This window comes from Cavia porcellus, unplaced genomic scaffold, assembly GCF_034190915.1.
Source record: "Cavia porcellus strain 051 isolate PalLab524CR breed Dunkin Hartley unplaced genomic scaffold, mCavPor4.1 scaffold_5, whole genome shotgun sequence".
Taxonomy (NCBI): domain Eukaryota; kingdom Metazoa; phylum Chordata; class Mammalia; order Rodentia; family Caviidae; genus Cavia; species Cavia porcellus.
In genome coordinates, this window is record NW_026947488.1 from 47,375,271 (window position 1) to 47,519,449 (window position 144,179).

Here is a 144,179-nt window from a genome sequence, read left to right on the forward strand (position 1 = left end):
AAAAAGTGGTATTTTTATACAGTGGAGTACTACACAGCTATTAAGGATAAGCGTAGGGCTTTTAGAGGTAAATGGATGCAACTTGAGACCATACTCACATGTGAACTCAATCAGACTCATGTGTGTATACCAGTATACACAAATACCCTAGTATAAAAACTGGAAGCGTAACTAAGATCCAAAATGTACAAGAGCTATTGTGAAAGGGGAAGAAACTACTCAAAAGGAAAGAACAACTGAGACAGGTGAAAGGAGAAAAGATAGAAGGGGAAATAGATGTATATATGATAATACATATGTATTATGTATATACATATATATGTAGTATGCATATATGATAATTATACTAATCTCTATTCATTGAAAAGAATGGTTTGTGCTTTGTTTGGTCAATTTTTCATGCCTTTATCCTGTAATCTGAGTAACTATGTTGAAGATAAATACGCAGTATACTAACCACTGTTAATCTTTTGATTTTGTTTTGACATTCTGTATCATTAAGAGAAAGATGTGTGCTGGTACTGTTAAGACAACTGTAAGATGTCCTGTGCTCTGGGTGAATGATTCAGGGATGATAATGCACAATGTATGTATTATTGTTGCCCCTGATTGACATGTTTTGAAATTTTGTTTTGGTTTTTTCCCCCAAAATAAAATAGATTTTATAAAAAAGAATTTATGTATTTACGTACCATTTTTATTCATTTTTCTTTTTAACAAAACATTGCAATTCTTTACATTTAATTATAATTGGGCATGATTTCACACTTATCAGCCACATTTAAGTCTGTCTGCCTTCTGACTATCAGGACAGTCCCCAGCTTATGATAACTCACAATTTTAAAACTTCATGATGTAAAGCAGTGATATAGATTCATATAAGCAGAACTTCAAAATTTGAATTTCTATCTTTTCCTAGGCCGGCAATGGACCAAACTGTCTGAAATGTGGGTAGCAGTGGGGTGCCACAGCCCAGCCCGCCATGTATCCCTATGGGTCACAGGCACTGCCCTGCAGCGCACTGTGCTTCTGAGCTGCGGTGCCAGACAGCGTGAGTGTGATACTTACATTCTGGACTTAGGATATCTTCGATTACAATGGGTTTATCAGCCCGGGAGCCCACCAGAAACTGGGAAGCATCTGTATGGGGTTTTCCCAACCAGCTGTTCATGGCCTTTGCCAATCTTTCTCTTTGGTTATTTTCCTAATGATTTGTATGAATTCTGTTTATTGAAGAAGGAGTCTCTGTCATATGCGCTCTAAGCATTTATCCTAATTTTGACCTTGTTATGAACACAAATACATAAAATATATTTTGACTACAGAAGTCTTTTTTTTTTTTTTTTGTCTTTTTCCTTTTTATCGGTACCAGGGATCGAACTCACGACTGCCTGCTTGCAAGGCAGGCACTTATGCCTCTGAGCTAAACCTCCAGCCCTGACTGCAGAAGTCTTATGTTTAAGGTTGTCAATTTCATCAAATTTTCAGTTTTTTAACTATTCTTAGATTTTCCTTATTCCAAGATTGATTGAAATTGATCAACCTGACTCACATATGTGTATATAAATCATATATATATATATATATATATATATATATATATACACACATATTTATCATGTTTTAGCGTTGTGGCTTTATGATTTTAACTTTGAAAGTTTTAATCTATCTAGAACTCACTTTGATACAAGACATGAGATGGAGAACCCAGCCTGCTTACTCTCCCTCTCCGGAACTAGGCGCCAGACACACTAAGATCATTTGCGAACAACCCTCCCTCTTCATTAGGATTTGAAGAGCTGCTTTCATCATCACAGTGCCCAGTTCCCATCTGCACTGCCATGCATCCGTTATACCCTCTTTTCCTTTGATGTGTTTATTGGTCTATTTCTGTTTCTATCATCACAGAGTTAAGGTATTTTCATATTTGATAGGATTAGTCTTCTCTTTCGTTTTCTGGCTAATTATACATGTCTTGCTTTTTAAAACAATCTGCATTGTGACTACAGGACAAGGAGAGGTAAAGATAGATACCAGTTAGTCTCAGGGATTTGACAAGAGTATGCATACACAAAGCTGAACAGATCAGCAATTAAACTTTGTCCGTGTAGCACCTAACATGACCGTGGGCTCCTAGCAACTGGAGAAACACTGGCCAGACTGCCACTACCACTTAGCTGGGGCCACGGCAGCTGGCTGGTTGTCCCTGTCACTCTGGTAAAAACCTAGTTGTATGCACGAGGTGTATGAAATTATATGCTATATGCACTATTGTGCATAATTATACTCCAATAGAATGTTTTAAAATCTTTAAAATTCCTGCAAGTCTTGCTATATTGTTTTGTGCCAATTGCAGATAATAAGATGTGTTCTGTGCCCTTGAACAGGTCAGAGAAAGAGGCAGAGTTGGGGGGCCTTGGAAAACACCTGCTTAGCAGGAGCAGCCCCCCTCCCCCCACTGCCAGGTCTGACTCCCAGCGCACTGATCACCCAGCAATGCGCTGATGAAATGGATGGCACTGCTCTAACGTAATGCACAGGTACTGGTTCTGTTTAGAGTTCTGGTGCTTCTGCAAACAGATCTGTCTTCACCAAGGCCCCCATGGGTCTGAAAAGGAGCACGATGAGATCACAGGCCAGGCACAGTGTCCACGGGATGAAAAGATGTCAGCACAGTCTTCGTAGGGCCGAATTAGACAATAATGCCAAAGGCCAGGGCCCCTGGAGCCTTATCTTTTAGTCTTTATTAAAGGTCTCCAGAGATCAGTGGAAAATGTTACCCTCACCTCGTGGAGATCAAATTAAGGAGTGTGGCTGCAGAGAATCAAATATCTTGTACCGGGCTGTCACAAACACTTACTCAGACTCGAAGAACACACTCCACACCCTGCCACCCTGAGGCGATTCTGGCTTTTAGGCTTTTTGCTTCTCAGTTTTCAGTCTTCCTTTTCTTGAATACCCTGAGCACTCGTGTTAATGAAGGGCATGTTTTCTGATATGAAAATCTCCCTGTGAAGCAGATGCTGCTGCTCTCCAACATGGACAACCAAATGGTTATGTTTTACTCTCTAAAAATAAATTTCTAGCTGGGCATGGTGGCGCATACCTGTAGTCCCAGACCTCGGGATCCCAGGATTTGGGAGGCTGAGGCAGGCGGTTCGTTGTGAGTTCAAGAGCAGCCTGGGCTACAAAGTGAGTTCAACCCAGCATCGCTGAATTTTAACCATAAGTCTTAGGGTTACTCTGGGCCCAATGATAGGAGGCAAGCAATTGCTTGTCAGAGAACCAGGACTCTTGCTTCTTCAGGGCCCCTTGAAGGCCTCTTCATCTCCAATTCCCTGCCCACAGGCCTCCTTCCACTTCTGTCTCTGCCCTTCAGCTGGAAGGGCAGTTTCTCTGACCCCATGTCCCAGGGCACATGCTTTGCATATACAAGGTCCTGGGTTCAAACCCTGGTACCACCACCCCTCAAAACAAAGTTGCTGTGAAACTCAAATATGTAAGTGCAAATTATGGCCCCCGTGTCAGTTAAACTTCACCTCCAGCTTCTCAAAATCTAATTACAATGTTGCTGCTCCAAATGGCTTCTGATGAAATTCTATCAAGAGTCTCAGACCAGGGTTCAAGACATGACTGTGGGGCAAGCCCCTGCTGGTGCCAACCTGCAGGCCACTCAGAGCACATGCCTGGTGGGCAGCACAGGGGCTACACGCCTGTTCTGGGCACAGGTCTGCTCTGGAGCTCAAGGTGCAGGGCAACGATGGGGCAGGGTTGAGGGCTCCCTGCTGAGAAAATGAGGGGTGCAGACAGCAGGCAGGCAGAAGACAAAGTGACAAAAGAAGGCAGGACCCGGCTGGGCAAAAGTCATTGACCTGGAGGTCATCACTGTGCCCACACCTGGCCAAGCGGGTGGCACACACTTCTTCCCCTCACCTTTCACACTACCATCTGACGGTGATGAAGAAACCTTTGTGTTTTTAACCTGTGAATTTTAGCTGTCTGACGTTCCAAATATTCCTCCCACACTCAGTTAAGATTATGAAACGAGGAATGTGGCTTTGGAGAGGGAAAAGGGTATGATTAAGGAGTAAGGTACTTTTTGGGTCCGTATTTAAATCTTTATATTACTTTAGCACGTATGTTCTTAATCACATGATCTCTATTGTACAGCTTGGTATAACTGTTATCCATGATTCAGTAAAGAGCCTTGTATCATTCACAGACCTCACTTCGCTGAATCCTGTTTCCTTGTGTTATGTTCTCCAGGGTAAGCTCTGAGTCCAGGGTTGAGACAGGAGAGGTTTATTGAGGAGAGGTTCCCACCAGCAAGGTAGGGGCAGAGGAGGTGAGGAAGGCCTGGAGCCCAGCAAGGGTGTAATGTCCTGGAAATTCCCATGCCAGCCGAGAGGGGGCCGGGAGGCAGGGTGGCCCCAGAGCTCTCCACATGGGTTAAGTGGCTCGGGGTCAGGTGTAAGGTGCCAATCTTTCACTGCAGAACACTTAGCTGGTGCTGGGCCACAGGGCTAGCAGCAACCTCAGGGGGCCACCAAGAGCACTGGCTGCAGTGTCTCACCTCCAGGACTGCCTGTGTCTGCCCCCAGCCCCAGTTAGGGGTCTTTCATCAGGTTCTGCTGCAAGAGGAAACGGACGATATCTGTTGAAAGTCCTGGGGTCTGCTTTTCGTCATCCAGAGATGCGCTTCCTTCGTGCAGTGGGTAGAAATGGGAGTCTCTGCAATGCCTCTGCAAGACTGAGCAACCATCACGGCTGAAGATGACCCGGGCCATCTGGAAGCTGCGCAGGGCGTACTTCCGGCTCCCCTGGCCTCTTAGTTCAGTGATTTTCTCAGACAGGCACTGGCGGACAGATGCTGAGAGCGGGTCCTCAGAGACCGGCTGGGGACGGCCAAACGCTTCATAGAATCTGTCCAGGGATTCTCGAAGTCCACTGTCCTCTTCCTTGGTCTTCAACTGGCCTTTGGCAGAAGGGTCAAGCCAGAGGTCCTCACAGGTCCAGGAGTCTTTCTGATCAGTATTCAGGCTGCTGCTGTCTGTAAGACAAAACCAACATTCTAGTTCTCAAACACACAATCAAAAACACCACAAAGCAGGCCAAACACAGGTGATGCCTCTTTTCAGCTTGGCACAAGGAACTCCCAGGGAGCAGGCAACAGCAGAGACAGCTGACTTCAGAAGCACATTCCTGGCAAATGCAAGGTCCTCAGTTCAATTCCCAGTATTAAAAAAAAATCAGCTGACTTCAGAAGCTGTTCCCCTCCTGTGATTATGCCCTCATTTGCTCCCAGTGAGAATGTGTCACTCCCGTGCACTGGGCATTGTTAATCCAAGGTCTCCATATGGAAATTCAGAGTGGCGGCACACTTGGATGGGAAAAGTCTTATTTTATTTTCACTAGCCTCTAATCTGAAATTAAGCACTTCCTTCTATGATGGATGTAGACAACAAACCACAGCTATAGCAGCAACCCTAGTAACTTAACAGTTACTAGGACACAACAGCAAGAGATCACAGCCGCAAACTATCTCCCCACAAAATCCATGTGTTGAAGGCTTAACTCTTCATGTGACTGCATTTGTAAAGGGTTTTTAGGAGGTAAAGTTAAATGGGGTAGCAAGGGTGGAGCTCTAATCCAGCAGGATTGGTAACCTTGTCAGGAGAGGAAGAGGAAGAGATGAGAGGACGAGAACGTGAACACGAATCTTCTCTCCCTCCATGTGCAAGCGTCAAGGAAAAGCCGCACAGCCACATAGCGCAAAGACAGCTGTCTGCACCTCACCAGGAGCCAGGCGGCCCCTGACCCTGTGCTACCAGCCTCCAGTACTGCTGCCGAAGCCACCGGGGTACGGGCCTGAGCAGACTAAGATGTACGACTCTGAAATCATCACAGACATCATGCTAGATGTTATGCACGCATTAATGAAAAAACATACTCATTATAATATACACTTGTTTTAAAACTTTTCAATAACTATTTTCAGTATTTTTTCTTGGTAATCCTAAACATGGTCTTTTATTTTATCCATTTAAAAATACCATTTTAGCTGGGTGTTGTGGTGCATGCCTGTAATCCCAGTCCTTGGGAGGCTGAGGCAGGAGACTTTCAGTGAGTTCGAGGTCAGCCTGGACTGCACAATGAGTTCAAGGTCAGCCTGAACTACATAGTGAGACCCTGTCTCCAAAATCAAATCAACCATCCAACCAACATACAAACACGTACATTATTTTTAGGAAGATCACTTGAAAAGAAGTTCATCTGATTAAACAGTTCTAAAGATTTACACAGTTACCTCCTTTTTGGAATCCTTACAACAATCTTATAGACTGTTCATATCTAAATTAAAATACTGTTTTTGTGTTTATTGAAGAGAGAGTAAAAGATAAACTATAAGTGACTTAACAAAAGCCAAATCCTAAGCCGGTCGTGGTGGCTCACACCTGTAATCCCAGCACTTGGGAGGCTGAGGTGGGAGGATCTTTGTGAGTTTGAGACCAGCCTGGGCTACAAAGTGAGCTCAAGGCCAGCCTGAACTGCACAGAGACCCCGTCTCAAAAAAGACAAAAAAAAAAAAAAAAAAGCAGAAAAAAGCCAAATCCTAACCTCTGACTTACTTCTCTGTGTTTCTCTGGCCACTGTTATTCTAAACACAGTGATCTCTTAGGTCTTTTGAAACACACGACTTTCCTTTTATCAGTGTATTCATGCGAAGATTTTGTAAAAAAATAAAATTAGAATTATTTAACCTTTATAGTTCCTCAAACAGGAATTCTACCAGTTTTATTACAATGTTATACTTTGTTTTTTTGCCTTTATTAATTTTTTAATGTAAAGATAGTAAACTCCAATAAAACGAAACAGAACAAAGTCAATCAAAACAAAGCAGCAAAATTGGTACAGAACTTCAAAGCAGGATACTAGGAAAACAACAGTAGCTATCGTAGTATATCTTGTTATCTTCACATTAGTTGTCCATTCAGTCCGGTATAGCAAAGTCAAACCAAAACAAGACAAAACAGAACAAAACCAATCAAAACCGAACACTGAATAAAGCAAAACAATCAGAACAAACAAAACAGTGAGAACAATATTGGACTTCAAAGACAAGATTGGAGGAAATCCCCCATATTTGCTATCCTGCACAGTCACCCTCCCAATAGATGCTCAGCCCTCTGTTCCCAAGCCTGCAAAATCAAACAGACAAGCATTAGTTGCTTTATGTACCTTAGTTGCTATCAACTCAGCCTGCCTGGCACCAGTAGGCTCACAGCAGGTACTATCTGACTTTTCTCTTGGCCCCCGCATAGCTTGTGTAGCTTAGCAGAAAGATTGGCTGAAAGGGCAAGACAGGACACTGTAGCCAGGAAAGCCTCAACCGGAAGCAGGAAGCCCCTATCTTCCCCACCCCTCGGAATTTACCTGTGACGCCATCTTCCCGCCCCTGGAAATTTACCTATGGCACCAAACCTAGGACCAAAGGGCTACCTGTGCATCCCTAATGCCCCCCCCCCTTAGGTTCCACCCCAAACCAAGGCTACTTATGTGCCTCACTCCACATGTTCCACGGAGAGATCACCGGACGCCAGCGGTGGGGGGTGCCAGTCTTCTCTCTCCGTGTTCTCAGAATAAAGGCCACTTTTTGTTTTACACTTCTCATCTTTTGGAAATATTTTTCATCTTTTGGAAATAATCCTATCACTGGCTAGCTGGCTTCTTGATGGTCTCCTCCCAGTCCCAGCATGGCCAATTCTCAAGAGGCACTGACTTTTCTGTTTGTTTTGTTTTTTAAGACAGGGTCTTACTATGTGTTCAAACTGGCCTGGAAAATCAGAGCAACAGCCCTGCCTTAGCTTCCCAAATGCTGGGACTATAGGTGTGTGTCACAATGCTGGGATAAAATTTTTACTTTAGAATCAAGGTTTTTCTTTTTTTACACAGAGCTTTCTACATCACAAGCTTTGATGACCCTTGCTCCTGATAATTTAATAGCCATACTAAACACATGATAAAGGGAAGGGTACGATGCAGTGGGTGGAGCTTTAGGAAAAAGGTGTGATTTTGGTTCACCCTAGGTTTGCTATGTGTCACCTTAGATAAGTCATACAACCTATCTTTGTTTTACTTTATATTTTATTTTGAGATGGGGACTCACTGTGTATCCCAGGCTAGCCTTGAACTCGTGGCAATCCTCTTGTCTCTGTCTCCCAAGTGCAGGGATGACAGTGTGCACCACCACACTGGCCAAACTTTCTTATTTTTTTTTTTTTTTTTGTCTTTTTCATTTTTATCGGTACCGGGGACTGAACTCACGACTGCCTGCTTGCAAGGCAGGTGCTTATGCCGCTGAGCTAAATCCCCAGCCCCTAAACTTTCTTATTTTTAAAGCGAAGACTTTAATAGATGATCTTTCTTCCAGAATGTCTATGGTAATACAAGCACAAGTAGCAGTCCAAAGAGAATGTGGATACGTGCTCTGGGAGACACACACAGAACACACATGGATAAGCATTTGTTGACTTAGCATTACATGTGCAGAGGCCGATATTAAGGCAACTTGTGACAAGTTACTGCAAGATAAAGCAAAAGATGGGAAAGCCCATGCCCTTCACCTGAGATACTTGGAACCTAACTAATAGGCGGACCAACTCCTAGACATCGCACTGAAGAGTAATCATGTAAAAGTGTAATGGCATAACTGACATAGTCTGGATTCAGAGGGCAGATGCAGTGTGAGGACTGGCATCTGGTCTCAGAGTCCTGGCCAAAATCCCCAATCTCCCAAACTAGTGTACGGCAAAAGCTTAAATAAAGTAGTGTGACTTTAGGGCTCCAGAAGGATCAAAACCCTCTAGCAGAGTTCAAGATTCTGGGGGCTTTAGACAACAAATGTCTCTGGGCAGCCCGTATTTATTTAGTTTTTCAAACAAGGAAGGGGTTAGAGTGGAAAATGCAGGAAACTGAGCAGGATCTTGGGAGTGGTTCAAGAACTTTTGCAAGTAACAGATTATGCTAATTTAGGAGAAGTATCTTATGTTAATTTAGGAGAAGTATCTTGGGAGAACTCTCAAGGTTGACCTTCACTACCGGAGTGAAATGCCTGCAGCTACCACCTCCATCTGTCACTGGGGTTGGAGCCAGGTGTCCTCAGCTGTGGCCTGTCTTGCCTTTTGAGGCATCTCTTTGTACTACGGTCAGCCATGCCTCAGCAACGCGACAGCCCTGCACGTGTGTTCAATTTCCAGCCTCAGCAGCTCCCAACAGAGCACTTACCACTTATTCTGAAATGATGATCACAGAACACAAAAACACAGAGGATGTTTAATGAACAAAGGTCAAATTGCAAAAAGAAACGAAATAAACAACTCCATGGCTGGCTCCAGTTTCACTCTCCACCCGCCAGCCATGTCTTCAGCAGCCAGAGACTCAGCCCGGGGACAGAAGAATGAGAATCCCAGAGGCCAGACGGGTTGCTGCGATCAACAGTGAAGGCCATATTCTTTTTAAATTTCATTTTATTTTTGTCTTTTTGAGTCATGGTCTCACTATACAGTTTAGGTGGGCCTTGGGCTTACTTTGTAGTCCAGGTTGGGCTCGAACTTGCAACGATCCTCCTGCCTCAGGCTCCCGAATGCTGGGATTACAGGTGTGAGCCACCATACCTGGCTAAAAACTGTACTCTTAAAAGAGTTTTATAGCAGGGACAGTTTTCCCCCTACAGTAGTTCCCAGAATGCCTAAAATTATGTTCTATGCTCCCTCCTCAAACGTGAAGGGAAGAGCAGGAGGAGAAGGAAGGAGAGAGGAAAGAAGGATGGAAGGCAAGGAAAGCTAAGGGAACTTCCCTTGACTCTGCAAGGCCCAGAGCTTTTGGCCAGTTCTCCTGCCTCGGTTCTTCCCAACAACACTGTGCTAGACCAGCTCCACCAGGGGAAGCCTCCCAGTGCAAAAACACAGGGGAGGGGGACACTGGTGCCTCTCTGGTCCATTTGCAGGAAAACTGTGGGAAAAGACTTCTCAGCTTGTATTTTTCACAAGTGTCAAGTTCCTGCAAATCAAAGAAGGACTAAAAAGCCACTCCAGACTACACGAGATTGAAAAGAAACAAAACCATTAAATGCAGCAGGTGACTTTGAACTGGATCCTTTTACTAGAGTACATGACTGGAACATGTGGAGCACTTCAAACCAGGTCTGGGGATTAGAGGGCAGACTGAATCACTGCAGATGTCCTGGTGTGGATGATTTCATTTTGTTATGTAAGAGAATGCACCTGTGTGTAGGATATTCAGGGGTGAAGGGCATCGGATTGGCAATTTACTCAGATAATTCATTAGAAAGGTATTTGTACAGTGCTTGCAAATTGTTTATGAGTTTGAAATCACTTAAGAAATTTTAAACAGAACTCTGGAGGGATAACTTAAATTTTCTTTGGTAACCTACTTTAAAATTAAAACAATCAATGAAATAAATGAAAGCCTTGGCCCAGAGCTTGGCAAACAGTGTGGGTCTAATAAACGATATTGCTATTACAGAAGAGAGAAAGGAGCCCCGCAGTGCTGGGTGAGCTGGTCCCTGCCATCTCCCTCCCCATAGGTGACGTGACCCCAGGCTGGGAAGGCAGGAAGATGGGACTGACTTCTGGCAGTGGGGAGAGGGAGACAACAGGAAGATACCTGGCAGAAACACTGGGAAGTTGGAGAATTCCTCAAGATCGCCCCAGGGAGCACGAAGCATCCTTGGATGCAACTGGCCCATAGGCTTTGCCACCCAGGACTTTAAATTCTCACTTGAGTACCATTTCCAGATTTCATTACATTTTAATTTCTGAAACCTCATGTTTACAAATGAGTCTAAAAATTAGCTGTCTCCTCATTTTTTCACACAAATGTCAAACAGACTACAATTCATCGTCAAAGAAACACCCCTTCTCCTCCCATGAGAACAGAGGCACACACAGCTGAGTCCCTGGCTGCATCAGTTCCTCTGAACACTGCCTCGGTCCATTTCAGGCTTGCATTTCCTTGGCAACAATGCAGAGCCTTCGCTCTTATCTGGCTGCTGTGGTAGCCCCTTCCCCAGTCCTCCCTGGAGAGGAATATAAACTCAAAGGACCGGCTCTGGGAGGAGCCTAAGTGAAATCCCAGAGCACTGTAACAGCCTAAATACTGACCCTAAGCCTCCCAAAGCACCTTGCTATCCCACCCCTTCCTTGGCAACACCTTCTACTGTTCAGGGCGTGAATTCTTCTCCATCTTCTCCCCCTCAGCAAAGGCTCCACTGCTGCTGCCTGGCAAGTGTGAGGTTGTGAATTTGATCCCTAGCACCAAAACAAAACAAAACAAAACAAAACAAAACAAATCCAAAAAAACAGAGGCCCATTCCCAAGGATTCTGGCATTGCCCAAATTTGGTGGAACTTCCCTCTTTGTTTCAATATGCCTTCCATCATGAGAAGGATTTTTTAGGAAGGTACAAGAAGAAAAGGAGGAAGACAGAGGTTAATATAAAAATGTTTTTGCGAGGCTGGGGATTTAGCTCAGCGGCATAAGCGCCTGCCTTGCAAGCAGGCGGTCGTGAGTTCAATCTCCGGTACCAAGGAAAAAGAAAAAAAAAAAAAAGTTTTTGCATTGTCTGTTTCAAGATCATGTAATGACTAGAGTATCCATTTGCTAAACTGTCTCCGGAAGGTAGGAAAGAAGGCAGGAGAGAAAGAAGAGGGAAAGAAAGAGGGAAGAAAGGGAAGGGAAATGGGGAGAGAACACATATAGATGTTTGAGATGCTTCTTTGTTGTTTTGTTGTGTTTTTTTTTTTTTTTTTTAGGCAGGGTCTTACTTTATAGTTGAGGCTGCTAACTCAACTTGATATTTAGAGTTCTGGCTCCTTTCTACATCTACATCAATAGCCACCCACGATTTTTTTTTTTTTTTTTTTGGTCCAGATCTTTACTCGCAGGGGCTCATTAGGAAGATCTGCAGTTTCAAGGCTGTGCAGTGAAAAACTCTGAGACTTAATTCTGTAAAAATGGAAAAGCAAGAGGAGCTGAGGAAAGAAAAGGTGTATGGTTTCTTAGGCTTTCTGCACCATGGGGATGGGAACTGCCCCCACTCGGAACTGCGTAGCTCACTCCTGAGCACCCAGGCCTGGTTGCCTCGCTTTGTCTGCTGGAGGCTCCTTGGGTTCTGCACGGCTCTAAAGGAAAGTCCTGGGCATAAGAACAGAGTGAACACAGCATGAGGATACATCTTGGTTTCCGGTATCTATTTATTGGCACATTTTCAAGGCACAACTATCTTTGCAGTAGGGAGTCGGGCCTCAGAGGCTCAGCCCTGCCCCAGGCAGGTTGCTTCCAGGGGTGACACTACTATTTTGTGATACTAACTTATTTTTATCAATATGAGTTACTTTTTTGTCTTGTTTTGCTTTTGGTACTGGGGATCGAACTCACAACCTCACGCTTGCCAGGCAGATGCTTAAGTCACTGAGCTAAATCCCTGGTCCCACACCACTATTTTAAGTGTGGGGACCATGGCCTGTGGGTGAGGGCCCAGCTCTCTGCTGCACTGTCCTGCTGCAGACTTTACTTTCTTTTCCTTCCTACTCTTTGTTGGTCCTTCTTACTCCTGCCAGGCCACTTCTACAGCTACTGCAGGAAAGAAGAAGCAAAAGGCTCAGTGGAAGAACAAGATCCTGTGCTCCAGTCCAGCCCTGCCAGGCCACAGCAAAGTTGGCACTCACTGGCACTCACACCTCCACCCGCATCACTGCCTTGGGAAACCCAGCTGCTTCCTGGCCACTAAATGCATTAAGTGAGCTCCTCTTCAGAGCCTCTGCACTTCCAGGTCCTCTACATGTCACGTGATTTCTTCACATGTCTGTATGATTGGCTCCTGCCACAGTGCATTTTTCCTCTCAGGGACCGAATACTTGTCATCTACAATTTAAAGAAGGAGAGATTTATTTTGGCTCACGGTTTCAGAAGACTCAGTCAGCTGTTATCAAGACAAAAATATCATGGTGGAAAGGGAGAAGCCAGGAGCAATAATACAGCTTTTCACACCATGCCACCAGTGACCGATCCATTCCAATGGAGCCTTGCATTCAAAAGTATGAGACTATGGGGAAAATTTTATACCTGAACAATTGCATTCAATTCCTAGTCCTCCAAAGGGCTGTATCCATCTTATCGCTTGTTTCATTTTTTGAATCAAAGTCTCACTATGAAGTTCAGGCTGATCTTAAATTTACTATGTATCGTAGGCTAACCTTGAACTTGCAGTATCTTCCTGCCTCAGCCTTCTGAGGGCTGGGATTTCAGACATGTGCTACCATGTTTGGCTCACATGTCCATCTCATGATAAAAAATGTATTTAGCCCATCTCTAAGGGTCACTAAAGTCTTAGCAGGTCCAGCATTGCTGAGAAGTTCATGTCAAAAGTCTCCTGTAAGACTCCAGGCAAACTCTTAGCTTGTAGCCCTTCCACAATCAAAACAAAAGCTAAACACTTCCAACAGTTAGAGTGACTCAGGGTAAATATTCCCATTCTAAAAGGGAGGAATAGACAGAAATCAGTTAAAACAAGACCAAAATGCAGCAGGGCAAGGGTTAAATCCTGCAGCTCAGGTCTAGCACCTGGGAGAGGTTGTAGCAACACATGAATTTCAAAGAAGACTTGGGCAGCCTCACCCCTATGGCCTGATTGTGGCTGCCTGTGATTTCCCTCTTGGCCAGGCTCTGCTTACTGCCTGCAGCTTTCCTGGGCAGACACTCCATTTCCCTGGCATCTCCAGCTTCTTGGGTCTCCAGGACAGCTTCAGCTTAACTCTCACAGTGTCATATACTGTCCCCTTCCGGGCACACTGCCTGGACTCTTATGCTTTTCCTTGAAACCTCCCTGACTCCACAGCACTTGCATTGTGTGTCCCTGTAAAAGCAACATTGCTGGATGATGCCAAGGTCCGCTGTCCGCTGAAGCAGTGGCCAGGCCTTCTTGGACCAGACTGTAGTGGCCTTTTAGTGCCTGAATGGCTGAGCCCTGTAAAATGAACCCTGAGAAACCAACACCAGGTGACTCTTCTCCCATGAAAGGTGCATACTTTTGCATATTTGAGCCTTTGATGTGTGAAGTTTTGCTGATTCATGAGAAACCTTCAAGCCATCTTTCCTATGGTCCTGATGTGAAATACTTGGTTTCTTCTTAATGCTGATATTTTCAGCCACCACACTCTCCAAGGCCCCAACTCTACAGGTGCTTCTTTTCTGGGCAAGCTGTGAATTTTTCAAATCATTCAACTTGGTCTTTTGCTCCTATTTCTTATGGTAGATCTGATTAAAACCAGCCAATAGTACTTATGTCACAGCCTGAACACTATACTGCCTAGTAATAATAAACTATTCTGCAAGAATAATTAGTATACCATCCTTAAATGCAGCCTTACACAGGCCTGTGATATGGACAAAATGCAAACAAATCCTTTACCAGAATGTGACACACGTGGCTGCTGGTCCAGTTTCCAGTATGGCCTTTGTCCCATCTAAAACCTTCTGAGCCTGGCCTTTACTGTCTGCATTCCTGTCATCTTCTTGGTATTGGGAGCTCAGACAAGAATCTCCCATCAAACTTGACTTATAGTATTTTTAAGCTTCTCTAGCCAGTATCTTCAAATCTTTCCAAACTCCTCCCACAAAATAGTTTCAAAAGCTTCTGAACCACATGGTCAGCTACAGTTACAGCAGTGACTCCACCCGTGGTACCAATTTTCTGTAATGGTGTGCCATTGCTGAGACACAATGTCAGTACCCACAGTTGAAAATGGGGAGGGTTTGATTTGCTTATAGTTTCACACCTGGAAATCTGAGGCAAAAACCTCATGATGGAAGGGCATAGCACAGAAAAGTTTCATAGTTCATGGCAGCCAGAAGAGCAAGGGAATAGCACCAGAGAGAAAGGGACCAGATTTAGTAACCAAGGTCTCACCTCCATGACCCACCCAGACATACAGATGAGCATGCTCCACCAATCCCTAAAGCAAATCACAAAACCAATCAAAATTGACATTTTAAAAGCCAGATGTGGTAGGCACAAACCTATAACCCCAGCACTTGGGAGGCTGAGGCAGGAGGATCAGTTTGAGTTTGAGGCCAGCCTGGGCTGTACAGTGAGCTCAAGGTCAGCCTGAACTGTATAGTGAAATCCTGTCTAAAAAAAAAGACATTTACCTTGCCAGTTCCCTCTCCTACTTTATGCTTCTTTTCAGGTATAACATTTTCAGTGTCACTCAGAATGGGCTAGGTTATGCTAAATAACAAGCAAGCACCAAAGCTCAGGGACATGAAACAAAAAGGATCAGCTTTTATTACCAGTAAAACTACCATACTGCAAGCACACACAAGCAGATCTGTTCCTCCTTACTCAACCCAGAACCGAACCCAGTGGAGCAGCGCCGACCTCAGTCTCACTCAGGGAAGGAACAGAGGTAAAGGAGAAAGGTGACAGGGAGTGACTGGGAGGCTCCGTCACTTCTGCGCACATTTGATGGACCAGCTGGAAGTCACACGGCCAAAGAGGCGCAGAACACTAGTGAGCAGCAAGTCAGTCTACCACACCTTCCAGGACCAAACCATTTGAAATTTTGTTTATTCTTATAATAGCAAAAAAAGTGGAACAAATCCAGTGTCCAGTGTCAGAGGAATACATAAAATACAGAATGGGCACAGAATGGGATAGTGTTCTGCCTTAAAAAGGAAAGATATTCTGACACATACCACAACACGGATGAATACTGAGGACATTATGATATGTGAAATAGGCCACTCGTAAAAAGGCAAATATTGAATGTTTCCACTTATATGAGGCAACTAAGGCACAGAAACAGAGCACATGATAGTCACCACAGCTGGGGACAGAGAAGTGGGAAGCTGCAGAGTCTCAGCTGTGAAGGATGCGGAGTGCTAGAAATGAGCTGACAAGAACAAAAACATACTTCACACTAATGCAGTACATCCCAAAAAAGGGCTAAAATGGTAAACTGTATTACGTATGTTTTACTGCAGTTTTTAAAAGCTGCATTTTTTCTTACTGCCCTAAATCTAGCTATCTCCATCTTCCCTTCATTGCTTATATTTCATTTTTTTCTGTTTTCTCTGACACAAGGTTTCTAATCTTTCCTGTTACCAGCTATAACCGGGAGGCCTAACATGGTACATAGCACATAGTAATTGTTCAGTTTATTTAAATTTTTCTCTTTTATTTTTAAGGTTAATCTTTAAATATATAATTAACCTCTGATATACAAGGACTACTTATTTTGTGTTTAACCAATTAAGAACTCCATGCACTCAGTACCTTTGTGGAATGAATAAATAAATGATTGAACTTATTTAACACAATTGGAAATGAGATTTGTAAGCAGTGAAAGTATGAATAGCTAAATTCTTACCTACACCCAAAATTCATATGGTTCTAGAGTATTTCCTAAACACTGGCACAGTTTAAAGAAAAGAATTTTAAAACCTCACAGTAGCAAACTATGCAGCCTGGTGAAAGGCGCCGTGGAAACATCCATGCCTGTTCCCACACTGTGCGTCACAGTAAGCAGCCACACGTAGCTACTGGAGCATCCCAGGTGGGGTTAGTCTGAATGCAAACATAAACATAAAATCACACCAACCTCAAAGAAAAAATAATATTAATTGCAATAATTTTTAATATGAAGTTAAGTGAAACTGTTAGATATAGAATTAAATAAAATATAGCATGAAACCAAAGCTTGTATTCTTATAGTCTAATACCATTTGAGTTCAAAAGCATGCAAAATTAACCTGTGGTTTGTTTAACAACAGTCCTCCTATATTAAATACTTGAAGTTGACAAAACTCAAAACTACTACAGAAGGCTATGTGAAAAGAAGTAAAATCAGAGAAGTACAAATGTTGGAGCCTAACAGTATTTGCTAATGTTTTTACTTCTTCAACTAGGTAGAGACTGCACAAATGTATACCATGTTCTACTCAGGTCACTCATAACAGATGAAATTAAAAATAAATTTAAATGATGTAAGTGGCTCAGACTATATTTCTATCTGACATTGGCTGGTCTAGACATTCTTCATAACTGTGACTTAAGAAGTCTTTGGCCCCAGTCATATTTCCTGAAGTCTTATTATGCTGAAGTACTTGGAGATTAAGTGACACTTAGAAGGTAGCCAGGATGAAGATCTTCAGTAGTACTGCAAAAGCTTGTTTTTGTGTTACTGTAATAAAATAATTGAGGTTGGGTAACACTACTAAGAGGTTTATTTAATTCATAGTTCTGAAGCCCCAAGAGCCCATCTCTGGTGATAGGCTTCTTGTTGGTAGAATCCTGAGGTGATCCATGGTATTACCAGCAAAAGATGGGCGAGTGAGTGGATGTGCTCTCTCTCCCTCTCTCTCTCCTTGTTCTTATAAAACCAAGGGGCTCCTCCCTGATGATCTTCTGGAGTCCTAATCACTTCCTAATGGCTCCACCACTAAACACAGTAGTGGATTAAATTTCTACCCTTGTAGCTAATCCTTCACAACAGGGATTAGATTATTTTAGGAGGATACACTCAGAACAGATCCAGACCACCAGACTGGTGCACCACAGTTAGGGAAGCACAAATGCCCACACCCACTTGGTCAGCGCAGTGTTGTTGTCCTCTGCCAGTTGCCCCTGGGGACGTCTCTTCTGCAAGGAAGTGAGGACCAACTTTCTAAAGTAGTCTGGTTGTCTCTACCTCTCAGACTCAATCAATATTTACAGAACATCTACTACCCAAACATAGGGTTTGGCCCAAAGACAGCAGGCCAAAGTCCAGGAGGTAAAAGCTAAGAAAGTCGAGCAAACAGGTAAGACCAGGGATGCATGGATGAGTCACCTGTGGACAGAGGAGGCAGAGGAACGGGAGCTGTCAGAGGGTGGAGGGACAGAGAAACAATGTCCCAGAACCTGAGGCCGGCAGTCTGGTCAGCGCCGAGAATTCTTAGAAGATACAAGCAGCTGGGCAGGCTCTGGAGAGCCCGTGTGCCAGGGAGAGAAGCCAGGTAAACTTCCGATAAGCAGCCAGCCGAGGCGCTCCGCACTGCAGGCTCCACTCCCTAGGATGACTGGGCAGTGTATGGGGCAGCCCTGGCTGACGCCTGCCGCAGCTGACAGCACCCTGTTCGCTGTAGAGCGGCTTGCACTACTCCTTGCTTGTGCACCTGCATCTGCACAGGTTACACTGGAGGACGGGGGTAGATGCAGCCAAGCTGACAGTGGACTGTTCCCGCCTCACAGCCTGTGCCCTGAGGTGCTGAGACTGCTGCTGCTGGAAACGACCCCAGATCATCGCTTTACATGTACGGTGTCTGCAGGTTCCTTTTCTGCTAAACCTCCTTAGCTTTGCTCTGCTATACTCCAACACAGCCTTCCTTTCCTTTTCTCCCTTTTCACAGCTAGCCTTTCTCTTGTTTCCCTGCTGTGTAAGAACCCTCTGGTCACTGCCCCTAAGAGATGCTGCCATTTACTGCCCATCTGGCCCTCACTCGATTCTTCTTTCTGGTTTTGTCCATCCCCTGCCCCTGCTGTGTGATCACACCAGACTGGACCTTTCATTCTATGTTATTAATAACAAATTAGTCAGCAAAAAAAAAAAATCAATAAACTTAAGCTCCCACTTCCTGACAGCAGCCCTGCTACTCATGGTTTATACATTTTAGAGATTGTCACTGTGCTTTAAAGGACAAAGACCACGCACAAAGAGTGGTTGTGAGGCTATCAAGATATTTAATCCAAATTCACACTTCAAAGGGATGCTTTGGTAGGTGCTTTGGTCTCTGTCTATACTTGTTTACATCTGAAAGATGAGACTGAATGAATCACCCGGAGGGAAGTGGCATATGCTGTCACCTTTCATCTCAGTGACAAATAGACAGAATGTGCAAAGAACAAGGTCCAAGAGACGCATGCTGAGAAATAAACTGAATGCTGGGAAAAACAAGTGTACCGGCTCAGTAAACAGCCCTCAAATTAGCTGTCAGGACAGCTTAATGAGACCCCCAGTCTGCTTCTGTCTCCTTACTTTTTTACTTTGACAAATTTTATATTTTCTTAAGAAATTAAAATATTTTAAAAATTATAGAAAGAGCTGTAATGTCCAACCTCATTATCACATTGTCACATTTGCTTCCAAATTTTTATCCTACTACACCTTGAAGTAAAGTTGACTGCCTTCTCATAGATACTAATTTGGTTCCTTCTGGCCCATTTTTACATCTCCATGGGCTCCATGAGCAGCCCACTGCTGTTTTGTACATGGTAGCCATCTTGTAATAGAGTGTAGTAGGGTATAACACTGGCTGGTTAGCTTTATAAATAGGCAGTATCAAAGAAAATAATAGCACACTCACCAAAGTAAGAGCTGTTTTAAGTCATGTAGCTAGTTAAGCTTAAAAATGTAAAGGGCAAGCACAGGATGAAGCATAAAAGGATAAATAAGAATGATGAGCTAAGGACCCATCCATTCACTCATTCATTCGCTTGGTGCTTTGAGCCTCCCAGATGCTTGGATTAGGCTTTTCATGCCCTCCCTTATTCCTTGGCCACTGTACCTTCCCTGGGGATAATCCACCAGAGAGATAATTAACAAACACCCAGTATTAATAGGGTGGACTATCAGGCTTTTGAGATGGAGTAAATAAAGCACAGATGATTTCACTGACAGAACAAAACATCTCCAGGTCCCCCCACTGCTGGGACCCATCAGGATACAAGTTAAGGACTTCTTTTCAGTCCGTTGCAGAAAGGCACTGGAAAGGCTGGGAGCATAATTGCTACAATCCCTTTGGAGAGCAATTAGATCCACTAAAACTGAAAATGTGTATTTCTGTGTGCAACTGGTGGATGGATCCCAGTTGGACTCACTCTCCAGGGGGACCCAAAGGCAGCTGTAGGAGGAGGATGGCCCACTACAGTCTGTAAGGGTGAAGGCCACTTTTCCTTCTTTCGGGACCCCCCTCTCAATGCACAGTACAGCTGGCATGGCAGCTTGTCCAGGGAAAATCTACATACTGCGAAGATGCCCCCCTAACTCCCCCAGCTCACCCCTTCCCCATGGATCCTGGTTTCCTTTCCCCCATCTCTCTCTGCTACATTTTCCAACCTGGAAGACTCCTGAGAGGCCAGGTTTCCTACCTCTCCAGGGTGGAGCATTTCCCCCTCCCCATGACCATTCAGTGTTCGGCTCATGACTGTCTCTCACTACTTGCCTCCTAGCTCGTCTGATCCAGTTTGATCAAGTGGACAGTGGCCCCAGAGCAAACTCCTAATTTTTGTGGGTTGGAGAACCCCTCTGTTTGGGGCCTAAGGCCTCTCAGCTGTGACCCCAACCATCTAGCAGCGTATATCTCATGTGTCTCCTTGGGACAGGAGGTCTGTCACACTAAAGACACTTTTTGAGTGGACATAACATCTCTACAGAACTCATGAAGGGGCTCACATCTCCTATTTCCTCCTATTTACCTCTGGGCCAACTGATCTAGGTTTTGGCTGCTTGGCTTCAGTGTGGGCTCCCAAATCAGAAATTTTGCTTCCTTAATGGCAAGCTGCTGCACTGAGCCAAGCAATTTTACTTTCAATATGCAAAGGTTTGTATCTTGCTTTTTAAAAACATTACTTTCTGTATATGAAGTTAGCATCCTGCCTTATACAAATTTTTGCATCCAACTTTATAACTGTTTACTTCAAGCCATTGTACATAGAAGGACAGATAGATACACAGAGCTGCTTAATACTATTCTAATACAGAAATGTTTATTTTCTATCCATTCCCTTGCTGGTAGACATGCAGGTTGCACCTAATTTTTCACAATCATAAACAAACCCAGAATGAGCTTCCTGAGACACCCCTCCTGGACGCATGTATATTTCTTTGGAAATATATCCAGAAGTGGGATTACTGAATCGAAGAAAATGCACATTCTCAATTTTAGTAGATCCTACCAAATTTTAGATCCAAAGGGGCTGTAGCTATTGTACTCCCACCATCATTGTCTGGGGTTTCCTGTTTATCCACCTTTGCCAAACTCTGTTATTATCAGTCACTGCAAATTGTATCTTCTTACTTGAGTTTGCTTTCCCTAAGGACTAATGTGATAGAGCTGCCTCTCACACATTTGTGGGCCCTTTGGGTTTCCTAGTCTGTGAAATGTTTATTCATATTATTTACCATTTTTCTACAGATTTTTTTCTCCCTTTATCTTCATTTTTCCAGGAATAGGGATTGAACTCAGGGCCTCTGTGCTGAGCTACATCTCCAGCCCTTTCATTTTTTGAGGCATGATCCCACTGTGTTGCTAAATTATCAAGGCTAGGCTTTGAACCTGGGATCTTCCTGCCCCAGCCTTCCATAAGTGTTGGGTTACAGGCACGGTGTCTTAGTTTATCTCGCTTCTTTATAATGACATCGAAATGAATTAAAAAGAACATATTTTTGTCCAATTTTTTTTTTATTAATCTCACAGTGAGATTAGTCTCTTTTAAAAGGAAGAATGAAAAGAATATGAGGATGAGACAACACAAGCAGGTCTGTTTTGTGCTAATGGCAAATCTTCCCAAACAAAACAATCCTCACAGGGTCCGCTCATCGCCACCGAAAGGTGAGGGTGCTGCCTGTCAACACCACTTAATGAAGAATTCTGTACCAGCCGGAGCCAAGGGCAGGAGAACACCTGGATCTATGTGTCTTCTTTCCCAGTCAAGAAAACTGAGACAAGGAATAAGCCTCCAGAATCACTGGCTGACAGGAATGCAGTGGAGACACACACGGAATGCTCTCTACTCAGTCATCTTCATGATCTTCGGCTGCCTGTCACTTGCTATAACCAGAACAGGGACTGATTTACAGATTCCCCTCCCGCTCAGAGTGGAGCTTTTCTGAAACACTTAAAGCAATCATTTAAAAAAATGTTTTTCCCCAAACAGTTTTTACAATTTCATTTCACACAGGAGGTTTCTGTAGATTTGTTTCATATTCCAGCTTATTTCCGTAAGGAGCCTTTGTGAGCAGAAAGGAAAAACAAGTGAGCTGGATGATGGTTGCTATGGCAACACTGCTATTTTTTTTTTTTTTTCTGATTATGACTGTTTACTTCAGCAGAGTTAAGTTAAACGCAAGCAGCCAACTACGATGATGCTTGGAATTTTAACCTTAACGTAAGAAAAGAACAAGCACTTTAAGAGTGATGCTAAGTACTAGGGTAATAGGCATGGTATCTTAGTTTATCACAGTTCTTTATAATGATATACGAAATGAATTAAACACATTTTGTCTGAATTTTTTTTTTATTAAGGCTGGATACTTTATGTTTAGCTGGGAAGCTGTCCTGGTTTACTGGGAAAGCAACACTGTGATCCATTTCCCTTAAGAGGAATGGGGGCCTCCCATAATCTGCCCAAATGGACAATCAATACAGTATTTGGCAACATTAAGAATTACAGAGAAGCTATAATCCCGGTACTCAGGAGGTTGAGGCAGGAGATCCATTGCAAATTTAAGGTCAGCCTGAACTACATAGCAAGACAGTCTCAAAAAAAAAAAAAAAAATTACAGAGGAACAGAACTAGATCCTCACCAATACAACCAGTTCCAGTGTTGACATTAGCAACAGGAGTTTCCAAGAGAATGTGTCATCTGTGACAAGGAAGTGTGGCATTTCTACGTGCAGTAGTTTTCTTAGTTGCATAGTTTTAAAATAGATTTCACTCCACATCAATCCATTTGGGGTAATAAGCAAGTCTTTTTATCTCCAAAAAGAGACAATTTCCCAATGTTTTATGAGCAAGTTCTAAAAGCAAGACTTGCAAAAGAACTCCCAATCAGTCTGGTCCCATGGCGGGTGGCTCAATTCCAAACGTGTATATTTCCTAAAAGTTGCTTTACAATGTGTAGTTAAGTTCTGGCCTTGTAAAAGCTCATGGATCAGAGATCAGAGCATCTGCGTCCTGACAGAAGAGATGGTCACAACACGGAACCTAAAACACTTGAGCTATGTGACCTTGGGTAAGTTGTGTAATATGTCTGAATTTCATGTCCTTGTCTACGAAACAAGGATAATATCTCAAACTACATAGGACTGTTGTAAAAATTAAACAATTTATCAGCATAAGACCTAATTAACTGCTCAATAAGTAAAAGATAATTTTGTAATTATTACTATGGTAACAAGAGTAGTATCCACAGCAGAATTGTCACAGCTCAGTAATAAAGTGTTTGTCGTTTAACATAGAGGACTGGGTGGGGAAGAAGAATGGGCTCACTATGTAACCCAGGCTGGGCTCGAGCTCATGGTGATTCTCTTGCCTCAGCCTCCTGTGTGCTGGAATGACGGGTGTGTGTCACCATGCTTGGCAAAATACGGGATTTAAAAACATGAACTGTAAATGTCTTCATGTTTCTCCTGCATAGGGATAGCTGCTTATCAAAAGGGAAGTGGAGAAGGGTAACTGGGAGGAACATCACCTATGCCCATAGCTTCTGCCCCATGCTGGTGACAGAGCGAAAGTCACAGGAAGCACACCAGCTCCAGCCCCAGCTCCAGCCCCGCCTCGCAGCAGCAAGCCAAGACTAGCACTGCCAAGAGGTCTCGCGCAAGCGCACTGTGGAGCAGGCGCCATGCCCGCGTGGGCAGGCACAGCAGGCCCCTCTGTAAGTGGGTGTCCGACACAAGCCTAGGCCCGGCTCCAGCTCTCCAGAATGCACCCCACGGAGGGGACCCGCACCAGGCGTGGGTGGCACTAACAGGACTGGAGCTCCAGAAAACCTGCAGGGGATAGCGGCTTTGGTAAGTTGAGAGCAACCCTTAAATCCGGCAGAGACCTCCGGGAGTATGAAGCCGGCGTATGAAGCAAGAGAAACACTGAAATTAGGCAGAAAAGTCCAGAGTTCACAGAATGACTGCTGGCTGAGTCAGATTTGCAGCAGGGTTAAATTTAAAAGGCGGATGAGACTGCAAAATACGAGAACTCAGCTCCTCCCACTTATGCTTGAATTTGAAGGCAGCAAAGTTTTGGGTCTTCGCTTCTAGAGCACATAACTCCAGATAGCAGGGAAAAACTCAGAAACTGGGGATGGGGTCAGGGGGAAGCACCAGCCAGAATGTAAAACTCATGCCATATAATGCATCCGGAAAAAGATCAAGACACCAGAGAAGTACAGCCGAAGCTGACTGAACACAGACTTGCCATCAGGGGTTCGGGATCTATTTGTGTTTTAGAAAATGGGTGAAGGCAAATAAGTTTCCAGAAGTACTGAAAATTTCAAATCCTCAAATTTAGTAATCACAGTGTTTAAAAAGCAGAATAAGCAAAAATAAATCTTTGCCTTTGCACCAGATACAACTGCCATTCCTTAAAGGCAAAGATAAGTCAAATTCCCCATAAATGGATGGTATTATGGTTTGTATCTGGATGTCCCCCCAAAACCTCATTCAATCATGGGGGCAGGCTTTTAGGGTTTGTGACTGATTCCTGGTCCAATGCTGGGATTATGGATGTGACTGCTACAGCCAAGTAGGTGTGGCCTGCATACACAATATAAGGGACAGAAAGAGTCTTCCCCCCACCACCTCCTTTTTTGCTCTTGTTACTTTTGCTGTTTCCCCCCACCATGAACTGTTGCCCTCTGCCATGTCACCCTGCCTTGGAACCAGCTGATTATGGACTGAAAGCTCCACAAACAGCTGAATAAACCTTTCCTTCCTTAATTCCTCTCTAAGGATGTGTAGCCTGGATGACATCTGTATCATGTCAGTTAGTGGAGATTTTGCCTGCAGGTACAGCAAAAATGTGAGGTGTTCTATTCCTTTGAGACACCTTAATTCACCAAGGTGGTCCCTCTGTCTTCCAAACAGTACTTGATATGATATACTCTGAACCCAAATCATCTAATCACCTTAAAAGTGTGGTGTATGTCCATTCCACACTTTGTTTCCGAAAGTTGCATTCCATAAGCCAATTATGTAAAGTCATTCAACTTCAAAATTGTTCTAGGTTGGTTTTATTAAAAAATGTAAATGCTGAGCCGGATGTGGTGGCTCACGCCTATAATCTCAGCACACGGGAGGCTGAGGTGGGAGGATCGTTGCAAGTACGAGACCAGCCTGGGCTACAAAGTGAGCTCAAGGCCAGCCTGGACTGCATAGTGAGACCCCTTCTCAAAAAAAGACAAAAAAAAAAAAAAAAAGTAAATGCTCTTAATGCCTCACAGATTTTGCTTCCTTTCTCGGTAATCAACTACTTTCATTTGCTTTCCAAGAAATTATTAACTGTATCTTCCTAACTCAGCTCCTGCCTGCACTGTACTGCTGTGTGCAGCCATTGGCTCACAGAACGAGAAACCGACTCCACACAGGGAACATAACAGAGAACAGGGGAAATAATTATTCTTTACTCTTGTAATATTCCCCATCTTTGAAGAGATTATTCAAAACATGCTGCAGAGCTTAGTTTGAATTAAACCTTCTTTTAGTCACTAAACTTTGTCATCAGAAGATAGACAGAAGCTGAAGTTATGTATCACCAAGTTATTATTGATGACATTTACTGGATTATAGACATTTTAGAATTTTCTGTTATCCAAGGCCCTCTTTAAATTCATTTCTATGGATACCATGCCAACCCCTGATTTCTCTGGCCTGAGAAATTCTTATTTGGCATCTTCCTATTCCTAGCCACCACACATAATAATACAAAATTCATTTCTTTGCACATAAAAATGAATAACACCGAAAAGCTCAGAGAGTATGAAGCAGAAAAAAAACAAGAGAATAACCTAATTATACCAGTTATTATGAATGACTAAATTTTTGACCTCTAAGTGGGAAGAAATTCAAATTCATTTAAAACTTTCATCCTAAAACAAGCCCCCAAACCCATGCACACCATCAATCATTCATGCACATTTCTGTTGTTCTATATCTTGATCTGGGTAGTGGTCATGTGGGTATTTACAAATATAAAAATTTACCAAGTTGTAACATAAGATTTGTACAGTGTATGTAAATTTTAGACCAACTGAAAATGTATCTACACACACATACATGTTCCATATCTTCAGTCCCTGGAGATGGCACAGAAATTGAGTTTTTTCAGAAGGATTCCCAGGAGGTTCTGATGTTCACTTAGGTTGGTAAGCACTATCCTAAGGTGCTTGGAGCATGCCTGGATTAGAACAATCAGCAAACATTTGTTTTAATGAATGGACATAGGAATAGTGAGTGAATGAACCAAACTACTAAATATCTATGCTATTCATGTGTGCAGCTGTACCACTGACTAAGAACAGAAAGGGCCCCAAGATTAAAAACAAAGCAAGGCCAAAAAACAAAACCAGAAAAGCAATCCACTCCTCTCCCTGGTAAGCAGCCATGGCTCGAGCGAGTGGCAGGTGCCCCAGGGAGAGAACCAGGCAGCCAGTGTCTCCCAAGATCTGCGCCATGTTGGAACTTAGGGTGCGGGAAAGAAAGCAACCTATTCACCTCCAAGGTAAGCAGCCATGAGCCTTCCAGAGTGTGGGCTGAAAATCAAACATCCCATCCTCCATCCCATTAACATATGGGGGCCATAGGTCTGAGCATCTCTTGGGAGGATGACCGTATGTAATATAGCAAATATGGGGGATTTCCTTCTACCATCTCTTTGAAAATTTTGTTATCACTGTTTTACTTTGTTCTAATTGTATTGATCTATTCAATATTCTGTTTTGATAAGTTCTATAATGTTCTGTGTTTGGTTTGATTTTGCTATACCTGATTGAAAGGACAACTATTGTGAAGATAACGAGACATATTATGGAACTTATTACTATTATCCTAGTAACCTGCTGTGATGTTTTATACCAATTTCACTGCATTGTCTTAATTGGCTTTGTTCTGTCTTGTTCTGTTGTATTTTACTACCTTCAAAATAATAAATAAAAATTTTTAAAAACCAAAAAACAAAACCCCATGCCAGATAATCTCCTAAATGCCTGACAGTGCTAACCCTTGCCATGGCAGGGGTGAGTATCCACATTTTGAAGGCTTGGTCTGTTTGGTGTGTGGGGTAACAGTCTAGGCAGGCGTATCCCAGGGGTCTTTAGTGACTGGGAACCCTGGGCAGGGAATGGCAAGACCCTGGTCTTCAGTGTCTCTCTGTTTCTCTGCTCTAGGTGTAAATGGTTTGCTGCACCACACGCTCCCACCACGATGTGCCACTGTTGCCAGAGGCCCAAAGCAACGAGACCACCCCATGCTGTACTGGAACTTCCAGACCCGGAGGCAAAGTAACCCTTTTTTGTAAGTTAACAGCCTCAGGTACTGTATTTCATTATAGCACCAGGAAGCTGACCAACACAAATCTCATAAAAACTATGGCTGTTCTGGGTGCTTTATTGCAAACAGCATAAACTACAGTAGGTATTTTCAGCAGAAAGATACAGAGGTTTAACACAGTTGACCTCACTGTTTCAGGAGCTTCCGAAATAAGACTCTAGGCTGAGCTTTTAGGAATTACTCCTCAAATCGTGTAGCAAAACTAACATAGGTGTCGCTGTCTCCGTAACTATAAGGAGCCTAAATAATTTAGACACTGCTCCAAACTAGTGCAGTTGCTACTACAACCCAAATGCTTCCTAGCCAGGAGGCACCTGCTCAACTCAGCAAATGTTAATACACAGCCAGTATCACAGCCACACTGTCTCTGCTGCCATGTGTTCCCTGTACCATCTCTCTTTCCATATAATCTAGGTTGAGCAAAGGTTTGTGGGAATGCATTTGATTACCAGACCTTAACTTACATGTTAGCTGCAAGGGATTCTGGAAGTGAAAAATTTGCAACCTCTGTAAAACAAGAAGCCAAGCTAGAAAGGAACTGGAACAGGTACTGAAGGGGCTCACAGATCCACAGATGATGAACAGAGACTAAGAAACTTGTCCCAAACAGTAAGTGGTAGAGCTGGTATCAAGTTCAAGATGCATGGCCCCAGAGACTACTACACCACAAACGAGAATAATAATGTAGCACAGAGGCAAGCTCAGGGGTAGGAGGTCTCCAGGCCTGACACACAAACTCCTGTGCTTATAAACAGAGAATTCTAATTTTACTATTCTCATAGTTCCTGATGACACCACTAGTTTCTCACCTTAAAAACTCAAAAACAATAACTGACTGGACCATCTTACTTTTGGTCTACAAAGTGTTTACATGTTTTGCAACAGTGAGGGGTGGCATATCTGCCACCACAGTGACAGAAGACCTCTGTGCCCTGGCTTAGAAGCCCGTCTTCAACTCCAAGCCCACACCTGATGAGTGCTACAGCATAAAAGCATCCTGAGAGGGGCTGAGGGTATAGCTCAGCAGCACAGCACCTGCCTGGCAAGTGCAAGGTCCTAAATTCAATTCTTAGTACCAAAAAAACAAAAACAAAAAAGCACCTTGAGTTTATTTTAGGACTTTCTGATGGAACATCTTAGTGATTCTACCTTCATCAGTAAGTTTTTGGGTGTAGTAGAATGATTGTTATTCAGTCTCTATTTGCAAAGCTGACTGTTAAAGGTCTAGTGGGTGGGCTGGGAAGCTTGAGAATAAAGCTTGCACTACATTCTATCCCACAGCTGCACATCCTTCACACATGTGTTCTGCCAGCCATCTACCCATCTACCCATCTACCCATCTACCCATCTCCAGCCACCATCCATGCATCTACCCCTCCATGACTCAGCTGGCAGAATAAAAACATACAATGTATCCAGGATGAATATATCAGTAAGTACAGACCAGGCTGTGAGGAGTGAAGTGGGGAGTTCCAAATCACAGGATGAAAATGGTGAATGTTCCCCAGAAAGGACAATGTGTCATTTATTTTAAAAGACAATTTTGAACAGAGATCCTTCTGCAGGCAGAGGGAAGAGAAAATGTTTCACTTGACATGGCAAGTTATAAACTGTAAATCTTCCAGTTTGGGAAGGCAAATATTTGCTGAAAATTAAGTACAAGCAAAGGTGCGCCATTAAATCACAAGTAATTAAAAAGCTCAATTTAATATCGACGCATCTATGCTGTTTTTAATAAGTCTACAGCCTTAACGGCCACGAGCTGCTGTGCGCTGTCCCCACAGTGCAGAAGGAAATGATAAATGTCTGTAGCATGACTGCCAGCAAGGTGAGCCTGAGTTAATTACTCTATGCAAGTGAAGATGGATTTGCCAGACAAGGTCACTGGCCACACGCTGAACAAATTTTCCTGTTAATTAAACCTGCATCAAACTGCATCATAAGAAGGGCTGCTGAAAATCTATCTTAATGGATAAGTTTATAGTTATAGCAACATAATGTGTTCATAGACTTTTTTTTTTTTTTTTTGAGACAGGGTCTCACTACACAGTTCAGGCTGGTCTCAAGCTCACTTTGTAGCCCAGGCTGGTCCTAAATTTGCAATAATCCCCCTGCCTCAGCCTCCCGAGTGCTGGGATTACAGGTGTGAGCCACCACACCCAGCTTTGTGTTCATACATTTAAAAAAAATCAGACAAAGCTGAAAAAAAAAAAAACACTTACTATGAAAAACAATAGCTCCTAGTTGGGTATAGTGACACATGCCTATAATCCTAGCACTCTGGGAGGATGAGGCAGGAGGATCAAAAATGTAAGCCTAGCCTAAACAACTCAATGACTGAGACATTTTCTCTTAAATACAAAATAAAACTGGGTATGGAGACACATGCCTGTAATCTCATCACTTGGGAGGCTGAGACAAGAGGATCACTGAGTTCAAGGCCAGCCTGAGCTACATAGTGTGACTCTAACTTATAAATAAATAAAGTAAGTGCTGGAAATATAAACAACTAGAATGCATTAACATGACTAGGTTTAGATATTATGTGTTGGTTCCCTATTATGGTGATTAAAAATTTAGATTTCGCATATACACCCACACATATTCATAATGCAGATACTCAGACTTCTCTTCCCTGTTCTCTAAATATGATTACATCCACTTTTATCAAAGCAATAGTCAGTGTTTATGTAACTGTGTAAATATTGATCACTACTAAATATACTAAGAACATTTCCCCTGTTGTACAATGTTATTTCTGTGGTGATTATTTCTCTCCTCCACTTGCTCGCTTTGTATGCCTACCTCCTGGTCAACCTCATCCTGCGGCAGCCTCTGGGACTTTTCTGCACATCCCGGAACCCTGCGGCCCTCGCGCCCCACCCACTCCAGGCTGCCCTTAACTGTGCGCCAGGGGACTCTTCTTCTATTTCTGTTACTGCTATGATGATTTCTTCCTCCTAGACTTCTGTTTTGTGTTTTGTGCATGTCTCCTGCTCCGTTAGTGTCTCTGTTTGTTCTGTGTTCCTTATTACTTCTCAGTCTCGCCCTCTGCATGTGGTAATACAGAGTTCCCGCATCTCGTGGTGTTCTCTGGATGAGTCCAGAGTGACCAGTGAGGCTCCGCCATGCTAGCTGTGGGCAGTGCTCTGGCCCAAGGAGCTTCCAGACAGCTTGGCCAGACAGGGACCCTGCCCGCCCGGGCGGACAGGAAGCTCTGAGAAGTCTTCTTGGTGGCAGTGGCATTTAAGCACAGCCTACATGCCCGAGGGAGGGGACAGTGTGAAGGTCGGCTCCAGGCAGGGACACGGTGAAAGCCCCGGACCAGAAGGGGCTGGGCTGGCGGGGTGAGCACCAGCCAGGCGGCCACCGAGGCCAGAGCCGTGCATGGGGACTCAGGGAGGGTGCGTGTCCCTGGGACAGGGACACGGCTTCTACACAGGCTATCAGCGACAGCAGAAGCTACACTGCCAATCAGTCACGCTATTCTGTACAAATGAGTCAAAATTATTTTACCACATTTGACAGCTGATGCAGAAAATCACCACCGATTTCCCTTTCTTTGGCTACTTAAGATAAACCATTTAAATTTTCTACCCCATTCAACCTTGTGAAGACTCTGGAAGGAAAAAAAACTACCCTGTAAACCGTCACACTAGAGACTCAATAAAATACAAATGTCTAAACGTCGGACTTAAAGGAAGTAGCTCATGTTGAGAAAAATCAAATGCTTTTTAAAAAAATCCAACCAGTTGTCGAGGCAACAAGAAAATTAATTGAACAGAAATTACAGTTTCCATCACAAATATTACTGCATCCCAAAGCTGAGGTTTCTGTGCCTCCCATCAGTCATTAGAGTGAATGGGAAGGAGGTGGGACCCGCAGCACAGGAAAACTCACCAGGAAAAAGCCACTAAGCAGGGCAAAGTGAGTCCATGGTTTATAGGCTGAGGTCAGAGAACTATTTTCTTTATTCAGAAATGATTCTGCAACTTTTCCAGTGCGACACAATTCTGCAGAGAACTTGCACTTACTAGCTCAACACCAAATGGTTACTGAGACCAGAAGGTCAAATAGCTTGCTGGAGGGTGCCCAGAACCTTCTCCTTGAATTTCTGTTAATTCATGGAGTGACTCAGAGTTGACTTTAAACACCACCTGTGCTCCTCCACCAGCCAGCCAGTGGAAAGGCCCGGCAGCCAAATGCTGCCAAACGGTCCACTCACTTGCCTCCCCTGCCACACATGCTGTGCCCTCCCCCAGTTCCGAGAGCAGAGCCAGTGCCCACCCTCACCGCAGCACCTGCTCTCAAGTCCTCCTGAAACCTCGCATGTCTATATTCTTATCTCACCGTCACTTCTTCCTGGAGTGGGACCTTGTATCAGGTGCAGTATCCCAGCACAGTGCAGTGTTTCAGTGAATGAGGAAACATCAGGTGCTGAAGGGCGACCTCCGTGGTTAGCAGGAAGAATCTGGAAAGCTGGGGGAGCAGGAGGCCAGCATGTGGTGTCCCAGCTCAGCCCCAGCCGGTGGTCTCACTGCTGGCCCCATTGCACTGTCCAGTAGCATTGGGAGAATGCAAGACCAGTGCCTTCCAAGATCCTAGTGTGTGTTCCACAGAGGGTACTGGGTTTTCTAAGAAGTTTAAGAAAGTATGGTTTGAATGTCGGTGTGACCCAAGGTTGGAATCTTCACCTCTAAGGTGCTGGTGTTAGGAAGTGAGGCCTCTGGGTGGTGGTCAGCCAAGTGGACGAGCCCTCATGATGTGATTAATGGCTTTAGGGGGAGCCTTGTGCCCCTTCCACCAGGCAAGGACCCCACTGTAAGATGCAGTGTATAAACCAGGAAGCAGGTTCTCATCAGGGGGCAAACAGATATTAGGGAGGCTGAGGCAGATCAAAAGTTTGACCTCAAACTGGGCAGCGTAGCAAGAGTGTCTCAAAAAATTATATATATAATATAATACATAATTATATATAATTATGTTATACAATATAATTATATAATTAAATACATAATAATTATATATTATATAATGTATAATTATATAACAATACTGTGTAATTATATAATTGTATAACTATAATATATAGCATTATGATTATATAATATAAAGCATTTATTATAAATTATGTAATATGTATTATATGATACATATAATTATTATATATACTAGCGATGTAGCTCAGTATTAAATCTTTGAGTTCAATCTGCAGTGCCACAAAAAGAAAGAAAAAAAGACAGTAAGTAAGTTCTAAGCCACTTAGTCTATAGTATTTTGTTATAGCTGTCCAAAGGGACTAAGACCGCAGTGGTGGCGAACCTACCGCCTGCGTGCTGCGGGGGATGCTCACTGAGCGCTGGGAAAGGCCCGCCACCCATGGGGGCCACGGCGGGCGTTCGGAACGCCAAGGTCTCCTCACTGCAGCCCTCTGCGCAGCAGCACCCTGGCCAGAGAGGGAGGAGAGTGGGGTGCAGCGGCACAGTGCCGCCGCGCTTTTCATTCGCAGCCCTCTCCTTTCCAGCATGCTGCGAATGTGATTCAAGATGAGAACAGACCACATTTAGTGTTTTGTAAGAGAAAGCTACTTTGCTTGAAACATTAGTCAACTTGGAATGCAACTCAGCTGGGTGAGTTTTGCCATATTTTCCCCTGTATTGTTAGTCATGATGGCTTTCCTGGCTCCTCTTCTGCGTGAAAGTCCCACACTGCTCATTTCTTAAACAAAAATTTTCAACTTTGAAAATTACTTTGGTAAGGACTTGTGGCTGAGCCATTCCTGGGGGTAGGAGACCGTCCCCCCAAACTCCCAGGAGCGGGTTCAGATGTGAACCACAGCTCCCAGCCTGCACTCCAGAACTGAGTGCTACTTTGCCTGATGGGAACAGAACACAAACATCACCATGAACTCACCCTGGAGCATACAACAGGACCCAGATGGTCGCAGGGTCAAAGGAAATGGAGGCAAGCATCACTTCCGGTTTTGTCTCAGTGCCAGAGCCAGTGGGAGCATATTAGACGATTAGGGTCCCAAGAGAGGGGACAGTTGGGGCACTTGAGATAACTGAGCATCTATCAACAACCCCCCCTCCCCATACACACACACTCACACTCCAACCCCACATAGTTTAGCTGGCTGTATTTGTGTTCAGGACAGGCAATAACTTACAGCAACACAATTAACCAGAGGCCAGGAGATAATACAAATGTCACATTGCCCTAAATCAGAGCAAAACAAACAAAACAATGTACCCATTAAGGTATTTTAAAGGTCAAGAGAAACAGTCTGTCCTGTTACAGGGGAGAATAATTTAATTTAAATGAGGATCATTTAAATACTTCAGGAGCTTACAGCTAAAACTCCTGGGATAAAACTCTGAGGAGCCTGAAGGAAAAATTTAAAGAGTGACAAGGGGCAGAGGCAGTCTAGGAGTCTCTTTTAGGATTCTCTTGGGAGTCTATTTTTAGAAGGCAAAAGCAAGAGCACAGACACCATAGGTTGTGGTCACCTGGGAGCCTGGTAGGCCATGGGCACCTGGTCAGAACAAAGAGGCCACAGCACCACGCAGCCAGCCAGCTGCCACAGGCTGCAGACCTGGAGAGCCACACAGCGATGTGTGGCAGCCCAGAGATATGAGGAGAAGCAAATCTGATCAATGTAAGGAGGGTATCTTATTTTTCTTGTCATTGAAACAAAATATCCAACACCTGGGATGGAGGTTTAGCTCAGCAGCATAAGCACCTGCCTTGCAAGTGTGTAGTCATGAGTTTGATCCCCACTGCCAATAAAAAAGAAAGAGATGAAAAGAAAAAAAATATCCAACACCTGAAGTTAAAGGAGGAAAGGGTTATTTGGCTCACAGTTTGTAGAGGTTTTAGTCTATAGCTGGCTGACTCCAAGGCAGGGTGGCACATGGCAGGGGGCAAACAGTTCATGGTGGCGGAAGACAGCAAAAACAACAAACAAGGGAGAAACAAGCCTCTTTTTGTTCCTTATATTGTATCCAGTCTGCTGGGATTAGGGTGGTGCCAATCCAATCAGTGGACTGATTCAGCAATCACCCAACCTTAATCCCAGCATTGCACTATGAGTCAGTCATACACTCTAGATTCAGCCACCTCAGAAGAAACCCTATGATTGCATGAGACTCTGGGGGACATCTAGACACAAACCATAACAGCAGGGAATGAGGATTCATGAGCCAGGCATGGAGGCTCACACTGTAATCTCAGTACTTTAGGAGGCTGAGACAGAAGGATCACAAGTTTGAGCCCAACCAGGGCAATTTAATGAAATCTTTTCTCAAAATAAAACATTTTTTAAAAAAAGACTGCAAATGTAGCTCAGTGAAAAGGAACTGTATTTAATCTCCAGGAAAGAAGGAAGGAGGAAGAAAGGGAGGGAGAGAAATAGACTTTAAAGTCTAATGACTGTTGGATCCATGCCTCTTTCAGGATGAGTCTGAGGATGCTAACATTAGTAAGAAGTATAGTTCTATCCGGAGGGAGCCTCAAGTCTTCTATAGAGGCATGGAGTATACTCTGCACACCAGTCAAGCTAACCTCAAAAGTGTAAGCAGAGCCTAAGCAGAGCCTGAGTCTCACGTCAAGTCATGCTGTTCTCTAAGGAGACCCAGAAACCCAGATCTGAGTTACACCTTCACGTGTGAAGCAAAGAGAACGGGGCAGCAGTGCACACACTTTCTACTTCATCCCAGCAGCCTGTGGAAATTGCAGGAGTTTCTCCCTACAGTACCTCCATTGTCCTTGAGAAAAGAAAGTAACAGATGAAGACCAGGAGTGAGGAGGGCAGGGAACACAAAAGCCATGGTGTCACAGCAAAAGCAGAAGAAAAAATATAAAATAGGAAAGATTTCGCCTGTATGGAAAGGTTACAGTGTCTACCTTGTTCTTCTTTGTGCTTTTTCATATTTCCTGATCTTCTGCAGTGAAAGCATATATGAGACAATTTTCAGAGAGACAGAGACAGCAAAAGGAATAATCACATTGAGACACACAAGGAAAGCCACACAGCTCTTGTCCCCTGAAAGCAAATGCTGCTCCTGCCCCTGGCAGGGCCTTATTCCCCTTCCTATTTCTTCCAGGGTCAACCGTCAATCACGGTTTGGTTCAGGTATTTACTAAAGGTGCACCAGATGCTTATCCCAGGATGGAGACATGAAAGGTGGGCTGCTGGTTTCCACAAACTTGCAGTCAAGAAAGAAATGAGGAAATGAAGAACCTGGTGCAACACTTGAACCACTTTCCTCAAGGATGGCTGTGATCTGAGCTTGCAGAGCACAGAGTCAGGGCACCATGAGGATGTTACCAAACCAGGAAACCTAAGTCGACCCCAAAGGAATGTGGGATAGGGATACGCTCCCACGGTTCTTCACAGAAAGACTGAAGCTGAGTTTATGTATCTGCAGGATTTCCTCCCTCAGAGCATAAAGGTAATGAGGTAATTGCATGACCTTTAACCTTTCTCCATGTCACTTTAAAAGGTTTCTGCACCGTAGTTCTCTCACGAATCAGCATGAAGGACAAGGGGTTGCGCATTGCTGATGCTCCCTGAATTAATGCACTGCCATACTTTCAAATTGATACATTCTTTACTTTTTATTGAACTGTAACATGCACATATATTTGCGTAAATCATCATAAGCTCTGTGAACTTGCACGAAGTGAACACGCACCCAAGATAATAAGCACAAAGACCAAGAAACAGAACGGCACCACAACCCCACATGCCCCTCTGGGACCCCATTCCAATGATGACCCTCCTAAGGGGTGCTGCCTTGCTGCCCTCTACTGCCTGGATCACTCATCTCCTTTATCCTTCATGTACTTGAAGCCACCCAGTATGTACTTGCTTTTTGCTATTTGGCTTCTTTCACTCATCCTTATGTTTGTGAGGTGGGTGCTGTTGTATACAGCAGCAACTGGTTCATTCTTTTTTTTTTTTTTTTGGTGTGTCTTTTTGAGATAGGATCTCACTGTGCAGTTTAGACTGGCCTTGAGCTCATTTTGTAAGCCAGGCTGGTTTTGAACTAGCAACAATCCTGCCTCACTCAGCCTTCCGAGTGCTGGGATTATAGGCCTGCACCATCACACCTAGCTAGCCGGTCATTTTCAGCCATGAATTTCTACTGTGTAAAACCACCACCATGCATTCATTCATTCCACTGAGGACAAGCACCTGCGTAGTCTTCACTACCATGTCAGTGCTCACAGGGACACATTTCTGCTTAGGCATGAATCTGGGTGGAACTGCTGCACTGCGGGCTGTGCCTATGGCCAGCTTTTGTTTTGTTTTGCTTTATTTATTTAATTTTTTTTTTTTTTTGTGCCAGGGATGGAACTCATGACCTCGCACTTGCCAGGCAGGCATTTATGACACTGAGCTAAATCCCCGGCCAGGTCCTACGTTATTTTTGAGACAGAGTTTCGCTAGGTAGTTCAGACTGGCCTGGACTCACTATGTAGCCTATGCTGGCCTCAAATTCGAAGTGATCCGCCTGCCCCAGATTCCAGAGTGCGGGGATTACAGGCGTGTGCTCCACACCTGGCTTGTGTCCAGTTTTTGAAGATACTGCAAGTGGGTTCAATAGTTTCTCTAAGAATTGAAAACTCAGTTCTGCCTCCACCTGCGTCCTAATCATGATGTCCTATGTACGCCTGAGCCAAGCTTGACCTTCTGTGATCCAAGACCGAGAGCCACGGGCCAATCTGTTTTCATCTGCCTTAGCATTATCTTTGCAGATATTACCTACGCTTATGTTTTTTCCGAAAGAAGAGGCTATTAACCAAGAAGCACAGAATAAATTACACTGTAGTTAAAAGAAATTACATTATAAAGAACAAGCTGCCTAGTAAAACACAATGTATAATTACTATTAACTTCAAAATAAATCTAATTATCCATACAAACCAACCATTCAATGGCAAATTAATGTAAAATATGACATTATTGAGCTTTTAATTGCTTCTATTACTTTTATAATACGTTTTCCCTCACATTTTAGGATTAGGTTACCAGACAGACAAGAGGCAATTAGGGTACAACAGATGCATCAGCAAAAACCTGTGAAAACACAACCCCAGAGTTAATCCTTCCCGAGTTTATGAAGACCATCTGCTCATTTTTTTCACATTTTCACTTTAGACAATCTTACTCAGTCCCTGCAAGCTAATTGCTTCTTGCTTTTTTCTTGATCAGTATCTTTTTCTAACATCTCCAGTTTATAAGCTTCATGAGAGCTCTGCTATCTCAAACTCCAAGTTTAATTTCCTTTCCCAAATGCTCTTTCCAGAATATTAAACTGCTGAAAAAAAATGGCCGATGAAAAGATTACTGAGCAGGGGTAGGGTTTAAGTGAATTAAGGCCTCTAGGCTATGTTGCTACTTCCTATTTCCGAAAAGTAATCTTTTTTTCAAGTTATTAAACATCATTTGTGACCTTTAAAAAGAACTCCTTGAGCAGTTCATTAATAATAAGATCTGGCTGGCCTAGCAAAATAACAATATAAAATGATGTCAGTTTTTAATTACAAGACCTAATCATGCCTACTGTAAATGTTCCAAATTAGCAAATAGATTTGAGGTGGCCCAAATGACAATCAAATGAAAAGGAAATATTCATGATTTATTCTGTACCATACTGCCCTAAGCCTAGAGATCCTGTGGTGAACAGCACAAATATCGTTCCTGCCCGCATGGAGCTAAGTATCTGGAAGATGGATAAAGTAAATAATGACGGAAGTAAGTTCTAGTAAGTGACAGAGCGGGTACACCCCCCCCCCAGGACACGGCAGCAGTGAAAGGTGACCGTGAGACTGGGGAGTGTCAGGGAGTGACGTGGCTATGTACAATATGGGATGCAGTTCCCAAGCGAATCTGATATTCCTAACACCATCCTCTCAGCTAGGAGGGTGCAGAAAGGAGAGGTGGATGCAAAGAATTGAGATGTGTTGTGTGAAAGTTCTACTGGCCATTTAAATGCAACTAATTTTTTGAACACTCATTTTTAAATATTATGTTTGTCCACTAAAAACAAAATAAAATTTAAAAATCTGAATTAGAACCATTCTGCAGTGTCTCTACTTTGTTGCTGTTGTTGGCCTGCAGTATTTACTATTCCACTAGATCACACTGCCCTGCAGGGCTGTGGCATTTCTTGGGTACAGAACACACTGTTACTCAGGAAAGAGACATGGCTTTCTGCTGCAGTGGTGCGGTAAGCATCTATTTTGTCCAGATTAAAACTCAACAGTACTTTTCTTAGTGGTTAATTGTTGGGACTGCTACAGTGCTTGCAGGAATTTCTAGAAGCAGATGGCCACAGGCAAGAGTTACCCTTCCGCACAATTTTAGCTAACCTCAGGTATTGGATTCTTTTTTTTCTGTTTTAATTTTTATTAGTACATCTTTGTAGTACATAATGATCAGATCCTTTGTGAGAAGTTGTACATGTACATGACACATCTTAATTCTTCTCTACTTTTCCTCCTTTCCTTCCCTCTATCTCTTGATCTCCTTCCCATTTGAACAAGATCTATTTCCCTATTTCCTATATTTTATTTTGTTCTTTAATTATACATATTGGGTGTCTTATATAAGAGAAATAATGCAAAATTTAAACTTGTGTGTCTGATTTATTCCACTTTGCATTGTGGTCTCAAGGTGCATGCATTTTCTTAAAATTGACTCAAGTGTATTGTTCTTATGGCAGGGTAGTACTCCACTGTGTATAAATACTACATAATGTTTATCCACTGATCTGCTGATGGACCTATAGCCCACTTCTGGGATTATTTAGCTATTACAAGTTTTACTGCTGTGAACATGAGGATGCAGGTGTCACTGTAATCTGATGTCTTTAACTCTTTCAAAAAGATACCTAGAAACAGAACAGCTGGGTCAAATGGAATTCCTAGCTTTAGTTTTTGAGGACTCTTCATACTTATTTCTACAGTAGTTGTACCAATAATTTTTCCTTACAGCCACACCAGAATGTTATTATTTGATTTCTTCACGACGATCATTCTTTTTTGGAGTAAGATGGAATCTTGGTATTTTCATTTGCATTTTTCTCCTGGCCAACATTGTTGAATGTTTTTTCATGTATTTATTGGCCATCTGTACTTCTTCTGAGAAGTATCTATTCATTTCAATTGCCCATTTTTGACTAGTTCTTTTATTTTGGGGGAATCTAAAATTTTTTTTAGTTCTGTATATGTGCGAGTCCTCTAAGGAACGGGTGAAGTTTTCCCTATCCTGTATGTTGTCTCTTCACTCTGCCGTTTCCGTTGCTGTTCAGCAGCTTTTTAATTTGATATGCTCCTATTTGTCGATTCTTAGTATTATTTTTGTGTCATTGGGGTTCCGTTCAGAAAGTCCTGGCCTATGCCTAATGTGTTCAAGAGTTTTCACTATTTAACTTCCAGCAGATTAAGCATTTCTGTTTTAACATTTAGATCTTTAATTCATTTTGATTTTGGCTTAGTTTGCAATGAGATATTGGTATGGTCTGGACTCCATCTTCTGCACATGGAGAGCCAGTTTCCCCAGCACCACTCATTATTAAAGAGGCTGTCTTTCCTCCAGTGTATGCCTCTGGCCCTTGTCAAAGATCAGGCAGCTGAATGTGCCTGAAATTGTTTCTGCACCCTCTGTTCTGTCCCACTGATTCAAGTCTGGTTTTGTGTCAGTACCAAGCTAGTGTTTTTGTTTTGTTTTTCGGTCTTTATTCTTTATTAGTAAATGTATGCATCACATAATGATTGCATTCTTTGTGGAGGTTGGTACATGTCCACAACACACAGTAATTCTTTTCAGTCCCTCTCCCGCCTCTCCTCCACTCACCCTCCCATTTGAACAAAACCCACTTCCATACTTTTTATTATCTGTCTTTCATTTGGGGGGCTGGGGATTTAGCTCAGCGGCATAAGGGCCTGCCTTGCAAGCAGGCAGTTGTGAGTTCGATCCCTGGTACCAATAAAAACGAAAAAGACAAAAAAAAAAAAAAAAAAAAAAAACCATTTCTAAGGCTTCACCAAGGAATGCAGAGAACCCTGGTGGCCTCTGCCCACAAGAACAGGTTGACTTGGTTCACGGGGAAACTGCACCACAGAAGCACCAGCAAGACCACATGTGGAATGCACCATAGTGGGCTACGTGTAGCAGCACGGTAAGGGAACCTCACTGGAAGTGGGAAGGCTGCAAGGAAAGGTTTTGGGGCTGGATCTTTCTGGCGTTTCTCCAGGCTGAGGAGGGCAGGACAGTCCTGGGAAAGGAAGAGGCATGAAGATTGAAAGGGGTTGCAAAGGTCGTGGTATATGCAGCGAGGATCCTGCAGGCTGGCGGAGTGGCAGAGGCAGTGAAGCAGTTCGAGCCCTCCCTGCCTGAGCAGAACGCAGCAGGTGGAGTCGCTGGGATGAAATCTTGCTGCCTTGTACACACACTATCTCAAGGACAATACAGTCTTGCACAGGTAGCAGAATGGCAATAATCCCCAACTAAATGATCACTCCAATAAATCTGTGAGTTCTGCTATAAATCCATAATTATGTTCTCAAGAAACCTCACGTTATTTTTTAAAATTTAAATTAATAGCTATTTTCATATGAGGAAAAGACAGTTGTGCTTATACAGTTGATAAAACTAGGGAATTTCTTCTATAGGAGTTTCAGTAATAAAGAGTTAAAGCTGGGCACAGTGGCACATGACTGTAATCCCAGGTCTCTAGAGGCCAAGGCAGGGCATCCCCATGAGTTCAAGGCCAGTTTAAGCTACATAGTGAGTTCAAGGCTGAATTATAGAGTGAGACACTGTCTCAAAATAATAATAATAAAGAGTTGAATTAGATTTTGTTTCCATCTACAAATAATAAATAGCTTGATCACAGATCAACAAGAGAGAACCACATGCAAACCTAGACAGTCCAGAAGAATAACCTTTAGCCAAGCTCAGCCCTCCTCTGAGCAGACGGCCGGCCTCCTGCAGGTGCTCTGAGCTCAGTGTACCCAGCCGGAGCCCAGCAGCTTCCTGCCTCCTGGCCCAGGCTCCCTATGGGGAGCTCACATCCCAGCCCCTGGTGCCTTGGAAAATCCCAGCCCTGCTCCCTCCTAGGTCAGTTGCATAACAGCTAGTTCTTGGAATAACAGCCAGTTCTCAGAAGGAAAATGGATACCATGAGGAAAATATTAATTAATAATATTTTTAAGGCTATTACAGGAGATAAGATCACAAAAACAGTGCTCCGGAAAATAAGTGCTGCTCTCTGCACGCAATAGGGTGGCACCTCCTGTTTCTTATTTTAAAAGGTGTCATTGTCACTCTCGCTGCCTGTGCCCGGCCAGCACACCTTTAGTATCAGAAATTGCTTGCACTCAGGAACTTTGCTCTCCTTCAGATGAAAGGTGGGAAGGGAAAAGCCTCCCTGGGCTTACCCACAGCTTTCTCATCTGCACTGGGGGCTGACAAACACACCAGCTCAGCCAAGAGGGCAATGAGGGATTCAGTAACGGGCTCTTAGCAACACTACTGAGGCTGAACAGCAGTGATTGGCTGTACTGACAGCCCTGCCTTGTTCCCTCTCCCTGAGCATCCTCACACCTGGTTGCAGGCGCAGCCCAGAAGGCCTGGGGAGAACCCACAGTTTCTGTAGTTGTCCCCTTGCATCACAGGCAGGCTGTCTCAGCTTTTACAGGCAAAAGAACCAAGCTGCTAACCAGAGCCTAAGAGCAAGCAGAGCGGCTAATTTCTAAAAGTACACCTTTCCTTTCAGGGAGAGAAGGATGGATTCAATAATACTTTGGAAAAGACATGGTTTAGCTAAGCAATTCTCTGGTTTTGAAAAGAAAGCTAAGGTCTCTAACGGATACAGTAGTCACAATATGGATATAAACTACAGAGATGGACCCACAGTTTTAGATTTAAAGAATAATTTAAATATTAGGGTTTGAGCTGGGCATGGTGCTGTACAACTGTAATCCCAGTACTCTGGAGGCTGAGGCCAAGAGGACTGCTGTGAGTTCAGGGCCAGCCTGGGCTATAAAGTGAGTTCAAGGATAGCCTGAACTGCAGAGTGAAACTCTGTCTCAAAAAAGACAAAAAAAAATTTTTTTAAATTAGGGTTTGGAAAAGGCACTATAAAATTTTAGATCTTCAAATAAAACTCAGAAGAACAAACTTCCATCCACATCGTAGATACTGGTGATTTTGTCATAAAACTCTTCCTTGGGTGCATTTTTTTTTTTTCCTTAAAAATGCAACTTCACCTGCTGGAACTAAGGCTGAGAGCCAAGCGCCTGCAGGAAGCACTCTCTGGTCTCCTGCTGTGTTCTGCTGTATGAAGGCAACCCTGGCCCTGTGGGTGGGACCTGCAGGTCTACTGTGTTTTGGGTCTTGAAATTTTTTGGTTATGGTTGACAGGTAGGAGAGAGTATGTGTGCTCACATCTTTCTCCACCCCATCGCAAGCAGTAGCTCCAAATAGTGTCCCTTTTGGTTGTGACATTCTACTTCTTCCCTCCAACCTCCAGTCTTGACTTTCCCTTTCTTGAGCACACAACTAGGCTGCACTTCCAGTCAAGTGTGGTCATGACAACGTGCTCTCCTCTGGGATGCCATCGGAAGTGATGCAGCCCCTTCAGGGCAGCCCATGAAGCACCTGCACTCACTGCCACCTGCTCCATCCTGCCTGGCTGGCAGGCTGTGAGCAACCACAGGGCCGGGTAGCCACGCGATGGAAGGAACCTGGGTCCCTGAGAAGCTGAGTGGACAGCAGCCACCTTGCAGATCTGACTTCCTGCCCAGGAGTTTTGTGTGGGCAGAGATGTCTACAATGGTAAGCAAAAGAGTATTACGTTTATGTCCTATTCCTAGAAAAGATATTAATAAGTCATTTAATAAAAAATTTTAAGTCACCTAAAAAAGCTTGCAAATGACTATTCAACTTTCTGTTGTTAAATATCCCCAAGTAAACATTCTGGAAATGACCAAAAAAACCACGGACACAATAAAAAGATAAGGGCTGCCTGGGCTGAGGAAGAGGGAGGGAAGCACAGGAAGAGGAGAGGGGGCTTCCAGGCCAGGAAAGCTGCCTGGTCTTGGAATGGTGGACACAAGTCACGTCACACTGAGTGAGGCTTTGCGTCAGCTGTGGACACTGGGAGACTGACATGTCCGTGCAGGTCGTGGATTGTGACACATGCACTATGATGGTGGAGCATGCTGGCAACAAGGGGGGCCACAGGTTCCCAGAGTAAAGCAGTCTACACAAACTCTACTGCGGTCTTGCAAAAGCCATGAGGCTATTAGTAGCGAAGTCATTCCTGTTTCCTTCCTTGGAACCAAGGCTGTCCTGCAGAGCCCTCTCGGATGGGAATATTATCTCTCCGTGCCGCCTAGGGTGCAGACCACGTGACCACACAGCACTGGGATAGGCAAGCACAACTGAGGGAGTGGATTTTAAATTTAACCCACTCTCATCTAAATAGCCTTATGTAACCTGTGGCTACCATATTGGATGGCACAGCTCTAGCCTGCCCCAGAATCCGTACGATGGTTATACAGCTCAGAATGGAAAGTGGATGACCTAGATTCTATTCCTGATCCCCTGTGTACATTTCCATTTGCAATCTCTAAAACTTAAGAAACAGGCAATACTTGGTATTCAAAATCTTTTGACCTAAGCACCAATTCTCTATCCATACTGAGCTAACTGTCCCTATGCAAATGACTAAAATTATCCCAGGGTAGACCATTCCTACCTGTTAGCATATACAAAATATAAACACTGATCTGCAGTTTGCTTCCTCTTAACATAGCTATTCAGTTGTGCATGCATTTCAATGATCTTTCTTATACAAGAGTTAAATTATATTTAACCTTGAAAGTGAAGCAATCACTTTTTTATCTTAAAACTGAAAACACCACTTGATTGAAATACACAAACAATGTTAAGATAATTTTAAAAATTAAATTCCAGGTTATTGCTACAAAATTGAAATCTGTTAACATCTAAAATGGAAAACCTTCCAATAAAACTTTTTTTTTTTGGAGGACTGCACATTGTACCCAGGACCTTCACATCAAATCCCCAGCCCTTTTATTATTTATTTATTTAATTACTTGTATAATTTTTGCTTGGGGGGGATCAAACTTACGACCTTGCGCTTGCCAGGCAGGCACTTACACCACTGAGCTAAATCCCTGGCTATTTTTTATTTTTTGCGACAGGATCTTGCTAAGTTGCCCCAGTTGGACCCTAATTTGAAACCCTCCTACCTCGCCCTCCCAGGGCACTCAATTTACAGGCTTGTGCCACCACGCCTTGCACCAGCAAAACTTCTAAAGATAATAAAGTCAACAACACGACAGCACAGTACAGCAACAGCGAAGGAAAAAACATTAAAGGAAAAAATAAAATGACTATAGCTAGCATGACAAGGCAGCAACTGAGGGCAAGAGGAGCAGCACGCATGTGTCATAGCTTCCGACAGCTCTCCAGATGTGACCAGAGCACTCTGCGGCTGCACACCACGGTAAGCCACGCACCGCCTCTGAAGTCCACAGCACGGTCAGGGCTGCACTGTCATCCTGAGACCGCCGAGGCAGCAGTCTCCCTGCCTGATGCACTCACTCGGATCACCCAGAACCAACTTCCGGGCGGGGCTCACTTGGAAGCCTACACCCTGCACGCAGGGCAGTGTTTACTGGGGAGGGATGCACTTCTGAAGTGCTAACACATACATATGTCATAAGCTTACATAATTATTAAAAAGATCCTAGTTTGGAAACAAAATTTCTTGGGTCGAATATGGTCAATTTATATAACAATGTATATAATTTTAACTAAACACATTTCTTGGGTTTCTGATCCATTTTACCATATTGACTCCAGATGTGCTCTTGTGTCATTTATCCCTTGTAACCCTTTACATTGTAATATTTCTCTCCCTATGACCTGCTTACCTTCTGGTCAGTACCCTAGGCCACCTCCTTTTACAAGAAGAAAATGTCTCATTTCACATAAATCCTGGGCATCAGGGAAATTCAGGCCAAATTCTAGTCTATTCCAAACCATGCCTCCCAGTTCCTGTAAAAGGCAGCACCAGAGTTGGGCGTGGTGGTACACACCTGTAATTTCAGCACTGGGAAGGCTGAGGCAGGAGGACTGTGAGTTCAAGGCCAGCCTGGGCTACACAGCAAGCCCTTCTCTCAAAAAAAACAAAACACGGGGGCTGGGGATTTAGCTCAGCAGCATAAACACCTGCCTTGCAAGCAGGTGGTCGTGAGTTCGATCCCTGGTACCAGAAAAAAGAAAAAAAAAATCAAAACAAAACAAACCACATGAACAGAAAAACACCTGCTGCTCTTTAGTCCTCTTGACTAAAAAGTGAAAGCAGATGATGTTACATGTAGCTTTAGATCCTTCACATACACTGAGGCTTGCTGACTTTATATTACCATTGCTTTGTGTGGTAAATAACACTCTAAAGTTATAAAGGCAAGGGAAAAAGTAAGTCCAAAGAGGAATGATCCACCCCAGAGGCCTGTACTATTTTGTTTAAAACACAGCTCTTCAATTACATTAAGACACATTTATTCATTCATTCACTCACTCATTCATTCATCCCTTCAGCATAGGTTTCTTGGGGATCTCACAGTAAACAAGAAGTCAAAGTGCTTGCTCTCCACGAGCCTAGGCCCCCAGTGCTAAGACAGACAGTAACCCATCCGGGAACCGCGCTGATGCAATCCTGAAAGAGCGCAGAGGAAGCCGGAGCAAGGACAAAGTGCGGAGGAGGCAGGTCTGAGGGGCGGGAGGGCAGAGATCAGAAGGAAGCCGAAGAGGAGCAGCAGTGTGAACCCACAGGCAGAAGGAGCCATGTGAGGGCTGGAAGGAAAAGCATGCGGGGCCAGTAAGGAGAGGCCTGCTCCCCCAGGCCGAAGCCCCGTGGGGCAGTTCTGGGCCGCGTCCTCAGTGCCCTGGGAGCTCTAAGCAGGAAAGAAATGGAGGAACCAAAGGGTTTAAAAGGTCACTCCTGCTGCTGCTGGGAAAGAGGCAGAGGAGGGCAAGAAGGGACCAGAGACCAATTAGGAGGCTCAGCAGGAGCTGTGCAACATGGTGGCTTTGTCTTGGTGGGGGTTTTGGTTGTGTTGTTGTTTTTGCTTTTGTTTTCATTTTTGGTTATTATTTCTGATAGGATCTTGTAGTTAGGCTGGCCTCCTGTTGATCCTACTGTCTCAGCTTCCCTGAGACAGCAGATCAGGGCATGGCAAAACTGGCTGAGAAGCAGGCGTGGCCTGTTAATTACAAAATCCCAGGACACACGCACAGAACGGTTCCCAACACACAGCATGAGGCCTTCTCAGCAAAACTGGAGCAGGTTTTCCACAGGGGGGCCTAGACCTGATGTCAGGCAGAGGAGCGGGTGGCAGGGAAGGCTGATCCACACTGAGTTTTTGCTCAGCGTTCTGTGTTCTCTCCTGCATGCCAGCTGCCCTCACGCCATAGGATGCGCTTCTTATCCTTCTTTTACTTGACCCAAATTCGCTCTGCTGAGCCTGCCTCTCTTCCACAGAGGGTTGGGGGCGGGTGTCCCAAGAGAGATATGCGGCCAGGAAGGGCTTCCACGATCGGATGGATCACATCGCTCTGTGTGCTGCGCCGCCAGGTGGGAGTGGACTAGTGCGGGAGTGAGGAGATAATCGTGGGTGTCCAGTCCGCGGCCGGGACACAGCAGGAGGGAGGAAGAGGCGCGGAGGGGGAGAAGCAGCCTGGCTTCCTCCAGCCCTGGTCAGCCGCGAGCCTCGGGATGGACAGCAGGGGGCGCCAGAGGGAGGAGATGGGAGAACCGGAGTGAAGAAGACGCTCTCAGGAATCCAGGCGGGACAAGGGATACCGCTGGTCTCAGCAGCGCTGGACCAGCTAGAAATCCTGGTCCGTTCACTCTGTTTTCCTCGAGCTCTTCCTGCTCAATGAGAAAAACATCAGCGCCCAACAGGAATAACAGGCCAAGAACAGTCTATGCCACGCTGCTTCCTTCCACCTTCCCCTGGGAACCCGTGATCCCACGACCTCGCTTCTTATTTTGCCGAGAAAATGGAAACAGCTTCCTCACTGCGCCTGATCCCCCCCCCCCCCCGCCTCTGTCCCCAAAGGGTTCACACGTTTGAAAAAAAAAAAAAAAAACAACATGAGGACGAGGGTTTAGCTGAACAGCCTAAGTGCCTGCCTGGCAAGTGCAACGTAATGAGTTCGATCTCCAGTACAAAATAAATAAATAAATGAAAAGTGAGCGGCCAAAAATATATGAAAAAAAGCACTGCATTTTCTCCACAGAGACAGAAAGTAGGTAGTGGTTGCCAAAGGTTGGAATTAGTTTTGTTTTGTTTTCAGACAGGCTCTTGCCATGTAGTGAAAATTGGCCTTGAACTCAGTTATGTAGCTCAGGTTGGCCTCGAACCCAGTGATCCTCCCGCCTCAGCCTCCCAAATACTGAGATGACGGGAGTATGCCACCAGGCCCAGTGGAATTAATGCTGACATTAATGGAATCTAGGTTTAGGAAGATAAAAAAAAGTCACAGGGGCCAGGCAGTTATCACTAGTGACTGAACATCATGCCACTGAACATACCACTTTGTATGGTTAATGCCATACATTTTGGTGTATTTTACCGCAACTTTTTAAAATTTGTACTTTCTTAGCAAATACATATAATCTAAAACAGTAAGCTGACACATGGGCACACACAGTATCCCCATGGGGACACATAGCAGGCCTTGGCACCCTAGGGCCCTGGCACCCTAGAGCAGTGTAGTCCCGGGGAGCCTTCTGGGTGGGAGGAGCCGGGGTCAGTTTCCCAGGCAGCCGCTCTAGGCTTCCGGCCTTGCGTTATCCCTCAGGGGTCTGCCTGGAGGCCACTGAGCAGAGGCTTAGGGTGTTCAGGGGCATCGTGCACAGCCACAGTAAGGACAGCTGTGAGAGGCCTATGGCACACAACAGAGTCGGCCGCCCTCACCCCTGCAGGACAGGGAATGTCCCAGAAGAAATCTGAAATGATCTTAAAATCAGAGGCAAGGGGGCAGGATGGAAAAGGAGTGGAAGGGGCAGGAGTCCACTATATATTATTGAAAGGCATCAGAACAGCCGAGCCAGCAACCTTCAGCACACCTGGACGCTGGTATCTTCTCTGAGCGCCAGCCCCAGTGTGCGCAGCAGCAGGATGGGATGCCAAACATGTGCGACATGGTTCACGGCTCCACTATTTGAAAGAGCAAAAAACCAGGCGTGGTGGTGCACACCTATAATCCCAGCACTTGGGAAGCAGAAACGGGAGGATCACTGCGAATTGGAGACCAGCCTGGGCTACAAAGTGAGCTTAAGGCCAGCCTGAACTGCATAGTAAGATCCTATCTCAAAAAGACAAACAAAACAAAACAAAAATGGTGCTGTAAAATATAAATGACATGAGAAAAGGCTCACAGCATAATGGTGAAAGAATAGTGAGAAAACTGGTGAAATCTGATTAGGTCTGTGGGTTACATATAAGTTCCGTGACCACACTGATACTCCCCATTTTGACAATCATGTTGTAGTTAAATCAGAAGGCCCTGTCTTTAGGGTACCACATACAAAAGTACTCAGGGAGGAGGGGAATTACATCTATTCTTACTCTCAGATGACTACATGAAAAAGTAATACACAGAAAGAGAAGGATGAAGCCACTTTAGTGAAATACTAACAGTGGGAGAATCTGGGTGAGGGACAGAAAAGGCCAGGGACAGAGCTCAGTGGCATGGCGCCTGCCTGGCAGCCATGAGGTCAAGAGTTCAATTCCTGGTACAAAAAAAAAAATTAAATAAAAAGAACAGAATACTTTACAAAAGCAAATAATCCAATAAAAAGTAGCCAAAGATATGGATAGGAAATTTATAGGAAAATAAAAGTCTAACAAAACCATATGTGATGATGCTTAACTTCACTAAAAAGTAGAAAAACATAAACCAGGCCACAAGTGAGCTCTTGCTTTCTATCCACGCCAGCAAGACGAGGGACAGCAGGCATCCTGGGCATTTTAGCTGCTGCTATTAGGTGCCACTGTGCCTAAGCAGTTCGGAAACGCACTGCATGAGGCAGCCAAACCACTCCTGTGAAGAGACAGCAGCCCAAGGCACACGGAGGGTGTGACGCTATGTGGCTAGCAGGAAAGCCGCCCGTAAGTCACAGGAATGGTAACACTGATTAGGCCCAGGTTTTAAAAAGGAGACCTTCACCTCTGCATTGCTTTAAAACGTATGTGAAGTCCTCAAACACCTGCAAAAGCAAATGCAGCCCATTTCCTGACACCAACCCCTAGCTCACCAGTGTTAGTAATGAGGACCTGAACCATGAGGCACATCTGAAGACCACCCTGGCTTCCTAGCGCCCTTTTCTCCCGTGGTTCTTCCTTTCCAGCTTTCCTCTTGAAGCCTTCCCATACTTCCCATAGTGGCCCAGTACTCTCAGAACTCAAGGTCTTCTGAAAAGCAAGTCTGGACATAAACAAGCTGATCATCTCCACTGCTGCTTACTATGTCGAGGGCTTTGCAGATCCCTCTGACCTCTCCTTACTGGGCAGCCAGCACCCAAGCTCGCATCCAGAAGATTGGCTGGTTGTGGGAATTCGAGGTGAATAAAATGTCGCTCTGGAAACAGTGACTTTCACATTTGAATGCCCAGGTGACTGTGGAGGACCTGTGCGTGGGACACGTGGTGAGCTAGCGGTCCTAACATGACTGAGCAAAAAGAAAGTCTGTGCCAATGACCTTTCTGTCCAACCTCTTGGTCACCACTGAGGAATCAGAGTCAGGTCAAACCTGTGACATGCTTGGGACCGGATCCCAGTGCTAACACAGGAGGGTAAAGGCCAGGCACTGCTAGCTGTCCACCTTGGGATGTTCCTGCTCTTCCCTTTAAAAAAAAAACGGTCCCATGCCATGAGCTGAGAGGTTCACAATCTGAGCCCCTGCTGCAGCCCAGGGATGGAGGAGGAGGAGGAAGGGCTGTCGCTGGTGCCTCAGCATATGAAAAAGGCTCCCTGCTTGCTGATCCCTCCCTCTTAGCAGTCAGTTCTCTGGCTCTACAGCCACAAGGAATATCCAGTGGGTCTCATTGAGGGCACTCCCGGAGTCACACACAGCTCTGGGTTTGTGCTTTAAATCACTCAGGAAAACTAAGGGCTTCGGGGAAGGTCAGTGCACCAAAGCCAGCACCAACAACTTTCAGCTAGGTGAAATGCCATGTGACCAACCCCAGGGTCCCCACCTCCAGCACCCCCAACCCACTCTCCCTCCATGGTGGACCAGGGTCTGTGGGGCTCCCTCAGCACCATGGGAGGGAGGCCTGCGCTGTCTCCTCTCTGTTTCCTGACCCACTGTGCACAAAGGCAACTGCCACCTTTTCAGGACACTCAGCAGCCCCAGACAGGCCTCGGGAGCAGAACCAGAGATGGCCTTGGTGGGAGTGGTCCTAAAGCTCTTCTGATCCAGACACTGCGGGTGGTCGGCGTCTGTCATTCTAAGCCACCGAGTTTGGGAGTCATTTGCTGTTACTCCAGACAGGTGACCTATCTCCCTGTCCTTCTCCATGCAAGCTGTCAGATAACAGTCAGTGTCCAACGGTCTTCATAGGTTACAAAATGTTGGTCACAGACTTCCATGCAAACTTTAAAACTTCTTTCACAGGGATGGGGATTTAGCTCAGCAGCATAAGTGCTTGCCTTGCAAGCAGGCAGTCATGAGTTCGATCCCAGGTACCAATAAAAAGGAAAACGCCAAAAAAACCCCAAACAAAAAACAAAAAAAAAAACTTCTTTCACAGGTAATATGTTTATAACTAAGAGAGTCATAATTTATTTTCTCGATTAAGCTCAGATGCTGAAAGATTTCCAAAAGATTATAAATCAATGCCATAACATTCAATACCAAAACAAACTGTGCACATCAGAAAAGAGGAGAAACCTTTGATGGGGTTCTAGGGACTGAGCAGGCACCTGGAATCTGGGGCCCAAGAGCCCAGGATCTAGGATGACACAACAGGCAGCTAGGTTCACCCTGGCTGGCTTCTCTCCATCCAACCCTGTAAATCAAAGGCCCAAGCTAAAGCGGATGTGTCAGATCTAGAGAAGAAAGGAAAAGACCCAAGGAGACATAAACAGAAAGCTTTCCTGTGAGACTGCATGGCCAGCAGGCTGAGCTATCGTTTAATGTCGGCCTGAAATAATACCTCCTTCCTTATGTTATGAATTCTCCCTTGTCTCTCACAGCTATCCATGTGGAAGTATCACTGTGGGAGAACCATTTCTGACCTAAGCACGTAGCTTCTTGGGTACTCTTTCACTGGATGGTAAACTCTGAACTGGTAGCAACTGCATTTAATTTGGACTTTATTCCCAGGAGCTAACAGTTTGCCTAAGCACATAGCAAGTGCTCCCAAATACTCTCTGAATAAATGCACTGAATCTGTTTTCCATCTCTGAAGGCCTTGTAACCAATCAAAGAATATTTGCTAGCTCGGCGTGGTAACACATGCCTGAGGACTCAGGAGGCTGAGGACAGGAGGATCACCACAAGTTTGAGGCCAACATGGACTACATAGTGAGTATACGACCAACCTAAGATACACGGTGACACCCTGTCTCAAAAAATTTAGAAAAAAAATTTAAAAAAACAATATGTGTTGTCTGGACATGGGTAAACCACAGTACGCAAAAGCTGTCAGAGACATAGAACCTAACATGGCATATGCTTGGAGCACTTATAAAGACTCATGGCAGCCGGGCATGGTGGCTCACGCCTGTAATCCCAGCACTCGGGAGGCTGAGACAGGAGAATCATTGCAAGTTCGAGACCAGCCTGGGCTACAAAGTGAGCTCAAGGCCTGCCTGATTCAAAAAGACAAAAAAAGAAAAAAAAAAAAAAAAAGACTCACAGCTTGCCCACTGAAACCCAGTAGTATTTCAGGCATGGACCCAAAGGTACACCTTTGCATGATATTTAGCATTGCATGATACTTAAATATTCTATGTAGTTCTCACAATGCCCCCAAATCAGTAAGCATTCATTGAGATTTCCTATAGCTAATGAGGGCAAGGCAGTTACAAAGGTAGACGTTATAGTTATGAGTGAAGGGTGGGATTGGAAGTCATAGACAAAAGGTAAGCGTATAGATGACTTTTTCCTTGCACTGTTCTGTATTTTCAAACTTTCCTGCGATTAGCATACATTGGTTTTAAAGTCAGAGGAAAATAAGTGGCATAAATGACAGGTACCCTCGGGGGGGGGGAGGCGGAAGATATGGTGGGGGCACTGATGGGGTCACTGGGCGAAGCTACAGCCAGTGCTCCACTATGATCAGGGCACAAGCTTTGTTGCCACAGACCCTGTTCAAGACTCAGCTCCGAGCCAATTAGCTGGCCTGGGGCAGGTGACCATCGGAGAGGAAACGGAGCCTGCTTTTTATTTCTGTGTTGCTATGGTGATAGGGCATGCATCTGACCCAGCTCTTGGGGCCACTCCCTATACCAGTCCCACGTCTATTGATTCCAAGATGCCAGCTTTCTCCGCGCCATTCTTCTATACCTCCTGTGTTCTCCTCTTCTCTACTCTTGTGCTCCTCTGGTTGGGTCTCTGCCAGCGGTGACCAGGGGTGCTTGGGTTGGGAGAGCTGGCCGAGGAGTCAGGCCTGTGAGGTCACATGATCTGGGCCTTCCTGTGACCCCACATCTCAGTATAAGTGGCCAAACTCTTCCTCTCAGTAATTCTGTGTTATCTGTCTTTACTTTTTAGAGAAAAATACTAGAAGAAAAATTTACTGTTCATCAGCAGCCTCTGGAAACGACACAGTAGCTGGTGCCAGACTTGCTCTTCTGCTGTGAACAACTAGGAATGCAGAAAACAACCGCACTCTGGTGAGGTGGAGGACATGGTGGGGTACTAATGGGGCCACTGGGCAAAGGCCGCACCGACTCCGGTGGGGCAGAACCTTGATCCTCGGATGACATGACATTGGTAGCATGCACCTCCAGTCGCCCCAGCTTTCTGCCTGGGCAGTTTCAGGAACAGAGATCCAGGCACAGCCCTGCAGCCCCTTCCTCATGAGTGGGCTCCCCACTGAGGAGATGGTGGGCACACAGCAGGTGCTTCCAGTCTGCCCCAGAGTCCTACAGAGGGTGCCACAGAAGCAGAGCTACAGAAATTCGGAGAGCCCAGCACAGGGATATGTACCTGTACCCCAGGGACTTGGGAGGCTGAGGCAGGAGTGATACAAGTTCAAGCCCAGTGTAGGCAACTTAGAGACCCTGCCTCAAAAAAGGGCTGGGGATGTGGCTCAGTATAGAGGCTCTGGGTTCATTCTCCAGTACTAAGGAGAGGAAACTGGCGTAGGGATTCTCCAAGTCTTTTGCTCAACACTAAGCTGTGAGTCTTCAGGGTGGGTGAAACCACATGAGGCCAGGCAAAGTCAGGGGAGCTGTAAACTGAGCGACTCCCAGAACCTTCCAGGGCTGGAAGAAGAGCAAGCTCAGTCACACCTTGGTAACTGCTACTTTACTATCTCCCCAGTGAGTTTAAAAACAAGCTTTGAAAGTTTCCAATGATCTAAAGTCACTTAACTGCTCACCAAGACAAATGTCGACACTTTTAAAGAAAGAAAGCAAAAATCCAGACACTCAGCAATGTAATGTTAGTCCAGCATCCAATAACAACACTAGACAGGAGAGGAGAACGTGACTGTAACCCAGAGGGAGAGCAGACCATGGAAACAGATACGGAAGTGACAGAGATGAAATTAGCAGGCAAAGATGTGAAAGCAGCCACTATAAATAGCCTCAAAAAAATTAAAGAACAGCATATACAAAGAGAGAGAGAGAGAAATACTGGTGATAGTTTTTAAACTAGCCCTTTATACCATCGAGCATGTTAGTCATAACATTAGCTCTTGACAGGGAGGGAGTGTTGGGGAGGGGAAGGGGTGTACAAAGAAGTAAGATGTGCAGCGTACATGCACCAACCCCCAAGGGTCAAGGTCACACGCAGGCGTGTACTAATAAAATTTCACGTTTAAAAAAGAAAATCACAGCATAAAAGAAATACTAGTTCCTGTATAAACTGTGACACCACTGGAAAAGTATGAAATGGAATCACACCCAGAGAATGGGTCCAGTCCAGCCTGCCCACTGCTCGGGTTCTCGGGTCCATGTGCCTTTCTTTCCTAGAGCTCGTTTCCCCACCAGGGACCCGGAGACATCACCTGCGGTCTCCCGGGGCTGGCCGCGCAGGTCAGTGCCAGGGTGCTGCCTAGCATGCAGACAGAGTTTACCCTAGCACTGCCCGCTGAAACAAAACAGCAATTTTCTTATTTTTAAACTGATATTGACTCTTGTTTACCCCTAGACAATAGATGCCTACCGCTCTAGCAGGCACTTATTTGACATTTCCCTTCGGATCAATTTTTTCAGTCTTTAATCAGATTACATTTGGCAAAACCTTGGATTTGCACAGTGGAATTTTACCATTTCTGAAGAGCAATCTTCAGTGACTCTTGAATCTATCTGCCCTGGGAATCCTTATTTAAAAACCAGAAAGTATGAGCGGCAAGCAGTCAAATATCCCATCCTCCGCACTCCCTCATTAGCAACTGGGGCCAGAGGTCTGAGCACCCCTTGGGAGGATGACCCTTTGCAGTATAGCAAATACAGGGGATTTCCTTCTGTCTTCTCTTTGAAGGCAAATGTTGTTTTCACTGTTTTGCTTTGTTCTGATTGTTTTGCTCTATTTGATACTCTGTTTTGATAGGTTTTATAATGTCCTGTTTTTGGTTTGATTTTGCTATACCTGATTGAAAGAACAACTACTGTGAAGATAACAAGATATATTACTGTTTTCCCAGTATCCTGCTGTGATGTTCTGTACCAATTTCACTGCATTGTCTCAGTTGGCTTTGTTCTGTTGTATTTTACTGCCTTCAAAATAAATTTTAAAAAACCCAGAAAGTGTCATTCAAGGAAGATGTGTCTTTTGAATGTTATATTTACGTTACAATCACTAGAGAATTTTTTAAATGTATTAATCTGTTACAAAGTAGAAGTTTCCTGTGTAATTCTTATTACATTTGGGCCTGGGGACGTTGCTCAGTGGTAGAATACACACCTAGCATGGGCCCAGGCCCTTGGCTCTGGCCGAAGAAGAAGGGCCAGGCATAGTGACGCATCCCAATAATGCCAGCACTTGGGAGGCCAGTCTGAGCTACACAGTGAGTTCAAAACCAGCCTCAACAACACAGGAGACCCTATCTCAAAAAACAAAAAGAAAAAAAGAAAGAAGAGGAAGAAATTTGTTTGGGAGTCACAAGCAACAACCAACAAACCATGGACCTCAAATTCTGCCAGTTCCTTTTATATAAAAACAAATTCCTAAGTACAGGAAGCTGAGGAGTCATGGAATCTAATAGTGGAATAATCTTCAGAAGGGATTTTCTAGCTGGGTTTGGTGGCGCATGCCTGTCATTCCAGCACGTAGGAGGCTGAGGCAGGAGAATCAAGCCAAATTTGAGACCAGTCTATGCTACATTGTAAATTCAAAGTCAGCCTGTGAAAGCCCTGTCTCAAAAACAACAAACAAACAAACAAAAACAGAAGGAATCTTCTTTTAGAAATTGAGGGGAACTTCTTCAAAAGCTTTATTCTAAAGCAGGAGTTGACAAACTGTTTCTATAAAGAATATATACCCTATACTACTTTTTTTTCCTTTTTTTTTTTTTTAAACATTTAGTTTATGTTGGTATCAGGAATTGAACTCCCAACCTCATACTTGCCAGGCAGACGCTGTTTTGCAGAGCTATATCCCTGGCCCACTGTTTTGTCTTTTTGAGACAGGGCTTCACTATGAAGTTCAGGCTGGCCTTGAGCCCACTTTGTAACTTAGGTTGGCCTCAAACTTGCAGCAATCCTCCTGCTTCAGCCTGCTGAGTGCTGGGATTACAGGCATATGTCACTGTTGCTGGCCTCTTTTCTTTATTTATTTTTGAGACAGGGTCTTGATGGTAAGTCCAGGCTAGCCTTGAACTCACAGTGACCCTCTTGCCTGGCCTCTCCAGTACTGGAATTATGGGCATGCACCACCAGGCCCCGTACTTTCCTTTTATTTTAAAAATGTGGTCCGTCCGTCCCCCCCCCCTCCCCCCCGCTTTAGATGTGAATGCCTTTCTTAGCTGGCAGGCTGTACAAAAGCTGGCCCTAGAACAGATCCAAAGCCATGGCCACAGGCTGCCAACCTCTGCTTCTGGGTCTTATTTAGATGTTACTAGCTTCCCCCTCATACTTGGGTATTTGAATCTGTATTTAACAAGATCCCTGGTCACTGAGGAGCGTTGCTCCGAGGCCCTGGTTCTGAGGCTCATATGCACAGTAGAAAGCCCCGGGGAGCTTTGACAAGCCCTGCTTTCAGAGCACATAAGGCAGTGAGGCCAGCAGAGGTCCCGGGCAGGCCAGTGTGCAGCCAAGGACAGCAGCAGTGGTTCCAGAGGCTCTTGATTCTGAGCAGCCACGAACTGTGATGCCTCTGTTCTGTGACTTGGTGAGGTCACAGAAGGAAGTCCCTCTGAGAACCAAGGGGACCCAGAAGACATCTGCCCTGGATCTGTCCTTCTGGAGTCCCAACCTGGGACACTCCTCTAAGCTGTGGTTTCTGGTCTATAACTGGAGAAGACAAAGACCTTTCCTGCCCACCTTCGGGCTTACATAAAGATCAAGCACTTAGCAAAGATCAGTGCCAGCAAACATCTGTTGCGGGGGGGGGGGGGACATGTGAATGAACTGATGCTGGTTGTGCCTGAGGCAAGAAAATGAACTGAGGAGCATGACACAGTATTATCAGGTTGTTGGAGAGATGCCGAGCTGGATGTCTGGATTCCAAGGACACAACGCTCTTAAAAGCCAGCACATCTGCAGTCAGCAAAGGATCACACAACAGAAATATATCTGGTGGCAACTGAAACAGAAGCAATGGGATAGAACATCAGTAGGACTTATGGGTTATTTTTATCTTTCCTCAAAAATAAATTTGCAATGGCAGAGTGATGGGATATTTTAAGACTTAGGGACCCTGCAGATCCCCTAGGCAAATGCCCTCATTTCACTACGTACTTACGTACCTATGCACATGGATACATAGCCTGCCTAAGGTTCTGTAGCTAATTAGGGGCAACCATGAGCTTAGAACTCCTCTCTCCTAATTGCCATCTAGCCTGACACTATTACCACTCTACCACAGTATCAGGTTCCTTGGATGCTCTGAGTCCAAGGCTGTCACCACTGAACAGTACAATTTTTTTTTTTTGAAAAGTTAAAAATTCCTTAATTTTTTATTCCTGGTACCACTACCACAATTTACAGGGCAATATACCTGATGTAATGAAAAGAAAGAAAAAGACAAAGCTACAACAGATAAAAGACCTCAGGAATGTACATCTAATTGACACTACATTGCATTAATCAATAGCTGCACTTTTTGCAAACTGTGGCTATGACAGTCCTGAACCAGAAGGGTTTCCTGTTTAAGCTGTAGTAACTTTTCTGACTACGGATCATCGTTCCTTCTGTGGCAGATTTTTACAGTTCCTCTAATGCATTTGGGACGACTGTCTCAAAGTAACCTGCAGCTTTCCTGACAACTCCTCGCTCTCTCTCCTGCTAAGAACTGTAGCCCTTTTCTGTTGTTTTTTTTAAAACCTTCTGCTACCATATCCACCACTTCCACCACCAGATCCATAACCACCACCATAAGGACTGCCAGAGCTTCTGCCACCAAAACTGCCCCCCTTCATGGGTCCATAATTTGACTGCTGTTGTCCACTGTAATTTCCAAAATCATTATAGTTCCCACCACCACCATAGTTACCACCACCAAAATTGCCTCCTTCGTTGTAACCATCATATCCTCCACCACCACCACCGTATCCACCACCTTGGTTTCCATATCCTGTTCCTCCACCATATCCTCCTCTACTACTGTAACCAGGTCCACTACCATAGTTCCCACCATCACCGCCAAATCCATTATATCCACCATCACCTCCTCCATAACTACCTCTGCTGCCACCTCCACCACCATAGCCGCCTCTTCCACCAAAGTTTCCACCACGGCCAAAATTCCCTCCACCACCTCCAAAGTTTCCTCCACGACCCACAAAGTTGCCAGAGCCACCTCCACGACCTCTTTGTGATCCAGCAGACTGCATCTCTTGTTTAGAAAGGGCCTTTTTCACTTCACAATTATGCCCATTAATAATGTGGTATTTCTGAACAACAATTTTATCAACTGTATCGTTATCATCAAAAGTTACAAAAGCAGGGGCTGGGGATTTAGCTCAGCGGCATAAGCACCTGCCTTGCAAGCAGGCAGACGTGGGTTCGATCCCTGGTACCGATAAAAAGGAAAAAGACAAAAAAAAAAAAAAAAAAAAAAAAAGTTACAAAAGCAAATCCTCTCTTTTTCCCACTCTGCCTGTCTTCCATAACTTCTATGGTTTCAATCTTGCCATACTTTTCAAAGTAGTCTCTCAAATTATATTCTTCTGTATCTTCTTTAATACCACCAACAAAAATTTTCTTCACTGTTAGATGGGCACCAGGCTTTACTGAATCCTCTCTAGAAACAGCTCTCTTTGGTTCCACTACACGCCCATCAACTTTGTGTGGTCGAGCACACATTGCTGCATCCACCTCTTCCACACAAGAGTAAGTCACAAAACCGAAGCCCCTGGAGCGTTTTGTTTGGGGATCTCTCATTACCACACAATCTGTGAGTGTGCCCCATTTCTCAAAATGTTCTCTTAAACTATCATCTGTAGTTTCAAAGCTCAGACCACCAATAAACAGTTTCCTCAACTGCTCTGGTTCCTTTGGATCATGGCCCTCCATTTTGAGACCGGACTCGCCTCTTCCAACTCGAGTTCAATATGGGGCAGTACAATTTTTTTAATAGTAGAAAAATTTTATTAAAAATAAAAGAGCCAGGTATGGAGGCACTAACCTATAATCCTAGCACTAGGGAGGCTGAGGCAGGAGAATTACTGTGAGTTCAAGTCTATCCTGGGCTACACAGTGAGACCCTGCCTCAAAAAATAAGTAAGTAAATAAATCAGTAAACGCAGTATAAGAAACAGGCTCTGCAGAGCAAGTTTGGGCCAAATAAAAGTAGAGAAAGAGACATACCCTGCTACATGAGGGTGGGCCACCATGCAGAAGGGAACACAGTGGCCTGCATGATACTTTTTGAAAGAGCATGATGCACAATACAGTTACACAACAGGAAATGAAAATGAGAGCACAGCACTGGACAGCACTGTGTGCGGCAGGTTCCATAAGCCCAAACTCTCGGGTAAGGAGCCTCTTGCTGGGCAGGAAAGCTACTCCGTCAGTGCAGGACACTTCATGCACCCCTAACCTCTGCCCACTAGAGGTCACCAGCATGCCCAGAGTTGTAACTGCCGCAAATGCTGGCTCCAAACTTTGCCAAATGTCCCCTGGGAGGCAAGACTGTCCCTAGCTGAGAAAGGCTGCTGTTGTGGAGTAAATCCTGGAGCTGTGTGCACAGCGAGGGAGAAGGTGAGCAGCTGTAAGATGCAGGCTGTCGCAGTCAGAAGGAAACTTGTCCAGCGGGAGCAGCTGCAGGCCAAGTGCACTAGGCAGGTCTCCAGGGCAGGGGGCCACCCCTCAGCAGCAAGCAGGATGGCTGTTCTGGGCCACCTGGAAGACAGCAGCTGTTCCTCTCCAGAGGATGCTGTCAGGCACTCCAAGGGTGGGTGCAGCTAAGAGACACTGGGGATTCGGCTGGAAGCTCAGAGTGCAAAAACCTAATTCCAAGGATCCACTTAAGGACAACCATACCACTGAGATTTAGTCTAAACAGCAGTTAGTACCCATTTCACGGAATTAAAACATGGCTCTTTTTCATTTTGTTTCATTGCTTGTTTTCTGAGACAGAGTCTCACTATGTAGTTTGAGTTGACCTCAAACTTATGATCTTCCTGACTCAGCCTAAAATGTTTCTTCTTTTTGTGCAAATATATACGTTCACATCCCTTTCACTATTTAGCCATACAATTTATTTCTTTAGTAATTTTTAAAAACTGTCATGTAGTCACTTATAAATGCAGTTTTAGAAAGGTGCACCCCAGCATTTCTCACCTCCTCTTCTGAGGAATTACTGCGTTTTGGATCTACCACTAAGGCGGCATGTGCTGCTGCCCTGTATCTGCCACCATGGCAAATCACAAGAGCAGTCACCCCTTAATCTCAGCCTCGGGTATTCATCCCATGTTCTGAAATGAGTATGTGAGCTAACACATACTTAGTGAACAAGACTAACCTGATGAGATGCTTCTAGATACCTCCAACACCTGTAAGTGTTTCCTGTACTTTTTGGGATCTCTTTTGTCACTTAGTCATTAGGCTTCACTACGTTTTTCTACTGAAATCCACAACATCCCTACTACTTGAAATACACTGGTATAGTATGCAAGTTTGATTCACTAGTGAAAATATGCATCCACCAGATGCATCAAGGAAGATACATATAAGAAGAGCCACTGTGGGAGAGTAAAAAGTCAGGGTAACAACGTCAATGGGCATCACACTAAGTGAATTATGGGCAAACCATACAATAGAATCCTATGTCGCTGCTAAAAGCATAAGCAATCGCCATGCACTAACTTGGAGTTACTAACATGCACTTAACATTCAGTACTGCCACGTGTGGGGAACCACTCAGAGAACTCTGCTTGAAAAGAAGAGCACCTACCTCCATTTTGGATATACTTGGCCCTATCTTCCTACACTGACATGTAGAGAGCTGGCTAGGCCACAGCTTTGTCCCTTCAATTGACTCTAAGCAATGGGAACTGGGCTGGTTGAGGGGCTGTTACCTTGTCCAGTGACTCCCCAAATACATGGCTGAGCCAGGCAGGATGGAGAGCCGAGCCCCACGCTGTTATCTGGGACCAAACCTCAAGAAAGAGGCTACGACTTCCCAAGGCAAAAAGAACTGTGCATCAGAACTGCGGACCAACCCTGAATTATTAGCTACTACCTCAGCTGTGTTATACAGGCTACTCTCTCTGCATCTGTTGTCCTGTGCATATCACATAGGTGATCGCAGACCTCCTGTCTAGCCGAGCTCTCAGGCAGGCAATACGGCAGTCACATATTTCTCCGCCACTCTCACTGTGACCCATCCCCATGCCATATCCCTCATGGGGAACTGATAAAACCCAGATTGGGCTCTGCAGGGAGGCCTTTGTTCCTGTGAACCATCATCTTGGCTAGACTTAGGATCCTTGGCTCCCCATAACTGTATATATTCCTCAGTGTCTTTGTTCTTGCTGTGGGTGCACTGGAGTTGGTAGATTGGAATCAGCTCACTAGAATTCCAGTAACTTCTCTGTGGGATGACAAATATAAACCTTGCTGGGCCATGATGAGACGAGGAAGGGATCTCTATAGCCATATAGTAAGTAACATGGCAAGATGCCTCCTTACAGCGTTAAATTTAATCCCAGCCAATGATAGCAACACTCAGGAGGCTGAAATAGGAGGACCGCTGAGTTTGGGCCAACCTGGGCTACATAAGCAAGCTCAAAGCCAGCCTGCACTATATGAGATCCTGTCTCAAAAAACAAACAAACACTCAGACAAAAAAACAATAAATGAAAACATGGTAGTGTGGTAAAATTCTCCTTTTTAAAACATTTTTCTGGAAGTGCTGGGCATCAATTCGAGAGTCTGACACATGCCAGTCAAGTAATCTACCACTGAACCACCCCACCCAGTTCTATACTTCCATGTTTTTTAAAAAACAGGTATGCATGCTGCTTGTGAAAGTGAAATGTACATGCATATACATGTGTGCACCTGTACATACACATGTATTTATATGCATGTGTATAATCAAATTGCATGAAAATAGCTGGAAAGCAACTAAAATCACAGAAGTTATTTACAGGATAACCTCTAGGGAGAAACAATGAGGAGAACCATGACTTTCATATTTCTTATACTTTCACGATATTTATTTTTATAATTATTTTTTAAAAGAAAAGGATGACTAAAAGCTTTATCATTAAAAATATACTGACTCTATCATCACATGTCTTGACTATCATGCAATGCCCCCAAAAGCTAACAGCAGCGAGTCAGGCTGCAGTGAGACGAAAGGCAATACTTCAGATTCATTCTCTAGAGCTCACTGCCTCGAGTCACTTTGGGCTTCTAGGAAGCATGAGCTCTTGCTTTTCTTTCCCTTTGCTGTCGTTGGCATTGTTGTTGTGGTGCACAGGCGAGGCAGGTGCTCTGCCTCTGAGATTCACCCCAGCCCTAGGAGCCTGCTCTGACCTTGGCAAAGAAAGGCTCTTCCCCAAAAGGAACTCTAAGGGGTGCTTTTCCAAGAGTGCTAAAATAATCTGAGGGTTCACGACTTGTCATGCATGGAGCATTCCACAGAAATAGGCCCCAGTAACTTAGAAAACTCTTTGAAGAACTAGGATGGGGACTGTTAACAAATATTTTCAGAAGACAGGAGTATACACGGTACTGCGTTTCCAAGTTCAGGGTTTTTTCAAAACCAAAGTGCTTTCACTCTGAATTACAATTCAGGCATACTGGGTTGGGGATTTAGCTAAGCGGCATAAGCACCTGCCTTGCAAGCAGCAGGCGTGAGTTCAATCCCTGGTACCGATAAAAATGAAAAAAAAAAAAAAAGAAATCTTACAATTCAGGCATACCGTAAGGTGCACAGGAAGGATTGGGGCAAAGGCCACTGGGAAGACACAGCCCGCTGGGCTCCCGATGCCAGCAGGGTGCTGTCCCTACAGTACGCGCTCCAAGCCTAATCTGAGGAAAGGCAGACAGCTGTGCGTAGAGAGTATGGGACTGCTCCACCCAGGTGCTGCAGTCAAGCTTCACAGACACTGAGAGGCATTCTAGGAGAGGGTAGCAACAGAGGCTAGCTGCCCCCGGCTACCCAGCTCAAGCCTCTAGGTGCACAGGAACAACACCACAGGATGTAAATGAGACACGTCAGCATCTTAACTACTCTGTGTATCAAGGGCAGGCAAGACAGTCCAAGCCAGCTGTCCTGTGTCCTGCAAGTCTGCGATGACATGGTGACATGGAATCTCTGTCCAGAGCCAGGGGCAGGCACAGAGCCCCCAACAGCTCCTGGGACAATCCTGTAGCTCTGTGTGCCCCTTCCATCAAATGTCTATTGCTCGGGCTGGGGATATAGCTCAGTGGCACAAGCAGCTGCTTGGCAAGTGCGAAGTTGTGAGTTCAATCCCTGGTACCAAAAAAGAAGTCTGTTGCTCGGTCTCTTCTAGATTGACACTAATTCCCTTATAGCTCAGGAGGAAGTTATCAGAACAGCATGTCTACTGGTAAGAGTGGAAATGCACAGAAGTTTTTACTGATGATAACCCACTTTTTCACAGTAATCTCTTCACAGAGTCATGCCCTGATAAGTCAATTCTTAGTTGAAAATATGCTCAGTTTAAAAAGCACTTAAACCAGATGGAGTGGCACCACATGTATACTGGCACTCAGAAGGCTGAGGCAGGAGGATCCCTATAAGTTTGAGGCCAGTTTGGGCTACATAATGAGATCCTGTCTCAAAAGACCATAGATAAGTAATTATGAAAAGGCACTCGGCACCCTAATCTACCAAACACCACATATCACCAATCCTGGAAAATTTGATATATGATTTATACTGAATGTGCATCTTCCTATACCATTGTAAAGCTTAAAACTCCTAAGTCAATGCATCATTAAGGTGAAAAGGACCAGTGCTTTGTAACTGTCACAAAGGATGGGATATAGGATAGAAAGAAAAAGAGACAAGCAAATGCGCAGATTTTCAACCAGGAAGAAGAAGATACACCCATAGATCTATACATTATGGACCAGCAGGAATGATCCTTGTGCAAAAGTTGAGCAGTGTGGGGAAGGATTCTCATTTATGTAACCTCTTGTGTTCAAATTCTGCAAGTAGATAATATTATCCCATAAAACAGATGGAAAAACTGGGGCTCAGAGGGGATGTTTAACTTGTCTGAGGACACTAAGTAAAAAAATGATATAGAGCTGGGAGTGATGGTGCATAACTGTAATCCTAGCACTCTGTGGGAGGCTGAGGCAGAAGGATCACAGCGCAGGCAATTTAGTCACTTAGGGAAACTCTGGCTCAAAATAGAAAATAAAAAATGGGCTGGAGATGTAAGTGCAAAGACACTGGGTTCCATCCCCAATGCTGCAAAAATAAACGAGTGAACAAGTAAGTAAAGGACTGTTGTAAAACCTTCCAAACACAGCTTTCTCCCCACTCAACAGAGAAGCAGCCCCACCCTCAGTCCTGCCATGTTACAAACGGAGCAGAGGACAGTAACTCACATTCCTATTTTTGTTGTCAGCCCAAAATAATTCACTTTCTGCCCTTTTAAAGAAAATGACCAAGTAAACATATAGAAAAGCCTAATTTTCTAGCATTGAGAAGGCAAAAGGGGAAAATGGGGAACACCATTGTGACTCAGCTTCAAGCCCAGCAGCCCAAGAGCTGGGCCCAGGGCACAGAGCCCAAGCCAAGACCAGGACCCCTGGGAGAGGGTGCGTGGGGTTAGTGGCGTAAGGGCTTCTTTCCCTCAGCTGATCACTATGGGCCGTTGCCAGGGTTCCTCTGTGTACACCCCACCAAGATTTCCTGGGCAGGGTAAAGGCTTCATTTCATCACCAGCAGACAGCTGACAGCAGACCGCAGACAGCTCTCTGTCCAGCACACATGGTGGGCAGAGGCCACCATCTCTAGGGCCATTCCTCCCCCACCTCCGCCCAGGACACACCTTGTGCAAAAATTGAACAACATCCTGTTTCTTCACACAAATTTCTGTTTGGAACATAGGCACAAGGCTCCACGCCAGTTTCGAAATGTATACACTGGCATACACAATTCAGTGACAATGACAGCAGGTGACCACTTTCACCAAGTACAACTTCTGCAGCGGGATTCCTGGTGTGCACCTGATGTCAGGCTGTATCTGAAATGTTCTTGCGCTGTCACAAATCAGTTATCAGGCAATAAATGATCACAGGGTGTGGCAGACCCTGAACAAACAAAACTAGCCTACAGGGACGCCAGGGCACACAAAAAGTACGCAGACAACCATGTAAGCCAGACTGTTGTTTTTTTCTTGTACTGTACTAGTGTTTTACATAAATTATTTTGACCCTGCCAGAGCATTTGGGCAGATTCAGGAAACAGCCCCCAATACTCACATACCAAGCTCACCACCGCTTGTTATGTCCAACTTCCTGAAACCCGACACCTCCATATCTAGAAAAAGCTTTTATTCTTTCCACAAGATTACACCACCTGTAATCACAGGAGGTAAAAAGAACAATAGTCTTTAAAAAGTTCTCTGATTTTCTCAGATGGCTCACTTGCTTCCTGGCTGTTTCTTAGGGTGAAAGGTGGAGAGGATGGCCAGAAGGCAAGGCCAGGCCTGGTAACCAAGCCAGAGGAGCTGCAGCAAAAGGGAAGCCAGCTCACACTTCGTCCTGCTGTCACAGACAGCTAAATTAGGAAGAAATACGAAAGCAGTCAGACAGGCTGGGCCCTCAGAGGCGTACAGAAGGTAAGAGCGCGTTACACTGGTGACGGGAGGTGCATTTATTGAAGGCCAGGCCTCTGACAAGGAGAGCATGACTGCATACCTACATGCTTCCCTGAAAACAATAACAATCTATATTCTAAATAGCATCAGTCACCTGGGTAGGGACCAAGACTTCTGGACCCATCGCTTCCAGGAAGGTCCTTGTTCTTTCCATGCGTGCTTGTGATATGACCTGCCTCTCCACTAGCTCAATATCACCTAAACGACTACACTGGTAACCTTCCTGATAGGTCATAGTTTTATCCCACCTTATACTCACCCCTTGGTTTTGCTCTACAAAGCTTCCTTTGAGAAGTGGGACCCTTTTGGGGTCCCTTCCTGCTATACTCAGGCAGGAGCTGTCTTTCCCTATAATCCCAGCACTTGCTGAGGCAGGAAGATTATTGAGAGTTTGAGATCAGCCGAGGCTACAAAGTGAGTTCAAGGCCAGCCTGAACTACATAGCAAGACCCTGTCTCAAAAAGACAAAAAAAAATCCCTACTCTTAACCTCTGTTGTTCCTCAAAATTCGATTTTGCAGAACATGAACTCAGCACATGTTTCCCTCATATCATCTGGAGGTCTGATACCCTTCTAATGCTGATGCTGGCACTGGCTATGGGCCTGCAGCATCCCACAATCTGAGCACAGCAAGGGTTACATCTGCAGTGACCCTCAGTCTCCTGCCCTGCGCTCGGAGGCCAGGTTTTTGGAAGGTGGCTGATGGGTCACATCTGCACCACCTGGATCTGTCCACCAGGAAATGGGGATAAAAATAGAATCTCTCTGCTGGCCTCAGTGGTGCAGGCCTAGGATCCCACCTACTCAGGAAGCTGGGGAAGGAGGACTGCAAAGTTTGAGGCCAGCCTGGACACTAAACTCAGTGAGATCCAACTTAAAATAAAAAGGGATAGGAATATGGAGTGAGAAGGGGTGAAACTGGGCACCTCTGGGTGAACTGTACAGCTGAGCTCCGAGGAAGCCATGGCTAGGACCACAGGGGCACAGGTGCAGCTACGATGTCAGGTCGGCAGGGCCATAGCCCTGAGAGTCCTGTCAGCTTCCCACTCCCCACTCAGGCTCTGCTTCTGTTTCTGCTTCTGTAACCATTTCACTTGGCATTGCCTAGCACTGAGGAATTTCTCTGTAGAAACAGTATAAAGGTAAAAGCAAAGCCTTGCTCAGGGCTCTCAGGCTGCAGAGACCCCGGGAAATAAAAGCCGTCCTTTTCTCCAGCTCAGGTGAATTGCTGGGGCTCCCATTGGTCTCCTGTTCAGCAGAGCACCCCTGGTTCAATCCCCATACTGAAAAGGAAATCTCCCCCTCCACTTACGAAGGGTCACCTGGGATCATGCTGACTGGACACTTAACAGTATCGGCTCTTGTGACAACCACGTTCAGGTGACTGACTACACTGCAGCCCTTCTTCACAACTTCTGCAGTGGGCATTCCTGAAAGCATGGGACTTACTGTGAGCTCTAGGTGAATGCTTCCACTCTGGAACTTTGTGGCCATGTGTTTTAAAAATTTATTCTTAGCTCTGCTCCATAACGATCTCAGAACTTCTGTCTCTAGAGAACCCGGGAGGCCCAGGAAAACCAGTGCTGTGGTTCCAGTCCAAACCCCAAGTGCCAGCAAGTAGGTGCCAGCCGGAGTGTGAAGGCCAAGGAGAAGGTAGACAGTTCAGCACAGGCAGACGGGGCAAGTCAGCTTTCTCCATTTCTGGCCCAGGCCCTCAGCAGCCCTGCTCAGCCACACTGCTGAGCGCAGGGCTGATCTTCCCCCTCACTGAGTCACCTGCTCATCAGTTCTGCAGCATCACAGACACCAAGGGAGAAGGCTTCATTTCCAGTCCCCTCCTGGGGTGCATCTCACGGGTTCTTTGCAGAAACATGGCCACACTAATAGCGCTGGGCAGCCAAGCATGCACAGAAGTGCTGCTCCTCACTTTCACGGCTGGACACCTAACTGCCAGTGTTCTTTCCCCTTTGCAGCAGTGATATCAGAGATGGCGGCTGCAATGTCCCTAAGTAACTCATCCTTCTCACCACCCAAAATGAACATGCAGCACAAGTGAGAAATAAACTGTAATTTTAAATCCCTTAACTCTCTGTTACTACTGCAAAACTTAGCTTCTCTTAGCTGATACTGACTTTCCACGATGCTTACAACTTTTGATGGTGTTGGCACAAGCCTGTAATCCCAGCACCAGGGAGGCTGAGACAGGAGGCCCCTTCTGAGTTTGAAGCCAGCCTGGGCTAAACAGTGACTTTGAGGCCAACCTAACCTACACAGCAAGACCCTGTTTCAAAAAACCAAAACAAATTAAATTTCTGGTCCATAGCAATTACCCCTTTTCTGTGAAAAGCTAAAAATATAGATACACATATATAAACACAAATGTAGAAATATATAACATAAAGATACAGATGTATATGAAGGCACACTTCTTTCCTCATTTCTTAGTTTTAGATGGGAGGGTGGAATGATGTGTGTGATACACTCTCTATATAAAAAGTATTTCAACATAAAAGTAAATAGATCTTATCTTTAAGATCTTGAGATAATTTTTTTCTTCTTTTTCTTTTCTCCTTGAAATAAAATGGATTTGGGTGAGAAAGATCTTGACATAAGATAAAAGGTTTCTTAATCTAGAGGATAAGGGGCACAAACAACCTCTTCAGACATCACAATCATTGTGCTCTGTAGGAATTATAAGAGGGTCCCAGAGAACCTTGGCTCTAGCTCAGGGCACTCCAGCTTCAGAACTTCAGGAACTTCCAGCCGGACTGCTATGGGCGATGTCCTCTGCCATGGTGGATTTTAGTGTCACCTCGGCCTTTGCCCATTGGGTCCAGTAGCACCGCCCGGCCTCAGGTCTGACAACAAAATTGTCACCAGACACTGCCAACCACCCCCTAAGGGACCAAATCATCTTCACCTGAGACCCACTGCTCACGCTGCAATCCTGAGCAGACTTGAACCTTCTCTTACAGAGCTGGGTAACAATTTTCTTTCCTAAGAGATTAGATATCATCATGTTGATCCACTCACACAAGGTTGGTCCAGTGCCCACGACCAGATCTGGGACAAAGCGGACCAGGGTTCACGGTTGAAGCCAGTATCTCACCAACTTTTCTAGAATTACTTCTGGGGCAGGAACTATAGAGTGTTTGAGTACCCTTTTATTTACCTAGCTATTTTCATGGTGCTGGGCACGGAACTCAGGGCCACACATGCGAGGCAGACGGAGTCTTCCAAACACAGACGGAGTCAAGGCAAACGTAAGGGGACAGGGCGCTCACCCCACAGCAAGGTGTCTGCACCTCAGCACCTTCCCTCCCTGCACCCCGAGCTGCTTTTCCAGCAAGGGTGGGGTCCAGGCAGGCACTGGGGAGCTCAGTGTTAGCCCAGACCTTCAGGAAGCCAGGTGCAAAGGCTGCAAGTTTGAGTATGGCCAAGGTAACTCAGTTACTTAGCAAGACTTGTCTCAAAATACAAAATAGAAAAGGGCAGGTGACATAGCTCAGTACAAGGCCCCTGGGCCTGGTCTCCAGGACCCAGAAAAAAAAAGGCTGAGTGAAAAAACCCTAAATTTGGTCATTTGCAGGGAAATGGGGAGAGCTGGGAATAAACACTGAGCAGTGGTGAGACACAGAGATGTCGCTGTTCTCCCTGATGTGCGGAGTCTAAGTCCACTTTACAAGCCAAGAAGTAGGACCATCATTAGTCAAGAGGAAGCAAACAGGGAGTGGGCCAGGCGCAGTGGCACATGCCTGTAATCCCTGTACCCAGAGGCTGTTAAAAGGATCACTGCAAGTTCAAGGCCAGCCTGGGTTACATAGCAAGACCCTGTCTGAAAAAAAAAGAAAAGACAGGAAGACAGGTGGATGTATACGATAAAAACATACACATTAGGCCAGCAGGCTGAGGCAGGGGATCACAGTAAGATCAAAGCCAGGCTGAACCATATGCCGAGGCTCTGTAGTTCGAATGTATTCATTGTTGTTTTTGAATTATCACTGAAACTTAGTATGTTGTAAAATTAATAATGAAGGGAAAAAAAGAGAAGTATCAGTGCTGTCATCCTTGGCCTGTGACTGATGACAGAAAACACTGAGAAGCCCGGCAGGCTCGCACCTTTCTCAGGAGGCTCTCGGCTTAGCTCCAGGCCTCCGCCTGGGCGGGACTTGCCGAGCGGCAGGAAGCAGCAATCTTGCTCTCCTGCACTGACAGCTCTGAGGTCCCAGTGCCCAGGGGCCGCAGCCTTGGCCTTCATCCGGGGACACAAAACCACCCAGCTTTTGTGGGTTGTGGCTCCAACAACAATTCAATTTTCTGAGTTTCTGCTGTTTAGTTTGGTCTCGGAGCAGGGGACACCCATGGGTCCCTGCTGGTGCTGCCACAGAAACTGTGAGCCCATCTGTGGTCTCCAGACCTCAGCCTCAGGATGCAGTGTCTCTTGTAGGAAACCTGCAGGGAGGTTTCTGGGCTGTACAAGGGCAGGCCCTCCAGGCCAAGCTGCTTGTAGTGCTCAGGTCCCTAAGCCTAAACCCACAGCTGACCCTGAGTACAGGAAGGGACAGAGTCTCAGGCTGGCAGACCTGAGGTGTCATGGCCTGGGTCATGCATTGGGTCAACCAATCCTCCTCAGCCTGGAGGATCTAGGATCACTTCCTAGATCCTCCTGCTTCCTGCTCACTTGCCAGGGCTCTCTAACTGGTCTACTTAGCTAGCTGCCAGGCTTCCTGGTGCTGCTGGAGAGACCACCAGTCAGTCCTGGGAAAAATGTCCCTACTTGATTCATTGCTGAGATGTGTGCGTGTACCTGTGTGTATATCTGTATGTATCTGTGTATACCTGTGTGTGTATACTTGTGTGTACCTGTGTACCTATGTGTATCTGTACATCTGTGTATGTACCTGTGTGTATCTATGTGTGTACCTGTATGTATCTGTGTATACCTGTATCTGTGTATCTGTGTGTACCTATATGTATCTGTGTGTGTACCTATGTGTGTGTGCACATGTGCTGCAGTACTGGAGACTGAACCCACAGACATTCTACAACTAAGCTACATCTCTAACCCATTTCTTTTTTTAATTTTTTTTTTTTTTTTTTTTTTTTTTTGTACTGGGGATTGAACTCACAACCTTGTGCTTGTTAGGTGAGCGCTTATGCTGCTGAGCTAAATCCCCCTTGTTTTTAAATTTTGTGATAATTGCCCAGCTTACCCTTGAACTGCTTTCTACCCTTCTGCCTCAGTTTCCTGAATACCTGAGATTCCCAGCGTGCATCACCACACCAGCCAAGGCTGCCCTCTTGTTGCTAGGTTGCAGGTCAGGATGCATCAGGTGGCTTCCACAGTTGGGCAGGGATGTAAGACACCTGCCACCCAGTGGTCCTCCAGCCCTGGGGCCCCAGCACATCCATGTACCGCATCTCCTTAGGCTGCCTCTTGCATTTCCAGGGCTAATGGTGGACTCAGCAGAGCAAAAAAGGTGAAAACTGCCCAGGCCAGTGCTGGGTTAGATGTCCCATGACCTCCCTTAGGTGACAGCGATTTCATCAAGGAAGGGAAGAGCCACCCCAGGTCTGGGATGGGGATGTGGCTCAGGCGTGCAGTCCTTGCTGAGCGGGTGTGAGGCCCTGGGTTCCACCTCTCCGTGAGGGAGGGTGGAAAAAAGCATAAACCTCCAGCAAAAGATTTTTTTTTATTGGTACTTGCAAGGCTGGCGCTTATGTCGCTGAGCTAAATCCCCAGCCCCAAAAGATTTTTTAAAAGTCCATCCTTTAGCAGGCAAATGTACAAAAATTAGATAAGCAGGATACACAAAAAAGAGGTCTCCTCAAATTGTGTAACACACGTAGTGAGTATAACTGTAGACAGACCAACTTCTCAAATTGCAACTGAGTAAAGTAATTCTAAAAATGTTGAATTTTACCTCTGGTTGGTAAGGAACTCAACAAACACATGAGGAAGTGAAGGCAGGAAATGGGGGGAGAGCACTTGCTTAGCATGTGTGAAACCCTGGGTTTGATCCCCTGCACCACAATGAAGAGAGGAGAGAAGGAAGAGAGGGAGGAGGGAAGAGGCACAGGCTTCACACTTTGGGTACACTGCAACTGTTCCCAGGAAAACTCCGTCTGTGAGCACGCAGCCACCAGATGGCAGCAGAATCAAACAAACCCTGCCCTACAGGGAGCCCGAGTCAGGCACCATCTCCAGAGCAACTGCTTAGACACTCCTGCCTGAAAACGTGGCACATTAGTTTACCCCAAGAGCTGGCAGGCCTTGAGACGTGAGCCCCAGCACTCATGCACAGGGAACCCCGGGATGAAGGAAGAGCTCCACAGGAAGGCTCCACAAGCCAGGCTCCCTAACCCCACCGCACCATCACCCAGCTATAAAGAGCTCCAGGGAGAAAGGGGAGCCACTCAGCAAGGAGCAGCTAGAGGGCAGAGGGCTGCCAGGAGCGGAGCTCTTCTGCACAGGAGAGGCTCCGCTCACCTCAAACCCCACAACTTTGCTGGCCGGCTTAGCAGAAGAAGCTGAATCCTGCCTGGGGTGAAACTTAAGAGAGCACGCCTGACCTCCGGGTAGCCTGCAGGCAGGTGTTAGCGCTTTTTCCACAATGGGAAGCGGGAAGAAGCCAAGCTTGGTGGCACACACCTGTAATTTGGGCATTCAGGATGCTAAGGCAGGAGGATTCCTACGAGTTTGCATCCAGCCTGAACTACAAAGCAAGACCCTGACCAATCCACCAGGCCAAATATAACAGATTGAGAGAGAAAAGGTAGAAAGAGCCCCACTGTGCAGTGGACACAGGCCAGGCACAGACGTTCCAAAGAGGGCACTAAGAGCTCTTAGCGGTACTCAGGTTGGCAGGAAAGAGCTGGCAGCAAACACTCAGGCTTGATACTCAGCACGCACACACCCGTGACGTCAGCTTGACCCCGCCCTGAGCCATAGCTTCCAGCCGGCCACTGCCCAGCCTCTTGGGGCTCCGCTCTCTGCGTGGCTACCGCAGTCCCCACAATGCTTCCTCCCGGGCGCTCAGAGCATCACCAGAGCAATGTGCGCACGGCGGATGTGGCTCAGCGCCTGTGAGGTGAATGTACAGTGAATGACCAAGGCCCTCGCTCAGTCTCCCTAATCACATGCAGGCTCTCCGAGGTGGTTTTATGTAATAATGATACAGATGACAGCGAACGGCCGGGTGTTGGGGAGCACACAGGAGGCTGAGGTAGGAGACTGCTGCCAGTTCAAGGCCAGCCTGAACTACGTATGAGACAAGGTCATGAGACAGCTAGGGATAAAGCTCAGTGACATAAGCACCTGCATGATGAGTGCAGAGTCCGGAGTTCGATTCCCAGTACAAAAAAAAAAAAAAGAAGAAGAAGAAAGAAACAGTAAACAGAACCAAGGGTGGAATGTGTTTGCTGTAATCAGCTGTTTCCTCCTGTCTGCAGAAACGCAGCTGCCAAGGGCGGACTGCACAGCAGATAAGAGCTCTGAGGGTGTGGCTGGCGGCAGGCCTGCAGCGGGGCTCACCTCAGCTGGGGTTTGTTCCTAAAGCATAACTACAGGCAAAGTCCACAGAGGTAAACAGGTTTCCTTCCGGCAAATGTGCAGGGCAACCAAGTCCAATGAGGCAAATGGAATTCGTGAGTTTTTTGTGGATTTTTGTGACCAAAGTCAAATCTTTATTTTTATAACTGTATAAATGTGATCCAAATATGTCCACCACTAGTTTTCCCAAAAGAAACATGTATAAATAAGCAAACTACATCTGCTCACTGACATGTATGGACTCCCTAAGGTGTCTCATTGGGCTTAATTACAGACCACTCCCAGTAACAGATTTTAGTATAAAGTGTAGCACGATGTTAAGCCATTTGAGCTTCTGCACATACATGCTGCACTTCTGGCTGATTATGGAGAACAATTTGCAGCATTACACTGTTAGGTAGGTTGCACCCATCGTTTTAAATGGCATCAAAATCAATGTCATCGTCCTTGTTGTCTCAACTTCTCAAAAACATCATCCTTGTTGTCTCAACTTCTCAAAAACCCACCTGAGAATAGTGACAGTGGTACAGAAAAGAAAGAAAAGGAAAAGAAAAACAGAAAGGGCAAAGACAAGGAAAATGGCTCAACTTTCGGCACACTGGCAGTCTTTGAATAAACCACCTCAATGTTTTCATCTTCCTCACCATCAGAGGATTCTTCCTCTGCCTCCTTCAACCACTTAATGAACGGTTCTGCTTTGACATGAATCTCTTTGGCAAGTTCTTTTGAAACGTACTTCTTAGAGGCCTTTTCGGACCAGCTGATGATGACCGCCTCTTCTAACAGGTCTGCGTCGTACATCTCCTTCAAGATATGTGGGATCTTGGCGAGGAGCTGAGCTTGATGCATCGCCACCACACGCTCCAACCCATGAAGAAGGTACCACTGGGCTTTTTTGTTGTTGTGACAGAATCTGAGGAAATGGCGCCTGTATTTAATTTGTTCTCTAATCTTCTCGTTAAAAAAAACTTCAGTCAGAACAAGAGGGCCCATGGCTTTTACATCTACTTTTTCTGCTTCAGCAACAATTTCTTTGTCAGATGAGTCAATAATGCCCTCTTCCTTCTTTTTCTTAACAAAATCAAACAGGATATTCACACGCTCCTCTGTGGTCCTCTCCAGTCATCACTGTGCATCAGGACTTTGGCATGGCCGCTGATCTCATCCATCCTGCGCCTCTGAGCCTCCTCAGTTGTGTCCTCCCCCAGTCATTGTCCTCCTCCTCTCCAATGGCCCGTGGAAGAGGGCTCGTTTCACTCGGGTGGTGGTGGTGGGGTCTCACTGCTGGATACTGAGCCATTTTCCTTGTCTTTGCCCTTTCTGTTTTTCTTTTCCTTTTCTTTCTTTTCTGTACCACTGTCACTATTCTCAGGTGGGTTTTTGAGAATGAATGTGCAGAGTTTATGATGTGTGTCAAGCATGCCTCAATAGCCACAGGATTTACAAGAATTACCTATTGTTTGCTTCTTCGGATTCACATGCAGATCTGTTTCAGGATTCTCACAATCAGGACAGAGGACAAATTTTTTAATGAATCCATCCAATATGTCTTGCAGCATCTTCGCCTCATGAGATCCACTGACAATTCTTTACATCAAACTGGGTCTGTGCTCCCAGCTCAACCAAAGTATTTGGTGGGACACGATGAAGGCCGATTAAGCGCCTTTGCAACATCAACCACGTTGACTATAACTGTCTTGATTCCATTTCCTTTGCCCTCAACCTTGGCAATCAGACAGGGCATCTTGTAGCGATAGAACTGAACTGGTCTGAAACGCTGCGGTTGACATTGACAGACATTTTGGCTTATTAGTGACTTTATCAATAAGATGAAGAGATCTTTGATTGCAACTTTTTAGTATCTTCTGTCTGGAGAAGGGATGACATAAACAACTGCAAGAGTTCTCAGTCTCTGACATGAAAAAATTTTCGCCACTGAGGCTGTAAGCTTCTTGCTTGTATGTTATGTTTCCCCAATACAGGTACCAATGGCTGCACAACAGCTCGTTTTCGTCAAATAAAGACATAAACCCAACGCAGCTTGCCCTGGACTGGGAGGAAGAGGTGCTGGAAACAGGGTCTGGAATGGCGGGCGGTGAGCGGAGAGGCGGCAGAGCAGGTGCTGCCGCGAACCGAACAGCGGGAGGGGCTGTCTCAGCAACGGCTGTGTCCACACCTTCACACAGGCAGCACTGTCAGTCTGGCGACTTGGCAGGGACACAGCTGTGAGCCACAGGTGGGTGGAGGAGCAGGAGCACAGGGCAGGGGTGCGGGCCGCCCAATTCTTGAGTTTTTAAAATAATTTTCCCAGTGGCCGTGGTAGCTGAGGTGGCCTAGGTGGCAGGACTGCCGTGTTCAAGGTCAGCCTGAGTTACATGGTGAGGCCCTGTCTCAAAAAACAAAACAAAAATATTCTCCCCTATGAAACTATTACCAGCTCCAGGGACTAGTGGATATGACCTACAACGCGTAGCAGAGAACTACATATTCATGCTTTTGTAAAAGGATAAAGAAATCGAGGGCTGGGGATTTAGCTCAGCGGCATAAGCGCCTGCCTTGCAAGTGTGCAGTCGTGAGTTTGATCCCTGATACTGATAAAAAAAAATTTTTAAAAAGGATAAAGAAATCACAGAAGGCGTCTGCACAGAGGGTCACCCAGGAAACAGGAGTGGCCAGGTTGCTGCGTGACCTCAGGTGAGTCTTCATTGTCCTGGGACTCAGTTTCCCCATGCAAAATGCAAATCTAAAGCCCTGCGTGATGGTGCACGCCTGTGCAGGCTGAGGCAGGAGGATATTGTGAGTTTGGGACCACCCTGGGCTACAAAATGAGCTCAAAGCCAGCCTAAACTGCATAGCAAGACCCTGTCTCAAAAAGACCAAAAAAAAAAAACCTAGACTAAGAAAGCTCAATAGTTCTCAAACTCTGCCTGGCTCTGGTGACCTTTCCTTAGCAGAACTAAACGAGTGTGGATGAGTAGGGGTGCAAGGCCTGGACCCCAACAAGCTCATGACCCCATACCAGCCCCACCCCGAAGGGCTGTCTGCGGCACCTACCAGCCTGGAAGCATTCCACCCACCAGCCAACGTGGCTATGGGTCCTCTACATCTTTTTCTGGAGCCGGGTGGTTGAGACAGGGTTTCAGTATGCAGTTTAGGCTGGCCTGGAACTCACTGTAGTCCAGGCTGGTTTTGAACTCTTGGCAATTCTCAAGTGCTGGGATTACAGCAAAGAGTTCAGAATCATGTTTTGAAGTTGAAACTTCAGTTTGGATGGCTGAATTGGCACATTCAACCCAAGAAGAGACCAAAACTGCAGAAACACACTGCCATGAGAATACCTGGACCTTCCAAATAAAACTGGGCAACTCAGCGTGTGACACAAGTGCTCAGTTGTGTTCTCAGTCACGTCCCAGAGAGCTGGCTCAACAACTGCTGTCCTGTCCTCCCCTCTCCTCACCATGTCCTGGCTGTGGGGGTGCTGGGAATGTTACCACCAGCTCATCTGCTTCTTAATGTATCTACACACAGAAAACATCTTTAACATTACTTCCATCTAGTTCCTGTTTGAAACAGCAATAACAGATCCAACTTTACAGGCGTCACCTAACTTCTAGTGTGTGGCTTTGGCTTTCTTTTTCTTCTTTCTTTATGGGAACCAAGTATTGCAGTATTACCAAGAGATACCACATGAATTATAGAAAGGAAAAAAGACAAACATATTTATCTGTTCTTAATTATTAAATTCTCTGGATGAAATGTCAAAGTACACAGCATATAAACAGCCTTTCAAGACTGGGATGTTGACAGTAGAAAAGCAGCATCAGGGGCCCGCACTAACCACCGTTAGCCCTGGCCGTCAAGCTGCTGGCCAGGGGCCTTTCATCATCAAAGCCTCATTGTGTGGCGTCGCCTTTGCATCCACATTCAGCGCACTTCCCCAGCGCTGCTTGTGGGCAGAAACTCAGGTCTGAGGAAAGGGCTGAGATTTCCTGCATCCGTGTCTCGATGTCCAAACACCAGCTTCAGAGGCCTTTGTCCTGTCCTAGAAGCCACCTTGGGTGCCATCCAGGTCTAAGCTCCCTCAGGTCCCGAAGCGACTAATGGGGCTGGCCAGGCGCCCTGGGCCATCGCACACCCCTGGCCCATGACCCCAGGAGCCCTCTGCGACCTCATTCCAGAGGGAGGGGCTGATCAAAGTCACCTGCCTTTTCCCTGCTGTGTTCTGTGCATCCTTCAGCAGGTGAGAAAGTACCCACTGGGCAGGGAGCCACAAGTCCAGGCTTGGGACGGACTGAAAGGTTTAGGGGTGCAGTCAGAGTGACCTTCAGTGGTCGAGAAGGGAGCAGGCCCGGATGGGCAGGCCCTGGTGTCTAGTGTCCTATGCCAGCTATTGGGTGGACCTGCAGCAAATGGATACACCTTCTAGGTGACACTCTAGAAGTTGTGTGCACCAGTCCTTAGTTGTGGAAGGGGCATTTCCAAATGAAGGCCTCATGGTGCAGTCAGCTCCAGCCCTAAGTCCCCACGGCCTGTCTCCGAGTGCCATGGCAGTGACGCAGTTTCCCATTCCACAGGCAGTGCTGGCTGAACACCTGCTCTGCGGGGACTGACATCCCAGTGGAAGGACACAAATGAACTAACAGTGAAAAACACAGGATGCCAGGGTGCTGAGTGCTGTGGGAAGACAGAGCTAGGGGATGCTGGGATGGGAGGGAGGCCAGGGTCGCCTCCCCAAGGGGCCCTCCACATGCTGGGCAGAAGGCGCAGCCAGGCTGGCCAGCTGGGGGCCAGGAGGCGACAGGGCACAATCTCTAAGTTGCACTTGATGAGGATTTTTTTATTTTAAGATAATCTCACCATATAGCCCAGGTCTGGAACTCATTACGTAGCCAAAGCTGGCTTCAAACTCATGCCAATCATCCTGCCTCAGCCCCCCAGTCCTGGAATTACAGGCCTGCACCATCACTCCCTGCTTCAGCAAGAGCTAGGGCTTCTTGCTGGATCAGAGAAGACACCAGGCTCCATCCTGAGGTTTAACATTCCCTGACTGCCCTGACGCATACTCAGAAAGGCACCTTCCAGGGCTGCATGGAGAGCGGATGGGGCTGGGCAGATGGGAAAAGCCAGCAAGGGGCCAGTGGTGTGACAGTGGCCTGGCCCAGGGCTGTGTGAGGGGAGAGGCTGACTGTGCAGGGCCCAGGTCACCAATGGCAAAGCTGGCAGGACTTGCCAGGATGTGAGAATGAATACAGAAAAAGAAGCTAGAGACAACTCTCAGGGTTTGGGGGTTTTTGTTTTTCACTAAGTTCACAGAGGATAAAAAGGCTTTTCTGAACTATGAAAGCTTCAAAGCACTAGCCCACGGGGATATGTATGTGTGTGTATGTGTGTGTGTATGGGTGCACATGTGTGTACCTATGCGCATGCATGTATGTGTGTGTGCATGCATGTGTTTAGGGGCACATTACGGAGAGTGGGGGAACTGTGTCTTTGGTTTATGAAGTATCAGGTTTCTGCAGCTTGGCAGAAACCAAGCGATGACACTGGGCTACAGATGGTCTAAATGTCAGGAGCTTGGAACAGATTGGGCACCAAGAGCACCTGAGGCTGTGGCTGGACCAGCTCACCCAGGAGCCAGGTCAGAGGGCATCTGAGGACTCGCCTGGCTCTGCCAGGGGAGGCTGGGGAGGAGGGGAAGGAGAAGTGCAGAGAGGCCGAGAACCAGCAGCAGCAGAGTGACAGAGGCAGGAGTGCTGTCTAACAGAGCGCAGAGTGCAGGGAAGCACCAGGCGTCTGCCACGTCACAGCACTGACAGGAAGACAGGGCTTGAGAGCAGCCACTGGTTTAAAATGGGAGGTATATGGGGTGTGGTGGTGCATGCCGGCAATCCCAGCTCTCGGGAGGCTGAGACAGGAGGATCACTGCAAGTTTAAGGCCAGCCTAGGCTTTAAACATAGAGAGACCCCGCCTCAAAATACAAAACAAAAATATCTAAAATAAAAGTTTCTCTCTTTTGCTAACATAAGCCTTTCTCCTTATCAGTGGATTCCCGGTTATTTGTTGCATGTTAACAGCAATCTGACTAATACACATACTTTAACTACAGCTATTACTGAATTCATCATGAAAGCTTTCAACTTGCTTAGTACCCAATGAGTTCCCCTTCCAAATAGACTTGAATTTATTTTTTGCTACGTTTGGTTTTGTTTTTTGAAACAGTCTCAGTTTGTAGTTCAGGCTAGACTTGAACTCACTTTGTCACCAGGCTGGTCTCAAAATCATGGTGATCCTTCTCCCTCAGCCTCCCAAGTGCTGGGATTATAGGCATGTGCCACCACACCTGGCCCTGAACTTCTTAATAAAAAAAAAAAAATATATATATATATATACATATATATATATATATAAAAATGACACCCACATTTCTGAGTTAAACCGAAGATTCTAGTTGTCTTTTATAAAAAAAATTTTTTTTTTGCTGATACCAGGGATTGAACTCATGACCTCGCACTTGCCAGAGAGGCACTTACAACATTGAGCTAAATCCCCAGCCTCTAGTTGCCATTTTGCAGATGACTCTAGCACTCAGAGACGTTAAGAAACAAGTGCCAAGGCACATAGCCCATAGCAGATCTAAGCATCTGATCCAGGTTCTCAGACCTTTAGATTAGGCAGAAATGTAAAGGAGAAGGGCCTGACAACCAGGCCCTTTAGCTGTAGCTGAAAATTCCCAACAGGCCTTGGAAACACACCACTAGCTCCTCCCTCAGAGAACCTTACCTTTCCAGACAGCGGCTCACATGCACGTGCACTGGTAACTACTGGCAGGCCCTAATGTGCACGTGCTGCTCTGAAGTTTCCAAAGAAAACAGAAAACAGCTCTCAGGAGGACACACAGTCTAGAGATGAGAAAGGCCCCAGATGAAAAGCTCCTGGGTGCTCCAAAGTGCCCAGCTGCCAGGGGCTCCTGAGAGATGCTGCCCTTCACAGGCTGCACAGCCACAGTGTTGCCAAGTCAGTTTATTTCAGCTTGCTCCTTACCTGGCTCTGCATCCCAGGAGCAAGCAACAGCTCGGGGCTCCGAACAGCTCAGGCTGTCACCAGCCAGCCCAGCACTGGCTCTCCGCAGCTCATAGTCCCAGATGTCACTGGCCGAGGGCAGGTCCAGGGAACCGCTGTCCCCTGGCGGACTGTCCGCAGTAGCTGCCCGAGTGGCCATCACCCTGCAGTGGGGAGGAAAAGGCAACTCAGGACAGAAGGCTGCTCGGCCACAGCCGTCCCGGGGCCATGGAGCCGCAATCACACCTGAACCTCACTTCCCTGCTACGCACAGCGTGTGTTCCCCGGACCCGTGCATCTGCACGCCAGCTTCTCCTGCAGGAGGAGGATTCCTGCAAGTAAGAAAGTAGGAGGAATTTCAAGGGGAAAAGAGGCTCCACATCTGAACATCAGGACGACGGCTCATAGAGCCCTTCTGGGGTAAAGTACGGGGCAGAACTACTGTAACTCGGGGCTGAGAGTATCTGATGAGCCAAGCATGGGCCCACACCTGCAATCCCAGCATCGGGAGGCTGAGGCAGGAGGATCATAAGTTTGAGTCCAGCCTGGGCTACACAGCAAGCTCAAGACCAGCCTAGATCTCATTGTGAAACTCAAGCTAAATCAAATATTTGATAAAGAGGAAAAATTATTAAGTATAAAAAGGTTGAAAAATAATAGTGTTTGGTCAAGGTTTTATAAAATAAAATACTGTGTGTGTGTGTGTGTGTGTGTGTGTGTGTGTGTGTGTGTGTGAAATACAGGACATAAAGCCAGGGTGAACAGTCTGGAAGGGCTGAGGGTGTAGTTCAGCAATATGGTAGCAGGGAGTTTGCCTAGCACTCAAGGCCCTGCATTTCACTCCCAGCACTGCAAACAAAAAAAGGAAAGAAAGACAGAAAAAGTGGTGGAGCACATCTATAATCCCAGCACTTAGGAGGCTGAGGCAAAACAACTGCCCAAGTTTGAGGCCAACCTGGGCTACAGAGTGAGTTCAAGATCATATTACAAGGGCCAGGGCTTTAGCTCAGCAGCATAAGCATCTGCCTGGCAAGCTCGAGGTCATGAGTTTGATCCCCGGTACCACAAAAAAAAAAAAAAAAAAGGAAAAGACCAAACTACACTGCATAGCGATACCCTGTGTCAAAAAAAAAAATCTTGAACGATCTCAAAGGCAGATGTCTGAATGAACCAGTTTCAAACTCAGATGTATAAGCTTAACTATCACATGGTTTCTCTTACATGAGAAACCCAAATATAAATAGAGAGCAAAATAAAAGAACACAGCAAACAGCAGACAGGCCTTCCACAAAGGGCAGACCCAGAGGGGACGGAGGAGCAGGGCCTGGGAGGGAGACCTTCGAGGAACAGCCCCCCCACACCCTCGGGGAAGGCAATCAGTGAAGAGCCTGACAATGCAGCCCGGTAGGGTTCACCTGCAGCGCCACCCCCTGCCGGGGAGGGGACCCTGTCCCTGTGGGTGCTGCTGTTCACAGCGGACCCAGTCACAGAGGGAGGAGCGACACCCGGCCTAGCGGGTCCCCGCTGCCGGAGGACACATGGTCATGCGCGCGCGAAGTGGACGCGCACACGCCCGTGGCAGAAACGGGGCCTGGCCGGCAGCTCGATCCTGGGGCGAGGACGGTCAGCAGGGGGCGTGGCCCCTCCCTGTCACCTAACCCTCGGCAGGCTGCCCTCCAGGAAGGAGGGGACACATGGGGAACCAGCGGAAACAGCTACATCCTGCCTGTAGACGAGCGGCAGGAAATGCCAGGCGCCTCCTGGAGGCCTCTGCCGCCAAAAACCCCTTCTTGGGGCGCCAAGATAACCACCCGCGGGCGCCTCCGGGACCCAGGAGCTGCGTGCCAGCTCTGTCCTCCCATCTGCCGCGGGTGCCAGGGGATGCGACGGGGAGAGCGGCTGACAAAACTAAACTATAATAAACCAGTACCACAAAAATAAGGCAATCTGTTTAAACCTGAGACAGGGTGGGGTGCCATAGGGGAGGTGGCACAAGCCAGAAACCCCAGCACTCTACGAGGCCGAGGCAGGATGCCACAAAAATAAAATACAAAAATTTTAAGCAGTGGCTCCTCAGCCCCATCACTGATCTGCGGAAGGCCCTGAGCCTTTCCCTTCCAGCATCTTCCCCTTCCTCCCTTTAGGTCTCCACAAGTGCTCCTCCGGGCTTTCCTCCCGGGCTCCTCCCTACTTCAGGCCATTGGCCCTGAGGCAGGTCACTCAAAACTGCATCCCAAAACCCTGCATCCAAACTGCCAACCACGGCTGCACACAAGTGCAGTCCCAACACCTGGCGGGCTGAGGCAGGAGGGTCACTGGCCGGGCTCCATAGTGAGTTCAAGGTCAGCCTCAACTGCCTCAACCTGTCTCAACCTCCCCCAAAATTACAGTGACATCAAAACTAGGAAAACTTCACAACTACAGACAGGTGTTATGAGCACAGACATAAGAATCCTTGACAGGCATCTGAAATGAAGAGACACTTCTCAGATGAAGAACTAGAAATGGTAGGTAAATAAATGAAAAAATGCTCACCATCACTGGTCATTCACAAAATGCAAATTAAAACCCATGGCTATCCTCAAGAAATCAACCAGTAACAAATGCTGGAAGGGCTTTGGGGAAAGGAAGCCTTCTCCACTGTTGGTGGAAGTGCACACTGGGCCAACAACTGTGGAAATCAGTGTGCAGATTCCTCAAGAAACTAAAATTTAAGCTGGGCACAGTAGCACACTCTCGTAATCCCAGCACTTGGGAAGCTGAGGCAGGAGGCTCCTTGCAAGTTCAAGACCAGCCTGCGGTGCAAAGTGAGCCCAAGGCCAGCCTGAACTGCATAGAAAATCTAGTCAAAAAGACAAAAAAAGAATAAAAAAATTAAAACACAGATGTTCGATTTGACCCAACCAGTCTCCTTAATATCTCACTGTAAAAATTAAAGGCATCATACCATAGCGATACATGCACAACCATGTTTATAATAGTACAGTTTGTAATAGCTAAATCTTGGAAATGGTCCAAGGGCCCATTGAATGGATAAAGAAAATACGGTAAAGAAGATATGGGATTTTTTTTTTTATATACATCAGAGTAATGGGGTTGGGGGATACATAAACACAAAGTCCTGAATTTGATCCCTGGTCCTGGTATAAACACACACACACACACAATGGAGTACTACTCAGCAATAAAGAAGGATACACTTAAGATGTTTCTAGGTAAACAGATGGCACCTTGAGACTACACTCTTAAGTGAAATAAACGGGACACATATGAGTAAACACTGCATTATTTCTCTGGTGTGAAACACTGAAAGTGTGAATAAGGGTCAAAATGTGTAACAGGTATTGTGAAACAGGAAGAAAATGTTCAAATGGAGAGGGAAATAATGGAGGGGGAGGGGGAAGGAAAGAAGGAAAAAGTAAAACTGATGAAAGGGAAAATGGAAACAAAGCTTTATAAATGGGGAGGGAAGGAGGGCTGAAGGGAGGATAGTGGAATGGGAAAAAAGAGAAACAAGTTATATCGTGCACAGGTACAAATTCTCTATGGTGACTGTGAGAATATGTATATCCAAAATGTAAAAAAAAAAATCCTTGACAGAATACTAACAGCTAACACATAAAAAGGTCCAGGGGCTGATGCTGGGGCTCTGGGTTCAAGAACCAGCACCCCACCAGGAAGGGATGGGGAGAGGGGAGGGGAGAGAAGGGAGAGAGGATTATCCTTCCTGATTAGGGGGAACTAATTCCAGGAATTCCAAGCTGTCTCAGCATCTGAAACTCAATGTAACACACTAAGTCAGCAGAATAAACAAAATTCACAATAAACTGTACTCACTATGGTTGGCACCATAGTGTCCAACCTTTTGTCTGGACTGGGCTGCACTGAGTGAAAAGTAATCATTCGGAGCAGCATATAAAAGTATCCAAAACGGCCAGGTGTGGTGGCTCACACCTGTAATCCCAGCATTTGGGAGGCTGAGGCAGGGAGTTCACTGCAAGTCTGAGGGCAGCCTGGGTTCCCTAATGAGACCACTCTCAAGAAAAAAAAAAATTACAACCCGTGAAATCAAGATTATACAGTGCAGGAGACTTAGCTCAGCGGCACAGCACCTGCCTGGCAAGTGTGAGGTCCTGAGTTTGATTCCCAATACCAAGAGGAAAAAAAAAGATTGTACAGTACTGGCATAAGGCCAGACCGACAAGTCCAAAAGTAAAATCACACCAATAGGCAATTGATAAAGCAGTTTGGAAAGCAGCCCGGCAGCTCCTCAATCAATTAAACACAGCATTTACCCTTTGACCTGGCAATGCCACTCTCGTGTGCTAAAAAGAAAAATCTGGTCCAAATAATACCTGTAAACAGGGCTCCCGTCACAGCTGTTCTCAGAGTACACAAACCATGAAAGTAACCCTTACATCCGCCAAATGATTAACAGAAAAACCAGTGGCCCTTGCATTCCTGGAGCACTGCTCAGGAGGGACCCAGAGTGCCACAGGCTAGGCCTCGACAACAGTGTCTCAGTCAAGGTGACCGGCTAAAAGGTGACACGTGCTTGTCATCTCAGCACTGGGAACTCCGACCCAGCCTGGGCTACAGTGAGTTCAAAGCCAGCCTGCACACCCAGTGACCCTACCCCAAACAGGTCGCCAACAAAGCCAGTCACACGCTGTGGAATTGCATTTTATTGAATGTCCAAATTAGAATATCTACAGTGACTGCCTGAGACGTGAGGAGAGAGGAGACCCAGTCAATGCAAGGTGACATTGCTGGGGACTGGACCTCACCACATTCCTCTGGGTACAGCTGTTTTCTCTGCGGTGAAGAGAATATTCTAAAATTAGGCTGTAATGACCAATGTTCAGTACTGTAAATGTACCAAAGTTGGGGCAGGGCTTTGGCTCAGCAAACATAACTGCCTGCCTGGTACCATGAGTTTGATTCCAGGTACCAAAACAAAACAAAAAAGTACCAAAGTTTCCACTGTAGGCAAATTCTGTGTCTGAATAGAAATTTCTAAAGCAAGTTATTTTTAATTTAAAAATTTTTAAATTATATATATAGTTATGTTTTTGAGTCAGGATCTCGCTATGTAGTTCAAACTGGCCTTGAACGCACTACGTAGCGATCGAATCTGGCCTCGAATCTGCTGCCATCCTCCTGCCTCTGCTTCCCAAGTGCTGGGATTACAGCTGTGTGCCACCACGCCCCGCTAAGAAAGCTATTACAAAAAATAAGCAAAAAAAAAAAAAAAAAAAAGATATTAAAAGGATAAAATAACCGAAACGAATTCACACCCACCGCTGGTAAATTTTGGAGATTCCCCCAAGGGGAAGCTACGGCGGAGAGCGGGTCGTGTGGCCCGGCGGGCAATGTAAGTTGTCAGGAAAAACCGCCGTAAGTTCTCAACTGCCAAATATCAACCAGATGCACTCCTGAAACCCCCGCTCCCTATTTCCTCGCTCCCTTCCCAAAGTATTTGGCAAAGGGTGGAGAAAACCGCAGACAAAGCGTCCCAGCACAAATCCACTCACCGACCTACAACAGTAAGAGGCCGGAACCGGAAGCGAGGATGCCATCTTTGTTATGGGAAAAATAAAGTTTGAAAAGAAGCCACGAGAACCATCCTTAGTGTGGGCAGCCAACGCAAAGGAAAGCAGTGGCGGCCATGTTAATTCAGGGCATTTGCCCAATCTATGAAACTCGATGCGCAAGGCTAGTTTGAGCTGTTCCCAGTGGGAAGTTAATGGTTTGTGTGCTTGGTAACCAAGAGAACTGGCAAAATATTTTTTTAGAAATGTTAAAGTTAAATATGAACCTGAAAAAGTAGAGAGAGCAAGATGTGGTGACACAGCTTTGTAATCCCAGCACTTTCGAAGACTGAGGCATAAGAACCACAAGTCCAAGCACTAAGCTACTTCGCCACTTAAGTAAAACCCTTTCTCAAAATAAAAAAGAGTAGGGATGTAGCTATGCAAGAGGGCCTCTGTTCAATTTTAAATGCCCTCCCCAAAGAGAGAGAGATAATTAGGATGAAAATATTTTGATTCATGTAGGTATTCCAGTGTAGTGTAGAGCTAGCAGAACTGAAGAATCACCAAAAAAAGATAAGAAAAGAGATCATCAAAAATTAAAATTACAGCAAATTTAGCATAAGATGTAATACATGTTTTGAAGAGGCTGGGGATTTAGCTCAGCGGCATAAGCGCCTGCCTTGCAAGCGAATGGTCATGAGTTAGATCCCCAGTACTGAAAAAAAAAAATACATGTTTTGAAGAGCTAAACAGACAGGATTGGCTTTATAGGAAAGAAAGCAAAAATATATAACTAAAAATGGGGTTGTAGGCCAGGTATCATGGCACATGCCTATAATCCTAGCACTTGAGAAGCTGAAGAAGGAGGATTGCCAGAAGTTCAAGATCAGCCTGGACTACATAGCGGGTTCAAGGATAACCTAAACTACATAACAAGACTGTCTCTAAATAAATAAATTAAAAATGGTTTTTTTGATTCAATGTTGCAGCACTGACTTGGGTTTGGGGAATCGCCTCTCCCAGGTTAACCGGTGTGGCCCTTGGCTTGTGTGACTTCCTTCTGGTTTGCGGACAGCCTCCCATAAGCGGTGACTGGGCGGAGTGCCCTTCGTCCACTGCAGTCTTCTCCAGCAGAGTCCTGTCCCTGCCTAAATGTGAATGAGAGCCCATAAATTAGGAGTGTTACAATTTAGAGAAGTATTTAAATAGCATTACTTGGGGCTGGCCAGCTGTTACCAAATGGAGAGTCTTAGAGGAGTTATCTCTAGGTTCTTGGTATTCGGAAAAAGAGCTGAACAGGATCCTGAAAAGGAGTAAGAATAACAAGATTTATTAAAATTCAAATAGGCAACAAAATAAAAAGCAGCCACAGCACACCCCTCAGCGTGGGAGCAGGCCAAGGAGAAGAGTTCACAGCCCAGTGGGCAGCTGCTGGGTCTCTCTCGAAGTCCTGGGATAGAGGAGGATCCACACTGGGGCTGACAGGAGTCACTGCCCATGGTGGGGAGGGGAGTTTTTGAACATTAAATTTTTTTTTTTTTTTTTTTTTGTCTTTTTCGTTTTTATCGGTACCGGGGACCGAACTCACGACTGCCTGCTTGCAAGGCAGGTGCTTATGCCGCTGAGCTAAATCCCCAGCCCCTGAACATTAAATTTTTAAAAAATAGTTATTAGTGTATGGAAGGCTCGAATCTGACCTGACTCTCCCAACCACCAACAGAAGCATTGTTCTCAGCAGGGAACTCGGCCCAGCACCACTGCTGTCATGGGCAAGCCCAGGATGTCATAAAGGAGAACAGAGAAGACAAGGAATCTTGCAGGTCTCGGGACACCTGGAGACACCCAAATATTTTGGTGCTTCACACGGGGTGCTTCAAGGGCTTTGACCACTGAGGTGCAAGAGAAGCAGAGAACTCTGGTGACAGATGTTTATTAAAATTTTCCCACCTCATGTCCCCTGTCTCCTCTCTTCCCTTATAAAAGTAGCACATTTCTCTTTGTTCCCTACAGATAACCTGATCACTCTCTGCCTGCCTGTATCCAGGCACAATAAATTGCACGCTATGTTGCCTTTACACACACCTGGTAGTCTCACTGGTCTCTGGGTATTAATGTCTGTCATACATGGAGACTACATTCAGCTGGGGAGACTGATACATATCTGCTTGCATATTGACTATTTACACTCCCCCTGTGGCCCCCAACTCATCCTCCTTTCCCAAATCCCCTTCCCATCTCTATAGTGTGCTTCTCTATTTCTTACTGTGCCTTTATCATTTTACTCTTTTAATTATTTATTGTTTGGGTCTTTCATATTAGAGAAAGTGTACAATATTTAACCTTCTGTGACTGACTTATTTCACTTAGTATTAGGGTCTCACAATTCACACATTTTCCTACACATTATTCAAACATATTCCTTATGGCAGAGTAGTATTCCCTTGTGTGTAAATACCACTTTCTTTCATCTGTTGATGGGTATATAAGTCATTTCCCTGACTTAGCTATTATGAATTATGCTGCTACGAACATGCATATGTGTGTATTACTATTATCTGAAGACTTTAGTTCTTTTGGAACACATCCACTAAAGGTATAGCTGGATCAAATGCAATTTCTATTTTCATTTTGTGAGAAATCTCCAAACTGAGTTCCACAGCAGTTGTACTAACATATACCCATCAATAATGTAGAAAGATTTCTTTTCCCTCACAACCATTCTTATTAAAGTAAGATGAAATCTAAGTGTTCTTTTGATTTGTATTTCTCTAGTAGCCAAAGATGCTGAACATTTTTCATGTATTTATTGACCATTGTACCTCTTCAGTAAGTGTGTATTCACTTCAATTGCCCATTTTTTGATTGAATTTTTACTTTTAGGGATATAATTTTTTTAGTTCTGTGTATATTCCTTTAGTTCTGTGTAATGAATAGCTGGCAATAATTTTTCCCATTCTGTACATGATTTATCTCTTTACTCTGTTGGTTGTTTTCTTTGCTGGACAGAAGCTTTTTAATTTATTTGTGTTTTGTTTTGTTTTGTTTTTATTTTGTTTTTTAAGAGAGGTTCTCCCTATGCAGTTCAGGTTAGCCTTGAACTCACGATGTAGCCCAGGCTAGCCTCAAACTCATGGTGATCCTCTTGCCTCAGCCTTCAAAGTACTAGAATTATAGCCGTGTGTCACTTTACCTAACGCACAGCTTTTTAACATAGTATAATCTCTTTTGTTGATATTTAGTATTATTTCATGTGCAGTTGGGGATTTTGTTCAGGAAGTCCTTGCCTATGGCTTTGTCTCCAAGAAGCTTACCACCAATTGTAGTGCTGCATGACTATAATCCTAGAATTTGGGAGGCTGAGGCAGGAAGATCACTGTGAGTTTGAGCCAGGCCTAGGTTACACTGAATTCAAGTCAGCCTGAACTACATCGTGAAACCCTGTCTCGAAAAACAAAAACAAAATCAAAACTAAAGTTTTACCAACTTACTTTCTTCCAGCACAGTCTGTGTTTCTGTTTTTATACATAGGTTTTTGATTCAACATGATTAGATTTTAGTACAGGGTGAGCTGGGCATGGTGGCAAATTCCTACAATCCTAGCACTCAGAACACTGAGACAGGAGGTTTGCTGTGACTTCAAGGCCAGACCGGGCTAAGTAGTGAGTTCAAGGGCAGCCTGAACTGTATAGCAATACCCTGTGTCAAAATAACAAATAAAAACATTTTCATACAGGTGACAGATAGGGATCAAGATTTTTTTCTCCCACATATGGATAACCAGTTTTCCCAGCATCATTTATTCAAGAGGTTGTCTTTTCTTCACCATATCTTTCTGGCCTCTTTGTCAAGCATCAGATGGTTGAAGGTGTTGGGGTTGTTTCTGCATTTTCTACTTGATTCCTTTGGCCCACATGTTTATTTCTTTTTTTTTTTTTTTTTTTAAGGACTGGAGAGCGCCCACAGGTCTCGAACCACCGGACTAATGGACCTGGATGGTGGGAAGCCAGACTCGAAGGAACCGCTGGGCTAAAGCCAGCCCAACCCACATGTTGGTGCCGTGCTGTTTCTGCATCAAAGCTTGGCTGCCTTCCTTACTCTTGCTGCTCGTGGTGGCTTTGGCTGTTCTGGGTCTCTATTGGTTTCATAGAAATTTTGCAATTATTTTTTCTGTTCTGTGAAAAAAGCTGATGGTATTTTGATGGAAATTGCATTGCATAAATATACCATTTTTGTGTCTGCCTGGCAAGCACAAGGTCCTGAGTTCAATTCTCGGTACCAAAACAAAAAAAAAATGTCATTATAAATATCCTATTTTGGGTCATATGGCCATTTTGATGACATTAGTTCTTGGGGCTGGGGATTTAGCTCAGCGGCATAAGTGCCTGCCTTGCAAGCAGGCAGTCGTGAGTTCGATCCCTGGTACCGATAAAAAGGAAAAAGACAAAAAAAAAAAAAAACAGCAACGACATTAGTTCTTGCAGTGACCATGTGAGGTTTTTAGCGAAAGTGTTACAGTGCTCAAAGCACAGCATAAAAAACAGCCACAGTGTTTGCACTGAGGTTGGACACAGGCCATGGTCACACATTTTTGGTTTTGCAGATGCTGGGAGTCTTTAGGGGAACCAGATGCTATTTATATTCACTGGTTTCCTGATACTATGATAGTCACCTTACCCCACCTGGCTTCTTGTTTCTTTGTACCATGGCATACTGTGTATATGTCCTCAGTTTCTCCCAGAGACACACGATTCCTTACAATTCACTGTGGGTTGTTGCAAGCAGATGGCCTCAGTGTTTCTGAACGATTTCCTCCTGAGAGTGGACAGAGTCCCACCTGTGTGGAAATCTCAGAATAGGTCAACGGAGAAGTAGAGGCTGCAGGGTCAGATGGGAGCCATTGTTAACCCACAAGGGTCTGAAGGTGGTGTGGACTAATGCTTGGATCTAGAAGAGAAGATTTGTGGATGTTTGTTAAATAGATAAAGCCTGAAAGAACAAGCAAAAAAAAATTAATACAAGCACTGTATAAACAGCACTTTTTTTTTTTTTTTTTTTTGAGATAGGGTCTCACTATGCAGTTCGGGTTGAACATGCTATGTAGCCAAGATTGATCTTCTTGCCTCAGCTTCCCAAGTGCTAGGATTACAGGCGTGTGCCACACACCCTGCAAACAGAGCCTTCTTAATGACCATGTCCAACACTTGGGTGTCCTTCAAGAAGGGGATTTGTACCCTGAAGCATAAGAAGCTCCACTCTTTGCATGTCCTGTGGACTTACTGTGACTTGGGAGTCAGCAGGACAAGTTAAGGGGTTCCCACCTTCTCTGGGAGCTAGCTATGGGAGGATTTCATAGTTGCTGGGGTGGGGTGGTGCTGTAACTGACTTGAGAAGTATAAGGAGGAGATTGAGGGGGTCCTGCTTGGGCCCCTAAGGGGCACTTGGCAGTCTAAGGAGGCATCAGTAATACTAACCTGTGGTTTAAAGGAAAGGCTCTCTTTTGATAGATAGTCATAAAAGCCTAAGCATGAAGAACTTCAGGACAAAACAGGTTTAATCGCAGAACAGTGTTGTAATTTAGACTGCCATTTTCCCACCATTGTTTTGCATTCCCTAGCCAATAATGGGACCAAGACATATTGCAAGAGAAAATAAGCTGGTTTTTTTTTTCTCAATATAGCAGTGTCCAATTGTTTCTTTCTTTCTTTCTTTTTTTTTTTTTTTTTTGTGCAGGGGAAATAGGGATTCACTACATAGTTCAGACTAACTCTGAACTCACGAGGTAGCCCAGAGTGACCTCAAACTCCCACAGATCCTCCTGCCTCAGCCTCCAGAGTACTGGGATTACAGGCATGCACCACAATTCCTACTGTTTCCAATGATTAAGATTACATCATAGTAGTGAAGTTGAAGGGATTGGCAAGGCATTTCCCATGGTGCTTGGTGGAAACTACAGAGAGAGCTCTGGCTAGGGTCCTCCTGAGGGCATCCCTGCAAGAGGACAGAGACCCTGGCCCTGAATCAAGGCCGGCAGCTTCCTGACACTGTTGGTTTCAAGCAGGAGCCTAAAGAGATGTCTTTCTATGGTCTACTGGCCATTTCAGAACTTGGACAGTGAAATGATCAATTCATTAGAAAGAAACAGCTAGAAACACACACACACACACACACACACACACACACACACACACACACCGCCATGAGCGGCTGTGAGCATGGCAGGCTCCGGCAGACCAGGATGGGAGCCACCGGCATTTACTGGGACCCGAGCCATGCTGGGATCTGGAGCTCCGGGAAACCAAGCAAACCCCCACCCCACCCCCCATTCCCATGAGCAGCTGTGAGCCTGCTAGTGTGCAGGCTGAGAATCAAACATCACGTGTTCCCTTCTCCCCTCCCCATTAGCAAGTGGGAGCCAGTGATCTGGACATCCCTTGAGAGGTTGACCATAGGCAATATAGCAAATAGGGTAGATTTCCTTCTACCATCTCTTAGAAAGCAAATACTTTTATCCCTGTTTTGCTTTGTTCTAATTAATGGTGTTATTTTAGCCTGTTTTGTTTTGTTGAACTTCAATATACATGAAAGTATGGACAGCTATTTTGAAGAAACTACAATAGCCATTGATGACTTCCTTATTGTCTGGTTTTGAAGACCTAAAACACCTTCCTCATTCTGTTTGGATCAGTTTTATACTATGTTTTGTATGAATTCTCTGTATGCGAAGACATGGACAACTATTTGGAAGAAAACAAGAGACAATATGATAGATAGTGAAGATCTCAGGTCGTCTAACTTTGAAATTTATATCTCTTACATTGCTTTCTTATGTCCTATTTTGTTCTGTTTTGTTGTGTTTAATTTTACCCCCTTTAAAATTAAAAAAAAAAAAAGAGGTCAGAGATCCACTGGGCTTTGGGACATGTCCCCAGGATTTCAGGTTTCCTACCAGACACCTCTGATAAAGCACATGGCATCGGTATCTGCTCACCTCTCCATGGTCCATGATCACAGACAGTGCCCTTCAGTCCAGAGGGAAGAGCCCTAGCAGCCGCTTCCCTCCCACTTGGAAATTGGAGTTTCCCAGAAATATAAACCCTCAGCTCTTTCTTGGCTGGCTGAAGAGAGGGACAAACATCAAAGAAGAATACATGTACCCAGTGAAGTGTGCATGGCTGGGATTCACTTGCATGTTTGTTCACTTACATCATGGAAAGGAAGGCTCATCTTGGTTCTGGAGCCCTCAGAAAGCTATTCCAACTTGGGAGGCATCTTAGTTACTTTTCTCATTGCTGAGACAAGCTAATTGACATCCAAAGTTAAGGGAGGAAAGATTTATTTTGCTCCCAGTTCATAGAGGTTTCAGTCCATAGTTGGCTGGCTCCGAGGCAAGGAGACATGGCAGAGAGGCATCACAGAGGAAAGACCATTCATGGCAAAGCAGGACAGGCAGAGGACAGCACACAGCAAGCAAGCAATAAGATACAATTACTCTCTTTCTGTCCCTTCTATTTTTAAAAGGGTGCTGTTTTCATAAGACACACACCAGGGTGGGGCACCCTTAATTCTCCCAGAACTATTTAGAAATCACACACCCTTCATCCCAACATCACACACTCTAGATCCAGTCACCTCTGTAAAAGCCCCACCTATGACCACATGAGGCTTTGGGAGAGCATCTAGACACAGCCACAACAGAGAGACACCCTCTTAACTGCACAAGAAAGCTTATCATCCACCGCTACTTGGACTTACTGTGGATTGCTGACATGGCACTGCAGGAAGGTGTTCCCCTTTTATCAACGTATCTAGAAAGTGAGCAATTTGAACAATATGAGGTATAAAAAGTCCTGTGCACACCTGTAGTGGCCTTGCATTTGTTGGTGTGGACTGCTACAAAGTTTCCTAAGTGACCTTTCAGGCATTGTACCTTTCTTACCCAACCACAGTACACTTCTGGAACTGTACAAAGGCACCAGGTCCTTGCACCTTGTGAGGACTAAGGTCCCCTCCATACACCTTTAGGTGTCCCTGAATATCCTCCAGGTGTTTTTTAAAAATCTTTAAGTCACTCAAAGTTTAACATATTAGCTGCGTAATGAGATTGTTTTGCAGTAGATGGCCAGGATGACAAGCTGAGGTCCGAGGGCATCGGCTCACAACAAATGCAAACAGCCCTGGGAGGTTATTTGAGGGGTCTGCTGCTGTCTATCCCAGGTGCATGCAAACTCGTCCTGGGACTCAGAAGCTAAGAGGATAGTGAAGAAAGCATCCCAAGATCTAAAATAGACTCCTATAGTCTACATCTGTTGTTCAGTACAAAGAGTGATGTTAAGCACATTGGACAGGGGACACTATTTAACTCCCTGGAACCCACATCCTCCATGAGCTGTCCGGCTTTCTTACCAGTTCTGCTTGACTGTTGGAAGGATTGGGGACTGGGAAAACAATCACTTCACACCCTCTGGTAGTCTGTACTGTTTGGTGTGAATCACTTCAGACAGACCAGACAGATTGACTGGCTCCCAGTCTGCTCAGGCACACATCACTGCCTTTACATCCACACACGTGTGATTCTCTGACTGTGCCCCAGCAGTACATCCATCTCTAATATTAGCTTGGTTTTTATCATTGGTGCACATATCTCAAGATCTGGATTCTCCAATGATGAGTCTGTTAGATTACACCTACATTTTTGTTCGCTTGTTTGTTTTTGAGACAGGGTCTCAGTATATTGTTCAGGCTGGTCTTGACCTCACTATGTAGCCAGGATGGCCTTGAACTCAGACTGTCCTCCTACCTCAGGCTCCCAACTGCTGGGATTACAGGTGTATGCCACTATACCCAACAACTACTTCAATTTTTTTTTTCTTTTTTCTTTATTTTAAAAAATCTGTTATGGAGTTGGGTATGGTGGCGTACACCTGTAATCCTAGTACTTGGGAAGTTGAGGCAGGTGGACTGTTGCAAGTTCAAAACCAGCCTGGGCTGCAAAGTAAGCTCAAGGCCAGCCTGAGCTGCATAGTGAGATCCTGTCTCAAAAAAGACAAAAATAAATAAATCTATTTTAGTTTAAAGAGGAAAAAATAAAATTTCAAAACACAATAATTAGGGGTTAACTATGGTATATACACTGCATATTGTGTATATGTGTGTGTATACATATATATATATATATATATGTATATGTGCATATAGTGTTTCAACTTTTCACACTAGTGAGACAATATGATGTTTACAAATGTCCTGTATGATTTATTGCACTTATGAATGTGGTCTCAAGTTGCATCCTGTTTCAATTTTAAAATGCTCCTGATACATTTCCCCACTTTGGTCTCAGAGTTAACTCATAGATGTTTATATTCCAATTATGACTGGCTGAACAATAAACTTCCAAGTAACTTTGAATAGCAAACTTCTCTTAGCATGAACATAAAACAGAAAGGAACGCAAGTTAACCCTGCAACTGAAATTTCAGAAATATCCAGCCCCCTCCAAAAAAAGTACAAAGAAAAGCTATCCCAATGGACAAAAAGTGTTAAGCACATCAATTAGACAAATATTTAAATTCAAATAGGAACCCAAAAGTAAAATGTTCAGTCAGCTCCTCCTCCTAGATTGCCAGAAAGCTGGTTCCCTCCCTTCCTACCCCCTGCAGAGGAGCCAACCTCAACTGTGTTACCCACTAGGACCTGCGCAGGCTGCATGCTCCTGAGTGCCAATTCTCCCACCGGCAGCCTGCTGTGTAAGTTGGCCGCATGGGACCAGAAACCAGAGCTGTAGCCTTTGTCTAAAAGCACCAGTTTACTTGATGTCAAGAAGGATCAGAAAACAATTTGGCAGAGGGAGGAGGTAAAAGGAGAAGAGTTTGCATGACAGGAAAGAATGTGACACATTAGTAGCTGAGGATAGAGATCCAAAATAGGGAGAGGAGACTGAAAAAGATATTTGTACTCAGAAGGGAGACAAAGGACGGTAGGTGAGATTCTCAAAACTCAGAAGCAACCAGAGCAAGTCATTCGGTGTAGAAAAAGATTATGCAATACACACATTTTGTATTTTGTTGCACAGACATAAAAAACATAGACCTGGCAGATGTATGGGTACTGTCTTGAGCCCAGCAGAATCTGTAATGCTCCTTCCCGTGACCGACTTATCCTGTCCCAGGCATCTTGCAGTGCAGATGCACTATTGGCTGGTAACTGTCTGACCTATACCTGCAAGGATGCAACCAGACCATTAGGACAATGAGACAAAATATAGGGGCTTCTTAACTCCTGGCTGGCTTGTCAAGGCAAATGCTATCAGACTGGGGCAGGGGTGGGAAGTTTCAGGGGAGCTGTTTCCAGGTTTATGGTAACCACAATAAAGACTTGAGCAGGACACTTAAAAGGACTAACATGAGTAAGATTTGTTGAACAAAGGTACACCCTCAGGGTGGAAGTGGGCTGCTTGAGAGGAGCTCATGGGCTTTAAAATCCTGGGCTTCTAGGAGGATCCACAATAGGATGGACAGGAGTCATGGCTCAGCACGGTTCCTGCTCAGCCCCCCATCAAAAGGGGGAGTCTTTGACTATACAGGGCTTTGGTGATGTAGGTCAAAATCACACTGTAAATGAAGTCGAACACAGGCTGGGGCCATGTACTTTTGGTTTTAAGCATCCCTGAGGGCCAGGATGATCTTTATCTGTTGGCTTCCCAACGTTTTGCTATCATTGTCCTTATTCCGGTTTTTCTATTCTTTGTCCCAGTTTTCGGTTTTTGTGTTTTGCTCTGCCTCCTACTGAGATGGGAGATCAGGGTATGGCAAATCTGGCTGGAGAAGTAATCCTGACCTGTTAATTTCAAGATCCCAAAACAGTCATGCAGGACAGTCCTCAAAGCCCTGCACATGGGACTTCTCTGAGGACTTGAGCAGGTTTTCAAGAGGAGGTCCTAGACCTGAGATCAGTCTGAGAAGTGGAGTGTTAGCATGGCCCCTGCAGGACCTATATGTGGACATTCTTACAGTTTCCTTGAGATTTGAACAGCAGATAAGGACACAGGCACACAACAACTATGTGGTGACTTTCCTCATGGTGACTTCCCACCTGCCTTCTTCAGGGTGTCCTTTAATACTGCTTTCTTTTTGTTTTTATTGCCCCCCCCCTTGTATTTGGCCCAAGATTCTCTTCAGAGCCAGTTTCTCCCTCACCCTCCACTTTTGCCTTCTCAAATAAACTTGATCACTGTTTGCTTGCATTGTGCAATTTTGTCTTTTTGAGATAGGGTCTTGTTATGCGGTTCAGGTTGGCTGCGGGCTCACTTTGTAGCCCAGGCTGATCTCGAACTTGCAACAGTCTCCCTGCCTCAGTCTCCCAAGTGCTGGGATTACAGGAGTGCACCACCACACCTGGCTGTTCAATTTTTGTTGTTGTTGTCATTCTGATTCGTTCAAACCTTTTCGAGACCAGAAAAACATGGAATCTAACTCCAGTGGGAGTGTCAAGCAACCCTGAACCTGGTAACATTTAGCTGGAGAGCTACTTTTAGAAGCAGACTGCTCACTAACAGTGATGCAAAGGTCACTGTGCCAGCACCTCCGTAAGGTCTGGCATGTGACTGTGAGGTGGTGTTATCAGGTAGCTCTTCTAAAAGCAGCTCAGCAGTGTTTAATTGCTGGGTTCTGGGTTGCTCGCTTTTCCCTCTGGAGTTAGATTCCAGGTTCTTCTCACTCGGAACGAAGAATTGGACAAAATGAGCCAAAATAAATAAATAAAAAGTGATGACACAGTTTATTCTTGAAAGTAAAAGTAAAGAGTAGGGGGAAACCTGGCTTTGCAGAATAAACTTGGGCCAAATAGAGTAACCGCAAAGATAAGAGTACACTCTGCATCTGGGAAACAGCGTGAGCTAAAGTGGAAAGGGACAATATAGCATTGCAGCTCACAAGTGCCTTTTAAGCTTCCCAAATCTTAAGGAAACCCCAAGAATGGGAGTCCTGGTCCTGAGAGGGATCCCATGCCTAGGCTGATGTCAGGTTAAGGCCATGGGGTTGTCAGAGAAACTTATGTGCAGGGATTTGCAAACTGTTCTGCACTGTGTCTGGGACCTTGTAGTTACTTCATCTTCTCCATGCTCTACTGTCCCATCTTGTTGTGGGAAATTTCCCAAGCCAAGTCAAGCCAAACCAAACCAAACCGAATGGAAGACTTTGCACTGAGGAAATAAGAAGGCAGCATTTAATTTTTACTCCAGGGACTGCTGCAGGGATAATTCCTCCTAAGCAACAGTCCTGAATCAGGAAGGAGTTTAATCCATATAGAATTAGAAGTGGGAGGTACAAAGCAAGTGACCAAACATTACATGATTGGTTACATACATTGAATCACAGATTGACAGACAGGCTAATCTTGAAATAATAGAAATATTCCAGGAATCAGGGAAGGAGGCTCTTACAGAATGAGTATACCTAAGGGTATTACCATACTTTAGGAATTGTTCTGGAGAGAGAGAGCCCTGACTGGATGAGAGTGATTAAGGACATTATCATAATATAGGAATGTTCTGGAGAAAGAGCTTTCACTGAATGAGCACAAGTCAGCCCAAGTGCCGTAAGGTGTAGACAATTGCTGACATTGTCAGGGTCAACTGAATTTACCAGAGATGGTAGGACAGCAGCTCGGTCAGAGTCCTCTAGAAATATCTATAATTTACCATCTCCTGAATGTGTTTCCGTGTTATATCTGCGCCCTAACCATCTCCTCACCGTCCGTAGGCACTGCTTGCACCTCCTTAGACACTCCACGATTGCTTTCTTACTGATACGGGGCAAAGAAACTCCCAACCTGCTAGATGTCCACAATGCTAAGTTCTCTAAAATTGAGGAATGAATTCTAGGAACAATGAAGGTTACGGAGAGGAAGAATTTATTGAGAGAAAGAAAGCTTCTGTCTGAGAGGGACAGAATGGGGCCAAGAAAGTGGATGGCCCACGAACCCCACGAACCCCTTCTTTATTGAGCAAAGCCAGGTGAGACAGGTTCAAGAGGGAACAAAACTATAATTAATTAATAATATTACAAGTGTAGTTGCTTAGGTAATACTGATGTATCACAAAACTATAGTGAACCAATGAGGTTATAACAAGTGTAGTCACTTGGGTAAAATTAATTAAATGGGAATCAAGTCATGTAGCAAGCACATGTGAGATGAACAAAGATTTCCCAGGAAGGGTTGGGCTAAGGTTTGGTCCTCACCCCAGAGTGCCAGATGCCTGCTTAGACTATCAGTCACCGCTGTTCACGCCTAGGGGAAGTGTATGGGTGAGTAGTTCCCTTAAATGAATGCACCTCCAGCCACAGGTGTCTTCTGCACAGACTTCACGGTCCTGTTGTTACAGGAAGCTGAGTTAGTTAAAAATATTATAGGCAGTCAGACAGGGCTGGGCCCTCAAAGGAGCCAGAGCAGAAGTTTAGATACCTTGCAGCCTTGGAACAATCACCTCCTGCTGTGGACCAGATCTCAAGACTAAAGACAAAGCAAATACAACCACATCCTGAGGATCCACAGTGCAAATAGTTCTCTGTCAGCCTGAGGAAGTCAGGAGTCAACGTTCCCCCACTACCAGGAGAAGCACTGCTGTTAAGCATGCCCACTTACTATGCAACTCACTCCCCGATTTGCTCCTGATTTAATCAATTTTACCTGAACAATTAATCTTATTAGTTCCCCCCAGTTCTGTCCCGCTTTATGCCTAACTTGTGAGTTCCCAGTTTTCCCCATCTTTGACCCATCTAACCTCGTGATTTTACTCTATAAAAGTCCCTTGAAAAGACAGAGTCCTTGGCAACCTGCTCGGGACCCCTTCTGTCTCTCTCTCAGACAGAAGCTTTCTTCTCTCAATAAATATATTCCACTCTTAACCTCCGTGTTCCTAAAGTTCATTCTCCAATTTTAGAGAACACAACTCGTACCAGACATGTCGCAGGTCAGGAGTTTCATTCCCCTAACTCATTATCAAGGTTATTCTTAATCTGTACTTCCTGGGCTTACTTATCCTTCTTTCCTCCCAGGTCTATCACACTGTTGGGAGCCACGGAAGCTGGAAATTCACCCAGGGCATGACCCAGACGTGACCCTACCACAAAACAAAGAGCGCCGTTGCTACAGCCCAGGAAAATACCAAGCCCTGAACAACCCAAGCAGGGGGTTGCTAGGCAGAGGGGCTGAAATTGTCATGATCTTTCCCAGCACAAAAATAAACACTCTGCATCGGTTGACCAATGCCTTTCCTTCCATCAGGAGAGTAAGGACTCCACCCAACCCTGGCTTTAACTTTTCTTTATTTTTCGCATCTTCTTGTGGCCCATCACCCCAAGAACCCCAGGAGCCGCATGGGTCATGTCATCATACTTAGAGACTACATGCATAAACTCGCTTAGCTGATAAAGTAAAGGGCAGAAACCTAATCTTAAAGAAAACATTCAGAGAGCTCAAAAAATGTTTTCAGGTGGAACATCTTAGCGCCCCTGTGAAGGCCTTTCCTGTGACAGGCACCAGGCTCTTGTCTATAAAATGAGTCATTGTCTTTCTGCCTACGCAAGGACCATCGCTTTTCTTTTGTAGTAAATCAAGCCCAAATTTTTTATAGATTCACAAATTCTACATCTCCACCACAACTGTAGGTAGACATCCTCAGCTCCAGGCTACAGCACCTCTCCCCGCTGAAGGCCTGCATATATTTCTCTGAATGAGGATTTATAAAATTCTCTCTAGTAAATCCCTTTATGCCTCTCACTGGCATCTAGAAAGTTCTTTTTCTATAATGAAAAGTAGCAAACCTGCAACCTGCCTCCTGAGAGTGGGTGAGCCTCATTGTAACCACCCCAAAAAAAAAGGCCCCATGATGAAAAATGGGGCAAGACCCCTGAGATGATAAACGGGGCGAGACAACCTCTTTCTTTAAAAGAAGCGCTTTTATTTTAGCTGGCCCAGAGACACAGTGCAGATGCAATTTGCAAGACTGTGCAACTGAGTTAGAATTTTCACTGATTTTTATAGTTCATTTATGATTAGCTCATTGATCATTAAGTACATAGTGATGAGAAACAGAAGTAAGGTGGGCCTTTGTTCCCCTTTGCTTGAGGTCAGAGGCATTTCACAGTGGGTGGTTAGCCAATTCATAGCCCTTGGTCTGCCAATTCCAGGAACATTTGTCTCTCATAAAGGGAACAATGGTTGGCACAGCATCATTTGTCTCTTACAAGGGGAACAAAAGTCAACACAGCAAATAGGTTACTAAGGTGGGAGGGAATGACACATACAGAACAGCATGGTGACACAGTCAGTTAATTTATAACAAATTTATAACAATGTGGTCGGTGCTTCCGGTACATGGTTACTAGGGCGATAAGCATAGAGCATAACAAACCTATCTTCCTCATCCCCACTTTGGGGAGCTCCTTGCTGTAATGTCACCACTTTCAGTACATAAGAAATGAAACTAATTGAAGTTATCAGCAAAACAGAATTTTCACAGCCAGGTGTGCTGGTATAGGTCTGTAATCCCAGCATGTAGGAGGTCGAGGCAGGCAGATTGCCATGACTGGAGGCCAGGCTGGGTTATGTAGTGAGTTCATGGCCAGCCTGAACTACATTATGAGAACTCAGTATCAAAATGAACACACACACAGAGTCTTTACTCTGGGTGGCTGAGGCAGGAGAATCTCAAGTTTAAGCCAATAGTGGATAGTTTAGCAATTTAAGACCCTGTCTCCCCATGAAAAACATTAAAAAGAGCTGGGGATGTAGCTCAGTGCAAAGACCCAGGGTTTAATCCCTAGTACTGCAACAAACAAAACAACAGTAACACCTACAACAAGACAGAATTTTATTAATTAATTAATGTATTTATTTATTTTGTCTTTTGAGACAGTATCTCCCTATGCAGTTCAGGCTGGTCTTGAGCTCACTTAGTAGCCCAGGCCCAGGTTTTGAATTTACAATGATCCTCCTGCCTCAGCCTCCCAAGTACTGGGATTACAGGTGTGTACCAATGCCGGCCAGAATTTTAAACTAAGTGCAGTGGCACATGTAACACAAGGGATGAGGGAGGGGGAGCAGCAGAGACCAACAAGTCTTTGTAAAGGCAACATTTATTGTGCCTGGATGCAGGCAGGCAGAGTGATGCGGCTGTCAATAGGGAACAAAGAGAAGTGTGCTGCTTTCTATAGGAATGGTCAGAAGACAGGGGACATCAGGCAGAAAGATTTTAATAAACATCTGTGGTCAAAGTTCTCTGGCTCTTTTGCACCTCAATGGGCAAAGTCCTTCAGTGATATGGTGTGAATTTTTGAGTGTCTCCAGGTGTCCCAGGATCTACAAAATTCCTTATCCTATTGATGTAGGGGAATGAAACTCTCGACCTACTATATGTCTGGGACGAGTTTGTGTTCTCTAAAAGCAAAGAATGAATTTTAGGAACAACAGAGGTTAAGAGTAGAAATCTTTTTTGAGAGAAAGCAAGCTTCTGTCTGAGAGAGAGACAGAAGGGGTCTCTTTTTTGAGATGGGGTCTTGCTATGCAGTTCAGGCTGGCCTTGAGCTCACTCTGTAGCCCAGGCTGCTCTTGAACTCACAACGATCCTCCCACCTCAGCCTCCTGAGTGCTGGAATTACAGGCACGAGCCACCATGCCCGGCAAAGTATTGCTAAATTACTAAATTACAGGATTTTTGTAGAGTAAAACCATGAGATAAGACAGGTCTTAAATTGGGGAAAACTGGGAACTCGCTATGTTTAGCCAATAAGATTAATAGCTCAGGTAAAATTGATTAAAGTGGGAACAAATGGGGAAGTGAGTCACATAGAAAGCAGGCATTCTTAGAGATCAATGACTCTTCCTATAGGGTACTGGGATGGTGACTCCTGGCTTCTCAAGGTGATCCAGATTTAATTCCTAAGAATAATCATACTTAAGGATGTGGTTGCATTTGTCTTGCCTTCTGTCCTGAGCAAGAGGTGTGTGTCCCCTCCAAAGTCACCAGACATCTTGTGCTCTGTGCTGTCTTCTTCGAGGGCCTGGCCCTGTCTGACGGCCTATAATATTTCTAACTAGCTCAGCTGCCTGTAACGCTGTATTTTCCCCTTTATGACATCCTGTGCTTTCTGATGACAGCCTCGGTGCTGAGCGAGTTCCCTGCTGAAGGTAGTGCCTTTGCTAGCAAGCAGGTTGGAGGCTGGAAGAGTTGGGTCCAATTTGAGCCTCACAGCTCATGCCTCTGCTGTTACCTCTCCTCATCTTTCTCTTTTGTCTTGGAAGTGAGGATTGAACTAAAGCTTTTGCACTGAGCTATCTCTCCAGCTCCAGCCCTAGCCCTTTTTTAGTTTTGGAGACAAAATATTGCTAAATTGCTAAATTACACAGGCTGGCCTTCAATTTAGGATCCTATTACCTCAGCCTGCCAGAGTGCTGAGAGTATCAGCAAATACTACCATGGCCAGCTCTCATCCCCCTAATTTTACACTGAATACTTGACCCAGCTGCATTTCTACCCCCAACATTATTTATCTTTGGGGACACGATATGTATAAGCAGAAGTCCTACTTCAGGTAGGCTAAGTTGGAACTGTTTGGGCCAAGATTGCCAGAGTAACAGCAAACAAGGTCTGACCTTATTATGCTGCCACCACATGCTAAAAACACACAGCCCCCAGCACAAAACAGTTCAGGGCTGCCAGAGCAAGGAGAGGGAAAGGGAAAGAAAGAGAGAATGAAAGAGATAGATAGATAGATAGATAGATAGATAGATAGATAGATAGATAGTCCAAATTCCCAGAAAAGACCTACCTGACTCTAGTCCTCCCCTTTGGCAGCCTCTCCCTACCTCTCCTTTTTTCATGACCATAAACCTCTCATTCCTTAAGGTGCAACAAGTCTGTTTTTGTGTCTGTTTTTGCAGTCCTGGAGATTGAACCGTTACTGGATTCTGGGATTCAATAGCTCTTTCTAGGGACTTTAATTTTTTTTTTTTTAACAATTTCTTGTTCTGAACAAAGAATCGGGCAAGTCACACACAAAAGACAGTAGTGTTTTACATTTATTAAAGATAAGGGGCCCAGGGATTTTGGCTCATTTGTGTAAGTATCTGCCTGACAAGTGTGAGGTCATGAGTTCGATCCCTGATACCAAAAAAAAAAGAGATAAGCATAAAGTATATTTGCAAAGTGAGACCAGACCACTGAGAAAGAGAGCAGAGTGGCCATGAGATTGGGGGCAGACTTCTTTTCTATTCTTCATGACTCAGGCTGATTTCAAATCTAGGCCATCCTAGCAAAACCTGATATCCTGCCAGAATTGAAGGCAGCACTTTCTGATTGGTTCAAGGGCAGTGCCCTGGAACTATATTCTATGCATGTCCCGGATCTCCAGCTGGCTAGCCACACCCTCATCTCCTGCCCCAACCCAGAGTTCTTGCACTGAGTTACATTCCTAGCTCCCCCATCGCCTTTATAAATGGTGAGAGCCCCATTTCAAAAAACAAAAATCTTAACTCTGCAAAGAAAGCAACATAGTTTGTTGTATTCCAAAAGTAAAGTATAAATAACTTCAGATGTCCTGCTCTTTTGCTATGGGTTATATACAAAAGCTGTAAATATTATGGTCTTTAATCCAAAAAATAAGCATCTGAGATGAACACATACTTCTCAGATGAAGAAATACAAACAGCAAATAAATATATGAAAAATGTTCAACATCACTTATCATTCAAGAGATGGCAATAAAAACAACACTGAGGATCCCAGAAAGAATGGCTATTATCAAGAAATCAACCAATAACAAACGCTGGAGGGACTGCGAGGAAAAAGGAGCCCTCCTCCACTGTTGGTGGGAGGGTAGACTGGCAAACACTGTGGAGAGCAGTGTGGAGATTCCTAAAAAACTAGACCAGAGGTCCTATTCAACCTAGCTATTCCCCTTCTGGGTATCTTCCCAGAAGAATCAAAAACATCATACCACAGCGATATATGTGCACCTGTTTTCATATCAGCACAATTTGTAATAGCCAGATCTTGGAAACAACCTAAATGCCCATCAGCTGAGGAATGAAGAAAAAAGCTACAGTATTTTCATACCATGAGTACCACTCAGCCAGAATAAACTGGAGACTTTTATAGATAAATCAATGTAACTTGAGAACCTACTCATACGTGAAACAAGACACACATATATAAATATTATATTGTCTTACTAGTGTTTGAAGGTGAAAGATATATATATACATATATATGTACATATGTATATAAAATAGTTAAAATAGTTATACTACTGATTTCTCTGAGTTCACTGAGGAGAAAGATGTGTGTGCTGATATTGCTCAGACAATGCAATGCAGATGTCTTGTGCTCTGGGTGAATGATTTGGGGATAACAATGTGCAGTGTATGTACATTATTGCCCCCTGATTGATGTGTTTTCAATTTTTTTCTTTTCTTTTTCCTCTCTTTGAAATAAAATGGATTTTTAAAACAATATGGTCTTTGCCCCCAGTAACTACCAATACCTGGGAACCACTCCAGGGGGACCAGGAGTTTAAGCCCAGCAACCCACAGTCATCTAGGAACCCTCAGTGAGGCCCACGAGACTTGGAGTCCATGCCAAGTAAGCCACAATTATCTGGAAACCCTTGGTGAGGTCTGCAGCGACTTGGAGTCCATGCCCAGGACCTGCCCAGACCCACAGCCATCAGCAACCCTCAATGAGGCCCACTGCTGGACAGGCCATCAGTACAGGAGACAACTAGGATTTGGCAACTCGCTGATTCAGAGGAACACAGGAAAACGCCAAAATGAAGTAACAAAATGCAGTCTCAAACTTCCAGCCCATCCAGATCAAGTCCAGGACATAGACATGGATAAAATTGTACACCTGAAATTTCTGCAACGATAATAATGGAATAAAGTCCAGGAAACTGTAAAGAAAAATCAGATCAGAAATAATCTCTCAGGTAAAAACAGAAATGATAAACATAATGAAAGAATTGGTGAGTATATCCAAAGAAGACAAATTATGGTCTTTATATTTCATGCCTGATTTTCTGCCATCAGCTAAGTCAGCTACATCAGCCACCTCTTTCAGCAGAAAGAAGTTATTTTATTTAGACTGAAATGGCTCTTTCTTTCAAAGTCAGGTGAGGTTATCTGCAATAATCTTAGCACTTTTTGTCAGCTGAAACTTCCCCTGTCCAATTACTGTTTCATTTGAAGGGCTGACATTGAGAAAGAGGAAGTTCAGTAGGTCAAGGTTAAGTGATTGGTGAGCCTCAAGACCTTGTGCTGCTTTTTCTATCATAGAATATTCAACAGCCACAATTAGGCTGATGGTCAAAGGAAAAATATTAGTGAGTTATTAGTTCATTCCAGGGAGTAAATATATCAGGGAACTCCCAGTGCTTGGAAAGATTCTCAGTGTTATGGCTGGTGTCTAGATGTCCCCCCAAATTTTCATGCATTCATAAGTGGGACATTTTTCAGAGGTAGCTGAATCTAGAGTATGCAATGCTGGAATTGATTCATGATGCAAGGCTAGAATCAGGGGCACTAGGAATAAGGGTGTGAGTGCTACCCACCCTAAGTAGATTGGATAAGTTATAAGGGATAGAAAGAGCTGTGATCATCCCTTGCTTGTTGTCATGGTTTGTGTATAAATGTCCTGCCAAAGCCTCATGCAGTTTCAAATGGGGCTTTTTCAGAGGAGACTGAATCTACAGAGTGTGATTAACTGGTGGCACAATGCTGGAATTAAGGGTGCTTTAATAGGCTGGACATAACGGTGCATGCTTATAATCCCAAAACTTGGGATTGTTGTGAATTCAGCTTCAGCCCAGGCTATGTAGTGAGTTTAAAGAAAGAAAAAAAAAATGTGTTGGGAATAAGGGTGGATCAGTCCACTGATTGGATTGGTACCATCTTAAGCCCCATAAACTGGACACACTGCAAGGGGCAGAAAGTGGCTGTCTTATTCCCCTCTAATGTTGCTTTTGCTGTCTTCCACCACCATGAACTGTTGCCCTTCTATGATGCTTGCCTGCTATGTGCTTGGAACCAGCCAATTATGGACTGAAATCTATACAAACTGTGAGATAAGTAAACCTTTTTTCCCTTAACTTGTGAGTTTTGAGTATTTTGTCTCAGCAGTGAGAAAAGTAACTAAGACAGAGTTTGGTACCAAAAAGGTAGAGTCATTTCTACGGCTTATGGAAATGAGAAGAGTTTAGAAAGGTTTGGAGATGCTGAAAGAATAGTGCTGGAATGCCTAAAGTTATGCTTAATGGGAGATTTTGGTCAGAGCTCAGAAGACCACAAAACTGATAGAAATCTTGCTGGTAAAGACCAGGCTCAGGAAGTTTCTGCTGGGAAAAAGGACTGTGTTGGCTGTTGGATTCCAGATGATGTACGTTATGGCTTCGCGGAAAGTTCATTTGCATTTTGCTTGTGTCCAGAGACTTTCCCTGAGACTAAGAGTTGAGGACTAGGGCTGGGGTTTTAGCTCAGTGGCATAAGCGCCTGCCTTGCAAGCAGGCAGTAGTGAGTTCGATCCCCGGTACTGATAAAAAGGAAACACACACACACACACACACACAAAAGAGTTGAGGACTAATTAATTTAGCAGATGAAATTTCAAGGCAGTTGAATGTTGAAGCAGTGACATGGTTGCTTTTAGGGAGTTTTAGCCAGATTTATTTGTGAATTAAGAGCAAAAAGGCCAGCAGAGTGATTTAAAACATTGTGAGTTTGGCCAGAAAAGAAGCTCCTGTACAGCTGTGGACTGAAAAGATAGAACAGAGGAGATGTCGACTGTGGGAAGCGTGAGGATCTGCTGCACTGTACCACACTGGGGATAGAGCAAGGCCAGCCCTGAGAACAGGAAGTGGCAGAACAAGTGAACAAGTTGTTGGGACTAAAGCAAAGCCAGTCTAGCAGATGTCTGGCCTTAGTGTCCCACTGTGTTAACTACAGCACAGAATCTCTGAGAATGCTTCACTGTTAGTGATAATAGCAAACCACTGAGACCTTGCATTTTCAGCCTAGTCAAATGTCCCCCTCCTGCTTTTTTTTTTTTTTTTTTTTTTTTTTTTGTCTTTTTCCTTTTTATCTGTACCGGGGATCGAACTCACAACTGCCTGCTCGCAAGGCAGGTGCTTATGCCGCTGAGCTAAATCCCCAGTCCCCGCTCCTGCTTTTACTATGTATAAATAACGACCCAGACTGCACCAGGTTATCACTGCCTCTCTATCAGAGAGGTCAGGTCCCACCTTGTCCCAGCTTTTTCCTATGTTTCTTAATCTCCTGCCATCTCCTCTCAGGACCTTGCTGGTTGCATGAGTTGTGGAAGAGAAGAAATAGGAGAATTGAAAAGATAACTCAAGGGCATCACAAAAAGCAGCAGGAATCCACCCCTTGCAGTCTCAAAATAGTGAAAGTAAAAGAATTTGATTTGACAAGAGAGCCCCAGAGCACCATGGTCCAGAATGGCAGTGGTCTAGAGAATTTGTTTCTTGGAAATAGATTCAGAGTGCTCAGTAATCCATGCGTTGGATTTCAACAGCCAAAAATGAGGGAAGCCTGGCTACTTCTGCTGGCAGCAGACCATGGCATCATCCATGTGGAGCTGGTTTCACATGCATGCAAAATGCAAGAGTTGTGGGGTCAGGAAGGCTGTTGAACTTCTGATTCTTCTCCTAGCCATTTAAATTCATTTGGCTACATACTCAAAAGTGGCACTGCTGTTTCACCCAGGTTTCCAAAGGCCTGGGAGGCCAAGTAGTCTGCCCCTGATAAGGGAGTGTACGAAGCTGTGATAGTGAAGCCAGAGTTGCAGTGGAGATTCCAGAAGTTTGGAGCAGCCAGGAGCATAGATCATCTGAGGAAAACTGCAAGGAGGAACCAGAGCAGGCCCAAGAGAGAAGCCATGTGAGCTCTAACCACTGGCAGTGGCGGAGGGGAGGAGACACCCTAATATCATGGAGTTCACAATTTGATATATATTGCTGGAAATAAAACTGTGAGATTTAATGTTTTCCCTGTTGGATTTTGGTCTTGCTTTGTTTCCATTCCTTTGTATCCTCCTGTTTGTAATTTTTGGGATGGAAGTGTCTACCTTGTTCAATTGAAAATTAGATTCTTTTCATTTGTACAGGGACTCACAAGCTAAGACAAGCTAAGAGCTTGTCTTAAATTTCAGAGGAGACTTTGGACTTGGACTTTTCAGCAGTGCTGAAACTTGTAGGACTTTAGACATTCTTGGAGAAAGCTGGGGATTTAGCTCAGCAGCATAAGCACCTGCTTTGCAAGTGCATGGTTGTGAGTTCACCCCTGGTACTAATTTTTTTTAAAAAAAAAGGAGGTAGGGGTTAGAGCCTTAGAAGCTGACTGAGGCCATAGATTCTGGTTTGAAAAGAATTGTAAGCTGATTTCATGTTGCATTTGAGGGTAAGCAAGAAAGAGCCAAAAAATAGTAAAATTTATAAAAAAAAAAGAAAGAAATTCTTGGAGATGGACCCAATGCCTTTTGTATAAAGAGATGATTCTTGGGCTGGGGGTTTAGCTCAGTGGCATAAGCACCTGCCTTGCAAGCAGGGGTCATGAGTTCAATCCCTGGTACCGATAAAAATGAAAAAGACAAAAAAAAAAAAAAAAAAAAGAGATGATTCTTTGGAGGTCCATGAGTGGAATGCTATGGCTTGTGTCTAGGTGTCCTTCCAAAGCCTCAGGCAGTCACAGGTGGGGCTCTTTCAGAGGTGGCTGGATCTAGAGTGTGCGATGCTGGAATTGTTTCATGGTTCAAGACTATATTCAAGGGCAATGTTTTTTTTTTTTGTTTTTGTGTGTGTGTTTTGATACTAGTAATTGAACTCAAGACCTGTGCTTGCCAGGCAGGCACTTGTGCCTCAAGGGTACTAGGATTAAAGGTATGAGTGCTGCCCATCTTAAGTAGCCTGGGTAAGGTAAAGGGAGAAAATGGAAAGACATCCCTTGCTCATGGATAGGAAGAACCAATATAGTAAAAATGGCCATACTTCCAAAATTATTATATGGATTCAATATAATTTCAATCAAAATACCATTAGCATACCTCACAGAGCTACAGAAAACATTCCTAAAATTCATTTGGAACCAGAAGAGACTTAAAATAGTAAATGCAATTCTGGGCAACAAAGGCAATTCCTGACTTGAAATTATACTACAAAGCTACTGTGATAAACAAACAAACAAACAAAACAAAACAAAAATAAAACATCAGACCTAAGGACCAATGGAACAAATTAGAAGATGCAGAAACAACTCCAAACACTCAGCTACCATATCTTTCGCAAAGAAGTCAAACACGTTCACTGAGGAAAGATAGCCTCTTTAATAAATGTTGCTAGAAAAAGCTGGCTTGCCACCTGTCAATGACTAAAACTAGACCCAAGTCTATCACCATGCACTAAAATTAAGTAAAAATGGATCAGAGATCTAAATATCAGAACAGAAAGACTAAATCTGCTGGAAGAGAGAACAGGCAGAACTCTTTTTTTTTTTTTTTTTTTTTTTTGAGACAGTCTCTATGCAGTTCCGGCAGGCCTTGAGCTCACTTTGTAGCCTTAGGCTGGTCTCGAACTCGCAACGATCCTCATGCCTCAGCCTCCCAAGTGCTGGGATTACAGGCATGAGCTACCACACCCGGCTCAGGAAGGACTCTTGAAAACACAGGTATAAGCAAAGATTTTTTTTTTTTTTAATCGGTACGGGGATTGAACTCATGACCACCTGCTTGCAAGGCAGGTACTTATGCCACTGAGCTAAATCTCTAGCCTCTAAAGATTTTATGAACAAATTCTGACTGTACAGGAAATAATACAAAGCATCAATAACTAGGATCTTCCCAGAAACACTGAAAACATCATACCACAGTGATATATGTGGACTCATGTTTATAGCAGCACAATTGGCAATAGCTAGATCTTGGAAACCATCAAAATGCCTATCAATTGAAGAATGAATAAAGAAGGTGTGATTTTTTCATACAGTGGAGTACTATTCTGCCATAAAGAAGGATAAACTTGAGACATTTCTAGGTAAATGGATGCACCTTGAGATCATGTTCTTAAATGAAATAAATCAGATTCACATGTGTAAAAATTGTGTCGTCTTTCTGGTGTAAGAAACTAAAAGACTAATTAAGGACCAAAACGTTCGTGAAATGAGAAGAAATTATTCAAAAGGAAAGAGGAAGTGGGAAAGGAAGAAAGAAAAAAGAAAAAAATGATTTTAAACAGGATAAAAAGGAAATAAACCTTTGTAAATAGGGAGGGGAAGTAGAGTTGAAGGGAAGAGAGGAGACTGGGGAAAAAAGAGGAGTCTGCAGCTAGCTATACACTCTGAATGCACCTGATCTCGTCTGCTCTCAGAAGCTAAGCAGGGCTGGGCCTGGTTAGTACTTGGATAGGAAAAAAAAGAGGAATCAAAATTTATCACGTATGGGCACAAATTCTCTATGACAAATATGATCATTATGTATATCTAAAATGTACCAGTAAACTTAATTTTTTTAAAAATGGCAGAAACAGGACCAGGGATTTAGCTCGGTGGCTTAAGCGCCTGCCTGGCAAGCGTGAGGTCTTGAGTTCGATCCTTGGTACAAAAAAAAAAAAAAAAAAAAAAAAAAGGCAGAAAGACACTGTTAAGGTTCCTTGCTTGTTCTGCTACTTTGTGCCAAGTATGAAGTTTCTCCTCTGTGATGCCCTCTGCCATGACACCCTGCCTTGGAGCCAGCTGACTATGGACTGAACTCTCCACCAACGGTGAGCTAAGTAAACCTTTTCTCCTTTAAGTTTGAGTCTGCTATTTTATCTCAAAAATGAGAAGAGTAACTAAGACACTTGGTAGCATCTGTAGTTTCAGAGAACAATCTAGTTTTAGAGAACAGAAACTTGGACTGACAGAACTAAAATGAGTATCAGCACAACACCAGGCAAATGCTGAATCCTTTAAAAACCTGCTCGAGCAGCCGGTGTGGTAGTGCACACCTGTCATCCAGCCTCCAGCCTGGGTCACACAGGGAGCTCCAGGCTAGCTGAACTACAAGGAACATCAGCTCCCCTCCCCAAACTTGTGTGACCCACCCTCAGGAGCTGCTCCTTAGTACAGGAAGCCCAGGAAGTCTGTGGGGCAGATGTGCCCTTCCAGCGTGTGGGCTCCAAGTAGCTACATCTGAGGCAGCTGTCCGAGTGCCAGGCAGATGCCCCTAACTGCACTACAGCCCAACTGCATGCTGAGTGACACACACTGCTCTGACACTGACCATTGCACCAGGACCAGAAAGGACCATACAAGGAGCACGAGCGCAGAGCATGGTGGTCTACACCCGCTGACCCAGCACTCAGGCAGGAGGATCACGAGTTAATACCGACCTGGCCAACCAAGCAAGAGCCTGTCTCCAAAAAGAGGAGAGAGAGAAGGTAAGAGGGAGGAGGGAAGGAAGGAAGGAAGGAAGGAAGAAAGGAAGGAAGGAAGGAAGGAAGGAAGGAAGGAAGGAAGGAAGGAAGGAAAAAACATGAAGTGAAAAGAAGTGACCTCTGAATTCCAAGAAAATCTGAGAATATTTTCCTGGAAAACACATGAAAATTCCACCCCTTTATTAATCCATCCTCTTATCAGGGACTTGGCCAAGATCCCCAACTGCCTGTATGAGGGGTACAGCAAAAAGGTGAAATAGAAACCAGAAACAAGTTTAGTAATGGAGGGCTGAGAGGTCGATGCCTCAGGACAGGCGGAGACCGAATCACTCCAAACTAGCCACCACTTACTAGGTGTGTGCAACGCAGGAGCGGCTGGTGGAAGATTCCAGCTGGGGGGGGGATTCCGAGGTCGGTGGGTGACTCGGCAGGCAGTGGGTGACCCGGGGATGAGTCAGGAGGGTGGAGCTGAGTTTATGCTAAGAAGGATCTTCCCTGCAGTGTTCTTTTCTCATTTCAGTAGTTTCAGTTTAGTCTTAAAGTGGGGGAGGGTGGCCCACCCCAAAACAATTAATGGCAAATCTCAGAAGAGTGCTATCATAAACCCAGACCTCACGTACCTACCCCTCAGGGAAGTGTGTAAAATTAGCCGTTGTGGATTTGTGGTCCCCAACACACCCTCTTTTTTGTTTGTTTGTTTTTACACTGTACCTGTAACTTTCCGACCTCCAGTAAGTGAAAAATTGATTTTAGAGGGTTTCAGGTGTTGTTTTTTTTTTTTTTTTTTTGTGGCACAGGGATCAAACTTGGGACCTCGAGCTTGCCAAGCAGGCGCTTATGCCTGCTGAGCTAAATCCCCAGCCCCTAGGTTTTGTTTTTTGGTTGTTTGTTTGAGACAGGGTTTCACTATGCAGCCCAGGCTGGCCTTGAACTCAGTGATTCTCCTTCCTCAGTCTCTCCAGTACTATTATTAGTGGTGCCACCATGTGCCTGGCAATTTTAAAGTTTCATCTCCTACTTCTCTTATACTTTTTTTTATCATTTAAAAATTTTTTAATTAGTGATTGAGTGGAGAGTTTGTACTCAATCTAGAGCAGCACAGAATATTAAAAGAGAAGAGACAACTAGATAGACATTTTAAAGAGGGGGCATGGAGGAAATGTTGCGGCAGCTATCTGTAGACAAAGGGCAGATTCTGCCTGATATAGGCTCTGATGGGGCTAGGGCTCTGGGGACTGATGTGAACTGATTTATCTTGTGAGAGTGCAGGGGATTGGGTAAATATATGCCTGAGTTTTGGCACAGACTTTTGGGAGGGAGAAGCCATAGGGGCTTCTGGGAAGAAGGAGGTATGTATGCACTATCGGGGCACAGCTTCGAGCCATGATAATTGTGCTATCTCTCAGATGGAGGGGATCTAACAATTAGTATATATTTCCAGTCCATAGTATTTATAGTCATTTTAGGAGGTGGGTACATGTGCTTAAAAATTTTTTTTTGATCTTTTTGAGACAGGGTAATACTAGGCAGTTCAGGCTGACCTTGAGCTCACTTAGTAGCCCAGGCTGGTCTTGAACTCCCAATGATCCTTCTGGTAGCCCAGGCTGGTCTTGAACTCCCAATGATCCTTCTGCCTTAGCCTCCGAGAGCTAGGATTACAGGCATGTGTCACCACTCTCAGTTTAGATTTTTTTTTCTTTTGTTTGTTTGTTTGTGTTTGTTTTTGTTTTTTGAGACAGGATCTCTCTGTGTGACTCAGTCTGGTTTTGGACTCATTAAGTAGTTCGGCCTGCCCTTGAACTCATGGCAATCCTCCCGCCTCACCTGTTGGGGCACAATTATAAGAACACATTTACAAAATAGCAAACCTATAGTATTTCATGATCAATTAGAGGTCTCTGACCAAGGTTTTATTCTGCTGTTTCTGCTGAACTCAACTGACCTTGACAGTGTCTGCAGCCCAGCTGCGCTCCTCTGATGAGCACTGAGTCACAATAATTTTCTGTGCCTTAAGGCACCCTGGGTTAGCCAAGGTCACAATTAACTAGCTCACTCTGTAAAGGCCTCTCTCTCCTCAGAATGGTTCCATACTATGCTAATGTCTTTAACTATGGTCACCCTGTAAGGATCCCTCCCCTTCTTTCCCAAAATGTTTTTATATTATGATAAACAGTTCCTTTGCTTCAACAAATCTATTTAGGACTAGCCTGCCTGTCAATATATGACTCAATGCTCGGAACCAATTATGTAACCTTTTGTCACATGCTCTGTACCGCCCACTGCTAAACACTATGTAAACTAAGCTCTCTGTGAATTTAGCGCTGTTGCCTTTGTGGGATTATCCCACAACAGGCCGCTGTTGTAAAGATTAACTGCTGCTTTCTTCAGTGCAGAGACTTTTCCTCTTGGTGTGGTTTGGTTTGGGAATTTTCCTGCAACACAGCCTCCAAGTGCTGGATCACAGGTGTGTGCCACCACACCCAGAAGTGCTTAACATATTTTGATTCTTTTAATTTTCCTTCCCCTTCCTGAGTTTTGGCCCAGACAGGACACTGTAGCTGGTAAAGCCTTACACAGAACCAAGGAGCTCCATCCTCCACCCCCAGGAATTTACCTATGATGCCAAAAGAATACCAATGGGTTGCCTGTGCATCCCTAATGCCCCCTCAGGCTCCATCTCAAACCTAGGCTACTTATATGCCTCCACTCAACGTGTTCCACGGAGAGATCTCTGACCCCAGGGGGAAGATGCAGCACCCCAGGGTGTCAGGGGGTTTCTCCCCGCATTCTCAAAATAAAGGTCATTTATATTTCATACTTCTTTATCTTTTCAGCTGCCCGCCGGCCTCCCACAGTTCTGTCACTTCCTTTCCTCTGTCCTTCCATCTCTGGGGCTCCTTTCCATTTTTGAAAGATCTAGCTCCTGTTTCCAAGAGCTTATATTTTATTTTTTGTCATTTATACTTCGGATTTCTTTCGTAAGAGAAACCATGTGATATCTAAGTTGACCTATTACACTTACATTATGATTTCAAGGTACACCCATTTTCCTACAGATGGCTTCCAACTCCACTGAGGAAATAGCACATCTTTATTCATTTATCTTTTGGCAGGCACTTGGGCTGCTCCCAAGACTTAGCTACTATGAGTTGTGCTGCTATAAATGTAAGTGATAAGATTATATAGTGCAACTGCATACATATTTAAGTGTATAAGATAGATAACCATATTATTAAGTTTTGTTGGATCATTGAACAAAACTGTTTGCAGCGTCACTGTTTGAAAGTCCACTTTATGTGCTTTAATTTTGTAACTTGAACAACTATTTCTAAGATAACAATATGTAATCTATTAACTAGTGATTTCCTACTGTTGATTTTTCTGAAATTCTGTATAACTTGTACCCTTTTTGTTTTTTTCTCTTTTTCTCCTTAAAAAAAAAAAGATTATATAGTGCGTCCAAAAGATGAGAAGTATAAAAAAAAAGAGGCCTTTATTCTGAGAACGTGGAGAGAGAAAACAAACCCCACCACCACCACTGGAGTTTGGCTTTCTCTCTGGCAGACACGTGGCATGGGGGCATATAAGTAACCTAGGTTTGGGGTGGAACCTAAGGGGGCATTAGGGATGCACAAGGAGCCCATTGGTCTTTGTTTGGCACCATAGGTAAATTCCTGGGGGCGGGGAAGATGGAGTCACAGATAAATTCCTAGCAGTGGGGGAGATAGGAACTCCTTGGTTCCGCCTCTAAGGTTTCACTGGCTACAGTGTCCTGTCTGGGCCAAAACTCTTTCGGTAAGTATGTGTGTATCACTGTAATATGGGATCTCTAGGTCTTGGGAAGATACCTAGAAGGGGAACAGCTGGGTATAATGAAATTTCCAGGGAACTTCCAGTATTTTGGAAGTCCCCAGATGATCTCCTTAGTGGTTGTCCTTCTACTGGCTGAGAACAAAGTCTCCTTCCTGGCCCCATCACTGCTCAAAACTAGGTTAGTTTTTTGTTATGAGTTCTGCAACTCCAAGAGGGAAAAAACCTCAGCCTGGGCTCAGAGGCTGATAATGACTCCATTATGCCAGGAAGAGGAACCTACTTTCTTCACTGGAGGGTGAGAGGCCTCAGTGAGGCGGAACCTCTTTCTGGAGGCTGGGAACAGGCACTTCTGCCCAGCGCAGTGTCACCACGGTATCCCACAGGGACAAACAAATGTCCTCCACATGTAGATTGTGGACTCAGTTGCACTCTGGCTTTCTTTTTTTTTGTTTTGTACCAGAGATTGAACTCAGGACTGTTCACTTGCAAGGCAGACGCTTATGCTGCTGAGCTAAATTCTTGGCTCAACTCTCGCTTTCTTATTGCCCAATTATGCCCATTTAACTTCTTTGAGTCTTTTTTACTTGCAAAGAGAGAGCAAAAAATACTGCCTGGATTTTTTTTTTTTTTTTGACGGTGCCCAGGATTGAACTCAGAGCCTCACAGATGCTAGGCAGGCGCTCTACCACTGAGCCACATCTCTAGCACCTCCATTAGTTTTTATTTTATTTTAAAGAAAGTAAAACTAAACATAACAAAACAAAGCAAAACAGAAGAAAACAATGTGACACAGATTTCAAAGCAAGACAACAGGAGATCAACAGTGGCTACCATATTGTCTCTAGTTTTCTTCTAAAGGTTGACTATATTTTCACATAAAAACGAATTCATATAGAACAAAACTAGGTTAGTTTTTTAAAAACTACTTGATGCAGTAAATGATAGACCAGCAATTCTGAACACATTTTCCTTCCATATAATGATTTGAATAATGTCAGATATTCAGAAAGTATTACATGAGGCAATACACAGTTTAAAGAAACCAATGATTCTGAAAATGAAAAATGAGCCAACTCCATTTGTACTAGTAAAAATAATTTGGGGCTGGGGATTTAGCTCAGCGGCATAAGCACCGGCCTTGCAAATGTGTGGCTGTGAGTTCGATTTCTGTTACCGATAAAGAAAAAGAAAAAGACAAAATTTAAAAATAAAATAGATATGTAGGTAACTCTGTCTTGAGTACAGAGTGATACCCAAATCTGTTTTCTTTTTTGTTTGTTTGTTTGTTTTGTTTTTTGAAACAGGATCTCACTCCATAGTTCAGGTTGACCTTGAACTCATTTTGTAGCCCTGGTTGACCTTGAACTCATGGCAATCCAGCCTCAGCCTCCAGAGTGCTGAGATTACAAGGATTACAGGCATGCACCACCACACCTAGCCCCTAATCCTTTTTGTGTGTTAAACTCACTAGTGTGAGCTATTCTAACTTTGTGTCACAGAGCTCACTGCTAAAATGACTTATTTAAAGGCCAACAGAGGGGAAACTAGTGAAATCACAAATGAGAAGCAATGTCTAATTATGAAACCCACGCGCCTGGAGCTGATTGACTTGGATAATGAGCATGTGAAGCCACCCCTCCTGGGGATCTTATCTTTGGGTGGATCCTGCTTTGTTGTGGGGGGTGGGGGCTGTCCAACTCGGGAGCAGGATTGGGGCCAAGTGCTAAACACATGTCTGCGGTGGAGCCAGGTGGGCAGCTCGGTCTGGCAGTGAAGCCAGGGACCAGGCACTGTGCCAAGCGCCTGAAGGTAGCGAATCCAGCACAGCCGTAATCACCCCATGCCACCCAAAGTACTGTCCTAGTTACTCCCTCTTCCCTGCTGTCCCTGGAGAGCAGCTCTGACAAGTACCCATTGGCAGTAAGTCCTTGCAGCCATTGAAATCAGCGACCTTCCCCGGATGCCAGCGAGCGGAATGTTTCCAGGGCTCAGGAAGGCAGAGCCAACCTCTCCAGCTAGCATCCCATACATGTCACAGGTACAAGCCCCAGGAGCCATTGTTTTGGACTAGGCTCCTGCATTAGGCCCCAGACAGGCTAAACATTAAGTGAAGTCTGCCCAGCATGGTGGTGCATGCCTGGTATTTCAGCATTCTGGGAGGCTGAGGCAGGAGGGTTGCTAGTTTGTATCTAGCCTGGGCAATTCAGCAATTCGGTAAAACCCTGTCTCCAAATAAAAGATACAAAAGGGCAGAGAATGTACCTCAATGTGAAGGTCCTGGGGGATAGGGTATTTAGTGGCGTTAACTCACATTCAAATTCCAGCCACCTGCCTGACAAGCACAAGACCATGAGTTTATTCCCAGTACCAAAATAAAAAAAACAAAAATTCCAGCCACCAAGTCAGGCATGGTGGTGCACACCTGTAACCCAGCACTTGGGAGGCTGAGGCAGGATTGCTATGAGTTTGAGGACAGCCTGGGCTACATAGGGAGACCCTATCTCACATAACCCCCCCCCCCAAAAAAAAGCAGGATGTGATGATACATGCCTGTAACCCCAGCACACAGCCACCGCTGGTCCCCCACAGTTCTATCAATAGTGAGTTTAAAACCAGACGCAGGGAGACTCTGTCTCAAAAAAAAAAAAAAAATTCCAATCACCAAATTGTAGTAAAGCCATTTATTAGACCCTCCCTTTAACCCCCTTCCAAAGAAATTGGAAAGAAATAAGAGCCCAGTCTCCCCAGTGGTCCACATCAACCTGTGTGACAGCGAGTTCCCTCTGAGTTATAATGAAAAGGTCACATCTATCTCCCCAGCCACCATTGACATGCCCTAATTTCCTGTCTTATCAGCATTGAATGGGGAGGTTGCTGGGAGTTCAAGGTCAGCCAGGGGAAACACTGCCTCAAAAACCAAAAGCACAGAAGCCAATTCCAGCACTAGGAAGGCTGAGACAGAGGGATCTCAATTTCAAGGCCAGCCTGGGCTACAATGTGAGTTCAAGGCCAGCCTGAACATATAGTGAGACCCTGCTTTAAACACACACACAAAAGAAAGAAAGAAAGAAAAGAAAAGAGAGAACTCCAGGTTAACATACTCCAAATAGGATAAGGCCAGGCTGACAATGCTTTCCAGCTACCCGGAAACCACAGCCAGCACTCAGCACGAAATAATGACTCAGCGCTGCTCTGCTCCGGCTGCTCTGCTGCGGCTGAGCCCCGAGACACCTGGAGGCGAGGGGAGGACTCTGTCGCCAGTGAAAGGATTTTGCCCTGGTTGGGAAGCTGCATCGGTGGGAGGCTGGGAGGCGGAACCAAGAGGCTCAGCTTGAGGTCACCTTCCCCACCCCTAGGCAATTTATCTGTGGCGGAAATGAATTCCAATGGACTACCTGTGCATCAGTAATGGCCCTTAGGCTCCACCCCAAACCTAAGTTATATGTATGCCCCCACACCACTTGTCTGGCAGAGAGAAAGCCAGACCCCGGTGGTCATGGAGTCTCTCTCCGCATTCTTAAATTAAAGGCCACTTTTGTCTCATATTTCTCTTCTTAGCCGCACCGAAAATTCTGTCAGCCAGCTTCCCTTCCTCCCACCCTGAGGCCCACTTCTCTTTCCTTTGTTCTTTTTAATTACAGAGTCATTGCTGACTTTCTCATCTCTTCCACAGTGACTCAGTATTCTTCTGACTAAAGATCCCGAGATCATGGTGTTCTTTCCCCTTTGTAAAAGAACAAACCATATGTGCCCTCTTTTCTTTCCGTTCCCCTCGCCTAAACTCCGGGGTGTCGCTTCCCCTCTCGTAAATTCCCAAGACACAAACCAAGGACCACGCCCCCTAATTCGGAACGTGAGCGGTTTTCCAGGGTAAACTAGGAATGTACCTTCGGTCTTACAGACCAAAAGGGCTGGGTGGCTGAGGTCCCCTGTGCCTAGTGTCTGCTTAGCGTGAGCTTAGTATTTCGAGGTCCTAGGGTTCATCCCCAGCACCCAAACCAAAAAGTAGACTGGTGGGTTTGGGGGCTGTAAGAAAGTCACCCACCCCAGCTGCAGCAAGCCAAGCTGTGCCCAGCCACAGTGCAGAGACCAGAGCCCCAGGCCTCGGGGCCCTTCAGGGAATCATCCAGGTACAGGATTGTGAGCTCTGCAGCCTCCTTCTGGAGGTGGTTAATTATTTTTGGCACTCACTTTAAAGCGGTATAGGTGAGATAAGAAGGAGAGAGACAAAGTAGGAAGAGGCCTTTAATGAGGGCATGGGACAGTTTTATAGGGGTGCAGTGGCTCCCAGCTGAGGACAAAGTGGAGCTACTTTTATCAGTTCTGGCTGGGGGAGGAGTTTGGGAGGTGGGCAAAATGACATTAACAGCTGATTTGAAGAAGCATCTGCCTGTGTAAAACAGGAGACAGAAAGATTTACTGGGGGCTGGAGGTGGAGGCCATGTGGTTGTGGAGAGGGCTCTGCGCACACGCAAAAAGTGAGCAGGATGTTTATCTCTGGAAGGAGAAGAACATAGAAGTTATGTTTGGATCTGGTACCAAGTTTAGGTATATGTCCTGTTACAGATAGCTAAGCCCCAGGCTAGCAGAACCTACCAGTGGTTTCTAGGCTCCTTCTGAACTGAGCAAAGAATTGGCCAAGACAAGCCAAATGGTAGCAAGATTTTGCATTTATTAAATGTGGGACATGAAATAGACTCTGATAGAACTGTGGGGGACAGGTGGTGGCTGAAAAGACAAGAAGTATGAAATATAAATGACCTTTATTTTGATAATGCTGGGAGAGACACCCCCAACCCCTTGGGGCGTGGCATCTCCACCCCGGGTTGACACGTGGAGTGGAGGCATATATGTAGCTTAGGTTGGGGGTGGTGCCTGAGGGGCAATAGGGATGCCCAGGCAACCCATTGGTATACTTTTGGCACCAGGGGTAGATTCCTAGGGGTGGGGGAGATAGAGGCTCCTTGATTCTGGCTGAGGCTTTTCCAGCTGCAGTGTCCGGCCTGGGCCAAAACTCTTTCAGATTCTACAGAGAGAGTTTGGGGCAAGTAAAAGAAAAAAAAATAATAATAATAATAACTACACTCTGCAGGACAAGTGTGGGCTGCCTTGAAGGGACACAGTGGTAACAAGCCCCCTCCGAGGCGACCGACCGTCCTCTTCTGTATCTCCCACTGCGAGGCTGCCCTCGGATCCAGGCCACCGTGTCAGAAACCTGGTCCAACTCTCTCCTGAAGAAACGCCACTGTGCGGGGCTTTGGGAACTTCCGCGCATGCGGCAAGGATTCTGTAGTTAACAGGCCACGCCTACTTTCCCCGAGGAATTTTAGCCACGCCCCAGCCCCTGCTCGGGTGGACCTCCCCGAGGCTGGGGCGCTGTGAGGGGCTCAGGGGCCTAGCTGCTAGGCCCAGCTGCTCAGCGGTGCAGAATCGCTGGAGGCGGTGCTGGCTGTGCTCGTCTTTTTCCCGCCCTGGGGCTCTTCCTGGTGACCCAGGCGCTGCGCCAAAGAGTAGCGCGACCAGGAGGTCTATCGGCTGTCGCAGGCTGCTGGCAAGAAGGCGTTTCTTGTCACCACCTCCCTGCTCCACCCACCCATCCGTGGGGCCCCAGAGCACAGGCATCGAGGCTGAGCACCCAGAGCCCTAGCCAAGGGCAAGTGGTATCACAGGCTATTGGCGCCAAAGCTCAGATTCCCTTGCTATCAAAGACCCCACCGTATACAGGCATGTGGGGTCTTTAGTAGCAAGGACAGTGGCAGGGTGCACAGGGACAGTGCACATCTCCAGGCTTGCTTGATGCCCCCAGCCACCTTCAAGTCCTTCTCACCCTTAGAAACGCAAACGGGGGCCCGCGTGTTCTGCCTGTCCGGCTGGGACGGGGGCTTGGTGGCTGTGCCCTGGCTTGAGGAAGTCTGCAGATGCCGCCTGTCTTTAGAGGAGTTTTGCCATGCAGGCTGTGGTGGGCATGGTGGGGGGTGTTTGCAGGCCGAGGTCAGAGCCAGTCCCTGCTCCCTCACATTCGGCACCCCGCCTTCCTCCTCCGCGGCCTAAATCTGGAGCCGCTGTTGCAGAGCTGGTAATTAGGGAATAGGTTGTTCCGTTTAGGGTTGCTTTGGCCCACAGCCACCTCACTCTGTGTGTCAGCCAGATCCCCAGGGCAGGCATCTTGAATGCTGGAGGGTAAGTGAGGGGACATTAACAATCCTTGCCCGGGGACATTAACAATCACTAAACTGTGGGTGACATTAACAGTCGCTGTGCAGTCAGAGCAGTTAGGAAGAAATTTATTTATCATTATCATCACCATCTTTTTTTTTTTTTTGGTCTTTTTCCTTTTTATCGGTACCGGGGATCGAACTCATGACAAGGTAGGTGCTTATGCCGCTGAGCTAAATCCCCAGCCCCGACCATCATTATTATTGCTATTTTCTATTGGCCTTGCTATGCAGTTTAGCTGGGCCTCGAATTTGAGGTGATCCTTCTGTCTCTGCCTCCTGAGTGATGAGAGAACAGGGGTGCACTGTCAGGCCTGGCTAACTGACCTTTCTTCATGCTTCTTCTCCAGGCCCCCTAGTCAGTTTTCCTCTCCTGTCACCTTCACTCCTCTTTGTTTTTGTACTGGGGATTGAACTCAACCTCATGCTTGCTAGGCAGGCACTTATGCCCCTGAGCTAAACCCCAGGCCCCTTCACCCCTCTTTGCGTAGACTTTGTGTCTTCTAGAGCTCCACAGAGGGCCTTTTATTACCAAACTATTTCCCAGTAATCCTCGCTCTCACATTCTCAGCTGTGGTAAAGGGTCATTTTCTCCCTCATCCATATACAGAAAAAAGGGCATTTATTCATTCATTCATTACAAACATTCAAAGGCTGTAGATGTGTGATCTTCCACACTGCTTCAGAAACACGACAGTGCGTGCCTCACATCTTCCAGGGACTGGGACAGAGAACCGAGTCCTCCCATCACAGGGCCAGCCTGGGCTCCCTCGGGGACCTGCAGCACTGGTGCTGATGGACACACCAACCAGGGCAGCTCTGCAAGGTCCTCTGGGAAACTCAAGTCTCAGGACGTGTCCATGGCGTGCTCCTGAGAAAGCCATGCATCCCACAGAGTTCTCTGCCCTCTGCTGTAGGCCAAGCATAGCCCCATCCGCCCCAGCCTGCAAGGTGACTTCTGCTGCCTGAACCTCCCAGGTACTGGGAAGCCCAGGCGAGCTGTCTCAGCTGTCCCCTTTGAAAATCCCCTACCCATGGGGTAGATAATTGTGATCAAATGGGGTTGCTTCATGCCAGAGTTTAGGCCTGTGTGTACTGTGGAGTGGTCCAGGAACCTGAAAGCTGGTGAGCGTCCTGACTGGGCTACACAATGGCTTCACCAGATGTCTGAGGCTTACCATTTCCGGCAGGTTGTCCCTTCCTTTCTTTTCTTTTCTTTTCTTTTCTTTTTTTTTTTTTTTTTTTTAAATCTGCTTGTTTGAGATCCTCCTGTCTCTATTTCCTGAGTGCTAGGACTACAGGGTACACCACCGTCTCTGGCTAGTTTCTTAATACCAAGTCCTAATCCCATTAATCTAATCAGAACCTTTTTCTCTTCCTCTAAGGAAGTTCATTTATTTTTTTAAACCAGTTTATGTGGCTGGAAGGTAATGCTCTAATCTATTGCTGCACCACCCTGAACCTACCTGACCTCTCCCCATCTCAGAAGCTAAGCAGGGTCAGGTCTGGTTAGGACTTGTACGAGAGAAGTTAATTTTCTAGGGAACTTTACAGAATGTTACAAAAGCATCTTCTTTGTTTCTTAAGTTTTGAAGGACTGGGCATTTATCACACCAGGAATCTCTTTTTTTTTTTCTTTTTGTCTTTTTGAGACAGGGTCTCGCTGTGCAGTTCAGGCTGGCAGCCTTGAGCTCACTTTGTAGCCTATACTGGACTCGAACTCACAACCATCCTCCTGCCTCAGCCTCGGAGTGCTGGTATTACAGGTGTGAGTCACCATGCCCGGCCAGATATCTCTTGTATGCTGAGCAAGCAGTCTACCAATGAGCTGTATCCCCAGCCAGCACCTTTTCTTAAAATTTATGTCTGCTGCACATGCTGGTGCATTCCTGTAATCCCAGCACTCAGGAGGGCCGAGGCAGAAGAATTGCTGTGAGTTCAAGCCTGAACTATATAGCAAGACTTTGTCTAAAACAAAACAAAAATAATCCTTATTTTCCCTTTTGGAGGCCTTCTCATCCCTGGAATATCAGCAGTACTGTTGGAATGGAGCCCTTTTCTGAATAAGTTTTGATCTGTTTGGCTAGTGTATATCTTTCTGCTTTCTGCCCACCCTTCAAAAATACCTGCTAACTCACCAGAATAATTGTTCCCCAATGGGGTTTTGTGAAATTGGTTCCACAGAGGAAGACAGGCATCCTTTCACTCAACAAATATTTGTGTTGGCTCTGTGGGAAGGAGGGATGCAATGAAGGAGGGGTGGATGTGAGCGGGTTTGGGAGGAGGAAATGGTTGATTTAATCAACCTGAAGTAAAAGTCCTGTGTGATTAGGTTTCATGCTCCAATACTCAGTGAAAGAATTTGCCCATTCTTCTCTAGTCATTTAATCTTTATTTTCACTTCTGTTTATTTATTTAGAGCACTGGGATTTCATCCAGAGCCCTGTGCATGCTAGACAAGCACTCTACCACTGAGTTACATCCTCAGTTCTTTTTCAAATTTTATTTTGAGACTCTGCCTTGTGAAATTGCCCAGGCTGGCTTCAAATTGGAGATCCTCTTTGCATCCTATTGAAAAGCTTTTGCAATGCAAGAGAAAACACGAACAGAGTGAAGACACAACCCACAATGTGGGAGAAAATGTTTGCTCAGACTACTATCAAGAACATATAAAGAACTAAAAAAAAAAGTCCTCCCAGATTTAAACACCCAATCCAAAACTGGGCTTCAGAGATGAATACACACTTCTCAGATGAAGAAATACAAACAGCAAATAAATATATGAAAAATGTTCAACATCACTTATCATTCAAGAGATGCAAATTAAAACAACTCTGAGATTCCACCTCACCCCAGACAGAATGGCTAATATCGAGAAATCAAGAAATAACAAATGCTGGCAGAGCTGTGGGGGAAAAGGAACCCTTTTCCACTGTTGGTGCAAGTACAGACTGGTGCAACCACTGTGGAGACCAGTGTGGAGATTCCTCAAAAAACTAGATTAGAGGTCCCATTCAACCCAGCTATTCCTCTTCTGGGTGTTTTCCCAAAAGAATTAAAAACATCATACCACAGTGATATATGTGTTCACAGCAGCACAGTTTTAATAGCCGGATGTTGGAAACAATTTAAATGGCACTGCCTGAGAAATGGATAAAAAAGGTGTGGCTTTTATACAATAGAGTACTACTCAGCCATAAAGAAGGATAAACTGGAGACTTTTATAGGCAAAGTGATGCAACTTGAGACCATACTCAAGTGAAATAAATCAGAAACATATGCATAAACATCGTATTGTCTGCTGAGGATTTAGCTCAGTGGCATAAGCGCCTGCCTGGCAAGCACGAGGTCATGAGTTCGGTCCCCGTTACCAAAAAAAAAAAAAAAAAAAAACACACACATCATATTGTCTCACTAGTGTAAAAAGCTGAAAGAAACATTATGTATATGTTTATGTATTTAAAAGGTAGTTAAGTTATATTACTGTTTTCTGAATCAGTTATATTACTGATTTCTCTGAGTTCATTGAAGAGAAAGATTTGTACTGGTATTGTTCAGACAATTGACTGCAGATGTGCTCTGGGTGAATGATTTGGGAATTTTTTGCTTTTTGACATAAAATGGATTTGAAAGAAAAAAATTTGAGATCTTCCTGCCTCTTCCTCCTAAGTAGATGGGATCATAGGCAGGTGCCACTGTACCCACTGTAAAATCATTTAATCTTGGCCTGATCTGTATAGTGAAACCCTGTCTCAAAAAGACAAAAAAACCATTTAATCTTGTGTTCTTTGAAGTTCCTTTAAAGAGTGCGATGCAATTATCTTATTTAATAATGCCTCTTGACTATTTTTGTATTTTTTTCTCAATTAAAAAATGTTAACAATACATATTTGCAGTGCATAATGTTAATTCATGGTGGGGAGGTGGTACATGTATATAACACATCTTAGTACTTCGCACTTCCTCTTCCCCTCCCCTTCTTCCCACTCATTTTTATGTTGAAAACATTTACTCTTGGGCTGGGGATTTAACTCAGCGGCATGAGTACCTGTCTTACAAGCATGAGGTCAGGAGTTCAATCCCCAGTACCAAAAAAAATTTTTTTACTCTTAATGGCAGATTTCTTTTGAATTTTACTGATCGCTGTTTTGCCTTTTTGTTGCTGTTGTTGTTAGACAGGGTCTCTTTATATAGTTCAGAATGGTCTTGAACTCACTGTGCAACTCAGATTGGCCTCAAGCTCATAATCATTCTCCTGCATCAGTCTCACAAGTGCTGGGATTACAGACATGCTCCAACACAGGGCGTCAGTGTCTTACCCCTTTAGTTTTGGGCTTCTGAGAAGGCTGGGTCACAGAGGAGGAGTGACCCCAAGAAGGTCTGGGTGTGGGCCATCTGCAGGCTTCCCAGCAGGCACACAGCCAGCGCTGAGATTTCATGTTTCACTGATCAGGCAGCCGATGGTGAGGAGGAAAGCAGATCTCTCTTGACGCTGTGACTCATGACGAAAGCGAGTTTAAGCCCACAGCGCCTAACACCAAACAAATGCACCTTCTTGGGACGTAGCCTTGCCCCCAGGGTGTGACACAAGCTACTGTTTCTCATGTCCGGAACCCTGACGCTGTTGGAACTCTTTTCCATGGGCTTCTTCTCCACACAAGCAAAGGTTTGAGTACAGAATGAAACTCACAAAGCCAAGGATGGTGCTAAGGGTACAGCTCTCAGAGACAGAAAGCCAGTAAAAGCTGTCTTATTTCTCTCATGAGTGAAGCAGAAATTAAAATGACATCCCTATCACTCCTGAAGGAGAAGAATGATAGGGAAAAATTGCTGGGCAGAAATAGTTCATTTGTTTCTTCTTAAATAGTACAGGCAATTAAAGGGCGACAAGCTGGTTCTTTTCTTGTTTTTGTTTTTGTTTTGAGGCAGGGTCTTGCTATGTAGTTTAGGCTGGGTTTAAGCTCACTATGTAGCCCAGGCTGGCCTCAAACTCTCAGCAATCCTCCTGCCTCAGCCTCTCCAGTGCTGGGATTACAGGTGTGCACCACCTCTCCTAGCCAGTTCCTTATTCCCGTGTCCAGCCCTGAATCTACAGTCAGTAGAATACTGACAGGGCACTGGGCATGGTGGTGCATGACTGTAAGAGGATCCCCACGAGTGTGAGGCCAGCCTGGGCTACATAGGGAGACCCTGTCTCAAAAGAACGAAGATGAAACAATGAATGACACAGATTCATCCATTCCCATCTGATTGTGAACTTGCACCTAGCACAGGAAGCCCAATAGGCCGCTGCAGCCTGAGATCTGCCAGGGCCTGCGGGTCTGAAATGCAGACTCCTCTTCGCTCAGTCAGACCCTCGAGGAGTCACCCTGTGGCTGAATGACACCTTGGTGAGTGGTCTCCTGGACAGCAGCAACAGCTCAGCTAAGAGCAGCACCCCGAGGATTTCAACCAGTGCCCTGTTGTCAACTGGCCAGGAGGCTGGGCAGGGTGCTTACTTGCCCCAGTGCCCTTGCTCGAGCTTTGCAGGAAGTAGATCCCAAGGCCAGGGCTCAAGTGCAAGTAGTCACTGGGAAGATGATCAGAAAACACCACCAGGGATGTGGAGAAAGAGAGCAGAAATGAGGGAGACAACAGAGGACAGCTGTGACTCCCAGCAGTGCCCTACGGAAGACACAGCTCAGATCCAGGGCATTTCTGAAGACTGTGCAGTCCAGGTCACAGGCCAGGCACAAGGAGGGCTCGGGGCCCATGGAGGAGCAGCTGTTCCTCAGCCCTTCCTCTGACTTCTGGCCCACAAGACAGGCTACAGCCACCCAGGAAAGCCCAGCAAATGGAAGTCTGGCCACAGCCCAGAATGATCCGGTTGTTTTTGCTGGGCTGCTCAGAGCCCACTCCTGGGCCGCAATAGGAGCTCCACCCTCCAAACAATTACAGCCACAGGAGAGCAGGGAGGTGGAGAGAAGTGGGAACATGAATCATGCCCCTGCCCTAAAGGTACCATTTCCTGCAATCCCAGCACTTGGGAGGCTGAGACAGGGGGATTGCTGTGGGCTTGAGGCCAGCCTGGACTACAAACTGAGTTCAAGGCCAGGCTGAACTGCATAGTGAAACTCTGTCTCCACAAAAAGGGATGGGGGCTGGAGATTTAGCTCAGTAGCATAAGCGCCTGCCTGGCAAGCATGAGTTCATGAGTTCAATCCCCAGTAACAACAAAAAAAGAACCTGCGGACAGACCAAAGGGACTCTGCAGATGTCTTAGTGTAAGGATCTGGGTAGAAAGCATATCCAAAAGCCCCAGGCAGGTTCAGCGGCACATCCCCTGAGAGCACAGACTCAGGGAAGGAGCAGGCAGCAGAAGTCAGGGCACCGCAGGCACAGCCAAGGGACGCAAGCGGCTTGTCTGAAGGAGCACGATCCTGCAGGGCCCCTTTTAAACCTCTGGTCTCCGCAGCTACATGATCCAAAATGGGGCTGTCTGAGCCTCTGCTTAGGGCAAGTCATCACAGCAGGCTTGGGAAATAAATGCAAAAGACATGGTGGGAAAAGAAGAGCTAACGGCACCTTTGCTGTGGGCTGACACTAAGCTCTTGTCTTCCCTGATCCCCACCCCACCCCCAGTTATATTTGCTTCATAGCCTTGGATTCATTTTGCCAGACTAAATGCCATTGTATAGCTCTCTAGCCTTTAAATTAATGACAAAAAAACAAACAAACAAAAAAAAAAACAAAAAAAACACCTTAAGTCAGTTTTGTCATTACGGCTTCCCTGTGCGGACACCCAAGTCTCTTCTGGCAAAGAACCTGCAAAGCCCAAACCTCCTCTCCTGACCGTGATAAAAGAGGCTGCTGCAGCTCTGGCTCAACCAAAATAAAGATTGGCCTCAGCCCCTCTAGGTCTGGCAGGTGCTTTTCATCCTGCTGTTTGCTGGTCCCCTCAGTCAATTAATTATTCAGAGGAAGGCACCTCACAATTTGCATGGAGCAACTGTGGCTAAGAGCTTACTTCTGTTCACACGAGATGTGGTTTCCAGGCTCTAGTCATGGCACCATCAGTGCAGGCACATCTGGGACCTACACCCCAGCTCTGCAGGGAGAGCTGCCCCAATGCTGCTGGAGCTTGAAGTGCCAAGAAATCCGCAGAGAACAGGCCAAGGCTGTGCGGATGGGAAGGTGTGGATGAAATGATGTTCAGCTTGCAACACACATCTGAACTGAGTCAGCGTGGTGCTGGGTGTGGAAGGCCCACCTGAGGACTGCTGCCAACAGCGTAAAGGAGAACTGGGAGGGAAGATGGTGCGCTGATTCTCCTGGAGAAGCTTGTCACACTGGTTTTTTTCTAACTATAAACTTAGCTGTTCTCATCATGAAAGGAGCTTGGGTCCTCACTGTCACTGAGGATGACTGTGGTTCTCTTTGGGGAGCTCTAGTCCTTAGTTTGAGTGTCACTTCCTGGCTCTAGCATAGATTCCTCAGCCTGCTGGCACAGAATTTCTAGCTTCCACCACTGGCCTTTGAGCCTTCCCCGTGGAGACCCTTGATACAGACTTGCATGAACCATTGTCGTGGGCTCTAGTCCTCCAGGTAGACTCATGGAGGACTGTCAGCACTCAGGGGTGCAAGGGAGATTCTCTCAGGTGAGGACCCCACGCTGTAGAATGCACGAGTGCAAGCAGCAGTAACAGCAGGCAGGGTGTATCATAGCATTAGAGTGCAAAAGCAGCCTGCATCTTCATTTTACAGTTCTTATACGAGTTGTTATCACGTATGTACATTACTACCTAGCGGCACAACCAGCGCATGCATGTTAAATCAGAGTTACATTACTGTATCCCCACTGTGGGCTTGTTTAGTGAGGTCATATTCTAAGGTGTCCTTAAGTGCCCCCTGAACTTTGAAGCGGGTTCCACACATCCCACCCCCTCAAAGGTCAGCGGTATATAAATGTAACATTTTATATATAATGGCACAAGTGTCTCCCAGTGCTACAGTCAGTATCAAGAGCCATGAAGTCCTGCAAGGTCATTTTTTTAATTGGAACAATTTCATCCATAGCAACCTCAAAGCATGGCATGTACTACTCAAGTCCTGGACCATGCATTGACCAAGGGCTTCAATTTAGAGGACTGGGTCTATGGTCCCTGACACCAGTCAGACACAAGTCCTAGTGGCATCAGAAGTCAATATTTTTGGTCAGATGCTATTCCTAGCTGTCGACCTTTGCAATGCCTGGTCAAGGCATCTGTTACACCATTTCCCTCAGCCATGTTCTCAACCATGATACCCTACATGGTCAGCTTTTTGGCCACACTCCCACACATCTCATCATAGGTCAGCACCCTGCAAGGGACAGTGCCCTGTCACTCCTGGGCTTCCCAAACCGGCAACCAGAGCAGTAGCCCCCTCTAGACAGCCCAATTGTCCCTGTACACATATTGGAGGTCTTTCAAGTGTATCACAGGCAATCACACTGCCTGCAAGTCTGCCCATTGGTTTGACCTGCTTTGTCCACTTCCAAACCAGTGTATTTCCATATTGGCCTGGACAGTGATTACTGTCCATTGCAGGAGTTGGGTCACAGCTAGACGCATCAGTCCCTCTTTCCCTTCTGCACAGGGACTAGGGGTCAAGTCCTATGTTCCATCCTCCTGGACGGATTCCTGGACCATGTACATCACAGATCAGAAAACCACTGCCAGTTTGGCTGCCAATGGGCTAACTGAAGAGAAGGTGCAATGCTGGAGGCACCTCCCCCGATGTGTGAGAGTGGGAGCAGGTGCCACTTCACTCCCAGGACAGGCTGTCCACGTCCCTAACCAGCCCTTACAGGGTATCCCATCTGCACTTCCTCTGTCTGTTGTCCTGTGATGCTTTTACAGACATGCAGAGCAGCATAGACTGCTGCCAGCTGCTTTTCAATCAGACAGTATCAGCTCTCCATTCCCTTCCACAGCTGTGACCAGAACCCACAGGGTGCTTCCACCTGCCCTGTTTTTGCCACAGGCCCCAACCAAACCCATCATCATCCATCCTGACGGTTAGGCTAATGGCACGGTTCTGTGCATGCAATGGGGTCTGTAAAATAGCCTAGGTTGCCATCTGTTTGCATTGACTGGGCTCCGGTATCCACCAGTGCTAGCATGCACTGCACATTTTGGGGAGGATCAGTATATAGTCAATTGTACATCTGGCCTCCAGTCTCCTAGGACCTCCAAAACCCGGGTACCTTAGCCTGCCGCCTCAGGTTAAAAGGTGGCCAGTGTCCCTTCTTTTTGCTTCACCAGGGCTACTTTGGCCATCTGGCCCTGGCGCATCCGCTGGTATTGCTGCTCCAAGTATAGCAGCCTCCCCAGAGTCAGCAACACATCTAAAGTTCACCTGTCTATCTTATCTGCAGCTAGGCCAGCAGCCAGCAGGTCCGTCCAGATCTTATGCTGACTGACCTTCAGTGGCCCCATGGCCTATCCTTGGGGGTACAGCCCCCCTGGAATCCTGCAGAATCCATCCTACAGAGGAGGTGCTGGCTGTGCTAGCTATTGGGAACATCTCCTGTGGGCTGAGCTATGTGTTACCAGCCCCACCATCCCACAGCCATAGCAGCCACGTGGGCACTGTTTCCTCCTCCTCCTCCTTCTTTTTCTTCTTCTTTTTCAGGTACCAGGGATCGAACTCACAACCTCACACTTGCCTCGCACGCACTTGGGCAACTGAGCTAAATCCCTGACCCTCATCCACCTTCTGCTTTAATTGTTTTGCCAGCTCCATAGTCGTATAGCTCATGTATGTTGTGTCCCAGCTAGAGGTAGGCAGTCCTCCCAGTCTTGCTTCCTGGGCTAGAGATTTCTCCACCTCCACTTTTTGATGAATTGCCAGCCTAACATGCAAAACCAGGGGGTTTTCCCTGGGAGTTTCTTGGACACGAGAATCTATGTTTCTGGAGACATTTCTGGAGAAGGCAGTGCTTCCCACACCTTGCATCATGAGCTCCACAGCAGCCAGCTATTGCTCAAGGTCCTCTATCTGCTGCAGCTGGCCTCCTTGCCAGACAAGGAAAAGAGTGAAAAACACCCAAGCTGCCTGCCACGCTGTTTCACAGTGAGGGGGAGGAATTTTTCCATCTATTGCTTCCAAGATTTGTAAGACGTCTCCAGGTTCCAAACAGTTCCTGGTTCCTAAGCTGCCAAGCAGGTAGCTATCTGTAGCCATGGTGAGACTGTGGGTCCATTATTGGCCATTCCCAAGGCTCTCTCTCACCTTTAGGTACTGTTTCTACAACTATCATGGGACCACTCACCTCAATCCCTGCTGACTATGCCAGTTGTTGGCCCACTTGGGAAGCCCAAGGGAGATCTTTGCAGGTGAGATCCCCAGGCTAAAGAATGCATGCATGCAAGACATTGGCAACAACAGCAGGTGGCATGGAACACAGCAGAGTGCAAGAGTGTGAGAGTGCAAGAGTACTAGAGCAGCTTGCATCTTCATTGTATAATCCTTACACAGGTTGTTACCACGTATTTACATTCTTATACAGTGCCATAACCAGTGCATATGTGATTGTCCAATGTTAAATCCTTGTTACATAGCTGTATCCCATTGTGTGCATGAACTAAATAGTGAGGTCACATCCTCAGGTATCCTTAGTTGCCCTGAGCTTTGAAGCAGGTTCCCCAAAAGGACACCGCCATGGGCTCTAGGCCTTCAGTGGGACATTGCCATGGGTCCAGGCCCTCAGCTAGACTCTTTGAGTCTCTAGCACATGGAGATCTCCTGAACTCTTCTGCATTTGACTTTTTGAATGAGTATTATAAAATAATCCTATAAATCATGTGTCCTGTGTTAAACCTATTTCCTTGCAAACACTGACTGCAACAGAAGGGGAACAAGGGTGGTTTTTGTATTCAGGGAAAATTCTTGGAGTTAGGAGAAACTCTCAGTTAACTAGCAACTTGGTGTGCCACGGTACTAGCCATGCTCTTGTTTCCTGTTTTCCTTTTCTTTTTTTTCTAGTGCTGGGGATTGAACTCTAGGCCTCCCACTGAGCGACAGCCCCAGCCCTCTTGGTTTTGAGACAGGGCATTGCTAAAATACTAACTTTCCCAGGCTGGGCTCACAGTGTGATCCTCCTGCCTCAGTCTCCTCAATGCTGGGATTATAGGCGTGCACTACCACACTTGGTTTTCTAAGCACATTTTGATCCGTAAGCAAACTCACGCCTGTGTAGTAGGGAACTCCACCTTCTCCTGAGATCATGGCCTTTTTTGAGGAAAAAACAAAACAAAACGTCATGAATAATGAACTTCCCTTGAGACTCCCCTTCATGGCAATGAAGTGCATCAGTACCTGTGTGCAGCACCCACTGCATGCAGTGGGAGCTGGTGTGGGGGCAGAACACAGCTCCCAGCTCTGTTCTCTTTCTGCTCTCCCCCTTCTCTTTTGGACCCTTTTTATTTTGCTGTTTCCTTTTTTTTTTTTTTTTTTGTCTTTTTCCTTTTTACCGGTACTGGGGATCGAACTCATGACTGCCTGCTTTCAAGGCAGGCGCTTATGCCGCTGAGCTAAACCCCCAGGCCACTTGAGACTGACTCTTGCTTTATATTTCAGACTGGCCTTAAAATCACTGTGTATCCCAGGCTGGCCTCCAATTTGAGGTGATCCTCCTGCCTCAGCCTCATAAGTACTGGGATTAGAGGTACATTCCACCACACCTAGCCATTTCCTATTATCTGACTTTTATCTTGCTCTTTAATTATTAATACTTCGGGTTTCTCATATAAGAGAAACCACGAAGCCAGGTGTGGTATACACTTGAAATCATAGCACCCCGGAGGCTGAGGCAGGAGGATCAGTTGCTAGTTCAAGGCCAGGCTACATAGTGAACTGGAGGCCAGCCTGAAGTATACAGTGAGATAGTGGGACCCTGTCTCAAAGAGAGAGAGGAGAGTGAGGAGAGACAGAGACAGAGACAGAGAGAGAACCCACGAGATACTTAAGCTCATGTCTCATTTGTTTCCCTTCACCTTATGAATTTGAAGTCTGTCTTTGTTTTCTATTTTCTAAGCAAGATCACACTGCACAGTTCAGACTGGGCTTTGACTCAAAGCAATCCTCCTTTCTCAGCCTCCCACGTGCTGGACTTACTATGGTTGAGAGCTGGCACACCTTTGTGAAGCCTTCTGTTTGGTCACCCTTCCTGTTGCTGTCCACAGGGCAGCCAGCTTTGTTTCCTTTCTACAGTAAACCTTCCTGTTATTTTGCTTTTTAATTAGCTCATACTAGGATTTAATTCCCGTCTAATGAGAGACTGGGGAGGGGCCTCCCATGAATGCTTAGCAGCGGACCAGCAGCAGAGACCAGAGAACTAAGGGAGAAGAAGGGGATGGTAGGGAAAAGAGTGGAGACGGGCTGGGGGGAGGTTGAGGCAGCTACAGGCAAAGAAGCCGCTGGAGGAAGATGACCAGACACCGAGAGAGGAAAAGTTAGCCAGGCACTCTGGGAGTCTGAGGCAGGAAGATCACAGACTTGGGTCCAGCCTGGGCCACTCAGCAACTTAGTGAGACTGTCTCTAAATAAAAAATAAAAAGAGGGCTGGGGGAAGTAGCTTAGTGGAAAGCCCTGGATTCAATTCTCAGTACCAAAAAAAGAAAAAAATTTAGGAGGCTGCCACGACCTGGTACCCGTCACTTCCCATCTGGGAGCCTCCACTGCTTGGGGAGGGCTGTGTGTGTGCATGATTCTTCATTTTCCTTTTTCTGTCACTGTTTGCAGTCCTGGGCTCCCACCCTGCGGCACGGAGAGGTGCCTCCACCACCCCCTGTGGCTTTTTCCCCTGCAGAGCAAGATCCCCCCCTTTTTCTTCCTCCTTTTAATCTATGAAGGTGCCATTTATTTGCTTCCCAGTTTGGTTGGTTTGATGGCTATGTGAAATACCTGCCTAAGGAGGAACTGGGGCTTTTATCACATTACAGACCATCTTCTGGGCCCTTCGCAGGTATGGATTCATGGTCTTCATAATGCCCTTCCCACTCTCTTCCTCCTCCACAGCCTTCTCCTCCCAGAAGCCTCTCTGGCATCCACACTGCTCCTGCCAGGCTCTGAATGACAGGAAGGGGCCATGGACCCTAGAGTTGCCGAGGGTCCCACATGGCAGCCGGAGCTGGATGGAGACAGGCACAGCGGCCTCAGCCTCTGGAGCCTCTGTGCTTAGCTGCTTCGGGGACACCGAATGGCATCATTGCCAGGTCTCAGGAGAGAATCACTCCCACTCGTGAATCCACAGGGGAGCTTCTCACCTGGGGGTTTTCACTTTTTTTTCTCTTTTGATACCAGGAATTGAATTCACAACCTCACATTTGCCAGGTAGATACTTGTACCACTGAGCTAAATTTCTGGCTCATCACCTCGTGGTTTTTTTAGATGGGAAACTTGTCTGAAAACCCCGTCTACAACTTGATTTTGGTTTTGGTTTTGATGGGTTTTTGGGAGGGGGGAGATCTTTTTTTTGAGATTCGATTTCACTGTGTAGTTCAGGCTGGCCTTGAACTCACTTTGGAACCCAGGCTACCCTTTAATTTCGGGTGATCCTCCTGCCTCAGCTTCGGAGTGTTGGAATTACAGATGGGTGCCACCTGCCCTATTGATCCCGATAAAGAACGGTCCACCTGCCCAGGCCTCCAGCACCTGACTCTGTCACACCATCTGCCCCCCTGAGAAGGACAGGGGGGGCCTAGAATGTCCTCATGGGGCTCCATCCCAGATGGAGCCCTCTTCCTCAGCCCTGAACCTTTAAGCACAACCTGGTTGACACTGAGTCCCTGGGGGCCAGGACAGGAGCTGGGGGGAAACGCAGGGAAACCCCAAGAGCAGGTGTTTGGCCTCATCAGGCAAAGGGAGAAGCGCCCGGCATCTTTGAGGAGGGGTTCTTAGGTGTTTTGTTTTGTTTTTCAGACAGGGTCTCACGATGTAGCCCAGGCTGGTGTCAGGCTCGTAGCAGTCCTCCTGCCTCAGCTTCCAAGTGTTGGGACTCTAGGAGAACGCACCCTAGAATCCTCCCTCCCCTCCCGCCGCGGTTCTGGTCTTTCTGAGAGCGCACTTAAGCCTGACCTCTGTCTCTGGCGCTGGGATGGAGCTGTGCCCGTGAGTCAGTGTGGAATGTGCGACGCCCACAGACGTCACCGCATCGCTGGGGCCTCCCGCTGTCCTTCCCCGGGTGCCCGCTGCTGCCCTCCCGGGCTTGCGACACGGTGCGTCCTCGCATGGCCCCCGGCACCTCCGTGCCTTCCCAGGGCTGCTGGCAGAGCTGGGATAAACAGCTCCGGGCCCGGCCTGACCCGAGGGCGGAGGCGCAGCGCCCCGGGCCGACCCCGCCCGCACCCGCCACGCCGCGGCGGGGTGTGTCGCTCCTCGCCCTCCCGGAGCGGGCCCCGAGGCGCCCCGACACGCGTCAGACCTCGGCTTGGGAAGGATTCCAGCGGGCGCCGGCCGGCCTGGGCTCCGGATCACCAGGCCCGGTGTCAAAGTGCTGGCTCCAGCACCAGCCGCGGCGCTGTCCGCCTGGGTCCCTCCAAAGCCGCCCGAGAGGAAGACAGGGGTGCAGGTCGTGCATGTGGGGGGTGACCCCAGGAAGCAGAAACAGGAAGTGGGGGCCGAGACAGCAGGAGAAAGCCAAGGCGGTGTGGTGGGGCCGGGTCACCGTTGGGGACGGCTGAGGTGTGGTCCTGCCTCAGTGGAACTCGGGAGAAGGCGAGGGAGGGGACCCAGGGGGCCAGCAGACAGGGCTGCCACATCCAGCCTCCTCCGGGCCCTGCTCGCCGTGGAGGGTGCCTGGCTCCAGACCTGACCTGTCCCCATGACCTCAGGCTGCACCTGAATTAGGTGGGCAGCCTTGTTGGGCTTAGAGGAGGCAGAGGTGCGCCCAGGGGTCGGGGGCTGGGAAGGGGCCGGCAGAGCACAGGAACTGCCTGTAGCTTTTGGCAGGGTGCATCAAACATCTGCTTCCTAACACAGGTGAGGGGCACCAATCCCAGCGCTGGGGAGGCTGAAGCAGGAACAGGATCCCTGGAGGTGAAGGCCAGCCGGGGCTCCACAGTGAGTTCAAGGCCAGGCTGGACTGCACAGCCAGACCCTGTCTCAAAAACCCAAAACGAAGCAAAACAGAACAAAACATGAGGGGCACTGGCATGGTGACCTGACTGGTGTGTCCCTTTCTTCCAGCCAGGGTCCCTCCCTTTGGGCACCCATTTTCTCCCCACTTCCTCGTCACTACCGTCAACTCTGTGTCACAGGCAGGACACAGAGGCACCTGTGTCACAGCTCAGGGTCTGTAAATGTGCAAGGTTACACAGCAGAGGGCAGGGAAGACCGTGGGAAGAAGTAAGATGGCTCCTCCGCTGGCTCAGAGTGGGGCAGTCACCCCGGGAATCTCCAGGGTTCTGCAAAGATTTTTTAAATTATCATTATTATTATTATTATGGTACTGGGGACTGAACTCACAACCTCACACTTGCCAGGCAGGCACTTATGCCGCTGAACTAAATCCCCAGGCTTCCTTAAATTATTATTATTTTGAGACAAGCTCTCACTTTCCTAGCCCAGGCTGGCCTCAAACTCCCAGAGATCCTCCTGCTTCAGCATCCTGAGTGCTGGGATTACAGGCATGCGCCCTCATGAGGGCTGGAGAAGGAAGACTGAGGAAGCAGAGAGAAGGCTCACGAGAAGGGTGTTGCCGCCCTTGGCAATGACGTAATCGGGCACAGGCCAGTGATGGCTTCTGTGGGCAGAAGAGGAAGGCTAGGCAGAGTCTTTCCCTGAGCCAGCCAGAAGTGCAGCCGGCCCCAGGGTGACTCCAGCCCCACGACGCCCAGCCAAGTTTCTGACTTCTACAGCTCTAAGCAGCCAAGCCACTGAGTCCGTGGTGAATTCTGCAGCAAAAATAGAAAGCAAACTCACATGTAAGATTGATAAGGCTAACTGCAGGGGTGCATGCAGGACATGGTCACCCACAGTGACACATTCAGGAACTGTATGTAGCCCAGGCAGGGCCAGGCCTTGTCAAGTGCAGAAGGGAAATGTTTGTCTAGTTTGTTTTGAGACAGTTTCTCAATGTGTACTTCACAGGCTGGCCTTGAACTCAACTCACTCACTCTGTAGCCCAAACTGTCCTGAAACCTGCAGGGATCCTCCTGCCTCAGCCTCCAGAGTGTTGGGACTGCAGATGTAATCCAGTTTGAGAGGAAATGTGACCATGTATCCTTTTCCCTGGGATTGGTACCTCTCCTCCTCTCACTTAGGAGGGCCCTGTAATTATACTGGGTGCCTCAAATTACAGCAGAAAGGGTAAATGCACCCAATATAGCTGTCTGTGGGAGAGTCTATTATTTATTTTTTCGGTGCCAGGGATTGAACTCCTGACCCCATGCTTGCCAGGCAGGCACTCGTGCTACTGAGCTCTATCCCTGGCCTGTAGGAGAGTCTAAAAAGCCTAGCTGGAAGTGGCCTACTTCACTCCACAAACAGATTTACCAAAACAGGGTGCCATGACTCTGCCCATGGAGAGAGGCTGGGAAATGTGGTCCACGTGTCCCCGGAAAGGGAAGGGCTTCAGAAGCAGTGAGGCGGCCTCTGCCTCCTAGGCTTGTATTGTGTTTGTGTCTAGATGTGCCCCAAAGCCTCATGTAGTCATAGGGTTTTTTTGGAGGCGAGTGAATCTACCGAGTGTGATTGATCCCTAGTGCAATGCTGGGATTAAGTGTAGTAACTGCTAGATCAGCCCAGTGACTGCACTGGCACTGCCCTAATCCCAGTAGACTGAACCCAATATAAGGGACAGAAAGAAGTTTGTCTTGTCCCTTGCTTGCTTGTTTTTGTTATTTTCTGCCTCTGTGAACTGTTGCCTTTTGCCATGTGCCCTCTGCCTTGGAGTCAGCCAACTATGGACTGAAACCTCTGCAAACTTTGAGCTAAGTAAACCTTTGCTCCTTAATTTTGGGTGTTGGTTATTTTTTCTCAGCAATGAGATAAGTAAGACAGATTGGCTCTGAAATTCCTCCCTTTCTAAGCATTGGGATTGTAAAACTGGGTGTGGCAGTAACACCTGGCATCTCAGCACTCTGGGAGGCTGAAGCAGGAGAATGTTTGAGTCTGCTTGGACAATTAAGCGACTTAGCGAAACTCTGGCTCAAAGTAAAAGTTAAAAAGAGTTAGGGATGTAGCTCAGTGCAGAGGCCCTGGGTGCATCCTCCTGTACCAAAGAACTGGAATTTTATATTCATGCCAATAAACTACCTGCAATCTTATCACCTCTTTTCTAAAAGAGCCCACCATGACCACGTTCTGAGCGCTTAGACCTCGAGCACTGTGTGTGAAGATTTTTATTTTCTCGGTGTTTATTAAGAAAGGGAGCGAAGGACAGTGTTGGGCTTTCAGGAAATCGGAGGGCCTTCTTCCAGCTTCACTGGCTGCTGACAGCAAAGTGTGTCCCTAAGGGAGCCCCAGTCGTGCCCAGAGTGAGCCACAGCCTGGCGGGGGGGGGGGGGGGTGCGGCAAAGCTCTGGCAGTGCATGGGCTGAGTCTCCTCTGTCTGGGGGGTGTGGGGCGAGGTTGACTGCCTGAGAAGCGGAACATGCTGGGGGTCAGATCGGAGCCTCGTGTTCCCACTGAGGTCCGCAGCCAGGAATCGTCACATGGCACTTGCCACTCTGTTTCTCGCCTGGACTCTTGGTTTCTGGTGTTGTTTGTGGACCTTCTTAGGATACTGCTTTTACATTTACAGAATAAAACACACAGGGACACAAAGCTTTTACATTGAAATGAATTTATCAAAATATTCTTAAAAACAAACAACTTGGGCTGGATTTAGCTCTGTGGTATAAGTGCCTGCCTGGCAAAGCACGAGGTTGTGAGTTCGATTCCCAGTACTACAACAACAAAAAAACCCAAAACTTGCCCCGCATGGTGGCATACACTTGTAATCCCAGCACTCGGGAGGCTGAAGCGGGATTCTTTTGAGTTTGAGGCCAGCCTAGGCGACACAGAGAGACCCTATGTCAAAAAAAACCAAAAGAGTCTTATGTAAACATAAATATTGGAAACTCACTAAGTATAAAAATCTAAAATCCATGTCTCCCCCACTTTTTAAGTCAGTAGCGATATGTAGTTTAGACAGCTCTTGAACTCACTATGTAGCCAGGGCTGGCCTCCAACTGGCTGTGATCCTCCTGCCTCAGCCTCTGAAGTTCTGGGGCTGCAGCAGGTATGTGTCACTGCACCTGGCTGTAATTTCTGCCATATAAGCAACCCTCAGAGCAGTGCACTGACTTGCCGGAAGGGACCCAGTGGTAAGAAGTAAGGATTCAAACTCTAAATCACAGTGAATCCCCTGAGTGCTCCCCTAGAAGTTTTATCTTGTTTTTTTTATGGCTCTAGGTTCTCACCTATTTCCTTGTCAGGATCCCCTTCTGTGATCTCCTTTTCTTGTTGTTGTTTTGTTTTTGGGGTTTTTTGTTTTTTGTTTTCGAGACAGGGTCTCCATAGTAATTCAGGTTGGTCGTGAACTCACTATGGAGCCTAGGATGGCCTTCAACTTGCAGTGATTCTCCTGCCTCAGCTTCCTGAAGCCTCTCCCTCTTCCCTCCCTCTCCAGCTCCATGCACTCCAGGCTTCTGGCTGCCAGCTCCAGCCCCGTTTGCATGAGGAGCTTTCTGAACCAGCCTGTGCCTGCGCTGGGCGTGGTTTACACGCACATCCTCATGCAGTGCAGGCTAGAGTGCCAGGAATGCTGTCTCCAAAGCACTTGGCCTCTGCCACCAGCTGTGAGCGCCTCTCCCTGGGGCCTCGACCCGTGGGCCCTGCTGGTTTCTGTGCTCGCTCCCTGGTGACTGCCCGGTCGAGTAGCGGTCTTTCCTTCCGTGCCTCCTTTCGTGCCTCTCCTGACCGGGTCCGCAGCCCAGGGTCCTGTTTGGAGAGCCCTGGATCTTCCCCCTGCCGCTGCAAGGAGAGCACTCATTGTGGGCTGAGGTTGTGTTCCCCTCCGAACGCTGCGGGGTTCCTTCCAAGCACCTTCAGGTTTCACGCCAGGTTCAGTTACGCAGGGTCCTAGTGTCCTGGCTCTTTGGGAGCCGAAGGCCACCCTGTCACTGGAGGCCTCCAGGGTCACTCCCCACCTCTCCTGTGTCCCCCACAGCTGATGCAGACTGTCTTTCTCAGGCTTCCAGTCTCTGGTTTCTTCTGCCAGCTGGAGGAGTCTCTGCTCCTAAAAGATCAAGCAATTAAATCGGGCCCACTGGGTAAGGCAAACGGTTCTCCCCTAACTAAGTCTGGAAAGTCTCTTTGTCATGCCATGGGACATATTTACAGGCTAGGGAGCTTAGGGCATGGACATCCTTGATGGTTGTGAGATAATTCCACAAACACAGCAGCACTGAATTCACAGAGAGCTTAGTTTATATAGAATTAGCAGTGGGTGGTCCAGAGCGTGTGACAAAATGTTTCATAATTGGTTACATGCATTGAGTTACATATTGACAGGCGGGCTAGTCTTGAACAGATTTGTTGAAACAAAGGAATTGTTTGTCATAATATAGAAACACTCTGGGAACAAGGAAAGGGGCCTTTATGGGGTGTCCTTGACTAGCCCACGGTGCCTTGAGGTAAAACAGTTACTCTAACTGGGCGCTCATTAGAGACATGCAGCTGGGCTTTAGACACTGTCAAGGTCAATTGAGTTCACTTGAAACAGCAGAACTGATCAGAGCCCTCTAATTGATCATGAAAATCAATAAATTTGCTATTTTATAAATGTGTTCTTTATAAATTTTATAAATGTGTTCTTTGCTGTTTTATAAATGTGTCCCAACAGTGGGATTATAATCACATGCTACTGCACCCAGTAAGCTGTATCATCTTTTTATGATCAAGTTCTCTCTTTCTACATCTTAAATTCCTAAAAGCACAGGCCATCATACGGTATTGTTGGGGAGCACAAACTCATAATTGTTAGTTCCACACAGCTCCCTAAGGGATGAACGGAGGCTTGGGATTATCGGCTTCATCATTTGGAGATTTCCCATAGAGTGGGCCACCCTCTCCCACCTACTGAGACCAAGACTAAGATTAACGATGCTCTGGGGCAAGACCCTCCTTAGTTTAAGATCATTGCAGCCCTCAGTCATCCGGTGGTGCCCTCCTCAGTCACTAAATGCCGAGGTTCTGCCTGCTTCATGGCCTGCTGTTCCTCTGGAACAACCTGCCACCCTGGGTTCCACTGTGACTCCACTTTGTCTCTTGTTCTTTTTTTTTTTATCAGTACCGGGGATTGAACTCATGACCACCTGCTTGCAAGGCAAGTGCTTATGTTGTTGAACTAAATCCCCAGCCCTCTCTTGCTCTTTCTACTGTGGCCCATAATGCAGGAGATTCGGCTCACTGCAAGGGTCTCCAATATGGAGTTTGGTTTTGTTTTTGAGACAGAGTCTTGCTATGTCCTTCAGGCTGTCCTCAAACTGTTAGCAATTCTCCTGCCTCAGCCTCCTGAGTACTGGGTTTACAGGCGTCTGCACACCTGGCTCACATGTTACTTTGGCCTCTCTTGCCTCTGCAGCCCCACTGCAAAAGTGCTTAAGGTAAAGGGTTAGGGAAGTGGCTGGGATGGTCAAAGGGAACTCACTGCCTCCTTGATGCTGGGCAGATTAGCCTTCCAGTCACATTGTCTTCAGCTACAAGATGAGCCAATCAGCACCAACATCAGTGCGGTAGTTTTTTAAAGGCAAAAACAAACAAACAGACAAACAAAAACCTCAGGAAGAAAAACTATTGTGAAATTTATTCCAAAGTGAATGCCTGTAATACCACGCACTTTGTGATAAAATGGCATAGATTATCATCTATCGTTTTATGTGTCCCCTTGAGCATGCCACAGAGTAGCTAAGTATGTGGTTATTTGGGGCAAAATTATAATGTAAGAACTCATTTATAAAATAGCAACCTTAGTGGGGATGGGGGTGGTGCACACCTATAAACCCAGCACTCGGGAGGCTGAGGCAGGAGGATTGTTGTGAATTCGAGACCAGCCTGTGCTACAAAGTGAGCTCAAGGGCAGCCTGTACTGTCTATCGGGATTCTGGCTCAAAAAGACAAAAGTATGTAAGTAAATAAAAATAAAATAGTAAAAATAAATATTTCATGATCAATTAGAAGTCTCTGACCAAGTTTTTGTTCTGCTTCTGCTGAATTCAGTTGACCTTGCTGGTGTGAGAAGCCCAGACACAGATCTCTGATAAGCACTGAGTTTCAAAATAATTGTCTGTACCTTAAGATACCCTGGGCTAATTCCAGGGCCCCTCCCTGGATTGGCTCTGTGTTATGGTAACACCTTTAACTACATTC

The 144,179-nt window shown here is 45.7% G+C and overlaps 2 protein-coding genes, 1 long non-coding RNA gene, 1 other non-coding gene and 1 pseudogene across 4 annotated transcripts; 2 read left to right on the top strand and 3 right to left on the bottom strand.

Annotated features, from left to right (window-relative positions):
- Positions 1-675: 675 nt before the first annotated feature.
- On the bottom strand, positions 676-86,331 carry Shld1 (shieldin complex subunit 1). The gene is made up of 4 exons (XM_013160000.2): positions 86,301-86,331; positions 81,039-81,098; positions 80,749-80,930; positions 676-5,050 (listed from the first exon to the last, which is right to left on the bottom strand). The coding sequence occupies exons 2-4, from the start codon at positions 81,062-81,064 to the stop codon at positions 4,608-4,610; spliced, it is 651 nt and encodes a 216-aa protein (XP_013015454.1). The 5' UTR covers positions 81,065-81,098; positions 86,301-86,331; the 3' UTR covers positions 676-4,607.
- LOC134476066 (uncharacterized) lies at positions 17,888-24,787 on the top strand. The gene is made up of 2 exons (XR_010047513.1): positions 17,888-18,077; positions 21,649-24,787. It is a non-coding gene; the product is annotated as an uncharacterized LOC134476066 (long non-coding RNA).
- Positions 58,017-59,407, bottom strand: LOC134476067 (heterogeneous nuclear ribonucleoprotein A3-like). Its single transcript, XM_063248725.1, has 2 exons — positions 58,915-59,407; positions 58,017-58,784 (listed from the first exon to the last, which is right to left on the bottom strand). The coding sequence occupies exons 1-2, from the start codon at positions 59,352-59,354 to the stop codon at positions 58,157-58,159; spliced, it is 1,068 nt and encodes a 355-aa protein (XP_063104795.1). The 5' UTR covers positions 59,355-59,407; the 3' UTR covers positions 58,017-58,156.
- Positions 73,291-80,093, bottom strand: LOC134476068 (eukaryotic translation initiation factor 5-like; annotated as a pseudogene).
- A 5,976-nt stretch (positions 86,332-92,307) lies between the features above and the next one.
- Positions 92,308-92,444, top strand: LOC111753460 (small nucleolar RNA SNORA2/SNORA34 family). Its single transcript, XR_002788251.1, has one exon. It is a non-coding gene; the product is annotated as a small nucleolar RNA SNORA2/SNORA34 family (small nucleolar RNA).
- The last annotated feature ends 51,735 nt before the right edge of the window (positions 92,445-144,179 follow it).

Excerpts from the sequence above, each read along its gene's own strand:
- LOC134476067 (XM_063248725.1), bottom strand. The coding sequence starts at position 59,354 with ATGGAGGGCCATGATCCAAAGGAACCAGAGCAGTTGAGGAAACTGTTT. Across the intron at positions 58,785-58,914 it reads AGTGGGAAAAAGAGAGGATT|TGCTTTTGTAACTTTTGATG; the intron begins TGCTTTTGTAAC and ends ATCCCCAGCCCC.
- Shld1 (XM_013160000.2), bottom strand. The coding sequence starts at position 81,064 with ATGCACGGGTCCGGGGAACACACGCT. Across the intron at positions 80,931-81,038 it reads GGGTCCGGGGAACACACGCT|GGTGATGGCCACTCGGGCAG; the intron begins GTGCGTAGCAGG and ends TCCCCACTGCAG. Across the intron at positions 5,051-80,748 it reads CTCCTGGGATGCAGAGCCAG|ACAGCAGCAGCCTGAATACT; the intron begins GTAAGGAGCAAG and ends TTTGTCTTACAG.